This window comes from Motacilla alba, chromosome 2, assembly GCF_015832195.1.
Source record: "Motacilla alba alba isolate MOTALB_02 chromosome 2, Motacilla_alba_V1.0_pri, whole genome shotgun sequence".
Classification (NCBI taxonomy): domain Eukaryota; kingdom Metazoa; phylum Chordata; class Aves; order Passeriformes; family Motacillidae; genus Motacilla; species Motacilla alba.
The window spans coordinates 14,063,231-14,207,409 of NC_052017.1; the positions used below are offsets into that span (position 1 = coordinate 14,063,231).

The 144,179-nt window shown below is 39.7% G+C and overlaps 3 protein-coding genes and 1 long non-coding RNA gene across 14 annotated transcripts in view; 3 read left to right on the forward strand and 1 right to left on the reverse strand.

Moving 5' to 3' along the window:
• The first annotated feature begins 5,826 nt into the window (after positions 1–5,826).
• On the forward strand, positions 5,827–49,412 carry ITGB1 (integrin subunit beta 1). 2 transcript variants are annotated; one of them, XM_038127076.1, is made up of 17 exons: positions 5,827–6,168; positions 25,564–25,633; positions 25,878–25,963; positions 27,446–27,668; positions 29,643–29,813; positions 30,126–30,364; positions 31,581–31,736; positions 32,742–32,837; positions 33,608–33,697; positions 34,345–34,485; positions 34,629–34,831; positions 35,829–36,067; positions 37,523–37,745; positions 38,507–38,739; positions 40,861–41,027; positions 41,765–41,845; positions 48,164–49,412. In XM_038127076.1, the coding sequence occupies exons 1-16, from the start codon at positions 5,842–5,844 to the stop codon at positions 41,837–41,839; spliced, it is 2,739 nt and encodes a 912-aa protein (XP_037983004.1). In that variant the 5' UTR covers positions 5,827–5,841; the 3' UTR covers positions 41,840–41,845; positions 48,164–49,412. The 2 variants fall into 2 exon arrangements, with proteins under 2 accessions (XP_037983004.1, XP_037983005.1); XM_038127077.1 differs by lacking the exon at positions 41,765–41,845.
• On the forward strand, positions 6,179–25,555 carry LOC119697035 (translation initiation factor IF-2-like). Its single transcript, XM_038127078.1, has 2 exons — positions 6,179–6,680; positions 23,752–25,555. The coding sequence occupies exons 1-2, from the start codon at positions 6,212–6,214 to the stop codon at positions 23,754–23,756; spliced, it is 474 nt and encodes a 157-aa protein (XP_037983006.1). The 5' UTR covers positions 6,179–6,211; the 3' UTR covers positions 23,757–25,555.
• Positions 49,413–52,224: 2,812 nt separating the features above from the next.
• LOC119697036 lies at positions 52,225–67,498 on the reverse strand. Of its 4 annotated transcripts, none has more exons than XR_005255707.1 (5): positions 67,050–67,498; positions 64,126–64,214; positions 61,828–61,927; positions 57,405–57,566; positions 52,225–55,149 (listed from the first exon to the last, which is right to left on the reverse strand). It is a non-coding gene; the product is annotated as an uncharacterized LOC119697036 (long non-coding RNA). The 4 variants fall into 4 exon arrangements; XR_005255709.1 differs by having other exon boundaries at positions 64,126–64,257; XR_005255706.1 differs by having other exon boundaries at positions 64,126–67,498.
• Positions 67,499–83,961: 16,463 nt separating this feature from the next.
• The window catches only part of EPC1 (enhancer of polycomb homolog 1), a 64,718-nt gene continuing 4,500 nt past the window's right edge, over positions 83,962–144,179 (forward strand). Inside the window, exons 1-12 of one of the 7 annotated variants that reach the window (XM_038163802.1) lie at positions 83,962–84,123; positions 84,882–84,985; positions 125,254–125,413; positions 127,409–127,554; positions 127,640–127,846; positions 128,220–128,368; positions 129,682–129,838; positions 131,123–131,299; positions 131,412–131,501; positions 131,587–131,735; positions 132,846–133,198; positions 138,718–138,801. In XM_038163802.1, the coding sequence (XP_038019730.1) occupies positions 125,314–125,413; positions 127,409–127,554; positions 127,640–127,846; positions 128,220–128,368; positions 129,682–129,838; positions 131,123–131,299; positions 131,412–131,501; positions 131,587–131,735; positions 132,846–133,198; positions 138,718–138,801 (1,612 nt within the window). In that variant the 5' untranslated portion in view covers positions 83,962–84,123; positions 84,882–84,985; positions 125,254–125,313. Of the gene's footprint in view, positions 84,124–84,881; positions 84,986–97,592; positions 98,553–125,253; positions 125,414–127,408; positions 127,555–127,639; positions 127,847–128,219; positions 128,369–129,681; positions 129,839–131,122; positions 131,300–131,411; positions 131,502–131,586; positions 131,736–132,845; positions 133,199–138,717; positions 138,802–144,179 lie in introns of those variants that run through there. The other 6 variants (XM_038163774.1, XM_038163790.1, XR_005259832.1 and 3 more) reach the window with 6 other exon arrangements.

Sequence of the window (144,179 nt, forward strand, 5' to 3'; positions counted from 1 at the left end):
CTAGTCTGAAGACAGTTTAATTTTAGCTAAACCTCAGCTACAGCAGAAAGCCAATGCCACATACTCAAGTATGTGGTTACAGAAAATACCACAGATGCCGGGTAAACTGTGAGGCAAAAGGCTGAAAGCCAAATGCCTTCCCTGAGCAATGGGACATCCAGGATGGCCTACATGTGCATTAGAATCTTAGTAACTTTAAAATACATTTTTAACCTGTACTAGAGTGATCAATTCACTTCCTTGCAATGTTCAACCTTGTTCTTTTTGAGCTTTTCTCAAAATTGTTTGTGAATCTCCCTGTTGTATGCAAGTTCATCAACAATTATCTTTTCACTTTCATTCCTTGTTGGTTCCTGACACCCAGCTAAAATCAGAACTTCGTGTTTTTAAATTCTGTGGCCAGAACATCCTACTGCCAAGGACACTAGCAAACTACAATTCTCCCTACCTGATGATGAATTTCACTTAAGAGCCTGAACCCATAGACTGAGAAACTCAATTCTTTGCTTGATGAGTCCCGTGAGTTACACAGCTTACTGTAGCAAAACAACTGCAACTGCTGAATAACTGTCAGAATCATAAAAAAGGCAAGAAAAGCTGGCTGAATAGACAACAGAAAGTCAGAATTGCTGTGTATTAGACTCTGCTTAGATGACAAGGTAGTGGGATAAATCAATATTCAAGCAAAACTGCTATTAACGTCCAGACATAACCTCTTAAGAAAAAGAATATTGATGACACTTGTTCTAGAAAGATCGCATCATATGGGCATCATTGAGAGTGCACAAGCAAGAGGTTCTGGCTGTAAATCTCTGGCATCTTCATCCAAACATCATTACTGCCAAAGCATTTTAGATATGAGCCTTTAAAAATAACTTTTAAAAAAAGTCAATGAAATTATCTGAAGAAACACAATCATGAAAAGAACTTCAGGTGTGCAATAATGGGAGGATAAATTGGGGGTTTCAGAACAATCTCAATACAGGACTCTACTACTTGACAGAAATAGTATTAGAAAAAAATATTCTGTTCTGCCTTTTTTGCCATTGTTTTCTACTGGAACAGCCAATCACCTCATACAACAGTCATTCCATTTGCCCAAATGTCTTTTCCCAGTGGTACCATTACAATTTATTTCCTTCAGACTGTTTTTTTCATTTTTTGTTGCCTACTAGTCTTGCTTGAAATATTCTGTTTTCCACATAGCTCCTCTTTCCCCTATATCAATGAACATTAAATCTGTCCTGACTCCCGCTCTCATGACAGACTCTCAGTACTAGTAGACTGCTACCATCTCCTACTTTTTCTCCTACAGCTGATGCCAAAATCCTCCTTTCTCATTTCTATCCTTCCTCTCCTCTGCACAAGTCTAAATTTCAGTAATTTTATGCACTAATAACTACTGCATTGAGCTTAAAATGTTGCAGAATGTCCCTCTGGGCAAAACCGAAGCAGAAGAATTCTTCAAGGAAAGCTCTTACAATCGTCCTTGCTCATTTCTTTTGGGGGCAGTGGAATTCATTTTTCCCCTGAATGAGCATGAGCTGCTTGTCTAAACAGTGGGAATCCCCTGAGAGGGAGGGAACAGAATATGCAGGCACGTGATCTCAGAGTCTCACAGAATAAAAGCAGCACATGGTAAGCATTAACTAACTGCTGAATCTCAGAAATTTACTGTGCATTCAGAACTATCATCTTTTGGGGATATTTTTCATCTCCCAAAGGCTTTTTTTTCTTGGGTAATTAAACACTAAAATATCTTCAAGCCTGAAGTTTTTAAATCTAGTTCTCTAGAAAACATTATTCATTTCAAGCAACATAAGGAGCTGCAGAAGTTCTCTGCCCTGTGTTATCATGAGTATGAGTGCTCGAACATAAACCTCAAAGGCTTTAGTCTCTTCACTTAACTCCTGCTCACTTCTTTACTTTGCAACACAGGGGGCAACCTGTAGTTCATGCCTAACCATGAAAAAGGATTCCTGCCTTGCTTATTGAGGATCAAAATATCTTACAGTATTTCTGCATAAAACAAACTCTCTTCACAATGACATAGGAATCCCATAAAAGTGCTTTGGAAGATATAAGTCCATGTGACACACAAGAAGGATGCTAATGGCAGCAGGGATTGTAACAGCAACAGCTCAGCCCACCCAAACACACGCACAGAGAGGAGAGCAGCTCCTCAGCTGAAGAGCAGAAAACGAGTCAGAGGAAGCATCAGAAGGCACAGAGCAGCTGTAACAAAGCTGTCCCCCAGCCCCTCTACTCCAATAGCCTGCTCTCTGCCAGCAAGGGCACAGTCCCACCAGAAGGGCCATGTGCTCTGGTGACCTCTCCTTTCTTCTTGCCTGACAGCCACAAGTTGCTTTTTAAATGCTGGCGAGCTGAAGGAAGGGCTTGGTGGACTCTGACCTTTTTGAGGTTCATGTTAAACACAGGACTGTCGATTGAACAAAGCAGAGAACTAAGCATTGGTCATAAACCAGGTGTTAATATATCAGCTTTATTGCACCTAAGTGCTGAACATTGCTCCCATGAACAGCAGGCAGACAATCTTGCAGAGCACACCTTTGCCCACAGGATACAATCTGCGGCAATCTCCTGGCTGAACATTTGTGACTCACTTCACTCCTTGTGTGAGGCAGGAGAACCTGGCGCCAGTGTAAACACAGCATTCCACATCATGGGCACCCTGTACAAGCTGACAGGCTGCCTCCAGAGAAGTGCTGCTCATTCCTCATGAGGAGCCAAATAGAGGCTGTTATCAAAAGCAATGACCACAACCATTTAGCACCATCACTTCCTGTACTGAGACTCTTCTAATAATACTTTCTCTATGAATCTTCTGTGCAAGTTGTAACGTCTCCTCCATCCTCCATGCTAGAAGCCAGAGCCCAGTGCTGACCAGCTGCCAGCGAGGTCTCAGAGCTCGCTGTGCCCCTTGGTGACTGCACAGCTGCTGCTGGAATAGAACAGCAGCTGCAGCTGCTGCTGCTCTGCTCCAAGGTCAGGCCAGGAAAACTGGGTGCTCCTGCAGCCAGCTCAGCCCAAGTGGCTGCACTCTGATGTGTTCCCAGGAGACCTGCTTTCTTTTCCTGGCTTCATTGCTATCCTTGGGAAAATGACTTTGACTTCCTCTTTTCTCTCCCACCCTTTATCTATCTTTTGTGATTAGACCATGATTTTTTTTTACCACAGGTTTATAATTTGGTCTTCTTTAGTTTGGAAAGAAAAAAATACCATAAGTAGGGTAGGAGCATTTTGAAGAGGAAGTAAAGGAAAAGAGGGATGGAAAGAGAAAGTACTCTGCTGACAGTAACAAAGTTTGTTGGGAAAGTGGAGCAGTAGAGATAAATTATCACTCCCTGGGGCAGAGGTGAACGAGATATCATAGTACAGTATGAAGAAGTAAAGGTGGAAGTGTTAGTGGCTGGTGAGATTATGAAGTTGCCTAATGGGTGCCCTGACAGGAGGCATTTCATTTGGGTATTAATGTGCAAACCATGCACATTAAAACACATCCTGTGTTTGTTATCACTGAGGCCCCAGTTGAAAAATATCTCCCTCTAAACGCTTTGCAAGCTGCAGGAGTGGAGAAGATGCTGGAGAACAGGGTGACAGCTCCCTGGCTGTGTGGGCTTTGGTAAGTCAGAGTTCAGCGGCTTGGCAGCAACATGTGGCAAACGGGAAACTGAAGCCAAGGAAATACCCTGATAACTGGATAGGAGATGCTGCAGCTTCTCCTACCAACCAGTTCCTGCTTCTCTGGAGGCAGTGGCTCCCAAGGCACCCAAGTGACCCCTCACTCCAGAGGTTCCCAGCCAGGCACTGGGAGGAATTGCGGTCGAGCTGCCTGGCAGAGGGATACTCAGGCCCAGCCCTGGAGCTGCAGCTGAGCACTCCTGATTTACAGAGCTGGCTTCATTACAAAGGCAACACTGGACACAGCAAAACCTGGTTTGGGATTTGTGTTTGTGTAAAAGTTATAATAAAATCTTTATCTGCAAGATAAGTTAACAGTGAACCAAACATTTCCCAGCTTCCCACTCAATCCATGAAAACCCATCTTTTCTTGAGCCCTCCTGTGCAAAACTGTTCACTCACTCTCCCAGATGTCATGTACGCTGCAGTATAGAGACACTACATTAAACATTTTGACATCACCTACAATTGTGTCTACTGGCTCAGACACCTCCAGCACTTTTTTTTTTCTGACATCTTTAGTATTTCACAAGTGTTGGAAAATAACTCATGATTTTCATACCCATCTGTGCTCTCCAAAGGAGTCCAGAAAGCAGCCAAATAATTCAGTGATTTTTTTTTTCAGCCATTTGTGAGACTTTTTCCTGTTGATTTCCTATTGCTCAGCACAGCCAGCCACTGGCTACTTGACACAATAAGATCTGAGCAGAGCATTGGGTAGCCCTTGAACCAGTCTGTTGAGCAGTTTTATTTACTCCTCAGAGCCCCAGTGATCTCGGTAGCACATTTTTGCCACCACTTCTTTGTGGTATACTATAGTGGACAGCTGCTCACTACTTGCATATTCTGACAAAATCACAGAATATTCTGAGTTAGAAGAAACCCACGAGGATCATCAAGTCCATCTTTTAAGTGAATGGCCCATACAAGGATCAAAATCCACAACCTTGTCATGATTAGCACCAGATGTGCTTTTTTCCCCCTGCAATAAAGAAGCAGAAAAGAACAATGTGGCGAAAACTAATTTTTATCTTCCAATACTTAAATTTCCCACATTTTTGGCAGACTGCTATCCCTCTGGCATTTGCTTTTACTTTGAATGGCATTAATTTTTACCATTTTTAAAACTTTGGCTTTCTGGCGGCTTCCTTCTTGCCTGGCAGTATTAATATTATATATTGATTTACCTGTTGAAACATATAGTCCCTGCTGTCCTTATCTCTGGATGTCAAAGTTACTTAGCTACCATTTCATTTGTCCAGTGCTTGCTTTTGATGGAGCTGCTTGGAGCAGTAGTCTGTCATTTCAATTTCATTTTCCAACACCACTAAAACAGTTTTGCAATTACAGCTGTACCAGCATTAAAAGCTTCTGCTAAAACAGCTGTTGTGAGACTGCACCCTAAACCACTGCACTGCCCAAGTGGAACATGGGGTTAAATCACAGGCCACACTTGAGTAAACTAGAAACATAATTCCTTTCTTATTCCAAAATGCAGCTAGAAAGCAAGCAGGGGGAAAGTGTTTAAAATTATAAACAAATTGCAGCACTGCTGTTTAAGTTAACCATATAAAAACAAGAACTGACCCAAGTTCCAGGAGCCACACATAAAGGCACGGGGCTTAGAGCTCTGAGCCACGAGTTGATAGCTTGTGTTTCCCAACATGTTACCTTCAAAAAGGTGTCGAACGGCGCGCTTTTTTATTTTTTTTAATCGGTAATTTCCCAAGTACCTATTTTAAGGGGCACTTTAAAATACCAAGAGCATGCTCCGAACACCAGCAGGCTCTGGCCGAGGGATTTGGGGAAAGCGACTTTTTAGCTCGGAGGGTGCGTTAGCACCAGACAAGCTCGCTCATCGCTTAGTGACTTGCACTGCTCCTGGCAGCAGCTGCCAGCAAGAGGGACGGGGGATCCTCCTCTGCCCAGACTCCCCGCTGTGTCCGCGCGCGGAACCAGGCAGGGAGGGGAGCAGGAGAAGACCTGTGGAAAAGGGCTGGGGTCGAACAGCCTTCCCACACCGCCGGCAGCGAGGGGGCGGCGGGGCAGCCCCAGCCCCGTCCCCACCCACGGAGCCAGCCCGGGGGCGGCCGGCCCGCCGGCAAACCCCGCCAAATAAGGCGCTAGCGGGCGGCACGGATGGAAGCGGGACAGAAGCGGGCACCCAGCCCCGCCTCGAGCAAGGCTCTCCCGTCCCTACCGCCGCGCCGCAGACGCCTCCCCGGCCCGCTTGACGGCAGCGGGGAGGAATGTGTTTCCGGGGCGGGTAAAGCGGAGCGCGGACCTCCCCTCCCCTCCCCCGCGGGCCGGGCTCCCGCAGCAGCTCGGAGCAGGCGGCGGCGGGCAGCCAGCGAGGAGCGAGCCCGGGCGTCCCGCCGCGCCCAGCCCAGCCCTGCCCAGCCCAGGACGCCGCCGCAGCGAGCCGGGCGGGCCGGAGCGCGCCCGCTGCTCGGAGCCATGGCCGAGGTAACGGGAGGACGGGCGGGGGTCGCAGCCGGCCGGGAGCGAGATGAGCGGTGCCTGTGGCCGCCTCGGGGCTCAGCGCCTCGGGCGGGCTCCGGCGGGCGGCGCGGGACTGCGAGCGCCGCTTCCCGCGCCGGGAGCCGCCGCCGCCCCGTGTGCGGGTCCCTCGGCGCCGGTCCCGGGCGGAGGAGGGGGCGCCGCCTCTCGCCGTGCCCGCCCGGCGCTGTGGGCGGGAAGGTGTCGGGCCCAGCCTGCGGCTTCCTGTGGCGGCGGGACGGCGGCCTCGGGCCTCCCGTGCCGCCGGGGCCGGCCGGGCCTTTGTCCGCTCGGGGCCGGCGCTGCCAGCGGGATAGCGGCTATCCCGGGCGGCGCCCCGAGCCCTCCGCTCCGAGAGAGACGGAAGCCGTGCCCTGTGCCCGCCGCCGCCTCCCGCCGGTGGTGCCCGGGGCAGGGCAGCACTCGGCTGGGAAAGTTTCGGGCGGCTTCCCGGGAGGGCGGGCGGCGGGAGGAGGAAGGTGCCTTCCGCGGGAAGCGGGCGCTGGAGTTACAGGAATGGGAACGAAGGGAGTGAGGCAGTGCAGGAACTTGAGTACCCCGGGTTTTGACCTGCACATATCTGCAGAAAGCGAGCACTGAGAGCGGGGTCTGTGCAGTTTGAATGACGGGATGGTCGCAGTGCAGCGTTTGGCTGCTCGATCCGTCCAAACTGGCTCTGAGCCTCTATAGCTTGCTATAAACTTGTGTCCGGATGGAGTGGGAATGTGAGGCCTCTATGCCATGTCCCACATGGGGATTTCTGAAAAATCTTACAGCAGTAGGGCAGTGCTTTGTCTCCTGTTATTGCCTTCAGTTACTGGTAGTTGGAAGGGAACACGGAGCGATGGGAAATTCATTCTGACTCACTGTTCAGGCCCATGTCAGATGTCTTTATGTTGTGGAATAAGTATCTGACTGCCTGTTAAACTCATTAGGTAGTCTTTGTGACTGTTTATGAAAAGAAGCTGATCAGCGTTCATGTTTGCTTCTTCATTTGTCCTTGATAGAATACAACAGTCCATTCATGCCAGCACATGTGTGCATAGCTGTGGGGTGAAAAATGTTGATTTTTCTGGTAGATTTGCCATCGCTGCTACAGTCCTATTCATGCCAAGGTACACAAACTTTTAGGAGTAATGATTGTCTCCATTTAGATTAGTGGAACCACTCATGGCTAATGCTACTTGTGTGCTAAGGTGTTGAAATTAAGCAGGACCCTATGTATGTGGAAAGAGATTTAAATGACTTGTACTCCTGGCACGCAGATCATTTGGTAGGTGATGGTAGCAGAGTGAGGAAAATTAGTTTTGAGAAATGAGGCAGCTTGGTAGCAGATTTTGTTGTTCTTGGTTGTTTGTATGGGCCCTTTTAAAGTAGTATTATACTACTAGAAGGATGTAAATTAGACTAAATTAAGCAAGACTAAGAGCAAAGACATTCACTGTCCACATCCATCCCAGCGACGAAACCGATGATTCATTCTCCTGTCACAAAAAATATTACTTGCCTCTGGGTAATGATTAAGTAGCATTTTGCATGCTTGCCTAAGGCTCTATTTATAAGGGTTACAAAAACAGTGAGCCATTGGCAATAGATTGGCAAGACAAGACAAGTTTAAGATGTGAACACCTTCAACTTTTGTCCTTTTCAAAGATGTTTCAGCTGAAAGGTGAAAAGCTGACAGGCATGCATAATCTTACCTTAATCAAAGTTGGAGCTGATAAGTGGTGTATCTGTTTGCCAGCCACATGATAAATGAACCATATTTATTTCAAAATGAAATGTCAGCAGTTAAAAACTGTTGTTCTCTGTGGGTGCAGCCAGGGAGCTCATTCTGCTCTCTGTTCAGGCATCTGATCTGTACCATGTCCCCAGTAATGCCCACCCTTGTGAAGGACTGATTTGGAGGGATGCTTGTTTCTTTAAGAATGTGCAGGAATTTCTGATGGGAGCGCAGAATTTTAGTGTTTTGTCTTGAGTATTTTAAATGACTCAAGTGGTTAGCCTTACACCACTTCCTTTGGGAAGTGATTCCCAAAGCTGAAAAAAAAGCTGTCTGAGAACTTTTCCTGCTGTTCTTTCATCCTGATTCATGATTTCATTCCTCTCTCTATACCTCTCATTAGGTAGCTCTGCTGTAGTTCAGATTTGAAAAAAGCTTGTTTGCTGTAGCAGTAGCTGAGGAAGTAGATAACTTGGGTGGCGGAGAGGTGAACTTGGGGAGAGCCGTGCACACATGGGGTGGGCACGTGCTGTGGTCTCCCTTGCCCTGAATATAATTCCCTTGCTGCTGCTGGTATGAGTGCCAGTCAGTTGTTTGTAAATAGTTGTCATGCCTGCCTTTCCACCCAGTCTCGATTTAGTTGGGTGATGTGATGCGCGCTTAGCTTGTGGTTCTCCCAGCTTCTCATCAGTCTGCGGCGGGCTTGGTGCTTGGCTGTGGCTCTTGGTACTGAAGCAAGGTGCTGCAGCTGTGATTGCTCAGCAGGCTGTTAAGTACCTTGTCTTGATGGGACTCTCAGTAAGCAGAGGCTCTAGTTCTGCATCAGGCTCCGTTTCCTTCTGGTGGACAGCCATGCAGAGTCCCTGTTATTTCTCTCTTGCGCGTGGTCCGAGGGCCTGTATTTCTTCAGTGTGGACCTGCTGGTGAATCCTCTGCAGCCTTTGCTTGTGTCCCCTGTCACTGCTGCACAGGAGGTGGATGTATGACTGTGCTACTTTCGCTGGTAGTTCCCTTCACATTGTGTGGGGAGTGGGTTTTGTGGAGGAAGGCTGGATGGAGGTGCTGGCCATTGGTATATTTGACCTTCCTCTTCCTCCTCATTCCTTTCCAAATGTGTCTTGTGCCTCTTCCATGTAAGACACACTGTTGTAATCAGTGAGGCATTGCTCAAATGAAGTTAAATCCGTATTAATCAGCAGCTTTAAGATTGCTCATGCCACCTCATGAGGCACTTGGAAAAGACATTGATTAGATAGATTGAGAAAAGACAGAATCCATACTTAACAATAGCAGAGCCTATTCTGCCTCCTTTGCTTTTCTAGAATGTCAAGTCATTTATTTTTTCCAACTTTTTTTTTAGGATGGCCAATCCTCTTGGCATCCTTTTAATTCTTAGGGGCTGCCGTCAGCCCTCTGAGAGGGAATCCTTTTGGGACTGCCTTTTTCTTTTTTTTTTTTTTTCCTTTGCCTTTTAAGCTGCTTCTATTGGTAGAGCCCATAAAGCAATTACATAAATTTAATCAATCTTAAAAATGTAATTAAGGCAATATGTAGTTAGATTTATTTTGGAAGTGTCATTAAAAAGTACTTGCCAGTATGTGTACTATTCCCCTATGACTAGATTTTTAAGTCAGCTGGTATATTCTGTGCCTGGTAGAAAATTTCCGGTTTCCCAGCAGCAGAAAACTCAGAGTTCAGTCTGTGTTTTCCTGCCTCTCATCTCCCATCTGTCTTTATATTGCTGGTTCTACAAATTGTTTTGCTTGCTCCACTTGCCTTGCTTTGAAGTCACCTTCTAATAGCAGCATTCTCGCTGCCACTTCTACTCCAGGTTTTTCAGGCTTCTGCTCTGGTGTAGGTGTGCAGGGACGTTTTTTAGACAAACACATCTCAGACCTGTGCATGACAATAAGTTTTTGTTGTAGGGGAGAGCTAGCTGCTTTTTTCTAAAGGGGATGTTTGTTTGCTTTTCAAAAGGGAGGGAGTATCACAGATTTGAGAACAAATGAATAGGTGAACAAATTCTGTGGCTATACTGGCAATATCTGTGATACTGGCAGATACTGGCAATATCTGTGTGTGATTTAATGCTCCTTTTGTGTCAGAAAATTAAAATCTGTTGGATGGTTCTAATGCTGCTGAATATTGTAATTTATGGTGACAGATATGTTCTCCTTTTTACTGTGTAGTTCCTCCTTGCTCTGCGGTGTATTGTGTTGACAACTTTCTAAAAAGAATGATGTTTCTTGTCATGTGGTAACCAGAGGGGACCACAATATTGACCAGTATCTGTCAGTTGTTGTGGTTATGGCGTTTCTGGGGTAGCCTACAAAGCCATTTTTGTGTTTACCCACAAATGGGAAGACATATTCTATTTATTCTTTTTTTTTTTCCTAATTTGTCCTGCACAGGTGTGGTCCAGTAACCTAAACTCCTAAAACTGTAAGTCAGAATAAATTTATGAGAAGACTTTCTCTGAACTTTTTCTCTCCCACCATGTGGATTATTAGTGTAAGAACCAGTAAAAAGTATATACGGCTTCATTGTAAGAAATTGTTGTGTGCTTGAGCTGTGTGAGTTTCTAGCCTAATGTGAGACACATCTAAGCTTGCTGAACAGCTTCTCTTGGGAATGTTATGCAGGAAATATAAATTCTAACTTCTGTGAACAAAAAATGAGACACTAGGCACCTCGTTATACATCACTAAATAATATGATTGCTTTTTTTAGTACTAAAGGTGCTCTCTTTAGCAGAATGTCGTTATTAAACATCCTGTATTTTTGTAATAAGCACCTTCTATTACTTTTCTATTCATAAACTAATCAGAGTGGTTAGTGGACTTCCTAGGCTATTGTATTTTCTCATTAATGGATTGGATATGTTCAGAAAGATGGTAAAGTCTCTATAACAAAATTTGCATATAACCAAGCACATGGTAGGGGAATTAGCCTGATGAGACTGTAATATTAATGTTTTCTTTTGCAAAAGGTGATAGAATTACTACTTGTAATCATCTTTGGGATGTCACTGAGCAGAGGCTCTTTAATATTTCAGTGATTTTCTTGGTGCTATATCTTTTTCATTTCTCTTTACAGTCGGCTGCAAAATGGCTTATGAAACATGCTTTCTGTCTTAAAAGCAGTTTCATGTGTTTAATTTTTTTTTTCAACAACAGCAACAAAATGCCATTAGTATTCTTGTGGTTTTATTAGAGGGGAAGGTTTTGAGTAACAAAGCTGAGGCTGGAATCTTAACTTTGTTGTTGCTCATAAGAGCTAAGAAGAAACTGGTCTTTTCTCACCATCCTTTTCATTCCTTTCTGTCGCAGAAAAATGTTTTGCAAATCTTTGTTAAATTAATGCAGTTCTCACATTTTGTCAGCAAATCATTAGACTATAAAAGTCACTTTCTCAAAAATTATAATCTCTAAGACCATGTTTAAGTGCAGATTCCTCTTTATAATGCTCATAAACTGCAACATATACAATACTTAATGCCAGTATTTCCTCCCCCAAATGATTGGCATCATATTTGTAGTTGTCCTATTTCTGCTTTGGGTTTTGTATGAGATCACTTACTCAACTTAGTCCTAGTTTTGACTCACTTAGTTTTAACTTCTGTTCTTGGTACTTTCTAGTGTAAAAGCAGGAAGAAGGGCTGTTGTTTGTACGAATTCTGTTGTTTTAAACTACAAATTTCTCTGTAGTTTTTATACTACAAAGATGTAACTGTATTTAATTTTCTGTTATAGCTATTAACAATTTTTTAAAACTTTGTAGATGTCCAAGTAAAAGCATTTTTGATGTGGAAGCTGAACAGAAAAAGAGAAACCTTTCTTCTTTTCTCATCTTTTGTGGTAGAATGAAAAACAGTAATTATATATTGGGCTGAACTGAAACACTGAATTTACCCTCATTCAGAGATGACTGATTTGTGGTTATTTAAAAGAGAAGAAAAATAATTGTATCAGATTAATTTAGGAGGAGTCAGTATTTCACTTAGGAAATGGGGATGAGTCAAAGGTGGTATCTTGGATATCAGTGCATGCTCTGGAAAACAAATCTGAGACTAGGATGTGTAGTTTGGCGTAATCTTGCCCTTGAAGTAAAGATTGAAATAAGGATGTGTCCATTCGAAAAGGGGGATAAGCTGGCATTCTGGTGTTTCTTAGTTTTCTTTGATGGAATTGTAGTTTAATGTGTCCTAACATGGGCTTACCTTGGGTGGTGGCACCAAGAGCCACGTCTTCCCCTTGTGCAGGAAGCTGCATCTGATCTGTCCTCATCTGCTCTGGGTCCTTGTAGGCTGGCAAGACCTGCTGGGAGTGATCTTCCACAAAGCAGAGGATGCTCTTCCAGTGTGCAGTGGGGTAACCAGAGCATCCAGGAGCATCTTGGGGGACCATAGGAGGTCATTTGAAGGACCTGGCATTCTAGTAGCTTGGCCAGCATCCTTCACAAATTCAGCTGCTTAAGAATTAAACTGGCAACATCCAGTTCCGCCTAGACCCTGAGCTGTCTGGTGCTCCAGATCTTGGGTACAGAGGTTTTGTATAAAGATGAGTACAACCAGAAGGAAGGCCTGTTTCTGAAGTGGAGGTAAATCTGAAAGAATGTCATATTTTTGATGTTAAATCAAAGCACTCTCCCAGGTGTCAAAAGATGACACATTTTAGAAGTTGGTTATCGATAAATTTGGAATAAATTTTGGATCAGGATGACTTCTGATATTGCTAACACATCTTTGAGAATGGAGTGGCTGGTGGCTTTATGCTTGTCCAGTCAGCAAGTGAAATGCTCCCTCTTCTGTTAAGGAAAAGGAGAAATGAGGAAATCTTTGCTATCATCATCCACAAGGTTGGCTAGGGTAAGCATGGTTGATGTGCTGCCAGTGAATTCTGGCTGGGCTTTTTTCTTATTACATTGATGTTTTATTTTCTTGTGTATTAGGAAATTAGTTTTAGTGGGCTTAGGATAAAGTCAATAATTACTTTCTCAGAGCTTCTTTCTGTGCTTTTGCAAGGTTGTATTTAGTGTGTGTTATTGTGCTGACTTTGTGATGCCAGGTGGAGATTGTCCCAAAGCTGAAAGGCGTGCTATAGTCCATCTGCATAAAATACAAGACTTGTCAGTTTTTTAATTCTCAATTTGCTGATTTTGTGGCAGAATAGATTAAAAATCTGTCTTTCAGTTACGTATGAATATAACTTAGGTGCATTTCCAAAACATCTGAAAGTGTTAACATTTTAGAAGGTACCACTTGTTCTTTGCTTTTACTGTGTAGTAGTTCAAAAATGGGGATGATTTTTTTGTGTTGTTTTTGTCACTTCTATGCAAATACAAATCAGTGTGAGAAATTAATGTACAAGAACTTCAGTGTAATTTTTCCTGGGTGTGGACTTCAGCATAAAAAAGGAAACAGCAAATTTCCTTTTTTGGAAGAACATGCTGTACATACCAGCTATAGGTTGTTAAAAACGCGTAATAAAATCAATAAATAGCAACAAACATTTTTTTCTGTATATGTGTTATCTCCCTCCACTACACATATTATTTACATAACTTTTCAAAAACTAGACTAAAATGTTACCCGATTATGTTACAGATATCTCCTTTTAGTGAAAAATTCAACTTCAGCTTTAAGGAGTAACTATACTGTGTAAGATTGCTGCCAGCATTTTTGCCATTGCCAGCTGTCCGGTTTGGATAGTATTAAACGAGTTTGCACAAATACTGCGTCTTTTTGGTGCATAATTGACAATGCAGTTTCACTTTCTAAATGAAGAATATCTGTATTTAATATGATTAACATTTGCTTGTAGCTGGAAGTAATTTTAATGCTGTGGCGCTGCAGAGTTTTTAAAAAAACTCACTCATTAGTGATAACTCAAAACTCCGCAGCAGACAATTGCTTTTTAAATTTATCTGAATTTCATATTTTGTGAAATGTTCCAGTGGCTTTTGAGCCATGAATTCAACTAAAATTGTGTTTAATTTTCATAGGAATGTGGTTCTGCAGCAATTTATACCAGCACTAGATCTCAACTGTCCCTCCTGCCTGTGGCTGTGCAGTTTTGCCGTCCTGCTTGCATCAGCTGTGGAAGTTATAGGGCTGTACATTGAGTTATTGAAATAACTGTTCTGGCTGAAAAATAGCTTGGCCAAAAATTAATATTCAGCTAGGTCAGTTGTTGCAGCTGGGAGATCACATGCATTGTGAGGGACATGCTTCAGAACCAGGGGAGGAAGGGGAAAATGAGCAACTCATAGAGAGAGTGGGTGCCACTGTGGCAGTCCAGAGATAAGTTGGCATAAACTGCTGTGGAACCTCACAGCATCTGCTCGTGCCTGCTTCAGTGCTCTTCTGACTTGAGTAATTGCAAGATCAGGTGAGAAATCAGTCATCAAGGCGTTATTGCTCAGCTTGTTCCACTGGCTCAGCTAAGAGGCGAAAGTATTGTCCATAGTTGGCACCAGAAAGATGAAGGGTGCAAAGTGGGGAATTTAGGGTCAGGAGAAGTTGAGCCGTCTCCTGGTAGCAAACTGGTAAATGTCCATGGCTACTACAAGAAACCTCATATTTTACTCTCTTTTGCAGTGCTCTTAGAAGCAGCTTGCGGACTCCAGGCTTAAAATCCTGCTCTGGAAAGCAGCAGAAGTGTATGAATAGGCAGATTGTTCAGGCCAGGACTGCTTTTTATGAAGTACTTTGTGATGAGTCTGGGTGGTTTTGGTTTTGATTTTTTTAATAAAAGTCTTTTAAGGTTGAAGTCATTTTCTTCCTGAGTTTGATGAGCTTTTTGCAAGTGCTCAAATTTGCATCAAAGTCTGGATAAAGTCCACTGTTGGTTTCAGTTTGTGCTTCTGCCTAGACTTTTATCAGTGCCATTGAATTAATAATCATCATTAGTTATGTACACAAAAATATGTAACATATGTATGAAAAATTAAATATATATAGAATTAAATTATAGTCAAAATCTCATAGGTACAGATTTATAAGGCTGTATGTAGTTCTGTGGGATGACCAGTTTTTTATTGTTTCTACATGATCATTTTTATGGACACTGGCATTAAAAGAATGTTGAGGACAAGAGTTGTTTCAGTAGAAGTCTAATTCCAAATTGCGTTTGAATAGTGAATCTTTTTAAAGACTTGATGTTAAATATTTGAATATTATCTGTAAATATTATTTCATGTGCTTGCTGTTTAAATTCTGAACTAAAATATGAACAAACAACAACAAACCTAAAATCCTTCAGTATTTTCTTTGCTTCTGTTAATTTTTTGGCCAACTAATTTATTCTGATAACCTGTAAAAATAAAATCAAAATAGTTCCCAAACTGGCTGGCTGTGTTGCAGAGCATTTATAAACAATTCATCCAAGATCAGCTTAGGATGGTTGGCATGTGAAAGCCTGAATTTAGGCTGGTTTAGCAGCAGAGAGCCCAGTGTAATTTTGAAGGGCAGTCAGTCTGACAGCCACCTGCCCCTTCTTAGAAGCTGTTTCCTCAGCGTTCCTCTGTCCATGTGGAGGTCTGGTTTTCACTGAGGCTTACAGAAAGTGGCCTTTGACACAGAGGGGAAAGGGGTGGCCCAAGGTCCAAGTGGAGCTGCCTTGGGGTAGAGGTGGGGGGAGGTCCCTGAGTTGTTAGCCCTGGTTCAGAGGTTGCTGTTGTGGAGATGCTGCAGCACTGCTGATTCTTTCAGCTGCAGTTGGCTTTCGTCTTGAGTTTTGGCTGCTGAAACTGTACCCTGGGTGTTAATGATAGCTCCTGGTGGGTGAACTCTGCCATGTAACGACAGATGAGTTTCCGCTGAGTTTTCTCTTTGTGACGTGCCAGCTGCTGGCTTCCTGCAGTACCTGCAGCAATAGCCAGCAGCACATTTGCAATTGTTTTTTCTTAAAAAATAGATAAATGAGACACTGCATTTATTGAAATTCTCTAGCTTTTTACTAAGAACATACTTGCCTCTGTTCTGCTTTTCCTTTAACAGAAAAGCTTGGATTAAAGTAAGTTTAGCCAGATATTGTGATAGTCATGGAGGCAGTACAGCCTCGGAAGCATCAGTTACAGTCAGCTGTGTAAGAGCTATATTTATGTGCTTTACTAAACTTTTCGTTTCCCTATGTGGATAAATGTGAGGTTTAAGTTGCACAAAATTAAATAGTGTCTTTATGCGAGTAGTAAGTGGTGCAGAGTATGCAGGAATTTAATACTACCACATGTACCAGACCCCCATGTTTTCTACTAGAATAGTTTAAATCATTATGTGGCATTCTTGATTGTAATCTGTCTGTGATGGAAGTGCTAAACGTAGTCAAGAAGTCTTGTAGGCTGGAAAAAAGTATGTAAAAAGTTAAATGTCCAGTTCACACTTTCTCCCACCAAAAAAATGGTGTTATATTTAGACTAGAGATGAAATTAAGTTGTTATGGCAAAAACAACTCATGGTTCTAAAAGCATTTGAAAAGTACTGAAACAACAGATTTTTAAAATTCTGTTTTAATCACAATTGTGTGAAGAGATTCTTGTAATAATGAAAATCCTGAAATATTTGTTTCAGAAAAATGCCTACTGATAACAGCAAGATTGAGTACGGTGATAGTTCTTAAAAATTTCTGGAGACATGCTTTGAGTCAGTGAAGTTGTGATGAACTGTTGGAAGCTTATGTTTGAAAGAGTATGGAGAAGGGATATTTTTGACAGTGACAGTTTTAATGGGAAAAAAATTACATATATTTGTTATTGGTGCATGTCCACCTCATATATTTATCTTTAAAGAGGAAACTTTCTGGTGTGCATGTATAGACGTGCTGTAGGTGTAACAAACACTTTCAACCACAGTATCGGTAGCAGTGGGCTTGGTGTGTTTTAGTGGTTTAGGCTTGGAGAGGTGCTGCCTTTGCAGGGTGCTTGCACACCAGCATAAGCAGCACAGGATATTGTTTCGTCCTTTTTAAAATTCAAAGAGCTTCATTGTATGAATCCTCAGGTTCTGTGGGCAGGATGCAACGACATGGAATTTCATAGGCACAACAATTTGAGAAGTGTAGAGCAAGATGTAGTTGCTGACTGGATTGTCAGAGATGTAAATGTTATAGCAGAAACTAGGTATAAGCCATAGGCAATCAACAGGTAAAGCACATTGCTGATGTTTTAATGAGGTATAGTTGCAAGTGTGAGTGCTCTGATGGACAGCATGCAGAGTTTAATTTCTCTCCTAATTTAGTGTTGAACTTTAAGCACAATCCACCTGCTTGTTAGTCTAGTTTTCCATAATACAGCTGTCAGAGTTCATGCTGTAAATTGCAGTTGGTGGATAATTGCCTGGTAAAATTATTTAAATAAAAAGGAACATTTCTGGGAGAAAGAGTACCTGACTTGGCTCTTGAACAGTTTCATATATGTGGTCATCATGCCCAGGTTGCTTGTTCTTGTGAGCTGTGTCAAAGTACTACCTGCCTTTCAAGCACTGAGATGCTTTCCAGAGTAACTCCTGAACTGTGGAATCTTGGCTTCAAATTATGATTCAACAGGTCAAGAAAGTGTTATACAAATCATCTTTTCATGTGCATACAAACCAAGCCATGGACAAGGATGGTTAATACAGCAAAGGAGTGTTCTTAAATTAGTAATGATTTGTCGTATGGTAGTTCTGTGACGATCTAGTCATGAGTTACAAGCTGTCTGTGCATGGCAGTGTGTACACACACTGTTTGTTCTTCCTTCAAAAGTGGTGCTGACTAACCATGTTAATCCTGCCTGCCCTGCAGCGCTCTCCAAAAAGCCTGAGAACAAAGGGAAGAGATCAAGGTTGCACTTGGGGTTTGCTGACTAGAAAGATGAAGGCTCTTTCTCAGTAGCTGCATCTTCAAGTTGCCTCTGTGCATCTTTTTCCTGTTCTTTTACCTTCTCTCACCATCGTCAGCATGAGCTTCCGAGATATGTGGGTTCTGAAATGGAGATATTTAATGAAAAGACAAATCGTGGTGTGATTCTTGGCACTGTCCTGTGCAGGGCCAGGAGTTGGACTTCAGTGATCCTTGTGTTTCCCTTCTGTCTCAGAATGTCCTGTAAATAAATTGAGTGGGCTTTAGTAGCAGTAGTCTTCTTTACAATTTACTATGGCACTTGTTTTTCTTGTGATGAGTATTACATAGGTGTGCAGCTGATTGCAGGAGTTTGTCATTAAGAGAAATTGTCAATAGATTTTGCTAGTGAAAACAATGAAATGCAATGAAACACATACAGAAATACAACGAAATCAGGCATGGTATGTAATTTACCCTGCCTTTCTAGGTTTGCTATGTTCCATAAAAGTCTACATTCTGTAGGTTTTTCTGGCTTTCCAGAAGTTCCCTAGCTGGCTTTGGTTCCTTGTATTTAGCTCCTTATATTTACTTTTAATGTAAGTCCCTAGAGAAGTCCATATAGTTTGGATTGGTCAGGTCTGCAAGTAGAGAGGGATTTCAGCCCAGCATGCACAGGTCAGAGTCATCATCCATGACACAGGAGGTTTGCAGTTGAGGCTCTCTCATGTGTCTGAGTGTGAACATACATCTGTTTCCCTTCAGTTTCCTTCAGGGTAGAGCATTTGGTGAGAAAGAAATAAAGTTTCTACTCCAGATTACGCACCCAAGTCTCTGTTTTTTCTCATGGATGATATGCTGTAAATCTGTAAATATTACAGGGAGCAGTATAACTGAACCCCACTTATACCTTTTTATCCTGCTCCTGCTATATGAGCCCTTCAGTAGGTAAGCTAGAGACAAAACTATCAGCTTTTCTGTCTCTGTACCTTTTGTTCTGTGTAGCAGAACAAAGGTTTAATTAAAGCTCATACTAGTATATCCTGTAGGATGATAGAGCATTCCCAGGAACTGGGAATGCAAACCCTTTGGGGCTGAGGAGGGAGTGGAGCCCATTTACCTTACTTTCTGTGTATGCCACAGTACTGTAAAATATCTAGGATCCATTACCAACTTCTGTCGTGTCCCAACTGGGTCTACTGCAGTTTATCTTTCTCATTGTGCAGAGATGTCAGATACCAGAAAACTTTATCATCTGCAGTTGTTTTGAAACCTCTACCTGTATTTTTTCTGATTATAGATGAAATTTATTTCTTCCATCAAGAAAAGTCTTCCCCACTATTCCCTGCAGCCAGGCATCTTACTTGGGCAGATTTGTTTCCATTCCATAATTCAAATCAAAACCAAAGAATAGTTTGCATAAAAATACCCAGTTGCTTTTCATTCCATTATTTAGAACTGTCAGAAAGTTGAGAGCTCCCGTGAAATCCAGAAGCAAACACGACCAAATTCTGTATGAAATAATTGGTCAAACCACGTGCGTGCTTGTGAAGTTAGTGGTTCAGTCTTGAGGCAGCTGTGTCCTATATAAACTAACAAACACTCCATACTCTGGGGACACAAGATGATACCATGAACTGCCTTCCAGCTCTGTTCTCATGAGCTATGGCCTCAGCCTGCTCATACTGGTACATGAACATTTTCATTTATTCTTCTGAAGAGGCCATGTGTTGTAGGTGCCCATGCTGGGATTTCAGCAAAAGACACAAGGGTATTTTAGAACCTAACACCTACTGATTTTTTCCCACTGCATTCAGTCCTTTTTGGTGAATTTTAAGCTACTTGATCTTGTGGGAAATTTTTTAGGGCTGTATGAATCAACTGTGGGTAGTAATGTAGTGTAACTCAGAGTCTTCACAGTTGCGTTACTCTTCGTGTTTGTCTGCCTTACTGGGCACAGGAGCGCACCACAGGAGTTTCGATGTCAAACCTGTACAATTGTGATATCTTTTCTCATGGTTCAGGCGTGCAGAAATGTGTGTTCTCATCTCTTTTTGGATTCCTAACCCTGCAGGGGAATCTTCTGAACTAACGGTGACATACACTAATTGTGGCAGGTGACGTTACAGAACCATACTGGAATGGAGGAGCCGGTCTCCCTAACCTAAGCAGAAAATCAGTTTTCTGTAGATTTTAACTCTCTTGTAATTGAAAGTTAAGTCTTAACTAGTTTATTATATATTATTTAAATCTATAATGCCCTGTTAAAACAGTCTTTATGGAAGTGATTCTCATGAGTATTTGGAGACTTGTTTTATTCCATTAACTTAGAAATAACCGACAGAAGTTAAGTCCAATGGGAAATACTGTTGATTCTTTTATGCTGTAGCATCACAGTAGCTGAAGTGGGTATGCCTTAAAGTTTTCTCAGGAAACACTTTGAGTAAGCAGTCTTGACGTGCTGAACTTTTTGTGAAAAGTTATTTCAGTGCTAAAGAATTTTTTATTTTGCACTTCAGTCTCTGATAACATCCCATTCCTTCCATATTACTGCAAGCAGTTCAAAACCTGCTGCGTTCATGTCTGTAAAGTTACATGGGGCAGAAGGAACATTGTGGTCTTGAGCCATGGCGTTAGGCTGGTAGATAGATAGGCTGTTGAAGGAAGGCTTACTTCTAGCATTCCCATTTGGATTGGTGTGTTGCAAAGCCCTGCTCTGGGGACTGCACTTCTGTTGTCCATCTTGACTTTTCCCATCAAATTCACTTTCTCTGCATGGGGATGCTCTGCTAGTTCATCTGTCATGATGCAAGGTCAGGAGCTGGACCTCTGTGAAGGGCAACCATCACAAGGCTGGTCTGCATCCAGGGAACAAACAGTTTTGTAGGCTGAGTTTAGGATTGGGTTCTTTGATTAAAATTGCTGGCAATTCAGGCACTAGTGTTTATCCCAAATCTCTGCTTGTTTAATGAAGAATGCATCACGTAGTTTCTTAATGATGGTCCTGGAATTTACTGTGTGGTGTATTCTGACTATACTTCAGCATCACAGTAACATTGATTAAGTAAATAAGATAGCTGTGAAGGTCATGAATGAAGAATTACCAATTTAAGACTTGTGAGAAAATCTATACCACAGGCTTGAAAGCTTTAATCAAAAGTAACTCAGTGTAAAACTTTTTTTTCCCCTTTTTTTCTTTTTTTTTTTTTTTTTTTTTTTTGCACTGGTACTTCAGTAATATGCCTCTCTCAAAACAGAACAGCAAGATGCCATTTTAGTGCTTTCTTTCATAGTGAATTGCTTCTTTACAGTGAATAGTTGTGCAAGCAGATATGTTCAGAGTTGTTTCATGTGCAGGCAACTTGGGGATTGTAATTAATGACATCTGTTGAGGGAGTTCTGCTGTCAAGAGTATTTGCAGGTCATTGCTAGAGGTTTGTAGTCACTGTGTAATTGCTGTCCCCTGTCACTAAGGTTGTTTGGTTCTTCAGTCCCTTCTTTTCCCCCTATTTTTTTTTTTCAGAAATATCAATGGGATTCATTCTGCCAGTCAGTAAAATTCACACTGAAAAGCATGGTCCTCAGCTAATGCCAGGAAATCTTCTGGAGGATGGGAAGAAGGAACTGTTTTAGCAGGGTAGCCATCGAGTTCTGAAACAGGCATCTCCAGAGACTATTTCATTCTGCTTATTTTAGAAACGTGTCTCTTCCTGCTCCTTTTTTAACCAGAGCCTTCATGCCTGGGGGTGGGGGCTTGGCTGTGTGACCAGTGTAGTCCAGCACACAACCACGGGCTCTGGCTGAGCAGCAGGAGCTTTTGCTTCCCCACCCCTTCCAAGTTCTCTTCTTCTCCATCCACATCTCCCACACCAGGATAAGTGATCTTGTAGCAAGGTGGAAGGAACAAGACACTTTTTTGTTGGATTAGTTTCTTTGTTGGATTATTAGACATATCTTGTTCCAGCCCTCCTGGTGGCCACAGTAATGCTGGCATTGATCAAAAAGGAGAGCAGCAAGAGTAATCAGCCAGGAGGTTGACTAACAAGAGGGAATAATCAGCAAGGAGAATGGGGCAGTTCTCTTCAGTGACTTTCCATCCTTGCACTGCATGAAAGTGGCTGTAAACGTATCAGCTCCAGGAGGAATCAATTCCGTGCAGCATTTCTGAACCAAGATTTAAACCCATGAAAATACAGCTCATGCTAAAAGGTGTCAGGCTGAGGGAAGCACGAATGTGAGTCCAAAAGTGTGAGTTGTGTATTCATTTCTAGGTTTATAAGTGCAATTAGAGTGGTGTGTGGGGATATGAGTCAGTTGGCTGTCTGGATACTGCTTTTAAAAGGTGCTGTCTGCACAACTGCTCAGCTCCTACTGCACGCTGAAACGTTTCCCCCGTGGTCTGGTTGCATGTTTCTGTGGAAAGCTTTGCAGTAAGGCACAGTTCAGAATGCAGTAGGGCCAGATGCCATGGAGTGTTTTCCTGTGCTTGCCATCAGCTTGGTGGATTCTGCATTACTGGGTGAGAGAGCAGCTCAGCTGAAGGGAATAATACTGCAGGAACCCAACACGTCATTGTTAATATTACCTTAATATCTGTATAAACTGTGGCCTGTGAGCGGGAGAGTGATGAGAGGAGAGCAGCATAGCCATCAGTATTTACTTTCAAAGGAATAGATGTGTGTATAACTCTTACCTTTCTTCCTAGATCATATTTGCCCAGTTAAGTTTCTGCAGGGATACTATTGCCATTCTGATAAACTTAAAAAGGCTTCAGTACTGTGGAGTGCTTAATTTCTGAATAGCTTGATGATTAGCAGAATGTGAAGGTTCTAAATACTTAATTTACAAATTCAAAATTCTATGGAGAAATAATCCTTCCTTCTTTCTGTTGTCACTTAATGAGTCTCTCATTTCAAATTAAAAGCTCCAGAAATTTCCACTGAAGTTGATTTTATAAAAAAAAAAAAATTTCTTCAAGCAGTACTGTTTGTCGAGACAGTTAGCAAAAAAAAACAACGTGGAAAGCATTGAATCTAAACATTTAGGGTTATATCCATGTTTGTTTTCCTAAAATATTTAACAAAACTAGAGCGTGGTTCACAAATAATTTTAAAATGGTTCAGAAATAATTTTAAAATCAGTTTTTCAACAGCACAACATTTGCAGCCTTTTAGAAAGGATCCAAGTGGTGATACAGTATTAAAGAGATTTCAGTCTCTTGGCTTTGAGTTGCTTTTTTTCAGGGAGGAAAAAACCCACTTTTTCAAGGATTCTGGAATCTTTTTCAAGGCTTTAGAAAGGGGAGAAGAAGTATAATAGAAAATAATTAAATGTTGCATAAAAACATTAATTCATTGTAGCAATTGGGGTTTTTTTCAGTTGCAGTCATCTCCGGTTGAATACTGACACGACATTTAGTTGTAGCTCCACCAAGGATTTCCAAAGGCTTCCTGTGGCCAGCCGGTGTGCTCGGGAGTTATTTATTTGGGTTTATTCTCTCAATGGAAAAATGTGCAGGAGGGCAGTTCCTGCTGCTGACTAGGGACTTGCTGGGGAGTGCATTCGATGCTGCAGGAGGGAATGCATTCGGCCAGCAGGAGGGTGGGAGGACCAGGGTGTGCGTGGCTTGGCTTGCACGGGACAGCAGTCAGAGCTGAATCCACTGCAGCAGATCTGTGCTCGCGTTTCCCCAGCGCTCGGCAGCTGGAAAAGCTGTTCAGCTGAGGAGGCAGAGGAAGCGAGCTGTGCGCGCCGCTCCGGAGAGGCATTGGCGCAGCCATATATGGGAAAGGACATTTTCCTTGTTAGCTTTACCGGGACGCTGTGCCCAGAACTGCACTCGTCATGCGGATGCGTTTCCACTGGAACGTTTCTCTTCCAAAAGGTCTTAATCATAGCTTTAGCACTGTGTCACATCTTTGCTGACTTATTTATACAGTCTGTGTGGACTCGCTGTGCATCCACTCTTAGTCTGCCCTAAAAAGGTGAACTGTTTATAATTTTGTTGTCTAGGCTGACAGAAAAGATGGTGCTCACCTGGTGCCAGCAGCTTGGCTTTTTTCTTACTGAAAAGCCCACCCCATTGTGGGCTGTACTAAAAGCAAAACTGCTGAACACAACATACCTACCATACAACCAGAAAAGAAGAACCTGAAAGTTGAGCAGCCTGGTAAGGACTTGCTGTCCAGACTACTGGTCTGGTTGGTGAGCTCCTAACCAAGTAACCACTGTCTTTCCTAGCCTTGGTTCAGTCCCTTCATCTGTCTTCCACCTGCTCACATTCCCTGGGTCACCATTCCCCTCTGATCAAGGTTTGTGGTTGCACGTTGAATTTAGGTGATTGCTTGTAAAGGGACTTAGAGTGTTCCTGGAAGAGAGTTTTTGTGAATGAGGGACTGGTCACTTGCAGCAGTGTGCAGAAAGAAATTCAAGTTGCATGTATGCAGAAAATAGTGTTGAAAAGTTAAGTAAGATATAATTCACAGTTCAATTTTTTCCTCTTTTTTTAACCAGTAATTTCTTTTATATTCTCTTAATTCTGCTGTGTCTAAACTTCGCTGCCTGTCCTCTCACCATAGCATCCACTGAAAAGGGAGCCAAAATGATTTATCAGAAAAATATGAGCCATCTAATACTGTTGTTGGATACAATTTGTTAGCAAAGGTTTGGCTTCTGTTTGAAACTTTCCCCATCAGATTTTGGAGCGGCCATCCCTTCTCTGATAGGTCTGGCTGGATGCACACAGTAACAACTGTGTTTCAGTGTGCAAAACCCAAAGATCAACTGCTGTACTAATTTGAGCATTGCTTACTTTGTTGCTAATTTATACGAAAAACAGTATGTCTTCTAGAAAAATGACATATTCTGTTTAGGAGATTCTGCCAAATTCACTTTTCCTTGGCTATAGTGCAAGATATTTTTTAGGAGAAAAAGTCATTAAGAATACTTTTGTTTCCTGGATGACTGGAGAGGCTTTAATCAGCAGCAGCATTTTAGGGTGTTCAGGGAAATTGGCCATTATCATCTAAGTTCTCAGAACACTTATGATGAATAAAAGAGAAATATAATTTAAAATAGTATCAAAATTTAAAAGGCAACTGACCCTGACTGACTACCTGCTATTAAGGTAGAAAACAATTTAGAAAAATTTAGCCTTTCAGTAATACTTATAGCACGGAACATTGTTTTTTCTTTGATATAGGTGGTATCCATTAATTTTCTGTTGTCTAAAGAAGAAAAAATTGGGGTACAGTTTATGTCAGGGATGCCTTATGGTGCATATTTTGAGATGAAATTTCTAGTTTGTTGTATAAAGTGCAAATCTGTGAAATGTCCTTTGAAGATTATGAAGAAAATGTTTTGTAAAGGGCCTTGGTGTTTATCTTGAAACAGAGATGTGAGTCTAGAAGCTCTGTTTCCGTCCTGTATTGCTGTGGTAGGTTTATTTAGAAGTCTTTCTCTGATAACATTCAGAGCATAAATATTTTGTATAAGGTGTTAAAAAGTTGGTCTGGGTTCTTCCTCCCAAGTCAACAGTGTTTCCAAATTTCTCATAGCTTGCTGGTTTACCTATCAGAAGACCATTTCAAAATAATTTAAGCTACCCTGTTTGATGTCTTCTAAATACAGTGTAGCCCACAAACATGGTTTGCATTAGGGCAAAACTATCCAGGTTGTACAACTAAGATAATTAGATTTGCATTTGTTCCGTGTTCCTTGTCTCCTGTGAAACACTGTTATATGTCCACAGCTTCGTGAAATTATCTTTTTTGCACTCACTCATTAGAGTAAATCATCCAGTTTGGTTTCTGTTTTGTCTTCCAGACTAATTTCAAATGGCTCACGTGTGCTGGCGTCCTCTGTTGCTTGATATGGAATGGATTAGCCCAGCAAGGTAAGGCACTTGATTGCACTCCAGTAGTTAACTGCTGCTTTACAACTGTATCCTTTTAGCAGTTATTTATGTGGCTAAATACATCCTCACTAGACAAATTCTAATGGCAGTTGGTCAGCCATATCTCATGTTAATAACCTGTAGGTGGAACTTAGTTTACAAAAGCAGAGGGAACCAAAGTGAAACGCTGTTGTTGTAAAACACCTTTTTGTAACTGAAGTGACAGATTTGCGTTCCTCGCTAGGTGGAAGCGACTGCATAAAAGCAAACGCAAAGTCATGTGGGGAATGTATACAAGCAGGACCAAACTGTGGCTGGTGTAAAAAAACAGTAAGTGTTGCAAAAAATCTTCTTATGGTTTGGTTTTTTCCCTTGGTTTCAAACTTTAGTAAATACTTTACCCATATAGAAATGTCTGTTTTCATTAATAGTAATTTCCTGTAGTTCTTCAATTCGATACTTATTTGTACTTTAAAAATCAAATACTGTGATTTTTCTGATTTGAGTATGTTTTTCACAATGTGTTTACTTCTCCTTTTCTAAGTCCCAAGTGTATACAGACCCTATAAGCTGTCTCATAGTTATTTAAAATTACTCCAATGTGGAATCTGTCTGAGTATGCTTAATTATAGTCTTCCAGTGTCTTTAGAGTTAGAGCTAATTTTATATAGATGTAGGTGAAGTAGGGAAAGAGATTGAAGGGGGTTTTTCTTCTAAAAGAAAGATTTTCAAATTTTAGTTTTCTGTTGGTAGCCCTGAGGAGTAAGAGATAGGTTTGTGTGGGTGGGTATTTTATTCATTATGAAACAAAAAGGGTATGTTAAGAAAAATTAAGTTCAGGAAATTGCAAAATATAAGATATAACCACTCTATGCTGACGTATCATCTTCAGGTTAGAAACAGAAGGGAATATTTTCTGTAGCTCTGATTTGTTATTAAAACTGAGAAATTTTCCTTTTTCTTGCTAGGAGATGATAATTTATCTTTATTTCTATATATTGCCTACTTACTATTCCCCAAACCAGCTTATAAACTTGCAATATTTAGTTAAACTGACTGATTTCAGTGATATAATTTCACTTTGAGCTGTCAGATTTCTCTGGTAGGTCTGTGTCAACAAAAACTGACAAGCTTTAGTATACATTTATTTATATGCATATTTTAGGGATGGGGGCAGAATCAGAATTGCCAAGTTTCTCAAGTGGAAACCTTATTTATTTATATTTGAGGTTGGAGCTTTTTTAAGGTTTGGTGTAATGAGAATTTGTTGTTCAGAACAAAGTTAAGGATTGGTTTTGCTTATGGGTGTTACTTTCAGATTGAATTTCCCCAAAATAAGAGTTGTCTGTCTTTGCCCTGCTCTGTCAGCATATAGCTATTACTTTGTTGTGGAGTACTAAGGTACACTTATATAATTTTAATTAAAAAGGAAAGAATGTTAAAAGCAGGCTGTATGAATAGGTTCACATTATTGGTAACTATGTGAAAATGAAAGATTTTTCTACTCGCAGTCACTTTTAGAGTAGCCAGTTTAAACAGATGTCCCACTTCTAATGGAGTTTGCATTGGGCTTTATTTTTTTTCCCCCTCTTGCATCTTATACACAAGTAAGTATAAGTAGATGCAAACTCCTGGAGTAAATAGTAGTCATTGAATATATGAACTATAATTTAATGTATTTCAAGACCATGTGTTTTATTACTGAACTTTGGAAAAAAATAGATGTGGTCATTGTAGGAAGAGCAGTTGTGGGTAGAGTTTAAGAACATGCCCATAGCTGTAAGCGTGATTCTCTTTTGCTGTGTTTTCCAGGACTTTTTGCAAGAAGGAGAGCCAACATCTGCCCGGTGCGATGACTTGGCAGCACTGAAGAGTAAAGGCTGCCCTATGGAAGATATAGAGAACCCCAGAGGCAGCAAACAGGTGCTCGAAAACCGAGAAGTAACAAATCGTAAGAAAGGTGCTGCAGAGAAGCTGAAACCAGAAGCCATTACACAGATCCAGCCACAGAAATTATCACTGCATCTAAGAGTCGGTAAGGACAGTTTCGTTCCAGTTTTGGGATGATTCTCTGTCACCACCACGTCTGCATTTTTTGATTTGCATGTGTGACCATTTTGTTACAGAAATGACTATTTTTCAGATAACGTGAATGATAGCAGAGCCATTCAGTTCAGCTCCAGGTGTGTAGGTACTCCAAATACTGTTTGATTTTTGAGAAAGATTAGATATTACCACTTTTTCTTTTTTCCCAATAGAATTTAGGAGAAAATTGATGCAACACGGATTGTTAGATGTATCAGAAAGGTAAAATTGTTTTGTTTTCAGTGTTTTGTAGTTGATTTTCTACAGTGTGCCTGTAGGATGAAAGTAGAGGAATCAGCAAAAACATAAAGTTACTAGAACATTTCCTTTTGCTTGAAGTACTGCTGCTTCCTGCAGTCTGCATGTCTAAACAAAGTGATTTTGCAGTTATGCAGCACAATTTTTGGGTTGCTACATAAAATACCTTCCAGAGGCTAAAGATGTGGGCACAGAACCACAGCAGTGAAAACACAGAATTGTGTGCCATTTCTAGCCCCTAAAGAGAACTTTATCTAGTTCAAATGAGGGGGGCAGGGAGGAACAGGGCTAGTGGCTCACTTGAGCACAATGGAGTTTGTCCTCAAGGAGAGTTCTTAGGTACTGTAGACACATTGAGCAGCTGCCTTGTATTTTCCTGGAAGAAGAGCTTGTACTTGGGGTCAGCTGCTTGGTGGTAGTTGCAGTAATAATTGGAAGGTGATGTGAAGCAGGCTCAGCATGATGTAAAGAGGAAAGTAATGAAAATTATTTTGCAGTTTTGGTATGGCTCCTATTTATTTCTAATGGGAACTTTTTTGCTTCAAACCAAATTATTGTTCCTCTGGTGACACAGAAATGTCTTCATCAGAACATAGCAGGGACCTGGGCAACCAGAATCTAATTACCCAAGAGGTGTTTGTAAGCACTTCCATTGGTATTAGCTCTCTGAGGGACTGAGAACTGCAGAGAGAGATACTTGCTTTCTGCGCAGGCTTTTTGAAATATTAGCTAAGGAAAATCTAAACAGACTTTTGTGCTGGCTTTTTTCCCCTTTGTTGTTTGGGGGTTTTTTGGTGAAAACCATGTTACATAGCTGTGTGACTTGCCCATTTAATGCTTTTCCCACTTCACTAATTTTGCTGATGTTTAGTAAATGTTTAGTAATTATTAAGCAAACTTAAGTAGCAGCAATGCTGCCATTTAAGCTCAATGACTGAGGGGAGTGGGCAATCCTATTGATTTAATTCCTTATTTTGTATAAAATAGGCAAAGGAATACTGTTGCAGTTTCTGGGAAAAGGGGTGTGTGGTATGTGTGTGTAATCCTTCTGCACTGTCTTTCAACATCAGAGTGAGACTACGTTCTTCTGTTGGTAAAATGCAGGGTCTGGGCTTACAATCACAACAAATACTAACTTGCTGTTCTCTCACTGCCATTTCTGTGCTCTAAGCTTGGTAGATGCAAAGTAACTTGCAATATTCCATCCAGAACTAATTTTCCTTTTATAAACCTATTAAAACAATGTGGTTTTTTAACTTTTGAGAATTATTGAAGTCATCTTGGATGAAAAGAGATGTCAAAAATTTGTGCCATTAGGTCTTACAGGAACCTTGTTAGAATGACTGCAAGTGTGAAGATTTGAATTTGCAGCAATTATAAGAAGCTTGGGTTCTGACATGATAATTATTCTGTGAGGAGATAAAGTACCTCAGAAATACAAAGCTGAACACTGGAAAGAAACACTTTTGACATTTTTTTCAATCATAATTTGTTGTTAAGCATTTCAGTCAACAGGAGAAAAAAATAACTCACCCTAATAACTCACCTTTAGTAATTCAAAACCTTCATAGGGATTTGCAAGCCTTTCCTTAGAAAGGCGTTTTTCTTGCCAGTGCAGTTGTGGAATTTTTAGTGGTTTCTGTTTGTTGTTTAATCTCCAAAACAGGGGAACCCCAGACATTTTCATTAAAATTCAAGAGAGCTGAAGACTACCCCATTGACCTTTATTATCTTATGGACCTCTCCTATTCTATGAAAGATGATTTGGAGAATGTGAAAAGTCTCGGAACAGCTCTGATGTTAGAGATGGAAAAAATAACTTCAGACTTTCGGATTGGTAAGAAAGATTTGCCTATTCTAAAAATACAATAATTTTCTTCTAAGTTTCTTTCCTGATGTTTTTTCACATTATTCTATATGAAGAATATTTTTTTTTCAGTTTAGCAGCATTATGGCAGATATTCTAATACATAGGACCCGTTGAACAGCGTAAAAGTATTTGGCATTGATGGAGAAGATGGGACATTAACAAGTATAAGAGCTGTTTCTGATGTCAGTTCAGCTACAATGCATTTGAATTCTGTTGTGTGATAATAGAAATGAGACTTCCATTCTTCAGCTTACAGAGATTTTGTTTTTCTTGTCTTAGGCTTTGGCTCTTTTGTGGAGAAAACTGTGATGCCTTACATAAGTACAACACCAGCCAAACTCAGAAATCCTTGTACAGGGGACCAGAACTGTACAAGTCCATTTAGCTATAAAAATGTGCTCAGCCTTACCAGTGAAGGAAACAAATTCAATGAACTTGTAGGTAAACAGCACATTTCTGGGAACTTAGATTCTCCTGAAGGTGGATTTGATGCAATAATGCAGGTTGCAGTTTGTGGGGTAAGTGTGTGTTATCTTTTTTTACTGTTCTATTAGATAAAATTGTTTGAATGCAGCCTTAGTGTTTTATGGTGGCTGGCATTTGAATATGTCCCCTCTATGAGCAAGACTGGGTAGGTGAGGAAGAATGTAGTGAGTGAATGAAACTGGGAAATGTGAAGGTGCCCAACAGAGGTTGTGATCACAGCACATAGAGACAAAGCTTTTAAAGTTTGCTGTAGAGGAAGAGTCAGGTTCTGCTTAAAAGTGAATGAGATCCCGAGTAAGCAATTATTCTCAGATTATTTTGAAGGTCTGTAAGTTTCTTGTGTTTGTGGTTGCAGGAATTTGGTGTGTTGTGACTTCTACTAGTTTCTCAAAGTAGATGGAAAACTGGTTTTTTACTTATTTTTGAAGGCCTAAGGATTCTTTGTTTCTGTCATTTTTTCGGATGGTTTTATGCACCTCTACAAAATGGACTCCCAAAAAAGCAATACCTAAGTTTATTGCTTTGTTTCCATATTATTTTTGCTGTTGAGCCATTAATTCAAGACTTTCTGAAGTTATCTGGAGTTTTGATATAAAAGCGCAGTGTTTATCATAAGCCTTTTAGGGTTTTTTGGTTTTTTTTTGTGGTAACTGTTAGTATATGACACTTCTGGATGGTCTTATTTGATTAAATTAGCTTGGGCTTCAGCTCCATGGATAAATTTTAAAAAATAGGAAAGGGCAGTTTACATAATTAAACAGTTGTTTGTGAGCCAGGATGCTCATGGGCCAGTCCTCTGGCAAGCACTGTGCTGGTGCAGATCTGCACTAGGTTGGCAAAGCCTGATGATTCTTCAGAGTCTAATGCTGGGCAGTTCAGCACTGCTGCACACCAGTGTCCTGGGGCTGCCTGGGCGTGGCATGGGAGTGGAACTGGCACTGAAGAGCCTGATTTCTAAACCCTGTCACTCTCCAGATACTCCAGTGAGAACTGAACAGGGTCTATCTCAAAAAGAACCTTTTCTGCCCTTGATGAAAAATCTGCAGCAGATGTTTTGGAGCAGACATTTAACGAAACACAAGTGTTTCCAAGGTTTACGTGAATTAATGTTTTCCAGGGTGACACTTTTGCAATGTGACTTCTCCTAAGTCTCTAAATTTCCATGCACTTCTCTCTCAAGTGTTGGTCCCCAATGCTTTAAAATAAATTGGTACAAAATAACAAAAATATATTTGTGTTTTTCCCAAGGAACAAATTGGCTGGAGGAATGTTACAAGACTATTAGTGTTTTCCACGGATGCTGGATTCCACTTTGCAGGAGATGGTAAACTTGGTGGAATTGTTCTGCCAAATGATGGGAAATGTCATCTGGAAAATAATGTGTACACAATGAGCCACTATTACGTAAGTCTTTATATCATCTTCTAGGGAAATTAATATTTTATGATGCTTAAGCTCCAAAGACCTCATTGGGTCATGTGATACAGTTTCAGACCACTATGTCTTGGAAAATTTATCTGTTTACATCAAGTGACTGTAGTTAAACTAAAGCAAATGTGCAAGAATTCATCTAGTCTTAATTGGAAAATTTCAAGAAATGGCAACTTTCATGCTATGATTATATGTTGCTGGATTTTGACCTTTTTGCTGACTAATAGGCCTGTATGCCACATTGAATCACAGAGTGTTCTGAGTTGGAAGGGATGCACAAGGGTCACAGAGTCCAACTCCTAAGCTGGACTTGTATGTCCACTGGGAAACTGTGCTGTTGTTTCATTATTTGATCATTTCACCAGTCTTCATTTTCAGAATAGTTTACTAGTGAAAAATACTGTAAAATATCTGCTTGAATGGTTTTTTAAGACCAAAATCTTACAATGCAAAGTTTATGGTGAGAGTATGGTTAACATTGTCTTCGTGGTTTACTGGAAGGGAGAGCTGACAAAAAATGCAAAGAGAAAAAATTACCAGATGGGGTAACCACAATAAGCTTCACCAAGTTTGTGTGTTCCTATATTCCTAACTTTGATTGAAAATAGTACAATAAAAACCTAAAATTAATTCCATTTTGTTTCATCATTTCTTTGTGAAACAGTGAAAAAGCAGTGGTTTTGAGGGACTGAAGATAATCTTCTGAGGACATTGAGAATAAAGATTTAACCTTGTATATGGCATGGAATGTGATAATGTCCGTGTGAAGAAACATCTATCTTCATGAGGCATATATGAAATCTTACCAATGTCTGTTTGTTTTCAGAGGTTGTTTTGCTTTAGAACTGTGACATGAAGAGTTAGGAGTTCTGTGTATGTTTCTGAAGATGATTTGTATTTATGATGTCAGAGTCTTTTTGATTATTTTCTAGCAATATGTCTCAAATTTGAATTTAATTTTATGCTTGACTTTTTTAGGATTATCCCTCTATTGCTCATCTGGTACAGAAACTTAGTGAGAACAATATTCAGACAATCTTTGCTGTTACTGAAGAGTTTCAGGCAGTCTATAAGGTAAAGAAATTACTCTGAAGTCATTAAAATTGACTTATTTGAAATTAAAGTAATTGTGGAAGTTAGTGATCATGGAAGTAATATTTTGCTACCCACATACTTTATTATTAAGCTTTTTTTATTTCTTCAAATCAAAAGTGACTCTGTCTGTAATTTCCAGTGAGGAAGTGCCCCTTCTCCTAGCTACTCTTTATAGGTATGAGTGAGTGGAGAACACATTTGCAGTTCTAATTTTTGTGAACATTTTTACATCAAAATAGCTGAGGGGGGTGTGGACACTGAATCAGGGGACACACTTATGAAAGAACATATTTTGTCTCTTTTGTTCTATTTATATATTCCATGTTTAAAATTAACTAAACTGCTGGATGTGATTGTGCAATAGGAAATGACTGCGTAAAGGACATGCATATTTTTCCTTCTTTTAACCTGTTTTTTTGGTTTTGGGGTTCTTTTTTAAACTGTTTTCAAATTTTTGTTGGAAAATGATGCCTGCCTATTTTTAATGTATTCTAAGTGTGGTTGAAGAGAGATTGTGGTCAGCTTGTACAAGAGAAGGGCTTAGTATTCTCTTACCAAATGCAGAGTTTGTGCCAATAAGGCTGTGTATAGCCTCAAAAATTGTGTTCTTCACTGGCAACACAGCTTTATTTTCTGAAGTACTTTACTAGTTAATCCACTAATACATTATATCACCATTTGTACTGCAAATTACACTCTATTTGCTAGTAAGACTGTACTTTTCCTTCTTTTTTTGTCAATATTGAAAGGAACTGAAAAATCTGATACCAAAATCAGCAGTGGGAACATTGTCTTCAAATTCCAGCAATGTGATTCAGCTGATCATCGATGCATACAATGTAAGTTCAGATTTTATGTATTAATTTTTCTTGCTCCTAAGTTTTTCAAGCAGAGACTCTAAGGTGGTTTAGTTAGTGTTCTACACTATAAATACACTCCATTGCTGTAAAACCATACTAAACATTCAGCCTCTATGGCAGTAAGAGGTTAGATGAGTAAAAAGATACACTCTTAAAGTCATTTAAAATGGCATTACGAGGAAAACTTACCATCCACGTTTTCCCTTTCAAAAACTAAAATTCACAACCAAAACCCACACTGTTTCTTCAGCTTCTTCACTTTTACCTTCCTTCTAAGTGTCAGCAATAAAGGCCATTTTGCTGGGTTTGGCCCCACAATATTTTCTTCATTGCTGCATTGTGTGTTAATGAGCCTCCCTTCTCCTCTGGAGTACATGGGGTAAACAAGGGCCTCCACATCTGTGGAAACCTGTCCTGACTTTGTAACAAGTTCAGACATGGGAAGGAGTCACCACAGTGTGACTTTGGGCAGCCCTGGCCTGGTGTTTCTCAGCACATTGGAACTTAAATAATTCCAGTGTGCCTCTGGGGTTGGTGCTTAGACTGGGCATAGTTGTATAATGTCTGTTCTTCAACAGAACACTTCTGCAACTCAGTTTGAAGTTAGGTAATTACTGTTGTTTCAGTCTCTTTCTTCAGAGGTTATCCTGGAAAATACTAAGCTACCAAAAGGAGTGACAATCAGTTACAAGTCTTTCTGCAAGAATGGAGTGAATGACACACAAGAAGATGGAAGGAAGTGTTCTAACATTTCAATTGGAGATGAGGTAACTCAGAGTATATGTGCTGCTGCTCAAATACAAAATGCATTTAAAATGTCCAGCACAGCATTTCTTTTTAATAGTACAGACAAAACTCCTTGTAGTAACATGACACTCTTTTTTTTTTTTTTTTTTAATTTGTTTTGCAGGTTAGATTTGAGATTAATATAACAGCTAATGAATGTCCAAAGAAAGAACAAAATGAAACAATTAAAATTAAACCACTGGGATTCACTGAAGAAGTTGAAATTAATCTCCAGTTCATCTGTGAGTGTCAGTGTCAAAGTGAAGGAGAACCCAATAGTCCAGCCTGCCATGCAGGAAATGGAACATTTGAATGTGGTGCGTGCAGGTAAATAAATAGACATTTTCCTTATTTTTGCAAAAGAGAAATATGAGCAAGATCTTTGTTTCCTTAACTAGGGTTTACTAATTTTTTTAAAAGGGCAAGAATTATTGTTACAGGCCTGTTTCTTTTAGGATGCTCTAAAATACTGCCATATCTCTGCAAATAATCCCCATACTTAAATATTGATCATTAGATCAGCATTATTGTATGAGTCAGAATTCAAACTTGGCCTTGAGTCAGTATTTTAAAGGATATAGATCAGTTTTTGGTGTTCCCTTTTAAATCAAGAGAACAGATTTTCCCATCTATGTGTAGAAAAACTTATACTTGATGTCACTGTCACTGGTGTCCAGTTGGTTTCACACAGGTGAGAACGGGCCTGTGGGTAAGCACAGCCTTTTGTTTTTGTAAGTGCAGCAGTTTCCCAGTGATTTGTTAGCACTTTCCCAATGATTTGTTGTCTCTGGTGCACACCATGTAACAGTCTGTCGATCACTGATGGGAACAAAAGCAACCTCCATTTGCTCATCTATATCTTACCCTCGATAATGAGAAGTGCTGATCCCTGAAGATCTCAGTTTGGCAGCTCTGAAGATCATCTGCTCTCCTTCTTAATTGCTATTCATAGGACACCTTTTCATTGGAATGCTGGCAGCATTACCGGGAACAGATGTTGTCACTTGAGAAATAATTATTGTTCTGTCACATGAAAGAGGGATTAATAATGATTGTGTGACAGTTTAGTTAGAGGGAATGACACATAGTCTCTCACCTGGAATATCAGATAAGATAATCAGCATAAGAGCAACTTAGTCCAGTTTGCTCCTGTGCCTTCAAGAACTGGTACACAGGTGTGTGCTGAAAACCTCATTTGAAGTTTAAGTTGGAACATCCCTTGAGAGAGTAGTCACTTTTACTGCTGTTCTTTGTGCTATTCTTGTGGCCCTTTTTTGTGACTTTCAGTTAAGGTTACATTTTCAGTCATGCTTTTACCTTGCAGATGTAATGAAGGACGTATTGGAAGACTATGTGAATGTAGCACAGATGAAGTAAATAGTGAGGATATGGATGCTTACTGCAGGAGGGAGAACAGCACAGAAATCTGCAGTAACAATGGAGAATGCATTTGTGGACAATGCGTGTGCAAGAAAAGGGAGAACACCAATGAGGTGTATTCTGGCAAATACTGTGAATGTGACAACTTCAACTGTGATCGATCAAATGGTTTAATCTGTGGAGGTGAGAGAGCATTCAGCTTTCTGCAGGCACAGCTGGTCAGCAGTTCACAAGTCTGTCTTCTCTACCCAGCAGAGTAGGGATACTTAGCTAAAAGATCAAAGCCACTTGATAACAGACATGAGGATACTCACAGATTTAGTGATTACAAACACTTGTCTATTAATAAAACAGCCCTCTGAACATGTAGTCTGTTAATGCACATTTCACCTTCCTTCAATCACAGCTCCAAGAAGGGTGTAAAGTGAACTTGACTTCTGCTGTTTATTGCAGAGTTACCCTCAGGTATTTCAGCAAAGAAGGCTGAGACAGCTGTCCTGAGATTGTAGTGTTGTACTGGTTCAGTGTAAGCACTGTGTCAATAGAAAGAGAGAATGCCCTCAGCTTATTTGTAATAGTGAGTGCTTGACTTTGGTGCTTGACAGGATACCAGTGAGTGCTTGACACTGTTCTGAAAGGTAAGTGAAGACCAGAATGTGCAAGATCCAAAAAAACACCTGAAGCCCTTCATGCAAGACTTTGGTGATAGTTAATTCCTGAAATCTAAAGCAATTTAAAAAACCATTCAGCAGCCAGTGTCTAAATTATTTTGCTGCTTTGCATGTGGAAGTATCTGGTAGGAGTATAACTACTACCTCAGTGTTGTCTGTGCTGCAAAAATAAAACAGAAGCTACTAAGCTCTAACTGAGTGATGAGAATACCTCATTTGCTCAGAATCCACTATTGCTCTGCAAAGGATGGGGGCAATGATGGTGATGTTCCAGAATACACGGTGACAGGAAAGTGTTGACTGAAACACTTCATTCATTGGAGAAGGAGGGGTGTGGCCAAAGACCTTTCCTTGTCATCCAGATCAGTATAAAGGCATCTTGTTTCATGTGCAGAGAGTGTAAGGAGCATGAAGCTGGGTTGGGTGTGTGAGGTCGGAAGTACAGCAGCTGAACTGAATTGGTGTCCTGTGGAGCCAAAGCTGTTTCATTTTTCTGTGTTTTGAATACTCAGTGCACTCATCTTTTTAAGTCTTGCTTTATACATTTGTATAGTGATAGATATGAAGACAGGAGCCATGAATTTATCTGTAGCAGTCCATATCTATCCATATTGTCATATAGCAGTCAATGCATGCAAGATTGTGAACTGAAGCAGTGCTGTCATGCTTCTCCACCCAGGGGATATGGTCATCACATTGTACTATTCTTGATGTGATATTCCCTTGTCTTGTTCTTTTGTTTCTGAAAGGAAATCCAGATGTATAGGAGAATGGGAAAAGGGGACAAATGCCTGCAAGTAGTCTTTCAAGGAGCTAAAATTTATTTTGTACCTCTTAATTCATTCTTCATTATCTCACCATGTTTTTTTCCTTTTATCTACCCTGAGGTGATGAACATTTATTTCTCACTGTCACAGATTTTTTCATATTAGACTTGATTTCATTGCAATACCTTTTCACTGCACAGGAAATGGCATCTGCAAGTGCAGAGTGTGCGAGTGTTTCCCCAACTTCACTGGCAGCGCCTGTGATTGTTCCTTGGATACTACACCGTGTATGGCATCTAATGGGCAGATTTGCAATGGAAGAGGAACCTGTGAATGTGGCACCTGTAACTGTACAGATCCCAAATTCCAAGGCCCCACCTGTGAAATGTGTCAGACTTGCCTTGGTGTCTGTGCAGAACACAAGTATGTACCCAGAAAACCAAGACCCAGCTTCTGTGCATTTTGAGTTTGTGATATGTGAGGATTTTTAAAACAAAGCTTTTGATAGTTAAAACTTCAGCTAAGATTTTTGCTTAAAAGAAATACTACTGAAATTACTAACTTGACAGTCAATAACTAAACCTAGACCTGTGTGGGCCAGTGAAATTTGCATCCTTCCCTTTGGAAATCCAGGTTTTTCGAAACCTGGCATTTTCTGCATGAAAACTTTGAAATATGTTTAGAAGTAGTGGCTAAGTGGATTCCTGAGCAACTCACTTTGTGCTGAGAAAAAAACTTGGTCTTTTTAGTATAAAAATCCTATTCAGTCTGCTTTTTCCAATGAATTATTCAGTGATACCCCACTGTAAAGCTCAACATTGAGTTTGTTCTTTTTAACCTGTGTGTGTTCCTCTGTAAGTACCCTGTTCTTACAGTGCCTTCTCTGAGAGTATTCATTTCCCAGGTGGAAGTGTTGAAAAAGTTTGGGGTTTTTTCTGTCCTTGAAACCTGTGGGTCATTCAGGGAAAGAGGAATTTATGAAAAGGGCTTTTGTTGATCTCAAGGTATATAAATGTTCTGACTGGTACAAAGCCATGTCTTACTTTATTTTTTTCCTAACCTTTATGGCAAAAGGGTTGGTTTTCTTGGGCTTTTTCCCCTGTGTTTTCTCGGTACCATTTCTTGAGATGAAATGCTTCCATGAGCACGTTCAGAAGCACTGCTTCTGCTTTGTTCTTGCCCAGGGACTGTGTTCAGTGCAGAGCTTTCGATAAGGGAGAGAAGAAGGAGACGTGTTCCCAGGAGTGTATGCACTTCAACATGACGCGCGTGGAGAGCCGGGACAAGCTGCCGCAGCCCGGCCAGCCCGACCCCCTGTCCCACTGCAAAGAGAAGGACGTTGATGACTGCTGGTTCTACTTCACTTACTCTGTCAACTCAAATGGTGAAGCCAATGTCCACGTGGTGGAGACCCCAGGTAGGAACATGGTGTTGCCCCTTCCTCCTTTGTTTTTCATTTGTGCAGTTGTTGGGTGCTACAAAGTGCCTCTGGTTGATTTGGGTGAGTTAAATGCATTCAGAAACAGGTGCCTGTTACCCAAGTGACAGTTGTGCGTGGCTTTAGAAAAACATATGTCTCCCTAGATCTAGTTTTTTCAAACCCTTGGGCTGATAGAAACAGATTCTATTTTTTAAAAACAAAAGGTAAATCAGATATATATATTTGTTGAAACATTTCCTGTTTGCACTTGATGTACTCTGACTTTATCTCTCCTGTAGCAAGTCCTATTTAGATACATTTTGATAATTTTTTTTACTAGGCTTCTGCTACAGGTTATAAACAATGGTGTCTGTGGGGTTTCCTTCCTTTTTTTCTTTTCCTTTTCTTAATAATTTGAGATCAGTCTACATGAAATTCTGTACTATGCTGCAAACTGCTTGAATTTTTCTATGCTGAAAACCTTTGCTTTTATTTGACTGTGGTACCTTCAATAATAGATCCCAAAATAATTTTGTTTAGTTAATCCCTAATAGATCAATCTTCTGATAGAAAAAAAAAGTGAGAACAATTCTATAGCTCCATCAGTAGTTTACCATTTGTTTACCAAGAGTATTGTTAGTTTGAATCACTGGATATTGCATCTAACAGTGCAGTATTTATGGTTCTGTGTATTAGCAGTTTGTGGTCTCCTGATTTTTAAAAGCCTGATAGAAAATACACACATTAGAGATTTAGTGCTGTATTATATACTTGAGGAATTTTCAGAATTGATAATTTTGATGATCATGACTTGACAAAATCCAGTGGCTAGTGGCTCTTAGAAATAAGTACTGCTTCAATTCAGAATATTTTAAATTCTCTACAAAAGTAGTCCACAGTATAGAGAAGGAGATTGAGCTCTATCTCCTAAGACAAGCCATACGTGCCCTACGCTTTGGGGGCCTGTCCTTTTCATGTACAAACTTCTGCTGCCTTAGCTCAAAGGTGAATCAAGCCCATCGTGCATGAGGAGGCACCTTAATTTGTGCCATTCAAGTGCTGAAGGAGCAAGCTCTGGCCAGTAGAGCTGTGTTCTGTGGAGCAGACACTTGTTCCTTACTGGCTCCCCAGGAATTCCTGTCATGCCCCTTCCCACTTCCCTCACTCTTGCAGAGGCAGCTATGATGATAGGGAGTTTGCAGTGTGGGGGAAGCTGTGTTCTATCCACAGTTGTTCTGTTGCACAGGACTTGCATTCATTTGCTTCTGACTCCTTCAGTCTGTGCACTGAGCTCTGCAAAAGCCTTTCTTCAGTTTGTGATTACTGGGAATTTTATTTAATAGTGGAGTTGGATTTTAATTTGGAGGATTATTATTTCTGTGTCAGCCATTTTTAAATCACCTTGCATTTTATCATAGTCTACAGCTTCCTCGTGAGGGGAAGAGGAGGGGCACACACTGATCTCTGTGGTGACCAGTGACAGGACCCGAGGGAATGGCCTGAAGTTGTGTCATGGAAGGTTTAGGCTGGATATTAGAAAAGATTCTTCACCCAGAGGGTGGTTGGGCACTGGTTGACCGCGGAAGTGGTCACAGCACCAGCCTGACAGAGTTCATTAAGTGTTGGCACAGTGCTCTCAGGCACAGGGTGTGACTCTTGGAACTTCCCTGTGCAGGGACAGGAGTTGGACTCAATGATCCTTGTGGGTCCCTTCCAACTCAGGATATTCTGTTTCTGTGTGTGGGGCCTGTTCTGCTGATTGGCTTTTGTACTGCCACAGCTTTGACTTGGAACTCTTGCATGTTTAAATACGGTTGCTAGTTATTTTACTCTTAATATTGTAAATAATTAGCTTAAGAGGTTAGCAGTGTATAAACTTTCTCTTCAGAACAGGTTGTTCTGTTGCTGAGATCAAACACAAATTAGAAGGATAAAAATAAGCTGGAATGTTACAGGATGTACATATTCCAAAAATTCTGTTATTTGAAAGAAAAGTAGTATTGGCATATCTGATATTCAAAATACTGGCTTCAGTACAAAATCAAACATTAACAGCTTCTGGATATGCATTACCTTTACCATTTTGTAATATCATGTTTCCCTTGCTTTGTTCCCCAGAGTGCCCCAGTGGTCCTGACATCATTCCCATTGTAGCCGGTGTGGTTGCTGGAATTGTTCTTATTGGACTTGCATTATTATTGATTTGGAAACTACTAATGATCATTCATGACAGAAGAGAATTTGCTAAATTTGAAAAGGAGAAGATGAATGCCAAGTGGGATACGGTGAGTCAAGAAGCTTTTCTGTGTATAAAAGCTGCAGTACCAGAGGAAAAATAGAAGATTTTTGTTCATTTGCTTTGAAGTGTTTCAGATTATAACCAGTCCTCTTGGAGAAGTGTTTCTTGAGGCAGAAAAGAGAGAAGTAACTCAGGTTTAAATAACATTTCAGAGAGGAAATGTGATGGTGACAGAACAGTTCAGCTCTGCAGTTCTACCATGCTTTAAAGCCTATGATTCAAACGTTCATTACAAAGATGAGTCACTTCTGTAGAAAGCGAAGAAGAAGATTTTGCGCTGATTGAGGAAATCTTGTAAATACTCACACGGGGCTAGCTGGGAGACTTCCGCAAAGTCACAAAATCATGGCTGGTGCTGGTTTGTTGAAATCTTCCCAGCTCTTTGTCAACAGAGAAATGTGCAAGGAAGACAAGCCTGTGGTCTGTCGGCTCCCATAGATGCGGAATCGCTGCCTCTGGCCAGTGTCAGGAGTCTGCTAATCAGAGCCCCTTCACTACAGCTCTGTAGAAGTCAACGCCCCCATGTGCTTGATGAGAAAATATCTTTTCTAAAATTGCCCTAGGAAGCCTTTTGGTTTTATTTAAGAAAATTTATTAATCTCATACTGGGGAAAAAGAAATTACTAACACTGTATATATAGCATGATTCTTTTTCAGTGATAGTTGAGAATGTTGCTTTTTTTCTGTTGAATTATTCGACATTAACCATTTCTTTTACTTCAGCAAGAAAATCCAATATACAAGAGTCCTATTAACAATTTCAAGAATCCAAACTATGGACGTAAAGCTGGTCTCTAAGTCTCAGTTTGTATCTTCTTCCATTTTCTTTCCTTTTTTTCCCCTTTGCATGTTCCTTCAAACTCACTGTGTGTCACAGTCTGTTAATCACAGTTTGAGTCTTGCTCAGTGTATCCACTTCTGTGTTGATTGTGGGGTTTTCAAGAATGCAGCTTGAAAATTTTTAACTGGTTTTGACAGCGAGATTGCTTACTTACTAATACTACCAGTACTGGCTTAAACTATTCAACAAGTGATTCTTTAGTTTTTTTCCTAGATGTGTGGATGCATAATAGAACAGCTCCTAGGATTGAAGAATATTTTTGGATTGTAGAGAGACACACAGGGGATGCTTTGTCTTCCAGTTCTTCAAATCAGCAGTCAGTTTGCTTAAAATCAATATTTTTGCTAAGATAGATTAGGTACTCCTAAAATATCCCAGCCTGTAAGTATCACTGTTTTTGTTGGAATAGCTCCGTGAACATGCAGAGTAGCATTACTTTTTTTTTTGTCAACTGCTTTGGCTTATTAACCTAGTATAGACCTAGTCTGTAATTAAGGTATGAAATGCATATACTCTACTAATTTTATAATTAAATATGCACCTTATTTAATTCATCCTTATTTCTATTGAAACTGGCAATATCACCGTCCTTGTAACCTAGCCAGTTTTAGGATGTCCATAGATATGGAACATTAATAGGACAGGAGGAAATATCCTTGTCCCCTCTAGATACATTTTTCACTCAGTTTCTTACTCCCTCCTGAACTCAGCCTGAGTGCCTCATTTGATTGGAGCTGCTGAGTTCACACCCAACACACCAAAGTAACAGCAGTATCCAGGAGAGGAATTCACTGAAGCACAAGTGATGAGTTGATGCCTTCTGCAGACTCTCAGACTGCCCTTCCATGAGTCCTGGAGGTGTTCTCCTTCCCTGGGACCCCCAGCTGCTGGGGAAGGAGGGAAAGGGAGGCTGACATGGGAATGGATGTCAGAAGAGCACTAAGAGAAAGTAGTGCAGAGATGAGACTAGAGGGAGGGGAATGAAGAATTTGGGAAGGCAGCACATCCATTAAACATCCATGGAGTTTTTTTCAGAAGCCAGTGGAAGGGATGGATCTGTATCTCTAATTTTAAACTGTCTGCTGTCTCCCTTTTTCAGTGTTGCATTCAAAAGATTTTGTAAAGGAAAAATAAGGGGAGAAAGCAGAAACTGAGAGTATTTAAGCCTTACTTGCCCTTACTGTGACAACAGTTCCAAATACTTTGTGTAGCATTCCAGGCCCTTCCTGATGAAATGCACTTTGCTTTTCTCTTCACAATCATTTCACTTTGCAGTGTGTCCAAAATGGATTGTAAACAACATTCCTTTTGCCTGCTACATCAACCACATTCACCTCCTTCTCATTTTTCTTCCCAGAGCCAGTTATTCTGGGGAGGAAATTGAGTTTTTGGTCCTTTCTAACACTTCACATACTCCATCTGGTTAAGTCTCTGTTACCTGTTCTTCTGCCATTCACTTAATTGTGTACTTTCTGTTGCATGCAGGACAAGCACCTAACAAACCATACGGTGTGTAACTTCCATTCTGTGCTCTTGTTCTCTGCCCTGTGACTCTTCAGGATGTAATGTTTGGTGCTGCCATTTCTCAAAATGTATTTCCTGCAAAAAGCTTTCCTCTGGAGAATGGGGAGATTAACTTCTGCCTTTTTGGTTCGCTCAGATATGAAGGTTAACAGTGTAAAAAGTTGTGGTTTGGGGTTTTTTTTAACTTGACTTTATAATTTTTGGTATTCATAGAAATATTAGAAGTATGGGGAGAGAGGGTGGTGGGTTTATTCTTATGAACCACTGGAAAGGAAGAGGTCAGAATTGTCAAAGTAGATGAGCCATGAGATGTAAAACAAGGTCCTGTTTTTGCCTATAGATAAGATTTTCTGGTGGTTTTACATTATTGCCATAGCCTCTCATTTAGATGAAAAGTTGCCATGTAATGTCAAGGCAGGAAAGTCATCTGAAATCCCATTATGTGCAAATCACACTGTACTGGATTCCCTCCCAGTGTGTGCATACACAAATTAACTTTGTGCAGTTTGTGTGACCCTTCCCCTCTACCACAGCCATTGTCCACACATGGGCTGGGGCTCTGTGGTGAGGGAACTGCAGCACCATGGAGTTTGCCATGGACCAGGTACTCAGGTGTTCCCCTGGTGCTGATCCATGGTGGTGCAGATGATGCCGCAGCATCCCAGTGCTCAGTGCTCAAGGCAGCTGGGTCACACAGAGTTCTGCCATAAAAGCTTTGGTGCAATCATGCTTGTAACAAGTCTAAGGATAAATTTCTTCTGGACTGAAAAGCCTCATCACGAATTTAAAACACAAAGCTGCTGTGTGTAGTGAATGCCATTACCACTCCTGCATGGGGATAGCTTGTGCATTGCTAAGCATCTTCAAACAGACTCCAAATTCAGTCATCTTGAATTTCACAAGTGATAAACACATTTATATTAGACACTAAGTCTGTAGTAATTTGGTTAGCCTGATTAGCAGCTACTGGTTAAAATGGAAAAAAAAAACCACACAAACATTTCAAAGCGCTCAAAATCGCAGGGACTTGTTCTTCTCAGTTGTTTTTTATGCCTGTGACTTACACTGCTGCTGAGCAATGGAGGTGTGTGGGTGTGGGAGCGGAGATGCCGTGTTTTCCATCCCTTTGCTGTGAGTTGGTGTGTTCAGTGAGCGCTGGTTTGTGGCCCAAGGACGGATGGCTGGACGGATGCATGGACGGGTGGCTGGACAGATGCATGGACGGATGGCTGGACAGATGCATGGACAGATGCATGGATGGGTGGCTGGACAGATGCATGGACGGGTGGCTGGACAGATGCATGGACGGATGCATGGATGGGTGGATGAGGCTGGCAGTGCCCTCTGGTGGCCGCCCGGGCACAGACCGGCCCCACGCTCCTGAGAAATCGCACTGGACAGCAGCGGGGGCTGGAATAGTCTTAGCTCACGTGTGCATGAGCTTTAACTCTGGCTCTTACAGTGACTTAGGTCTTAAATCCACTATGGAGGTAATTTCAGTGACTGTTGAAACACTGAGCCCCTGCAGCAAAAGGAGTAAGGTTAATTGAACACAGAACTATTCTGTGTAATAGCTTCATCTTTATGCGACACTGGACTGAACTGTTGTCCTTTGAACACCCCAGTCTAGCTGGAAGTGAATATTGCTGCAAGAACATAGTTCTTTATTCTCGGTTTAAGGTACTTTTAAAAAGTATCTCCGTCTTTATTTTGCTCAGTATTTCACTCAGTCTTGTATGTAGTTACTGTTTGTTAATTATAATTTGGGTTTAAGTGTGCATGGAGTTTTCAGCTGTAGGGGCATGTGGCAAATGTGTTTTCCCTAACTCTGCATGCTTAAACCAGTGTATTCTCTGCAGTGTCATGAAGAAAAGGGGGCATTTAAAATCATACTATTTGTCTAAGACAGCAAGTTTGGAATCCCATGTTTTAAGTGGCTAATTAAAAAAATGGAATGCTTTAATGTCTGAAAATATATACCCTCTGCCAGCTGTGAGGGGCCCTGAGCGAGGGGAGCATCGTGTTGGATTAGTGGATATTTTTTTAATGAAGAGCTGTCTGCAGGACACCCTGCCAAGGCAGGGTGGTTGGGATGTGGCTGTAACAGCCAGGGCTTTACCAGAAGAGAGCAGGGAAGGAACCTGCAGGTCCATCAGGTGCCTGTGTTGTGGTTAAAGGCAGTAGAGCCTCAGGAGCCATTGAGCTGATCAAATGTCAGGTTGGGTTAAGCTGAAGAGTTGTGAATATTGACTAAATCTGCATTATTTGTAATGGGAACTGAGACACTGGCCTGACATAGGGAGGCAGCTAGTCAAGTGCTTTATCCAGTGACCTAAATCCCAGTGTGTGCTTCTGAGAAGTGCAAGTATAAGGGAAGGCAGGACAGAGTTTCAATATCCTTATAAGGGCTTATGCTAAATCAGGAGCATGAAAACTTCAATTCTGACTTCTCTTTAAAAAGCAGTATAGTAAAGAATTTGCAATCTTCTTACACAAATTGTATTTTAAGCCTGATTTCATGTTCAAATTAGTTGTATGACTAGCATCTAGCAAATTTCCAAGTTTTAGGCCTTGCCTTTAGACCCATTCCTAGGCTATCTGGTAGAATTTATCTCTCTTTTACATCTAGAAGATGTGAGTGTATACCCCCTGTATGTGCTGGGGGGAGTCTGCTCTGTAAAATGTTGGAGGCTAACAGCACAAGTATTACATAATGCCTTGCCATGGAGCAGCTGTACAATAACTTCTATTCTGCATATGATGCAGCCTCTTATGCTTACAGACTTCCTCTGCATCATAAACTTTATTGGTTTATATTATTAAGAACTCTCCATTAAAACTTGTCAAGGAAATAAGCAGTGTACATTGCCAAGAACTTTGAGGCATAAAGAGATACTTCAGTACCAGATTAAATCCATCATCTCTGCATGTTTTTTCCCGTTTTGTTTGCATGTTGCTATTGCAAACCTTTCGCTAAAAATTTTGGGGAGGGTCATAATTTTGCATTGATTAATTAGTCTGTCTGAGAACTAGCCACATCACATGATTGTCCATGATTTAAAGTTGAAAAAAACTCAACCAAATGTTACTCCTTATCCCTTCCCAGACCAGTAGGTAGGTGATAGACTTCTAAACAAGACAGCATTTGCCTGGGAACTGATAGAAGGGGGAAGGGACTTTTGCTGTTACTCTGCATTTGTGAAGCACAGCCAGCACTGGACACCCAGCTCCTCCTTCACCTCTGTCCAGGTGACACTGACTCAGATCTTGAGAAGACTGAACAGAGAACTTTGACTTCCATTGTCTGGCAATCCAGGTTCTGGCTGGACTAGTCTCTTGGATCTAGGCAAGATCGGATGTGCCTCCTTGCTCTTTGCATGTTAGAGAAGCTGGCTGTGAGGAGAAAAACCCTTTTCCTGTGAAAGGAACCATGGGAGCAGCTGCAGGGTCTCCCTCAGCAGCAGCCACTGTTGTTGGGGTACACCTGTTACTCGTCCTGTGCTGGGCCTTGCAAACATCCCAGCAAGGCAGCAAACTTCCCAGGAGCCATGATGAGAAAATTCCCCACCAAGTGAGGTCCTTGCTTGCCTTTGGCACATTCTGTGGTATTCCAAGCTGTTTCTCCAGCTTTATGACCCTGAAAAATAAACACCTTTAATTGAGTGTAGGAAATTTTGGTTTAACCTGAACTATTGTAAATGGAGTTGAGTTAATATGGTTGTACAGCCAATCTCAGATTGGGGTGGGGGGAACTCTGAAAGGATAGAGATTCCCTCCCTGCTGCTGAAGGCCAGATACAACCCTGGCCAGGGCAGCACTCGAGCTGACATCTGCACTGAGCTCAGTTTTCTCAGGAATCAGTTGTGTGTGCACAGAAGAGCTTCATGCTGGCAGACAACATTCATGTAGGCTGAGGTTCAGGCTCTGCTAAGAGCTCAGAGCTGCAGCTCCAGGCCATTCTAGCTGTGGTCCTTTCTCCTGTGAAGATTTATCTGTTAATTTTGAGTTCAAGCTGTTCATCTGAGGTGTGCAAGGATGTTATAAATGGAGTAAGATGTACTGAGATAGAAGGAAACCTGGGGGAAAAGGAAGCTTAAAATAAGCTTAATTTAGGGGATTTTAAATCTCAGCAAGAGGGATGTAAGCAATTGTTCTGTAGGCTTGTCTCATATCAGTAGAAATAATTGTTTTATTACAGCATCTGCACCAGTACAAAAGTTTCTTTGTTTTGTCTGTACATTTTGCTGTTATGGGAGAATTGACCTGCAGGAAGAGAATGACAAGTACTGAATGTTCACTGTAAATATTGACTGTGTATTAGCAAAATACTAGAAGTCTTTCCACGTTGTTTCTAGAATTCAATTACAATGTAAGATAAGCTGTTTAAATGTTTATTATAGCAGAATGTGGTCTGTGGTCATTCCTGCTGCCAAACAATGTTGTTTACAATTCTGTTCTTCGCTATAAAATGCCCTGGGCTGCAGAGCCTTGGGTGATGGCTCAGCCCCGAGGTTCAGCTGCCTCCAAGGAATTCTGTGGTGCAAATGGAACAGGATCCTGCTAACCCTTTGCTTTATTTATTACCTGTGCATGCCTTTGTTCAAGTTGCTAGAAGGAAAACTAGTCTGACTGAAGCTGTTTGTGTGTACAAACAAAGCATTAATGGGTAATTTCTTACGCTAATTTTTATGCTTCTTGCAAACACATATCTTTTTTCATATCTTTAAATGTTAATTTTTTTTTTTTTCTTTTTCTAGGGTGAAAATCCTATTTACAAGAGTGCAGTGACGACTGTGGTCAATCCTAAATATGAGGGAAAATGAACACTGCTTGTATAACTTCACAACACTGTATGCAGTATAGCAACTTTTGTAGTCACAGTAAGATAGATTTAGGGCAAGCTGCAGTGATTTTACTAATTAATTACATATAGGTTTGTTTTCCTGTGTGAAAATTTACCTTATGTAATTTATTTTGTAATTTTTTTTTCTTTTTTTTTTTTTTTTTTTTTTTTTTTTGTGAATAAGAGTCATTGGTGCCAGAGGTTGGACAAAAAAAAAACTTGAGACTGTGTAGCCTAGTCAGCCCAGGTCACTTGGTGCCTTTTTGACCTTTCCCATTCCCATGCTGTGAATCCAGGTCTTGTGCAGGGCGTGATGCTGCATGGCATGACTGGGAGGGAAGGGGTTAAAGCAATCAGCATGAGAGCTCTGCCTAGCCATTTAGTATTAAACTTTCTAGCTTTACAGGGAAATCAGGGCTTGAGTTTGCAGATGTAATTAAACTCATGTAGCATGGAGCTGGTGGTTAATTGGTCTTTGACTTGCTAGATGTATGATTAAGTATTTGGTAAGTTGAGTAAGCTGGAGGGGAGCAGTGTAAAAGACTGAAAAGCGTGTGCATACTTATCTTTGATTTTCAAGTTGCATATTGCCAGGTTATGGTTGAAATGAAAAGTTTTGAGAAGAATGTTAAGAAGGAAAAAATAGCTTTAAAACATGTGCCATTACTGAAGAAGTTGCTGACTAGTAACTTTCTTAGTTTTTCTTTGTAAATTCAAGCCCTGGGTGGCAGTATCATGAAGTACCTTACCAAGACATCCTCAGATCACCTAAGGGCCTTACGTGATGCTGTGTCTTCATTCTGTAATGTTTCTTTGCTTTCAAGCCTGGTGCTTTGTCACCTTCTAATCTTTTTAACGTATTTGGTTGCGATTCTTTTTGTAATATTTTTGTATCAACACAAGCTTTTTTTTTTTTTTTCCTCTTTTTTTTTTTTTGAGCAGTCTTAGCTGTAAATTTGCCTTTACCCCGTAGCTAAGATTGCATAGTTTGTCAGGTAACGAGTCACACACCGTTCTTGACTGTGCCATGTATATTTGCCTCTGACCATTCAAACTGCATCATAGTCATATTCTTGTTTTAAGTGCCTTTTTATTTTAACAGATGTTCACTTTTTACAGTGCTATTACTGAAGTTATTTATTAAATAAAAGTACCTTAAAATACTTGATCTCCTCTCTTTATCTTGTACAAGTTGATACTATTCAAAAAACCTGAGAATTGTATCTTTGCAAGGTAATAATTGTAATAATACCAAATATGCCCTGAAAAGAGTTCATGTCACACAGGAAGCTGACCTTTAGGAACACTGACCCCTATACAGTATTACCAGTGCTCCCAAATTAGGCCAATATTTAATTACATGTGCATTAACCTGGTTCTTTCCACTCATTATGTTACATGTTTTCCAGTTTCCTTAACAAGTCTGGTTTCAAAATGCTTTTGTGGATTGGCAGGCTGCTTTTCCATAGAATGCTGAAGGCTTTGAATTTAAGTGGCCCATTAAGAGAGCTTTTCTAAACCCTTGTCTGAACTGGGTTTCCAGTAGAGGCTTCCAAGCAGATGGAAGCTGCTTAATATCTCCAAGTGAACAGTTGCTTAAATGAGAGAGAACAGCTGCCATCCTACAGGATCAGATTCAAGATAAGTGTCACAGATTGTGGGATTTGCTGTAACCAGGATTGGATGATGCAGCTATGAGAGAAGATGTAGTTCAAATAGGATAAAATCTAGATGCTGGGAACCAGAAGTAATTGTGAATCCTCCTTGGTTTGTAAACAGTGTCCTCAGGTGCTTACCTGAATTCTGCCAGTTGACAGAGCAGTGGACTCTTACAGTCAATAGCAGTGCATCAGCCCGTAAGACTGTGATCCCACATGAGCCACATGTAAGATCCCAGCAGTTTCTGTTTTAAAATAATTTCAGTCAATATACCCAGAGTCTTACTATCCTTAATCCAGCCATCTCTTCAACTCCTGTCTAGTAACTAAAGAGCTAAGCTAGAATTGTTTTATGGCAGTTGTAATTATCGGGGTTTCTTATCCTGGATAGAAACTAACTACAAAAATACAAGTCAGCTAAAGAAAAGAATTCTCTGTAATCATGTGGTTTATTGATCAACTAATTTTGCAATAGTATGTTGAGCCTCCTGCCTTAAAACTACCTCAAAGTCTGCTTGGAAAATAGTCTAAGCACAGTCTTGGGCATCTACACCTGAGGAATCTGGACTGATAAATGGATGCTCTGGGGATGCTGATGGGTTTTTTTCCTTTTCTGCAAAAGCTACAATGTGTTCTTTTCCATAACAAGTAAAAATTCATTCTCATAGGAACATAGAATGCGAGTAGGATAAAAAGGAAGAGCTTTTAGTAGAGTAAAATACTGATGGAGTAGAGATGGTGTATTGTAAATCAAGGCAGCCCCAACGAAGGGGAGAGGAATGACGAGGTGGACTCCATCTTATCAGAAGGCTAATCAATTACTTAATATACTATATTGCACTGTATTACATTACATCTGAAACTGAATCTGCCAAGCACTCAACTGCACTCACCTCAGCTGCCCAGAATCTCGTGGCTGTCAGCCGCCAGTCCTGACACACGCCTGGATTCAACTGGCCAATGAACCAAAGCACTCACACCAGAATCCAATTACCAATTCCCTTCAGGTAAACAATCTTCCACAATGCATTCCACTTGTGAACAACAACAGGGGCAGCAATTGAGATAAGAATTGTTTTTTCTTTCTCTGAGGTTCAGAGAATGTGAATCCCAGAAATATCCTTGGGAAGTTGTGCCTTGCTTTTCTCTGTGAAGAGAAATGCAGCTACAGTGGTGAATATGTTCTAGCTACACACTTCTATTATTTAAGGGTGTTTTTCAAGCACTTTTTGTTTTCTTTTTGAAAAATCAGTTGGTGCCAAAGCATTTATGTAGCAGAAAGAAAATATTTATTAGTAGCTATGAATACAACTATCAGAACACAGGTTGCTGCAACGTAACTCCAGTGAAGGTTCATTAATGATAATAAATACATTAACCCCATCTCAATAAAATGGATAAATTACAGATAGAAAAAAGAACACTGTAGGACATAATTTCAAAGTACTTGAGAATGTTTTACATGAGGGTGCTGATAGTAGTATTCAGATGGTATCAGAATAGTAATAATACAATCAGAATAATATCAGAAACTCTAAAAATATGAGAATTGTTAGGATGTTATCATTGAAAGACTGATAAAAGTCAAACCATCTACTACAGCAATGCCTAACTGTAAAATGGGAAAAAGAAATTAATTCACGGAGGTAACTCTAAGTATGTTTGAATGGAGCCACCAATTTTTTCTTGGGCACCAGAAAACCTGTTCAAGGAAAATTTTAGAAAGATTACCCTAACAGAAGGCTGCATTAAACAGGCAGTAAAAGGAGCTGATCAAAGTGGGATATCATTGAAAAAGCTGAAAATATAAAAGAAATTTAAACTTTAGAGTGCTAAAGAGGTTTTAATTCCTCATGAAAGGCACAAGAAATAATAAATACACTGTAAAAAGAAGTCAGACAACAAGATTGAGAAGGACAGTTGGAATAAAGAAATGACAGAATACATAAACTCATTCTTTGCTTATATGTTTCTTATGGAAGAGTTTCACAAGATGGCCAACCTAACATTCCCCAGCAGAGGGCAAACACCAGAGAAATTATTCAAAATGGGGTGTCAACAAAATATCCTAGAGAGGAATCAACAGAAGGAATAGCAGCCAAGTGCCAAAAGCCAATGCTAATCATTTGAGAAGGCTTAAGGAACTCAAGGATGAGTGCCTGGTCTTATTGCCCTATGAATGGGAAATGTCTAACATACATAGTCTCAATTTTTAAGAGGCTTTCTGGGACTTAAACTAAAAAAGAGTTACCCAGATGTTTCTGCCAGTGTCTAGTAGGAATTGTAAGAGGACACAGGGATAAGTGTGACACACGGGCAGAGGGATGTCATACCTCACAGATGTGCACTTTGAGGGCATCAGCAACATGCAAAGAGATCATTTCATACAGCTGGACTTCCAAAGCCATTTTAACACTGCTTTGCATCAAGGACCATTGGAGAAATTTCCAGGTAATGTGAAGAAAGCCTTCAAAAGAATAAACTATGAAGGCAGAAGGTTAAAAAGCACAGCATAGGAACTCCGTTACCAGTTCTCCAGTCTGAGAGGTGCCATGGGTGACTCGTCGAGCTGCTGGCAGCCTCCCTCTCAGTGCAGTCCAGGTCACCACTGGCCACCTTCGCCATGAGGGCACTGAGTCACTGCCTCGTGTTGCTACCAGGGCCAGCAAGGTCCTTCTGCGGGGCTGCTTTCCACACACTGGGTCCCAGGGTGTGCTGGTGCTTGGGGTTGTTCCTCCCCAGGGGCTGGTCTTGGCACTTCCCTTTATTGAATGTCAAAAGGTTTCTTCCATTTCCAGTTTCTTTCCATTCCCAGTCTGCCGAGTCCCCCTGCAGCACCAGCCCCGCAGTGAACCAGCCACCCCTCCCAGTTTTGTTTGTCTCTGGAGCTGCTGAGGGTGTGCCCCATCGTTCTGGTCATTCTAGGGGATGCTGAACTGGGAGGGGCCCAATGTCAAGCCCCTGGATCCCCCACTGGTGGCTGGCCTCCAGAATTGTGCCACCAGTCACAGCCCCCTGAGCCCTGGCATTTCAGGCAGTTTTCAACCTGCCTCGCTGTCCTCTTGTCTGCCCTAAACTCCGTCACCCTGTCTGCAGTGATGTTATGGCAAACAGTGTCAAAAGCTTTCCTGGGGGGAATAACATCCACTGCTGTCCCCTGGGAAAAACAAATCCATACATTTAAACCAAGCTAAAGGTACAAATCAGTCATTACCTGTGTGTGTTCAGTGACAGTCCCTGAACTACCTGGTGCCTACTCAGGAAATAAGATACAGACCATGAGTTTAATGCTCAGTAACAGTCAATAAAACATAGAGCATAAGTGGGGATTACTACAAAAAGTAAAAAGCAAAAGAGAAAACAGTAATTTTCTTTTAAGAAAAGACTGGTGTGACTAAATCTTGAGTACCACTTCAGCCTTCTCAACAAAGATAAAATAAGAAAAGACACAGAGGAGGATGACATAACAGAAGTTGCACACCAGTTTCTGTAAGGGAATTACAAAATACAAAGGGATTTTCAGCCTGGAAAAGACCACAAGGATACCACAGTGACTTACTGTGAGAGGCAGTGGAGAAGGTGAATAGGGAAAGACCAAAGAGTTACCAGACAAAGGCCCAAGAAATAAAGGTAAGGTACATCTTCCCACAACACATAGGTTGCAAAAGATTCTGATATACTGTGGGTAGTATGTATTTAAAATGAGCAGATAAATTCACAAAAGAGGAATTCATCATGGGATATTAGCTACAAAACCTAGCAAATATTGCTTACCTTGAAATTGGAGATTATGCTGGGAAGAATCAGGGGTTTTTTCTCTAAATATTTGCTTGTGAACACAGATGGAGAGAGGGCACTGGATTAATGAACCTTTAAACTGGCCCAGGAAGGTCAGAAACCTTTATGTTCTTTGGTATTTACTATTCATGTCCCAGCACTGGCCAGCTGTAGGAGCCCCAGCTTCTTACAGACTTTTCTATTTTGATTCCAATCTTGTAAGCAAAAGCTTTCAGTTACCTCCTGCATTTTCTTTTCTATCACAAGAGAAATACTTTGCTGCAATAATTAGAATTAAATTACCTGGGCCCTTGAAGTACAACATTTTGTAGTGTAGCAAGGTTAATATTTCTTTCTGGTTATCTGAAGCATCCCATCAGTTTCATTACAGTTTAATAAAATCAGAAAATGGGACAAAAACTAGTATAATTTTTTTTTCTGAACCAAGCATTTCCCATTCTTGGAAAATCTTTCAAGTATTTATTATTTATTTCAGTAGCTCCCAAATAGATATTATCAGAATTTATAGTCTATCAACAATTTTATACTGAAATGGTTTCTTATAACAACAATATTTTATCATCAAGTTTTCATATTAAGTTCATATACTAAAATGTCACTAGCCACATAACAATTGCAGAGAGTAATTAAGAGTTATATTTAGATATAAATCATGTCTTAGCCAACACCTAAATCATAGCACAGTTTTTCAGAGGCTTGCAGAAGGAGGGCAGCTGCAGCTGAGCAGAGAAGATGAATACAGCCCATAAGGGTTCTGCATCTTCAGTAGAGCTGCAAGGGCACAAAACAGCAACGACTGCAGTGAACAGAGCACAAAGGAAAAGTCTACATGAATGAGCTCTGCCTCCTGTGCCTTAGAACACTGGGCTTCAAAGGTCAAAGTTGGCTGCAACATCACAAAATCGTATTTCAAAACTCATTGAGAACTTTCAAGTAAATTTGATTAATGTTAAAAACACTTCAGTACATATTTGGATCATTATTTTTTTTCTGTTCTATTAATTAAGTTCTGAATTAGAAAGAGACTGAGGCATCTATCAAAAAAAGAATTTAGACTCCCCTGACTTGTCTTCCCATCTTGACAAGGCAAAAGACTCTTAAGGCTAATTATCTTTTATAGGTAATTATCTGCATATATCAGTTTAGAATATTCACATTTCATCTGACATATTCCAAATCACACACATGTGTCAATAATATGTATTTTCAGTTAACATAAAATGAAAAAATAAAAAATACTTTAAGTATCCATGCCAAGACTGTCTACCAAAGCCACAGTTTCTACTGACTGTACATGCAGATGAATGCCCACAGAGGGTCTCACCCTCTGACCCATGTGCACTTGGCTCTTCTGCTGCAGAATTCCTCACTTGCTGCAGGAGGTCTTTCAAATTTTTTTTCAGACTTGCAGCTAAAGTTCTTTTCAGCTCATATCCTTTCTTCCCTATAGGAAATGAGAGATATATTACTTAAAGTTTTACAAGCTTTGGTAATGTAAGATTTTAAGCTAGAGTGCTTACTGTTGAAAAGTTGTCTTTGCATTCTCATAGTAAATACAGTATACTGAAATTAGACACAGAAAATATTAATATTAATATTAAAAATATTTAAAGTGAAGGTTAAAAAAAGTCTAGAAACTGAAATGTACTATGACAAAGATATAATGCAAGTGTGTAACACCCTGTCTCTGTACAGCTTAGAGAATAAAACAACTAATTCCTACCTGCTGAAATTTATACCTTTGATAATATTTTCCATTTATAGTGACAGTCTACTATTGTGGACATAGATCAGAAGTTTATTTTCATACATCTTTAACTAATATGCTCCTAGGTTATCAGTCTTTAAATGTTTTTTATTTCAAAATGCTTAAGTAGCTCTCAGACAATCTAAAATATCATTCCCCCATGTCAGAAGTTCAGTCAATGTCCATTTTCACTTATGTCAAAACAGATATTCCCTTCAACTTCCTTTTCTTCACATCTCAAGGGAAAGAATTCTAAACATTAAAAATTGCTAAAAATAATTTCCATGTTTATAAAAAGCCAGTCCTGCACTCATGGTCCTGAGAGATATGAATGTCTCCATGATTCTACTCCATGGACACACATGAATAAATAATCCAGCATCAGACTGCAGCTGTGTTGCCATTTATGCTGCCTGCTTGGCTGCCTGCCAGACCCAGCCTTTCCTGCAGGTCTTTCAGATTTCATTCCAAAACTGCAAGAAGCCTTCACTGGTTCTATAGCTCCTTTAGCTGCAAAACTACATTCATATTTTTATTTAAAAATTGAATCCTAGCTGATGGATCTTGAGCGTAAAGTTTATTTTATGTTGGAAATAACATCCATGATAAATTATTAGCCTATACTGTGAGTGATGTTGACAAACAGATTCTAAGCTGTGAAAAGAAAGCTCACATTTAAACAATACCAAAATTTAAAAGTGCACAGGGACTGGAAAACAATAGCATTTCTATTATCTTGTTAACTCTTCCCTCCTGAACGTGTTGTACTTTATATTTAAGCCCTTCAAAACACAGATTCTCTTCTTGTTTTTGTCACAATGCAGCTGTGATTCTCATTCCAGCCTCTAGATCATAATGAATTCTTTTTCCACCTTACGCACTGCAATAGCAAGAAGGAATAATGGTCAGACACAGGCCTGGGGATGAGTGCCTGACTGTAATTAAACCAAGGACCAAACTGCCATTACCTGTGCCCGAGTCCTGGCGCAGGACCCACCTCTGCCAGGGCTCCAGGCTGGCTCTGGAATGGTGCAGCTGGGGACAGAGCTGAGCAAAGAGCTGTGCCGCAGCCAGGCCCTTCTCCCCGGGCTGGGCCCTGGGAGTCCCCACCCCTGCTGGGCTCTGCTGTGGGTTTGGGTCTGCCTGGCCGTGGCCTCGCTGCCCTCGCCCTGCTGAGCTGTGCCCTGCCATGGCCTCGGGCCCGCCTTGTCACTGCGCTTCTGCCTGGCAGCCACCGCGCTGTGACTGAGCTTGGCTGCTGCTGCCAGCCTGGTTCTGACCTTGATTCTGCCTTCACCTCGAGTTATGTTGCGTCATTTTGCTCTTGCCTTGTGATCTGGACTGTTTGGTGACGCCAACAGCCACAACCTGACCAGCTCAGCTCGCCTTGCCCAGCTTCTGTGGGATTGTGCCTCTCTCAGTAGCTCTGACCATCTTGCTGTCATTGTCATCTCCCAGAGGGCCACCCCATGTGGGAAAGCCTACTCCTGCTGCTCCTTGATATGCATAATCTCCCTGTCCTTCATCCCCATACTTCCTTTCTTTTACCTTCTTCCAGTTTCTGATGCCATTGATCATTCTTGCCTTCCTGGTGTTCTACACCCACTAGACCTGAAGGTTTTTTTCTTTGCTCCAGTTCTTTTCAAGACTGCTCTTGCAGTTGATCTTTTGATGAGTAATTTTGCTCTTTCCCCACTCTCATTATTCCCCAGGGCAATATCTACAACCTTTTGCTCATCTTACCTTGTGCTCTCTCTCCATGCAATTTCATCACCTGACACATCCTCAGTTATCATCTCCATGCTGATGACTAACAAATCAAGCTCAGCATCATCACCTGTTCTCCTAGCAATATTCTCCACCTGCCCTTCTCTCAAATTATGTAATTTCAAGGTTTTTATCAGCTTTAATCTTAAGAACTAGTATCATTCTTCCCAAAAAAATTGCCATACCTTTACTTTCTGCACATTCAGGTATGTGTTCTCAGGATACTTTCAAAGATTTTTCCTCGCATTGCTCTTAAAAAAAGAAAATCCACATGCCATTTTGGGATCTTCATCTACTCAACATCCTCCTTCCCTCTTTGTCCAAACAGAAGGGGCTTCCTTTAAATCCTAATAAAACATTATTAAAAAACCTTTTAAAAACCCTTCCAATTTGTTCATGCAACACCTTTGCCTCAAGGCTGTACCATATGAATTCTTCCACCAGGGCCCAGTTCCCTTTGACATCAAACTTACATTTTTCAGTATTGCTTTTAAATGTCCAAGTGACATAAATCTGCATGTTGAAAAAACCAATAAATTGAACGATATACAAGACAAACTATATCCAATTGCCAAGTAGAAGAAATATCTGAGCTAGTTTAAAATTAGAACCCGTGAAGTACCCCCAGCAGCAGTGGTACTGAGCTTCTTGGCAGGATGTATTAGCTCATGCACAACTCTATGCATTCATGAGTGCTCTTCCTGTTCATCTGTATAGCTCTACAGTTCCCTCAGAACATATTTTCTCATTAATCTTGATGCCTATTTATATTTTGTACATTCTGCCAGTATTCCCAGCCTTGTGTAATATGTTTGACAGTCTGTCATCTATGTATCATATAAAGTGTTTTACCCTATTTAAGTTTCTCTTAAAATAATTCTGCTTTTCACGGCATCTCCAGTAACTTTCACTTGCATCTGTTTCTTCATCCTGAGACTGGGAATGGCCAGAGCAGTAACATTTCATGAATAAGTGCATGTGAGGTGGTAAATTAAACAGGGACCTAAATAATAGAATACAGATCTCTGTGTCTCTGCTGCATTTAGCAGTGCCTCTGTCTATTTAACTGTCTTCAAAAGCTCCTTTGCCTTTCAGATCTTCTGTACCTGATGACAGCTTAGCAAGTTTTACTGTGCCAAAGCTCCACTGTTTCCTTGCAAAGATAAAAGCTACTCAGAAAGATGTTCAATAGAGAAAACATCTAAACAGTGTCTGCTTTTCCTCTAGAAACTGGCACAGGGTGTTTTCTGAAAAGAGTGAAGAAAACTTTGTACAACTCCTAAGAACTGGCCTTTCTGGATTTTTTGCTGCAGGCCCCTGCAGTCCCTGCATTTTCAGTCAGTGATGAAGGCAATGTAAGAACCAGTCCAGACACAGGAATGTGGGCCCGTTTTGGAAAGCACTTGCATAGCGCAGAGGTTGGCAGTTACATCCCCAGATGAGGATTTTATTCTAGCCTGTAGAATTTTCACTGCAGCATATCTTTAGCTCATCCTTTATTGTACCCTTACCTCATCCTTTAGTGGCCATTTCATGCAGCTAGATGAGGAATTGGCACAAACTTTAGATTTTACGGAGTTGGTCAGGTTTCAGTAATAGCAGGGGAAAAAAACCCACAAGAAGATCAACAGCACTGCACTGAGGGCAAACTGTCAGCATCCTGTTTCATGTTCTCTGATCAGGACCCTACAAGAGCAGCTTTCCATTTAGCAGTTTCCAGGCCATCTTCTGCTGCTGCTGCCTGTTGGATTTTACTCACTTGATTTATTGATGGCAGTCTTTTGCCATCTAGTAGAAGTTCTGCTTCCTTGGGAATGGTGAAAAAAGCAAAAGTTACTTTAGAAAAACACATAAGCTTTAATGTAGGACATAGAGTAACATATTTTATTTTAAAACTATGTTCTAGATTTTAATTTTGTGAGCTTTTTGGACTATGGGATCTTAAATATATAAACACATAATACATTGCAGCCTTGATAATAATTTATATTAAAGCTACTGCATACTTTCCTGCTATAATAGCCATAATAATAAGGCTTTAAAATAGCTGAAGCACCACTTAGTACAAAACAAGATAAAAAAAGGATTAATATATATCATGTTTCTGTTGCTATATATTTACCTAAAATTTTGCTATGTTACAAACTTATTTGCATGATGAGAAAATGTTCCCAAGCAGGCAAAGCTATCTGCAGACATAAGAATCATTATTTCTTTTTACAGAAGCAAAAACTCAAGGTTCAGGAGACAGGCATGGAAAAGGTTAAGAAATAAATGAATTGCCAATGTGGAAATATCAGTGCAACATCCAAACAGTACCTTTTTTTGCAGTCTGAAAAGACTGAGAACACAGATAAATTCCAGTTTTCTTGGCTACCTATTGATTAAAATTATTTCACTAATTTTTAGAATTTAAAAAAGTACTTATGTTGCCATATTTTTAGCCCACAAAGAAGGAGCATGTCAGGCTGACAGTCATTTCAGGAATTGCAGCAGAAACTTTAAAATGCCGGGTGTGTCTGATTTCTCCTGCTCACCCTGCAGGTTCAAAGCATTTAGCAATTAAGGAGACATAATGCAGTCATTCAAGGAAGACTGCCACAGAAGATAACCCTAATAATTTATGGAGTTACTTTGAAAGTAATCATTGTCATTGTAGGGGCCCTACATTATTGTTTGTCTGGACCTAATTTAATTATGGGTATTTTCTGCTTCTGGTGTAGGCTCCTCATTTGACAGCTATTACAAAAGTATACGATTTACTTGTATAAATATTCTCCATACAGCAAAAATATTTTTAATGGCAAAACACATTAATGCACATAAATTTTCATATAATTGTCATCACATATTACGTTTTACAATTATTTAACATTCATACTTTCTGTATGTCAGCAGGTTTGAATATCTTTTATACATAATCATCTCAATTTGAAACCTGTTTATTGGTATAACACATTCCCTCTGCAGCAGAGAGAAATGGTTCTTAATATGGTTAAAACACTGGGTTTGGGAAGCAAATTCCAAGGTCTCTGGTGATTTTTTTGGCATGATGGCAATAGTTACAATGTGGTAATCTTCTTTCTAAAGAAAAGAGAACATTTATCTTTAATATCTACTACTTCCTTTTAAAATAGTCCATGGAAGATTTTCTTCTTCAGGTAAGATGGTTTCCAAAGTTCCATTCCATAATGAAAAATTATAACATTATATGATATTGTTTACTCTTATTACAATATTAGTCAGCTGATAAATGCTTTTATTTTAACATATCCAGGTCCTGAGTAAACTCATTCAAACTGCATATTAATGAGCTATCTTAAAGAACAGAAGATTCTTTATTCAAATAAAGAATTCACAGAACCTTATCCAGAAATTCAGTTCCTTCTTCACTTTATTCCATCAACATTTTCAAGATTGAGAAGTCTGATATGAAACCAATGAAATGCTGGCAGTTGATAAGTTAAAAGAAATTCTTCAATATTTGGAAAACTACAGAATATTTGTTATTGTTGAGGTGTTGGTATGTATTTTGAACTGCTGAATGTGTGAACAAATATGACAAAGAAGAGAGCTCTCACACAGTAGTGCTGGGTGGGCTGTGTTATCTTCCAATGCTCAAAGGAAAACAGAGAATAAAGGTTTGCTGTAGGTTACCACTGCTGCTGGAAACCCCTTTAGAATCATATTCATGGTTTTCACATGGCTAGAAACCATGGAAGTATTTTGCTCCAAAATATGTTATTGATTATATATGCTTTTAAGGATAATTCTATAAATTTAAATTTCTGTGTTATGTTTTTACCTCCATCCATCATGAGATTCTGGTAGATGGCTCTAGAATCAATACTGCAGTATAAATGTCATGTAACAGTCCACTACATTCCCCTACAGTCTGTTACTGTCATATAGAGGAACTTATGAAGTCCAAGACAGAAAATATTTTCATGCAAAAGTCCCCCAAAAGCCAAACATGCTGTGTTCAAGTGCTGAAAATGAATTTCTGGGAGGGTTATGTGATTCACTACGGTTTAAGGAAGCAAAACTCATCAATACATTCAAACATGGGAACTAAGAATACCCAAGAGCCAATGGTTTATTTTGGAAATAGAGGAAATATTTTGTTTTACATTATAATCTAGATTCAGTTCCTTTATGTTTGTATTTTTCTCTCACAAAACAATGAGAAAAGTTAAAGTGAAACATTTTCAATCTTGGGAATTTCACAAAACTGAAAAAATTAAAGGACTGGTAGAAAAATGAAAGAATTCCTTCTCCTGTCATCAATTTCTCCAAGTTTAAACACCTGCAGTTCAGGTTATGAACAGAACAGTTTTCTCACAGAATTAAGCTAATATCAATTGCTAACAGACAGAGAGCACTGACACAGTAATGCTGTAGTAATAAAAAATTATTAATTTCACCTGTCCAGTAAATGAGAAAATTGAATAACCTCTGTCCTCATTTGCTTCTGTTTCATCTGGAATGTTTTACTACTAAAAAGTTCACAAAACAACAATTCAAGATTGGAATAGGCAAAATGCAATGCAAATTTGCAGCCAGTGTGATGACCAACACCTTGGAAAATAAGACTCTACCATCTCTTACCATCTAGTTCCTTTAGACTAAAACACCCAGTAAAATACATCTTGCTCTAGCTGGACTGAACTCCATCACTTGATCAGGTTTTCCTGTCTTGGGCTTCTGCCTATTTACAGTAAAACAAAGGGAGGTAGTTGGGGCTGATTCTTGATAGTGTATTAGCCAGAAGGAAAAAAAAAAAAAAAAAAAAAAAAAAGACAAAAAAAAAATTAAAAATAAATAAATAAATAAATAAAAAACCACACCAGACCAGAAATGTATGACTTCTTTGGAAAATGACAAGCACAATTATCATATCCTGTCCCATCCCACCTTCCTTCAAAAGAACCCATTTTACCCCAAGAATATGAAGGAAACCTGCCTGAAGGCTGAATGAATTTAGAGTTTCCATGAGTGAAATACAGGGCTTTCTGTTCCGATGGAGAGGAAGGAAATCAAACAGCCCCTGAACACAGACACAACTCAGCACTATCGTTAGAGGTGCTGTAAATCGTAGTGACAGAAGGTACTTTCATGGCAGTAATACTAAAGTCTTACCTATGAGATCCTGGCAGAATTCTTACTTCTCTGTATCATAGATTTCACCCACAGCAAGTGGATAAGACTGCTTATCTATTTTTATAAATATTTGTAATGCTTTCAGGTTAAAATTGTTGTATGAATCAGCCCTGTGAATGCCAGAACTGGAATGCAGAGGCAGTAGGTTTTTTCTGTCTGAAATTAATTGGGGTGAATCTAATTCCTTGGGTTTATCCAGCTCACTTTACTTCTGAATATGATCTTTTTTCTTAACTTGCCTGCAGAACCCGCATGATTGCTACATTTCCTTGTCTCTGCTCATCATTATTTCCATAATTTGATGTCTTTTTTTGAGGTGGTCCTCCAACTTCTTCAGTTTCTTCCATTCATGCAGGACTTTTCCCTTTTTTTTATAGCTTATTTTCCTTAATTCACTACTGCCAATTTCTGTACTAATTCATCAGTTTCAGTCATGACCTTGGAAGGTAACACTGCACTGTTGCCTTCACTTTTAAGTCTCTTTTTTTGTCCTTTCTTCAGCATTTTTTTCATAGTGATATCAGAAACACGAATGTGATCCTCTTGTACATTTTTGTAACTAATTTTTCTTGAAAAACTTGTGTCTTGAATACAAATAGATTTTGCTAAGTTGAGTGCTAGACTTTGAAGCTTGCTATTAAAATATATGTTATAAGCACATTTGCATTGAAATTCTCTTGCTCAGGTTCACTTCAATGCATATAAACACTTCCTAAATCCCTTTTCAGCTGAAGAATTCTTTGAATTTTAATATTGTTTAAGCTTCAAGTCAGACATACACTTAATATTTGTAGCACAGCTACAGCAAAGCACATTTAAATATAGAAATAAAAATATAAAAAGCGATTAAAACATTATTTGAAGCTTTTCAAAGAGCATGAATTGAAGGTAGAACAGTTGAATTAAGCTTTTTTTGAGAAATTACTGAAAATTTTCCCTAATTTTAGAGTTTTAAGTTCCTCAATTTTTAGGTTAAAACTTGTTTAATATTTTGAAATAGAAAACCTTCCATAAGAAGAATTATACAAGTTACAAAATGGAAGTTTAAAATGAAAGCTCAAAAAGACAAATTAATATTTCAGTATATATAAAAATTTGCTATACTTTTAGAATTGTACACTCTTACATTTACAGAAGTTAGTACAGAGGACATGAATGATCAAATTTCTGTTTCTTGTCCTTTTTTTTTCAGCTGTTAGATTTTAGCACTCCATCAATGCTTTTGATGTATAGGAGATAAATTTTCAGTGTTCCAGTTAAAAGTATGGGCAAGCAGTAACTTTGTGTAAGATTACAGAGAATCAGTAATTCATCTAATCCAGTTTACATGTCTCCATTTGAATTAGTCTCTAATTAAATTTGTTTGACTTTCTGGCAAGTGGAAAGAAATGGGTGTTTCTAGAATGCAATTAATCTTGCCCCAAAATAGATCCTTAAAAGAGTTCAGATAAATTGGTCATTAGAAATGCCTGATTGTCTCTGTTAATTCTGAAAGGAGTCTAGTAGACCAGCTCAAACGCAAATGCCTCTGTGACAGACCTCCAATGTTATGAGAAATTAATATTAATGTTGCATTTCCCATGTCTTTGAAAGAAGAATAAAAGACTCCACTAGGATAATTTTACCACCCTGTAGGAATTTATCTGCTTCCTTTTTCAAATTAAAAAAATTGTTATTCCTTTTAAGAAAGGTTTTAAAACAGTAACAACAACACAAGCATAACAAGGAAGTAAAAGCAATACATACATTGGTATAAATATTCTTCCAAATTCAGTCCTTGTAATGCTTCTTCAACTTTTCCTCAAGGATTTTCTTCCTCTGATTCAATCATCCTTCTGGTGAGTGAAAACTGTGCTGATACACCAATTACAGCAATGCCTTGACAAACCGATTTATTTTTAAACACATAGATTAAGTTTTACCACAATACAAGCAACAAACAGCTTTGCCTGAAGCAGAAATATGTTCTAATTTGTCTTGAAATAGTTTTGTAGGTAAATGAATCAGTAGAGATTAATATCTGAACAGACACTGATGCTAATCTATAACTGTCCTCATGTGAAAATAACAGCCGTGCTGCTGCAGAGATTAAAGGTGATCCTGTATTAAAGGCCTGCACTGTCTCAGATCTGCTAAGTGATCTTAGGTCATCCAAATAAGCTCTCCGTGCCTCAGTTTCCTCACCTGTCAAATGAATATGTCTGCTACTTCACAGAGACGTGGCAACATTAATCAATATTTGTAAAGTTCTCAAATACTGTATAAGCCATAATTAAACTGCACTGTATTCCAGTTGAACGTTGTGATGTTCATAAACTGATGTTGGTAATGAAAAATGAATCCACAGAAAAAAGAGCCAGTAACTGTGAATGACATCTTTACAAGCTCACTGTGAAAAACCCTCTGTGCTATTATACAAAAATAACACGAGAACACTGCTATGCACGTAAGTCATGACTATAAACATAAATAATACAAATCAAAAGCATATTTAAGATATAGAGAACATTAATAGAATGGGACATGATCCACTACCTGTGTGTGAAAATGTTTTTCTGATGGAAGGGAAGTGATCCTGGAAAGAACAGTAAGTGGAGCATCCTCGGGTTGTCCTGCTTATTTCTACAGTGAAACAGTGAATGTCTAAGTAAAAAAATTATACTCAGTCTAACCATAGCAGGATTCAGATTATACCCGCTTTTTCCTCTTTCTATGTGTTCTATATGTAATATAACCTGCTTTGAAACAGTGATGGGGCAGGCTGTGGGCTTGGAGGATGTGATGGTCACAGGATCAGCCTCCAGCCTTTCAGCAATTTCCTTCCCCGATCTCGTGGTCAGACACCCCCAGGTCTCTTTGTGGAATTTGCTTGCAGAGACCTTTGCTTGCATTGTCCCAGTGTCTGTGCAGCCCCAAGAACCACAAAGCTTTCCATGATGAGTGTGCAGGAGTCCAATTATTGTATTATTTGCATAACATCTAATAATTAGTGACTAGCAAGAGGACAAGCTTAAAATACAACACTATAGTGCAGTAAGCTCTTTAACTGAAAATTCAAGTAACACTTCTTGACATGCACGTGTCTTTTCTATTCCAAGTACTCAGCTCCAGTGAGAGAGAAATCAACCCTGAATAAACAGAAACCCCATCCCTCTCAAAATATCCACAATAAGAGAGTAACATTTGCACAATAAATTGGGTAAAGCAAGAGCAAGCAATCACAGCTAATGATTTTAAAATGCAAAAATATGTAATCTTTGCAACTGCATGTTTATTTTATCCATTCACTCTTCATTATCGTGAATCTTTACTAAGATATAAATCATGCAAGCAGGCAAAGAGATTAATGTGATGACTCATTTTAAAAAGTGGTTGTTGAGCAGCCTGTAAAAACACGTGGGTTAGGTATTCAAATTTCATATTTAATACAACAAGGAGCATAATCCTGGACAGATTACTAGGCCAGATTATAAGCATTGGACTTGGACACATGCTGCATTTACATACTTGTTGTGTGATCAGGTACTTGCAGCTTAGGAAATGCCATAATTAAGTTTGCACTTATAACTTCAATTCCTGCTTCTTTGTACTTGATATGTCATAACATCTCAAGGGAAAATTCATGTCATCATGTACCTGCAACATCTTGACTTTACACAGTGGGAATCCCTAAACCAATTGCTATTGATAACTTTGTTCCAATTGTTGATGTACATTACACAACTTGCAAACAATTCTTTGGAAATGGATTATCACTTTCTGATGGCTTTTTCCTCTTTCTTTACAGGGCAGGTCACCTCTGTGAGTACTTTAAAAACATTAATTCATGCATTTTCAGGGATGCTTTGTATGATGGATGAGGTGATGGTGTAATTCTACACACGAGTGTGAAGAGAGCAAAGTCAGTAATGTCGACCTGTTCTGAAAGTCCAAGGTGAGCTTTGATTTTTTTTTCCAGTGTTAACACTTTGTGTGTTCTGGGTTCCCACTGTCTTCACTTTTGACATTTCCAAACTGGTTAGATATTTCAATTATGAACACCAAAAGCAGACTGACATAAACACAGTTTCCACCACTTTTCCAGGTTTTACTAGAGTGACTGGGCCAGGGTCATACAGGAAGACAGGATTTCAGGCTGGGAGGCTGTGCAGCTTCCTGAACTCTTTCTTTTTCTGAGGCATGTTTCTGCCTGATTTCCTGCACATTCAGTTTACATATTCTGAAAAGAAATTATCTGGGAATATCAGAGACAAATTCATTCCATGAGGACCAAGTTTCACGCACTGTAGGAAGCAGGAATCTTGTAATTAAAAAGTACAAAGTAACCTCCTATTTGCAGACATTCTCCAAATGAAGGTGGCACACACAACACTTTATCCAACAGGAAACTTGCAACTTCGACATGTCTCAAAAACTGGGCTCTGAGTGCTGGTTTTTATTTTGCTTTAATATGAATATAGCTTCTCAAAGAACTAAAGAAAAAAAAAAAGAGATGTATAAACATGTACTACTTTCTCTGCCTTGCCTCTCCAGAAACTTCATAATGTGTAAATACAGTTCTACCCACACAGAGTGTAACAATACTTGACCTTTCAAATTTACAACACAAGGAAACTGCCCAGCAGCTTGTTGCTGTCTTCTACGCAGAGAAATCAAGAGAGGTCACTTACCTTTTCATTGATTTCAAAGTTATTTGATGATAGCAGACACACACATTGACTCCAAGAATTATGGATTAATGCTAAGATCCCAGAGGGGTTTCTCCTTCTTCCTTTGCCATCCAGCTTTTGGTTTTTCCTGCTAACCACATTCTCTTTGTCTTCTTCAATACGCAGCTGCCCAGCAGACCTGTGCACCAGTCAGTCTGCATCTGCAAGCTCTCCACTTGATAGGGTTCGAGCAAGGAAAGCCTGAGACGTTCCCCACTGTCTCAGTTTTAGCACCACAGTAACTTCCAGTACCACGACAGAAATGCTGGGCATTCTGCTGAGCTCTGGAGTCCTCAGAATAAGCCACCTCTTTGCTAAGCCAGGAGGGAGGCGGGGATAGAGAAACAGCTGTGGGGATCCAGTGACCCCGCTTCCTACAAGGCACAGCAGAGTTAGTCTGATTAATACATAGGAGCATGTAATGGAGAATGCTACATTATACTATATGCCTTACACAATTGCCATAAAGAAGTCAAAACAATTAAATTGGCTGTCTTATACTAAGAAAAATCTATTAGTCTTTAGTGAACACATAGGAATTGTTTTCCCAGACTTACTTGGCCAATATTTGACGATGGTCCTAAAAATAACAAGTTTGCATGACTAATATCAGAGAGGTTCTGCTGCCAAATTCCAAGTCTCTGCACCAAAATGTGACAATACTAGACCTGATCATTCTAAAATCTCAGTACCAGGGAAACTGAATGTGAGAAACAATCGCTTCAGGTGTCCCTATATGATCCTGGAAACTCTAAGCTCCTAAGTGTGACCTCCACCTTGGGAAAGTTACCAGCAGAAACTATTACAAATGCAACGTTGAAGATGGATAAATACAGTATACCTGGAGAGAAGTCACCATTGCTTCTGTAAGTGCACACTGAGAAAATAAAGTGCAACTGCATGTATATAAAAATGGGTTCTAAGTTACCATAATTCCTCTTCCCTTTCCTGAAAAAACTTGATCTTATTGTAGTTAGTTCCACAAAGAGAAATAACTCTTAGTATTAAGTGAATAATGTTAAAATCTATTGGATTATTGAAATAAAAATCAGCAGAGGATAACAAGCAAAGAAAACTAAAATTCAGATGAAAACATCATTGTCCTGCTGTATGCATGGATGGTATGTCCACATCTTGACTACTACATCTACCTCTGGCAGTCCTACCTCAGAAAGAAAAAAATGTAGAACAGGAGCAGAGAAAGGTGACAGAGATAGCAAGAGGCATTGAATAGCTTCATTTGAGTCAAGAAATTGATTGTAGTTTTCTCCAAAATACAACAGATTCCTTCTTATCTGACAGATACAGTAAAACCATGGAATTAGAAGTGATGGCAGAAAGTGAGTAAAAAATTATCACTATTTCTAAAACCAGGGCAGATTAGAAAATCAATCAGCCATTTACAAATTAAGTCTACCCAGAAATAGTTTCTATTATAAAATCTGAAAGTATAAATGGCTTTTAAATATGTTTCACAAATTCATGGTCTGTTGGTAAATAATGAGCACTGGGAACCAGATGCAGAAAGAACTTCCCTCCCTCACCACCTGTGGCAGCTCAGGATGTACCCACCTTGCAGGGAGCCCCTGCACGTGGCTGCTCCCCTTGTCCCTCCCCAGGTGTCTGCTGTCCTCAGGAGCTGTGTGACATTTCACTGCCCTCCCTGGCTGTCCTCACTTTCTCACCTTACTGACCAAACACACACGAGCCCATGTCAGATAAACAAGTGAGAGCATTCCCAGATCTGCCCTGGCTGAGATTCCTGTGCCCTTCTCCATGTCTCTGGCTGTGTTTGTATCCCAAAGAAAACATGTCACTGGTACCATGAAAACTCTGCTTTCCCAACAAGCCAGAATTACTGATTCATGGAGATGTCTTATTCTCCAAATGTTTAAATTCTAATTTATTATGCTATGTTATTTAAAATCATATTTCATTGAACCGTTGTCAGAAAACACATTTTACTTCTCAAAGTCATGCAATCAGACTTCTCAATGATTTCTCCAATTCCACAAGTGGGGTGAAGTGCATATGAGAAAGCATTTCATTCAAACCTTTTGGTAGCTCAGGATATGATCATAACTAGGCAAACAAACTGTTAATGTGGTGATGGAGCTAAAATAAATATACTACAAAATTGATGGCCCTTTGTTATAAAAACCAGTGCAAGTAATAAAATTATAAATGGTATAAATTGTAAAAAAATAAATTATAAAAATTTAAATTCTAAATTATAAATGTAAAATTACATTTAATGTAAATTAAACAGAGGCCAAGTCTCCACTGTAGAACTTTTCTGTAAGTGCATTTATTTTCTGTAAGAATTTCCTCACAGAGTGTATTAATATGGTATCTCTCTGTTTAAATGGAATTAGAAGGAGTTGAATGCATTTACATACATGAATATCACTAGGAGTTCAAAAACTCTGATTGTGGTTAGATATTTGAATTACGAACACAAAAAACAGACTGACATAAACACAGTTTTTTACTCTGTCAGATATGATTGAAACTGGCCAGCAGGTTCAAAAATGTATCAGAGATGGACTGCAATACATGACAATAAAAACTGAATTTCCCCATGAAACCTGCTACAAAGCCCTGCTGGAAATTTAAGGTGAAATCTGTAGAGAAGGAAAGGAATTCTGGGCCCTACAATAACACAGATGAGCTGAAGTAAAGACAATAAAAAACAGCATTAATTGAGTAAAGAGAAAGGCCACAGAAGTATTTAAAGGAACTATTCACTCTAAGGAACATCTCAGAGTAGCCTTACTCTAAATGGAAATGAAGTTTTGCTAAAATAAGACATTTCTGAAATTCAGAAGAAGTATCAAATGTCATTGATCATTTAGCAAACCACATGTAAAATGATGAATTGATGATTTGAAACATTTGTCAGATGCTGTCCAAATATCAGTCAACTTTAAGCACAGATATAAAAGAAAGCTTAGAAAAGAATAATCTTCCATTTACCTGTAACCACCTGGTAATGATACTTCAATACACTTGTACACTGCATTAAACTACTAATTTGACTTTGATCTTCTTGACAAGTTTATCTGAAATTAATGAGACCTTTCATGTTGGTACTGGTCTGCATGACTGCAAAGGAGCTGACAAATTGCTCTTTATTTCTGAATCTTATTAAAGAATCTTCCTCTTAAATTGTATCATTAGAGAAAAAAGTATATTCTTAACAGTTTTATATCCATGTCTACCAATAAAATCAGTACATCAATGAAAAAATAAGCATAAATGGTGTATTTGAATGGAGGATTGTGCCAATTTGATCTGCAGGCCCTCGATTTTCCTACTTATTCATTGAACTTGTGCAAAGAGCTTGAGCTGAAAAATGTATTGACTTAATACATGGAAATTGTAAACAATTATCATGCTATATAAAATTCATGAAGCACTTTTAGTTTAAATATAGTTAATCTTTCATGAATCACATAAATATGCAATTTATGTATTTCTAGGATCTGATACTTTACTTATGCAAAGTATAGTATTACCTACTACCTAAAATCTTCAAATGTAGCTATACAGAATAAAAGTGTTAATCAACCATCAAGCTTTACTAATCTGAAGTGTTAGAAAGGTGAAGCAAAATAGCTTCTAAGCAAAGTCACAAGTCAAAAATGCCCCGATAATAAAACTTAACCAAAATGTTCATGTTTTTTATAATATTTAATCTTATCTGAAATTTCACAAAAGGATTAGCACTTTTAATATCAGTTTTAAGGCTCACGTAAAAGAATATTCCTAACATTTCCAGCTCTTTGATTAGTAATACTTCACTACAGAAACAAACTCCTTACTCACGTGCTTTTTAAAGAATTAGATTTTCCTTCCATTTTATATTTTACTCCAGGAGAATTCTTGCTATGAAACTTACATGTGTTCAGTCTTTTCTTCCTTCCTTACCAAGATGTTAAGCTTATTAATACTGTAGCAATAAAGTCCATTTGATTTTATGCTGGCTCAACAGTCTCCCAACTCCATTTGGTGTGTTGTTTGATAAATGAGGAAACTCGATGAAGTGTGAGTAGGTTAACTGGTAATTGATCAAACGATATCCAGTATGTAAAAAGAAAAATGTGTTAACAGTGGGGAGAAGGACTTTGGGCCCAGGAAAAAAATGAGACTAAAACCAAGTAAACCCATCTAAGCTGCTTTTTTTTTTTTTTCATGGTGACAGAAGCATTTATAACTATCCTGTCTGACAAATGTCTTAAGTCTACCTGAAATAAAGGTCTGTGCTAAAGCTTTATAGAAAGCAACTAAGAAGACCATGTGGGAGCTCAGCTCTCTCTTGTGTAAAATAATTGAGTTCAGCTCAGTGGCGAGTTCATCGTGCCTGTGAAGTACTTTGCATGAAAGTATTACCAGCCTTATAAAGTACTTCCAAGCAATATAACCTTAGGTCCTAGATCACTTTAATTCTTTACAAGAATGGAAATATATAAATGTTGGTAAAACTACCTGATATTTTTGAGCCCAGCTTCATCATCATCATTATTTCTTCATGTCTGAACAAAACCAGCTGCATTTCTCTTTGTGTCAATCCATGTAACTGGTTGCCCAACAGTGCATGCTAGAGCCTTACAGCTGATTCCCACAGCACTCCTCTCGACCACACAGAAGTGACCAGTCTGCATGTGGGTGTTCTGGCATTAGCCCAGATACCCCTTGTGGCAAACACACAGAAGGTATTTCACTTTTTAACATTTTATGTTCAAGTCAAGTAATTGTAGTATGCACCTGATGCCTTCATCCGCTTCCACATAACTGCACAGCTCTAAATATAGAAGATTTCTTTGTCATTCACATTTGAACTAATGCTACTATGTGCTGCTAAGTACAGGAGGGTGGACATCAGGGCTCACTTAACAGTTTGAGAGGTTGAGAAAGCTCCAGTCCAGTTACAGCTCAGTGGTCAGTATTTTGGTGCCAGGATTGATTAAGGCAGCCACTGGAAACAGGGATAAGAAAGGAAGTTTCAAAGCAGTTACCCATGATCAATATTTGTGGTTCACACACCTTGCACCAGGCAATATTGGCACAGGACATGGGCTGCAGCAGTCCTAACATCTTCAGTTAATCAACAGTTATGCTGATATATGTCAAAAGAATACATAAATTAACTCAGAAGAGAGTATTTCACCAGTCAATCATGGAATGAAAAGGTGTAGTATATGATTTCATTGCAAGCTGCATCAGAAATAATTTTTTGGGGACTGAAGGGATGCCAGCACCTTATGAAATAAGACTGTGCTCTAATGCTCCAGCCATTTTCTGTCACTACACATCGCAGACATCGAACTGTTCTTCAGCAGCTGTAGTTGGTATTGATGCCAAGCCAGTACTGAAATGTGACAAAGTAGGAATAACCCAAAGCCAGAGTTCTTATTCTTGAGCCACGAGGTCCTTTTGTTACGTTTGGCTGCCCAAAAAAGATTGGAAAATTAGGGTATTTTTAACAGTTTTATCAAGGGAGTTTTGCCATGTGAAACCTATTAATTACACCAGCATACATTGGGGTCAGAAAATATTGTGTTACAGGTTAGAAAACATATTCAGGGATGGCAGGTTCCTTTGGTTTTTTGGGTTAAGGCGGCATGATATATTCACAGCAAAGTATTATTTTGCCAGACAGATACTAAAAAGACTTTGCTGTAGATACTACTCTACTATCTATAGCAAATCACTGGCAATGCAAAACCACACATAGAACAGAATAATGACTTTAATGTTAGTAGGCAACAAAACAGTCAAAAGTCTATGTAATGCCATATTTATTGTTTTAAAACTATCATTGGGTTCAGTGCAAAGGTTATTGAGATATGTTTTGGCAAAGATTCTCCAAATAGATGCTTGAGATTGTTTTGTACATTTGTGCATGTCTAGAGACATGGGATGAATTTTAGCTTATTTTTCCCAGGGCTGCAGATTCAAAGATTCTGAAGCAGAATGAACAGAAGCACAGCATGGTATGAATTTTCAGGGATATTTTCCAATCTCATATTTTCAATTTTGATTTTTTTGTCTCAATATTTTAGAAGCTGCTGTTCTTGGGCCCTTCCTTAGATTGCCAACATTATTTCTCACTTTTTGATTTGAGTTGCACAGAAAGCTTTGTAAGGCTTATACTACTGTTTGTTTTCCCTTGCCATAAAACCTAGGAGTCACAAGGAAAATTTTATGCCTTAGATTCATTTTCCTTCAAGTTTTCACGCAGTTATGAAAAAATGGCACTTAAAGGAGTTATAAGACTTGGCCTTTTAAACAACAAGCCCAGAGGAAACCTACAGCATATAAAAGAAGTTTCAAATGAAGTACACTGAAATTCATTTCTTCCTAAGCTGCTCTCAGAGCAAGACCCAAGCTGAAGGGGGGATATGACTACTGAGCCCAAGTCAGCTGAACGAGTGGGTTAAAGCAGCTCCAGGGCTGCTTGAGCTGTTCCCTGGAGGTTGCTATTATGCCGTGTTGCCATCTAGGGATCACCAGAGTGCATACCCAGGGGCATGCTCCAACACATTCAGGGCCTGGAAAAACATGGTTGGATTTTGTTTGTATTAATTTCAAGGATTACTTAGACAGCAGTCACATCTGTGATTCTCCCTCCTACTCTTGCATTATATGAAGAAGGAGCTGGGACCAAGAATGGCCCAAAAATGTGTTGTCAGTTTAGGGAACATTAGTTACCATTCAGGAGTGGTAATCTCTGTACTCAAGAACAAATGAGAATCCTTCAGAGTTCAAATGAAATAGGACACTAGAATTTATTTCCCTCTCTGTAACTTGAAGCTCTGAACATAACATTATCCCACACTTTAGATCTGCTCATCTGCCAAACGGAGTTTTAAAATCCTAGTAGGCTGTAAGTTTTATCTTTTTGACAGAAGAGAAAGACAAAAAAGTACAGGCAGAGTGTTGCAAATGGTAAGAAACAGAAAAATGTTAAGGGGAAAGCACAGAGGAAATGAAGTGCCTGTGGAGCTGGGAGAAAAAGAGCAGTGAAGGTCATGACCGGAAAAGTAAAATAAAGAGTCGTGCAAAAGATGAAAAGAATAGCCAAGCTTCATACAAGAGCATGCAGGGCACACAGTAGACCTGAGAGGGACTAAGAACACAAAGAGAGTGTGGCTGCCAACAGAAGTATGTGAGGCACTGTTGGAGAGATAAGGGACATCTCTATCATCTGGAGGAAAAAGTACCACAGAGCCTGGGTATCTCTGGCATGGGAAAAGGTCTGGAAGATTTCTGAGATAAATAAATATGAAACTTGGCTGAGTGAGGACTGGAGAGATGTAATCAGTGCTGTGCCTGTGCACTGAGCATATTGAAGCAGGCAAACTTGAAGAAACTTTCTAGGGTAGAGTCAGGAACGGGATCCCAGTAAAAGTATTCCAGGTTTAAAACCAGTGGATGATCCAGCTTGAGGAGCAAGTGTGGTTTATGGCAAGACACAAAGCCAGGAAGTAAAGGAGTCCCTAGTACAAAGCACAGCAGTGGAGCATGCCGTAGGATCACAGACTAACCCAGGTCAGAAGGGTCATCAAAAGATCATCTGCTGCAACCTTTCATGGGAAAGGGAGTCTAGGTCAGATTATCCAGCACTCTGTCCAGTCACATCTTGAAAAGCTCCAGTGACAGGGACTCTACATCTTAAAAACCACCAGTGATGGGGAGTCTACCACACCCCTGGAGTGTGGGAACCCAGGACTCTTCTCTGGGTGCCCTGGATGGCCAGAGCCGTTGGCAGGGGTCTCTGAGACCCTGGCATGCAGCCAAAGACACTCTTGGGGTTTCAATCTTAGCCCATAGAGCAAATTACTAACTCTGTATGAAGAATTACAAGCCACACACACACAAGTTAGGTAGTATAGTAATCACGAAGTGAAAGGAAGGATTTTTGAGTGCTGTACAGGGGGGTTTTAAGCCTTGTACGCAGGGGTCCAGGTTTTGTACATGGGGGTAAGGAGATCTAAGATAGAAGTATTTAGGTGTGCCCTGTCCTCTTTCTTTCTCCTTCCTAACCTCCATGTCTTTAGTAATATTGGCACTCACAGATTGGTTTAGAGTAGAAAGTCACCATTCAATATAGATAGTAGGCATTAGGAAAAAAGTATAAACATGTAGTACGTAATATATGATATAAAAGATGGCACCAGCCCCCTGGGAGGTCAGTGTGCCTTTGTCTGATCTGCTAAACAGGCCACAGCAATTCAGAGAGAAGAATCTTATAGATAAACAACAATAAACAACCTTGAGACCAGACAACAGAGGACTACTGAGTCTTTCTTTAAAGATACGAGTTGGAGGAGAGACTTTTCCATCTTTCGGGGTCACCCCAATCCGGGGGTGAAACCCCACACTGGAGAGGTTGCTCCAGTTAATTTTTGTTCTCACTGTAAACAATTTCTTTCTATCATGGTGAAACCTCTCTTGATGCAACTTCTTCCTGAAGCCCCTTGACTTCTCCATATGGCTTCTTGTGAATTGAGAACATCCATCCTTCTCTCATTAAACACTGGAATACTGTGATGAGGCGCCCCTCAGCCTTCTCTCCTCCAGGGAGGAAAAAAATCACACGCTCTTTCCTTACAGGACAGTCTCTCTAGCTCTCTGATCACCTTTGTGGCCCTCCTTTGAACCTGCTGCAGTCTGTCCATGTGTTTCTTGAACTGTGGTGGCCAGAGCTGGGCACTGTACTCCAGGTGTGGCCAAACAAGCGCCGTGTGGAATGGGATTATCACATCTCTTCTATCTCTGCCAGTACCATCCCTGCAGGTGCAGCCCAGCGTTCAGTCTGCTTTTCCTGCTGCAGTGGTGCACTGCTGACTCATATCAGGTCAGGTTAGACAGACTGTCAAGGAGCAGAAATACCAATTTGGGAGTGTGTCATAGCCCAGATGAACAGTGAAGCACAGATATTGCCCGTGTTGGCTTGGGGACAGTGTTGAGTAACTGGGTTCTTCCTTGTTGGTGGGGCTTGCTGGGCCCTCAGGCGCTGAAGAGACCCTGCAGCTGCCTCCGACAGGTTCTGCCTGGCCAGAGCAAAAGTGGTCAGGTGCATGACTCTCCCATGGTCTGTGCCTCAGGGTAGCTCAGGTCTCATCTGTCAAAGGTTCATTTCCAGTGAGGACCAGTTTTGTCACTGCAAATGACAAAAATATGAATGTTTTGAATACAAGAAGCTTCAGTTCCTAATGAATGTGCACCAGAATTGGCGCCTTTTGCTGACAGTCAGCATCTTGTCATTTGCTTCCCTTAAAAAAATCCAGTCACCAAGAACTAAATACAGCTGCCAATAACTTTATTAATGACTGAGACTAACGCAGAAATTTTCAAACTGAGCTACTCTTCCAGGTTTCAACAGTCTTCCATCACAACTAATTAGACTCTGTTTTCAGAAAATGCACATTCTTAAAAAGGCATATTTTCACTCTCAGAAATAAACCAAATATAAGCTAAATAATTTTAGGGAAACAAAATCAGGAGGAATGTTAATGACTATTTATAAGGTGAAAGCTAAAGTTCTGTTACCACAAAATAAATTCCATGCTAGTTTTAAAAATTAGGAAGAAACTGAGCAGCTATGAGAATAAAGGAAGTATTTATAAACTGTTTAATTCTCATTTTCCCCATTTGTGGATTGAAACACACCTTTTTTAAGCTGGCCTCTGTGGTCAAGGCAAAACAAAAGGCTATTTTTTTAATCTTATACCATACTGTGAAGCACATTTCTGTAAGGTTTAATGATCTCTGTTGCAAGTGTAGCTCACCACTTGCAGATGTGCCATTTACAAACCACTGGGAACCATTCACATTAAGATTTTTGTGTGGCAGCCTGAGTCTTGCATGCTGTGTGTATTCTCCATCTTTGCTCAGACCCAGAGGGCTCTGGCAATGCTTCATGGAAATTTACTGTGTAAATAAGGTGTTGTGATCCAGCTGGCAGGACATGTACTAGATCTAGCTTGTGGGATACTTCCTTTTGGTCCGATATTTCTTCTTAGTGGAAATTACAGAGGACTTTTATAGACAGAAGAGAAAGGCTCTTCCAGCCCCTTGCTAAGAGATCCTGCCACCATTGGTCCCTGTGAGCGGGAGGAGCGGGGCAAGGAGCACATTCCTCACTGTACATGAGCAGCACAGGGATGGAGGTTATTGCTGCCTCTGCAGCGCATGTAGGGAGGGCAAAATCATGGCCAGTGAAAGATGAGGTATGCAAGGCTCTACATGAAAAGGCAGCCTGGTACCTTCACTAATGTGTACTTTCTCTCGCTTGATTGCATTTCTAACCAACGAGCAAATTAAGTTTGGTCAGCTTAGTCTTCAGAGCTTTTTCTAACATTAATAAAAAGGCTAATCATAAACACATTGTTTAAACTTAAAAAGAGGGAAATTGCCAGTAAATACATACTGTAAGTCAGAATCTCTAGAGGACCAACAAGAATCTTAAAAAGCAAAGAATATTTGATCAGCAAAATTAGGATACAAGAAAGAATTTTAAAATAATTAGGTAAAAAATAGGTCACAAGTCTAGTATTTGTCCCTGAGTGGTTTGAAATATTACAGCTGATAATAATAATGCAGAAGAGCAGACCTGTCAAATAGGCAGTTTCATATTTGAGAATATGATGGATGCTGTAATAATACCAGAGAATGTATTTGAACCACTTTGCTTTCCAAAAGCAATTAATAATGGCATGAAAAAACTGTATTTTTTCATGCCATTTCAGCCACTGTATTCTAATATCTTAAAATGATTAATGCTTTATCATTTGCGTCCTGGAATTTCAGATGAGATGACCAATTAATGCCTTGAGCTTGCTGACCAGATTTTATGTTGCCTGATTTTAGCTCCTCAGTAAAAGGTGCACAAACTGAAACAAAATTATATATAAGAAGGCTAAACTTTTTTAAAAACTAGGAGGAAAAATTAAAGCTTTCATGACTGCAGTTCACAGTCTTGCTGAATCTGGAATTGTAAAGGACTTTGGTTCAGACATCTCAGACCTACGTATCCCCAAATCTGTATGCAAATACAGACTTTTCTTAAAGTCCCCTTGATACCCTCCTTCCAATGCTCATCAAGCTTTTGCTGACTAAACTGGCTTCCATGCGCTATTTCACCAGCATCAGAACATTTCAGAAAAGAGAACTGAATTGTGACAGCGCTGCCTTTGCCACACAGATGGTGCATTTGTTTGCAGCAGCAGTAAAAGTGAACACCAAGGGTGACTCTGAACAGCTCTGAGATGTTTTCAACAGTGGCCCTTTATTCTAAATGACAAATGTGAATTCAGAAAAGGACAGATAAAATCTGCTGAACACATAAACCAGTCAACAGGCAAGTCAGCGGAACACAGATGGACTGCAGCCATTATTCACCTCATCTGAATCCACGGCGTTTCAGCTGGAATTTCCTAGGTACAATAAATCATATGGGAAAATGGTCTCAAATAGTAGGTCATCTAATAAAATCCGTGAGACTGCCTTAATTATCAGAAGGTGAAAGTCTGAGAAAAGAGCAGAGTGAGCTAGTAAAGTAGAAGCACCAATTGCTCATTCCCTTGTTTTGGCACAGCACACCTTAAACAATCCAACAGCAGCAACAGGTCTGTCCTGCAGGCTGGGAACAGTGCTCTCACAAGAGCCACTGCAGGCACAGAAGAGGAGGGAAGGCAAGTGAAAAAGATGTTTTTACAGTTAGTTGTGCTTGCAAACATAGCACTGAGTATTTATTCAGGATCGGTTTTAATATATGGATGAGGATTCAGTGCTTGGGTTAAGAAGCACAGGATACCTTTCCACATAAAATTTCAGGATCTGGACCAAAGCTTATATGACTCTGTTTCAAATATCAGCACATAACAGGGACAGTACACAGAACAATACCAATCAAGTAGCTGGCTAAGTTAAAGGAAAGCTTTCACAGTGGGTTTTTCTTTTTCTCTAGATTGTTTTCCTGAATTTATTCTGAAATCACACCCAGTATTTCCCCATCAGCTTCAACCAATTAGACAACTAAAAGAGGAGAATTTTTCAAAATACATCTGTGCCAACATGGGGCGGCTTAATTTTTTTTTAATAACCATATTGGATTTGTCATATGGACATAGTTTTAATTCCGAAAGGACAGCACCTTTTGAGTCCTATAGCAATTCAACAGAAGACACATTCCAAAACCAAAGAAGATTGTTAATTCATAAAAATATGTAGATTATGACCTGACCAGTCTGTGCAGGGGATCTGATTAGGTACTTTCAGGCCATCAACAAATATACAACACAAAAAACAGGAAGGGCAGAAAAACTGTGCTCCAAGATGTGTGGCATACCATGGCAGCCAACAGCAACACATGTTCTCGGGGTTTATTTCTGTTTTTTATTTTCAGAAGACCTACACACATTTTTGTAATAAATTACTTTTCCACCTAAATTGACTTCATTCTTTTTCCACGTCGTTTGCCACCAAACATCATCCTCAAACCATGAGATCTGCCACTGGCAGGACTTGTGATGTGAGAAGAGTGAAAGACGCACCAACCAGTGACGACACTGGGCTTTAAATCCTCTTGGTCCAATTCATAAAGCATTTGAAGACAGGGTCCCAGCACAAGGAAATGAAGTCAGCAGTACAACTTCAGTGTCTGAAGCAAATGAAAACGGTGCTTAAGGTAAGAGTAACATGGAAAGGAATCCTTACTGATGCCCAAAGTGCTACGGAGTTTGAATGAAAGGAAACCGGCAGTGAATGAGTTATTGGTGAAAGGTAATTTGGATAGGCTTTTGAAGGTGGGCCCAAGTAGAGCAGTCCATGTATCTGTGCAGGGGAAAAAGTTAAATCCTGAGGGCAGCGTTAAGTCTTATTGAGAGAAGCAGGGAGATGATACAACTGAAAAGAGACTACTGCAAAAGATACAGGTATTAATGGGAGGGTTTGCTGAACAAGGGGTGTCTGTAATGGTAATGCTGCAAGAGGGCAAACAAAATGTTGGGATATGTATAAAAAATAGAAGGAGTTACTTTTGTACTGGCAAGTAGAGTCATTGCTGTTGGCAACTTGTGCTTATCTCTGATGTGCATGGAATATTGAGCATGAAGATTACTGGTAAACTAGAGAAGTACTAAAATCACATAACATCCCTAACAAAAGTAACATTTTGTGAGTCTTATATACTCAAACAAAACCTGGACTTGGACAGAGAAATGGAAAGAGGAGCTTTAATATGTAACAGAGAGTGTGATTTAAAGGGAGTCAAGTAATCACTGTAGCAATTTAATGATTTTGTGGATTTTTTTACCACTATGCATTTTTAGTCAAGACTGCATGCTTTTAAAAAATATCTGACGTGGGTCAAGCAAAAATTAAGCTAGGAGAGCCTGTGTCCTCCTTTATAATACAGTCAGGCATCAATAATCCATTCTTCTGCTATAATTTATGAATTTTCCAAATTACAGCAAATCAGCTTTTTTGGTACTTCAAGAGCAGTTATGCAGCTATGTGAACATTATCTATTGAATAAAAATGCATTTGGTGATCTTTCAACCAAAAAACATTCAATGCCACTTTTATGAAAGAAAACAAATGATCATTTACATATGGGTTGCAAAAGCCCTTTGATAACCTCCAGCTCTTGCTATCTAATGATTTACTGACTTAACAGGACTGGTAATTCCCTTCCGAAAGCCATCAAGAAAATATTGTCAAAAGGAGATCAGTGTAATTTGTTTATTACAAGTGTAGAGATAGAGAGCTACTTGGAAATATGGCAATAGAGTTAAATCATTATGGGCAAGATAAAGATTAATGCAAATGAAAGATAAAGAATAATAAAAGCAATTATACTGCAAGCAGAATTTAAAAAGTAGTTTCTCTAATTTCAGTAAGGAGCTGTTATTTGAGTGCTATGAGATTTTAGCCACTTATTTTTTGTGTTAGTCTAAATCCTAAAATATAGCTAGGTGGTTTTTTTTTGCTCCTTTACAGATATTCTATTTCCATGTTTTTGAGCAAAATCTCAAGGCAAATATTCACACCAAGCAGCGGACAAAGATTTAAAAAAAAAAAAAAAGAAGTGCAGAATGGGTGATGGTGCTCTTTCCAGTTACTCTGAACTGTAAGAATTTTGGGGAAATTTTACATCAAGTCAAGTAGGGGTTATTCTTAAAGCCTGAGAACATATGGTTCAACTTTTCTTGGAACACTCATCCAGATTTAAAAAAAAACAGTCACAACACATATTTCAATCCCTATCTCAATTCTTAACATTTAGCACTTGATACACACTGTTTTCAGTTAAAACTGATTATGAGATCCAACGTGAGAGAAAATGACCCTGGCTTAAACAGTTACCACACATCAGCTTATCTACAGAACCAGTAAGCTTCGAATCTGAAGGAAATTTGGGACAGTTGCAGTTCAGTTCAGCCTGCAACAAAAGAATCCAGCCAAATTCTTTCACATTTGCCACACCACAATAATTCCACAGACGTTCACCAAGGCTTTGCTTATTTGAGGTTATTTACTGTGCAGTGTTTAACCCCAGGCTGTAGCACAACTAGCCAACAGGCTTAAGAGCCTCATAGTAAATGCAAAGTTGTCTAAGGTGTTTCATGCAGAAGTACAAAGAATTGGAAAATATGTGCCTGCTACTACTGCAAAAGCGGAAAATAAAGAAAAAATTGTTTAATAACCTACAGCAACACAAAGGGTGTCCTGAGAGGCCTTTCTGCCTACAGGCCATACTCCCCCTCCAAAGCATAATTTGCTGTCCTGGCTGTAGCTGTGCCCTAAACCAGAGTCCTTTCTGCCCCTCCACCATGATCTGTCAGACCTGTGCTGGTGTAAGACATACAGTAACCTATGGGGCACTGCTGGCAGATGAAGGTTTCTCCAAAAAACAAGAGATGGAAGAAGCAACCTTCCCAGTGTGCAAGGTCAGCTTGGTCCCAGCCTTCCTATGTGCTTATCCACTCGTATTAAAAACTTTGAGGGGACCCTTTAGTAATCAGATGTCCACACACTAAACACTACCATCAGGAGTAGGACTTAAGAATTTGCTAAATATAAACTAGGAGAAAGGTGCAGACAATCAACACAGAGTCCCCAAACTCATAGTTCAGAACAGCACTTCTTTATCCTAAAAAACTGTGCTACATCTCTTCAGGCCCATACAATGTGAACTACTGTCTAGTTGTTTTCCTAGGGATTATTTACTGCTAGCTAGTTTATGATTTTTCTGCTCTGCCTTTTGGATCCTTTCTTTGCTTCTTCTGTCCCAAGCATAAGCTTTGTGTCTGAATTTTCAATGCTTTCAATAGCCTACTTCCTCCTTATCTATTTCCTGTCATTATACAAAGATTAATGCCAACTTGATTAGGTTTCTGTAGTTCACCTGCTGCTTTTTCAAACATCTTTGTGCTTTCTTCCATGCTGTCCTTCTTGCTGGAGTTTTCTTTCAACAGCCATAAAAACTTATTAATTTTCTTCAGCAAATCCCACCTTCTGTCTTCTTCGCCATGAAGTACACACAGAAACAAGAGTTGGACTGATGGTGTGTTGCAAACTGTGCCTTCCCCGCTGATCAATAAAATCTCCTTGTTTTCCTCATCTGCCCATAGCCATCTGCTGTCCTTTGTCTTATACTTTTGAGTTCTTCAGGGCAGGAATTATCTTTTTGCCCTATATTCCTATACAATATAACATTATAATCACAGTTTAGGATTAAGGCTGCTAGACAACACAATAATACAAACAAATTATACCAACGGAAAATTTGCCCCAAGTTCTCAGCAGGGTTTTTTTGGGTGGTTTAATTTTTTTTTTTTTTTTTTTTTAATCTAAGACTTAGAAATATGAGGTGGTTCAGGAAAAACATCACCGATTCCACTGTTTTTTCAATGCCTCTGACAAAGGTTTAGAATAGCAGTAGGTGAGAATATTAATTCAAGTCTTTTAATACAGGGCTGGATCAGGCTCGGCAGGTCTGACAGCCTGTCTCCATTGTAACTCCTCCTAAAGGCAGGAAAAGGATTCTCACGGGAAATGAATCAGCCCCTACGGAGCCCACGAGGCAGCGTGCGAGAGGAGTTGTGCTACTGCCTGGCGAGATTGGTGGCTCACATATAGGATCACGTAGTGACATTTTTATCATAATCCCTAATAGAAATACGCTATATTTTCCTGTTCGTTTTTATTTTAGGGTGAATGTTGCAAAAGTTCAAGGGCTGCAACACCAAACGGGGTCATAATAGGAGAAAATCCAAGATTATTTCCGCAGAGATCATGATTCAGGGAGACTGTTGTGAACCACAAATGCAAAATTATAAATATTACAAAGCCTGTATTTATGTGCAAGAGGCCCAAATTTCAGTTTCCGCTGAGAATCCTCATTCCAGGGGCCTCTTGGTGCCTACATGCTCGCTGACGGGGCTGTGATATGCGAGGGGGATTATTTTATCTTGCACTGAACAGGGAAGGTGTCAGAATTTGCCCGTCTTTTCAGAGCCCAGCTCCAGCAGGCACTACCTGACTCAGCTCACAAACTGGAGCCACAGCATCAAATTTCCCAACCCACTTAATTTGAAAGCCTGCCAAGATAGGTGAAAGACCTTATAAATATGTAAAGCAGGAAGTTCAAATTACACAGTGATGTAAATTCCCAGTGATTGATGCCCTTTTAAAAACAATAAAAATCCTCGAGAAACTACAATGTTGGTGAATGTACTTCCCTCCCGATGCTGTCTGGCGGTGCCGTGCGGAGTTTGCCTGATGTATTGTACTTTTCGTGCGGATTTTATTTTGGATTTCTACCACTTCCTGGAGGCCAGGGGGAGGCACAGTGGGAGGAACCAAAAAACTCGGTGCCACAGCCATTTTGTTTGTGGGCAGCATGGTAGAATTCTGTCAGTCAGTATAAGGAGGGGTTTTTAAAACAGTATTTATGGAAAAACTATTCCTGCCGTAACGGATGTATCTGTTGAATTTAGTGTTAATTTAGTCCTTTCATAAGGTAGGTATTTATAATTGTAAGTAAATTGAGTATTTCTTGGGATTCAAGCCTCCCCACTTTCCAGGAATCATGGATTTTGTTTCAGGCATGACTGTCTCTTTCGGATGCTGCGAGGCTGCCGGAGCCCGGCGGGGCGGGGGTGCGGGGGTGCCGCGGGGGGAGGCCGGGGATGCGCCGGGCGGCACAAACTTGCTGCGGGGTTCGGAGTGGGGGCGGGGGCGGGGGGAGGGACGGAGGGAAAACGGCGAAGTCTCGGAATTATTTTGTCCAACTGTCTTTCTTTATTAATTCTCAAGAGGCAGCTGCTCTCTCCGAGGGGAGGATGAGGCGTGGGGTGGCGCGGGGCGAGCCGTAGTTTTGCAGTGTCACCGAAAACCAGCGCTAGACTTTGGTCCTGTGTGCTCCAGAGGCGGGTGTAAAATGGCACACTGCATTTTTCCAGGCGGCGGCGGCGGGGGGAGCGGGGGGCGGGCGGGGGCGCCGCTGCCCGCGGAGCCCATCGAGCCAACGCCAGCCCCGGCAAAGTTGTGACCCCGGCGGCACCGGGTCCCCCGCCCCGGCTGCGGCCGCCCGCCGGCATCGCCCGCCGACCCTCGGGAAGCCGCCTCCTTCCTCGCCCGGCGATCCTGGCGGGGTGACGGGGAGGGGGAGAAAAGGAGAGAGGGAGGAGGGAAAAAAAAAAAAAAAAAAAAAAAAAAAAAAAAAAAAAAAAGAAAGAAAGAAAAGTCTCACTTTCTGCATTTGCGAAATATTTTAAGGATGTTCGGGAAGCCCTTTGCAGCATGGAGGTGGCTGGTTGTAGGAGAGCGAGTATGCAGTCCATATTGTTACAGCCCTTTTGCAAGGGCTGCCTTCTTCGAAGGTAAGTTTGTGGTTTTAACCAAAAATATTCTTTTCTGTGGGTTTTTGGCGTGTACTAGTGCAGTGCTGGGGAGGATTTTCGTTGTGTTCATGGAGAAAACGTAATCTTGTATTTTTCATAGCTTTGATCTCATGTGAATCCCACCCAACGGTGTCTCCTTAATAGCGACAATTACTGAAGTCAGTTTTGTTTCCTCTTTAAAATTTTATACACGCGAAGATTAAAAACAATTTAACTTCAGTTTAGGAGTATAAGAACTCAAATATTTTCCAGATGGACTTGGTTTTTTGGGTTTTTTTTTTGGTTCTGGCTTTTTGTTGGGGCGGGGGGGGGGGGGGGGCAGGGGGGAATTCTTTACCGAGTAATAAACGGATCCAGGAGCAAATATGTGACTGTCTATATAAATATAATGCAGCTCTCGTGTATAAAGAAGCATGTTATGTTGCTACTGTATGGTCTGGTGGTAGCTAAAAGAGTTTACAATGCCATTTGTGATGGCTCTTGATGGATTACTTTGGTCTAAAGTAAGGGGGAAAACTGCCCTTGGAATGGTGAAGGTGGAGATGGACAGAAGAGGGTTTATATTAAGTTATGTCTCTTACTAAACAGTGACCTTTTTATTTACAAATTCCAGCTCTTGTGATAATTAGCTTAAAGCATTAGTTATATAAAGGTTCTTATTTCCCCACACTTCACTTAGATGTCTTGGTGTTGGGTTGTTTGTTCTTTTTTTTTTTTTGGGGGGGGGGGGGGAGGGAGGGGTTGAGTGGTTTGTTTGGTTTTTCTTCCAAGAAGGTACATTTGGGAGACATTTTGTAAATTTTGGCATTTTTCTAGGCGCTTTTCCTTTTCTTTTTTTTTTTTTTTTTTTTTTTTTTTTCACCCGGTGGGAGATCTTTTTTGTTTTGCATTGCTCTGTGCTGGTGGCGCTGTGGGGCTCCGAAACAATTCGCGTCCCCGGCTCTAAAGGGGGAGGGGGCCGGAGGGAGAAAGGTGGGGCACGGGTTGATCTATTGTATCTTTTCCTTTTCTCTGTATCAAAAGTAACCGCAAATTAGTTGGAATGACGATGAAATTGTATCTCTAGAAAATTGCAGTGTCGCATGAACTATGGCCCGGCAGAGGCATGACCTCACCCTTTCGCTGGTTTGTGTAATGAAGCACATCCTGATTTTTTTTTTTTCAATCCCGTACCTAGGATCCAGTTTTTCCTCAGTGATGAGATTTTCGGTCCCAGCCCCCAAAATGATTTTACAGTGGCTGCAGATGAAAGATTTTTAAATTATTTTTTTGCAGCCAATATGGAAGGCTTTGGCACACACTTATTGTGCAACTAGTCCATTGTCTGTTTGTTGTGAAGTTAAAGGTTCCATCCACGGCTGGTTATCAAGCCCTAAGATCCCCCTCGCTCTCGTGCTTGCATATGCAATTCTCCTGATGAGGTCTATAGGAGTTTGGGTTAGGTATGAAGGTGGGGTTGAAAAGAAGTGAAAACCTAATGTAGTCCTTCAGATTGCAAGGATTCACCTGAGGTGGGTGGGTTATTTCTTTCCTGTTGCTAAGTGGAGCATGCATTTTACATGTCTTTACACATAGATACATGTTAATGTGTGTTGTTCTCTTTTGTTACAACCTACAGATCACCTCGGTTCTAAGTGCAAAAGGATTAGAAGGCTTTCTGCTAACATCCATATTAGGTGTAAGAAAACAGAAGTGATTAATGTTCTAATAGGGGTGGGAAGACATAGTCAAGCCCATGATCAGAGCATATATTGGAAACTCAACAGGTTCAGGAACAAATTTGACATTAAATTTAACACATTTTTAAGGAATTGATGTGCCTGTTATTTTGGAGTGATAAAAGCTGATAATTTTAGAGGCCTTTGCATCTATTTTACATTTCAATATCTTCAGTATTTTCAGAGAATAACTTTGACAAATACTAGGCAGTTTGAAACAGTCTCTAAACTTCTTGTGAATGTTTAAATCTTCAATAATGCATTTAGATATCGGTTCAAAGAGTTTGCTCATTAAGTTAATTAGTTTTATAGAAACTGATATACAACTTCAGTAGATCTCTGTAATGGTCTCTTATTCGTTATCCTTTTTTAAAAGAAAGTAAATTTTGCTTCTGTCTTACATAAAATACATCTTGCAACCTCCTACCAGTAACAAATGTATATCCAAGAGAGCAGCCAGCTTTTATCATCTCTGCTCTGTCAGACAAGATCTGTTTTTATGGATTCTTGGCTGGAGCACAGACCTGGTGGCCTATGACAGTGCAGTATGACCATTACTTCTTTGGTTCCTGGTACAACTCTTAGACTTGAGGAAAAATATCAAGACATAAACCCTCTTAGAAAGTGTGGATTTTGGCCATCCTCCATTTCCATTTCTGATACCTGATGACTAGGATGTAAGGTTGGCATTTTGGGCACAGTTTATGCCAATAGAAGTAGTGCCAGTTGTTGAGTTTATTACAGTAATTATCAATCTTAGAGAATCACTGGGTTGCTTAATTCGGATGCTACTTTTCTTTTTTGACATCATTTAGAGCAACACTCAGTGTGCTCATCCATGGACAACAGTACTGAGCAAATGATGAACTGAGGTGCTTACTGAAGGTATTTTAATGCTCTTATCATCCTGCACCATGAAAGTGATGATTTCTTGTAGCTGCACCCTGTGCGTGCAGGCCATGAACTGATTGTTGTGATCTTGCTGCTCAGAGTCACTTTGAGCTCAGTGAAGTCAGCAAGAACACGAAATCTGAATGGAAACTTGCTTCACACTTTCTCCCCTCTCTCCCATTCAACTGAGGCTACTCTTTAACTTTGGTTGTGGTTTTGCAACTTTGAAGCTGCATCTGATGAAAGCCTGGTTTTACTCCCATCAAATCAAAAGGTGAGATGAGTGAAGCGGTGATCTTCTGCAATTCAGTGGTTCTCACACTCACCTCCTCCTTCCTTTTTGAGCCATTGTGTTGCCAATAAGGAGTAAGATGTGTTTAAGATTCTGCATCCTCTCAAAGCTAGCAACTAATTTACCTCCTGCATCTTCTGCAGGAATGCCTGGAAGAGTAATTTCTGTGGAGTAGCTCAATCTTTATTGTGTTTTCCCTACCTGCTCCTTCTGAAATATCAGTATGTGGAGTTCCAGGACCTAAAGCAGCATAAGAACTTTTAATTTTATTTTGGCAGGTTTCTTAATTTTCTCCCTTCTATATACCTCCATTTCTAAGGTGCCAAAACTAATGTATTTTTCTCCTAATACAGTTTCCTTTTTACCTAGAAAGTCCATATAGAGTCCAGACACCTTTGAAAGATATTTGGGTCTCTTGGCTTAAAATTATTTGAAGTATGGGATCGTACTATAAACCAATCTTTTTCAAGAGCTGAATTCAACCTGACTGACCAGAATGTTCTTTGTGCCTTGGTGAGATTCCTCTTACTAATACTGCTAGTATTTTGTACACAAGTAACAGTCCCAGTAGAAATGGCTGTCTAAAATTGTCTAAAATAGAAGTTAGTGCAAGATGTGTAGATCTCAGGCAGACATAACCAGCTTCCAAAGTTAACTGAAATACTGTGCAAACAGTTCCTCAGAAGTAGGTTGGTGGTGTAGAAGAATGTTGTTTGGGGCTCAGCTCAAACAAAAGCCATACCCCTTGCTTCATTGATTCATATGTTGGGCTCTTCAGTTTCCTGTGCTGATAACATACCTCAGTGCCTGAGACTCCTCTCTGTTATCTTTTGAGGGCTCTACAGAATTCATCCTTGGTCCAACAAGGTTTCAAAGGTGGGGGAGCTATCTCTACATTGGACACCTTGTGACATAATCTTGTTTCTCACCTTTCTTATTTCACAACTTTGCTAGCTGTACTTCTCCACATCATACTTGTCAGCATCAACTTATAGCAATGAATAAGCTGTTTAAAACTTGCTTCAAGGATCACCTGTTTCCCAGCAGTGAACAAAGGACAATATATTAATGCCTGCTTCAGACTCATCTCCTACAAAGTTAGGTCTCTCCACATCTCTTCCAGACTGATATTTGCATGGCCTTTCAGTGTTATGAAATTATCTGCTCTAAATCCTATATGCCAGAGGTACTGCTGTAGCTAGCACATCCTTCCACCTTTTAGCATTCTTCTAATTTTTCCTCTCAGCAAATAGCACAAGAAGTTAATTCATGTTGCAGTGAAGAGACAATCCTAGATTTTAAATCCTTTAGTAAATACACAGGGTGGGGGAATGTCAGTGCTTTGAAATATAATTCCCATGTTGCTGTAGCGAGCAACAAAATATGCCTTGGACAGATGTGACCACACACCAGTGGCTTCAGGTCCTGGGAGCTTCTTTAAACCCTTTACTAAGTCACATTTCTAGTTTATTGTGTTACCACTGGACTGTCCAGGAGCAAGATAATACCAATACTATAAACCTCCTTAATAGGAAGGTTTGTCCATCAATTCTCTACGAATAGTAGCTAGAGCCTGAAATTGGTGGTCAGAAGTTATTGCAGGGCTTAAGAAGTCAGTACATTTGCTAAAAATTATTCTCTGCTTATCTCCCAAAATAAACAACAGAGAGATGGGAACTGCCAAATAACATGTGAGTCCTAGTCTTCACTACTTGTGCAGCAAGTTGGGATGCTGTTGTGGAGCTCCTGGATGGTAAATGGAAAGTTGCTCAGAGCCAACCAACACCATACAACAGAAAACAGTAGCTACAGTTGCAATGTCTATTGCTTTGTGCACCAGTAAAAATAGCAATACCTCTAAATGTAGTCCATGGGAATTCCAGCTTGGAGCAAATGACTGAAAATGGGGGATGCTGACTAGCCATCTCATGTTGTTGAGCAGAACCTGGATCACTATTGCTAGGGAATGGGAAAAGGATGAGTTAGATTTTACGATGCACTGAGCACTGGGATTTCCAGAGGAAGAGAGAAAAGGTGGGGTTCAATCTCATCCCTGCTCCCAGGACTGCCTCATGGATTTTACTCAATAATGTTTAAATGTGAAATGTAGGGGACAGTGAGCAGATTTGTTCTTCCGAGAGCAGTCTTCCTTTTATGAGGTTCCATTTTGGTTTTTCCTTGGGTTAGAGATCTGGGAAATGGGCCTGTAAGGTGTTAGATCCAGGCATTTCCCTGGATTTACAGTAAGCTGGGCTTCTGAGTGAATCAGAATCCCTGTATTGTATACATTGATGTAGAACTTTTTTCTTTCACTTGCCTTTAGACGAGTATTGTTAAATCTGTAATCCTCAGTGGAAAGAAAGAGATCAAGTAAATCATAGCTTTAAAAATGACAAAAGGACTCCTACAACAGCAAACACAAGAAGAAAACAAACACAACCAAATTTTGGATGTCTGCGGTGATAAGAACTGTATCTTAAATTTAACTGAGTATCTTGATCAGGTGTCCGTCTGTCTCCTGTGACTAGTTCAGATATGAATGCCCTCACTTAATCAGAGATATCCCATGCCCGTGAGTTTGCTAATACTGACCTGTGCATGATTTAGGTAATGAAAAGTTAGCTCTTAATCCTCACTCTCCTTCAGAGCCTTGAGAAAATGACTAAATGGAGGCAAGACCTTTGGCCTCACAGAGGTGTGCATCTGGAATATTCATTAATACAAATAAAAGTGAGCTTTCCATGTTTGTTCAAACAGACTTAAAAATCGGGTGACTCAGATCTGGGGATTTCAAGGCATCCCTTTCTATTTACTAAAGAATCTTAGTGCTGCCATAACCTGATGACTCAAAGGATAATTTCTTGAAAGGGTCCTTTCACCTGACAAATTTTTCATCTGTAATGCCAGGGGTAGATAGGACATGTTTTCTGGCTAGATTTATTAAAAAAAAATTCTTTTCTCAAGAAAATTTAAAATTTAATTTAAAAGGTTGCAATTCAAAGCAGCTGTGTTATTTCTGATGGTCTTAAAGGTATCCATACAAGGCAGAACATCTTGATGTTTTTAGCCAAAGTGCTTGTGTATTCACAATTCAAGAAAAGTGCTGCAATCAGCATCTTTTAAGGAGAACCCGTGCTGCATAACAGAGGGGGGGAAAAACATACATCTGATAACTCTGCATAGACACTTTCTGTTTAGCCCATATCCATATATAAGCACATAATGAATGAAGATTCCATAAGAAAGTATTCTGCTTTCTTTTGTCATGGAATCAATTTCCAAGTTAAAAATGGGAATCTCTGGGATTTGGAAGGTGAGCTACTTTAATGTGAGAAACTGTTTTCCTTCCCATCTTTCATATTCTCCCTTGATATTTTTTTTAACTAGGTTGTGTCTCTCTATGCTAACACCCTTCTTGAGTTGCTTATAAGCCAAAAGCTCAGCAGACTTGGTACGTGTCACCGGTGACAGGCTGGCGGACATTAACCCCAGCGTTAATGACAGGGGTCTGTGGTGCTCTCTTGGTCAGAAGAGCAGAATGTCAGAACAGCCATAAAACTGACACACTGATCAATAAGAGAATGGGAACTGAGTGACTTTGTCAGAGATGGACGAGGGGGTTCAAGTCTTACCTGCTCGTAACCTGAATGACTTGAGAAAACCACTTTCCATTTGGCTCTGCTTCTCAGGTCGCCCTAACAGCAGATTTGGGGATTTCGCAGGGGAGGTGAGAAGAAAACACCAGTGATATCACAGCACCTCTGGTTCCCATTATCTCACCTACATTAGTGACAGAGAAAATAATGTAATGCGATTTCTGTATTTTTTGGCAACTTCATGTTTGCATCTAAACCAAAACACTTCCCTCTCAACATCTGCCCATCTCCCACAAGTTGTTTGCATTCTCTAAATGTTGTAAAACATCAGAAATTACATTTTCTTCAGGTTAACCCTATCAGAGTTTTACATTTTTAAGCATCTGCTATCATTTAAAGATATATAGATAAGGATATCTCAAAACAGTCTCATCTGATCGGTTTTATATTCAGAACTAGCCTCCTCTGCTGGATATTTACAGTCAAATTTAATTCATTAGGCCTTTTTTCCTACTAATGCAACATTATTAATTTATGCTTTCTTAACTTTATATAAAAACATGATCATGATTATTTGTATCCCAGAAGACAAGCAATATTTTTATAACATTCACTTAATGCTTAATTTAGTATAAATCAAAATACAGTGTGTAAAAATCACTTCTAAAATTGGAAGAATATTTGTGTTCTTGCAAGCTAATAACAAGCTTTGTAAATCTGAAACCTGAGTTATTTGTATATTTTTTATTTCTTTGGAGAAATATATTTATATTAATTAAAGATGGTATCGCCTGTATAAGGTACTTAATAACACATTTGTATTAATTTGATGTAGATTTCAGAGTTCACTCACACTGTAGGTATGTAGGTACATTCCACTAACATTAAAATAAAAAAAAAATCTAAACATATATGTTAGGAAATGCCTCTTCATTTTAAGATGCAAATGCATTTTCCTGCACCAAAAGATTTCTGAAGCCAAGCTAATTCCTATCTAGGTATAAGTCACTATTTTCCTCAGTTGTGTGAGGGAAGCAGATAAACTACTTTCATTCTGATTCAGGAACTGCAAATTAAAGCATTTGTCTTTGTTATAGTTATATAAAGTTATATAGTAACTCCACATTAACTTAACTCCACATTATTTAACATCAGCAACATAATTTTGAAGTTTGAAAATACCTGATCATACTTACCGGAAGCCCTGAAGCACTTGAAATTATTTTTCATAAACTGACTTTCAAGACAGGATTTCTATCTTGGAAGTGTAAGGTAAAAATCTAAAAAGTTAGAGCATGTAATAGTAAGACATTCGGGTCTTACTATTGAACTGAATCTGCTATTTTATTTGCATTTACATAGAGCCAGGCAACTACCAGGGTAGAAGTAAAGTTTCTGAAGTCATACAAAAGCACAGAACATGCCCCCAATTTACCCTTTATCCTATGTTGGGGAGAGCACTGGCAGTTGAGGTTTAGGTAGTGGTGCCAGTTGTGTGTGTTGGTATTTTGTTTGTTTGTTTGTTTTTAGCTCAATAGTCAATTGAAGGATTTGGGACAGTGTGCAGACCTGTGTACAGCTGTAATTTCTCTACTTCTGTTTTCCTTTTTTAGCCTTCCACCTTATTCTATGCAGAATATCAAAGTTAGACATCCTTAGCTCTCTGATTGATGAACTGGCAATTGTGTTGGCAGGAGAAGGCAGGGTTTTTAAGCTTGGTTGATTGTTGTTTGTTTTGGGGTTTGTAAATTTGGTTGTGGATTTGCTTGCTTTTTTGTTTGTTTCCTTGGGTTTTTTGTTGTTTGTGTTAGGGGTTTTTTTTGCAATCAAAGCATATGGGCTTTGCCCTTCTGCTGGCTCTTCTACTAGAAATAATACAGGATCATGTGATTAAATTTACTTGACTCAGAGATTATTCATGTGTTATAATCTGATGTTTGCAGAAATCCTTGCCTAAGCCAGAGGTGGTAACCGGCCCACCCTGCTCAAATTGTGTTTACATAATGAATTGTGATTTTAGTATTATTATTCTTTTGTGAGTCAGAATGCAAAATGTTTTGGATAAAGATCTTTAAAAAAACCAAAAAACCCAGAGCATAAAAGCAAACATTTTTGGATTTTGTTTTGTTCCCTTTTATTTTACTACTTAATCCTACACAATTAATTTGTGAAATTATTTGCTGATAAAGATGACTAAATCAAGAATTCAAGGTGCGTCTAGCATAGTATTTTAGAGGGGATATGTGTTAAAAAATGAAAACATGAAGGAGAAAATCATAAGTCACTTTTAACCCTTACAATTCCTAGGACACCTATTCTGAATCCATTAAAATTTAAACAGGGAAAGATAGTAGTTCAAGACATAAGAGCCTCAGCACAATTTGTGTCTTTTTACCACCACTGTATCTAAGAAAATAACTGCTTCCACTATGACATGTTTTCCCTAGACACATAAAAACTTAAGTCTCCAAAACCAGTTATATAAAGGAAACTGATCATCTTCTGACAGTACTAAAAAAACTCTATCAAATCCTTTGTGTTTTCAGATAGAGCCTATTTTACCATTTTCTTGCTTATCTGTCCAGGTGATGTTGGGTCAATGATGAGTCTGTAAAATAATAATCCTAAATCATTAATTAAGTGATTAATCCTTAGTCATTAATTACTTTTGAAGTCTTAGTCCTCCTATGGACAACTGCCTCCACCACCTCTAAGAGTTTAGCTATCACTGGAAATCTAGAAATCTGGCAATAGCTTTTGCTGCTCCTCTCTTAGCTTTGTCTCTTCTCAGTAAGAGAATTGCTGGCCAGTGGCTTTTCCTTCTCTTTTGGATATGCCTCCATGGCATATCTGTTTGAGATCAGCTTAGTTTTTGTGAGGATGCTGGACTGAACTATTGAGTATTTAAAAAAAAAAGCATTAAAAAATCAGGTCAACAAAATTGCTGTATAAATAAATGAAGAGTTGTTAGAAGCAGGGTGTAAGGTAGTCACAGAGTGAAAAAAAAATTAAAATTGCAAATATTTATGGATACACAAGTCAGTGTATAGTTTAGTGTAATGCAAAATACAAACAAACCCTAATTTAAAAAAAACCCCTAAAAATATTTAAGAAAGCTTTTTTTTTTTTAAGTTGGACAACTGCCTCCTAGGATTTTATATCCTTAAAATACAAAATGCTTGAGGCCAAAAGGCAACAAAAGTGACGTGGTTTAACCTATATGCATGTCATGTATAGTACTTTTGTGATGATTGCTGCTAGAATGGGAGGCAATATTAAACCCATGTGCCAAAGGCTACAATTCATGCTTAAATAAATGACTGGAAGTACTTCCTGAACTCAGAGAGGAGTTCAAGATAAAAACTTGAAAACTATAAACTAACCAACTAACTTGAAAACCATAAAACTAACTAAATACCAGAATTTCTAAAAACTTGTCAAACAGTACACAGGACTTGCAAACCAAAATAAAAGTTATGTTTTTGGGCTTCACAAACCTGAGTTAGATGAGAGTTCAAGAGACCCCTACCCCTGTCTGGAGGTGCATGGATCAAGTTGTTTCTTTGCTCAAAATGCTCAGTCTGAATTTAGTACTTTTGGATGTATTTTGAAATGGTTATATTTACCAGCTGCATAGCTGATACACAAAGTGCTTTCATTTTAGTTAAGCTTGTCCTTTTAATTGTGATCATAAAAAGATAAAGCCTTAAAGAAATTATTTCAGCAGTTTAAAAAACAATAATGATAGCAATTCTAAATGTCTTTTCATTATATTTACATTACTTTACCTTACAACTGTAAGGTTTTTAAAATAGACACATAGTACTTAGGTTCAACAAATTAATTTATACTTACTGATCTTTTACTGAGAGCTCGCAAAGAGTATTTTAGTCACTATACAAAACATACCAATTCTGCATTAGCTACTGTCACAGTGCAGCACTGATGTCTACAGACGTAAATTTTGCATTTTGGTAAAAGCTAAAAAATTGAAAAAAAACCTAAAATATACTTGCATTTTCTTACTGAAAAGAAGATAAAATGGAAATTTCAGTCTGGTTATGTTCCATACCTTTTCCTGTCACCATCTCTTACAGAACAGACATCAGGGCTGATGTCACATTGTTTTCAATTATCACACTTTCCATCTTACTAGCAAATTAATTTTGCAGGCTAGTCATCTTCTGCTACAAAATATTTTAACACAATCTCTTTTATTGGCAAAACATTAAAAGGTGATGAGTCCAAGAGTTTCAGGCCAAAACTTTTTCTTAATGCACTGTCCTCTTTGTATCCAAACGTTATTGTCCATTCTGCTTGCTCTGCACTTTTCTCAAGCCTGTGGCAGGGTTAGAAATGCAAAGGTCAATTAAGGATATGTTTGAACGTGATTATTCTTCCTTTATAGTTCAGGATATTTTCAGAACTTTGGTTTGCATTATGTTCATTATGTATTGTTTTCCTTTCATCAGTATAAGTGGAGAGATATACTTAATAGCCTTTTTTTTTTTTTTTGCTTAGCTGCCAGGTGTTTGATTTTTCATTTAATTTTTAAAGTCAAAGCTTATCTATGAAGGTATACTGTGATTTTTTTTGTTCTTTTTTTTTCAGCACCTTGTCTGTCTGCTAATTGGATAAACTAAATTATTTAATATTTGTGGAAAAGGGTGTAGATGTTTTATGGGCAATTTATTTTAGGATTATATTTCTAACTAGTGTGTGGCTTAAGCTTTAGAATTAGAGTAAAAAGCAATATGCATGTTTAAACATTTGATTCTGATGTAACTACTGAAATACAAATTAATACAATGATACTTATTTCATGCCACTCTCCTTAAAAAAATAAAAAACAACAAACAAGCCTCCCTTAAAAAAAAAAAAAAAAGTCTCATTCTCCCTAGCGGCTGTCTTCCACTGCATTACCCATTTGCAGTACAAGTAGAATTTAGCATCCCAGAGAAGTTATGAAGCCAAATGAGTTGCAGTTTAAGCTATTTGGGAAACCTAGCGGGTTTTGGTTTCCCAAATAGTCATGCAAATAGTTGGCTTGAATCTTCTGTTAACAACTGCATCTAGCAATATTTCATCTAGTGTCTAGAAGTGGCTTAAGGTTGAGGAGAGTGGTGGTATTATTATTATTATTATTATTATTATTATTATTATTATTATTATTATTATTATTATTATTATTATTAAAGAGGTGGTGCAATTTTAAAAATGAGTTTTGCTTCTATTATAGCAATTTCTAAAATTGCTAAGCAAAATAAGAATTTTTTTTTTTTTTGCTATATCTATGCCGTTTTTCTGAAAGTTCTGTTTCCCCAGAGCAGTATGTGATATAGAACAAAGTTCTGTCGGGCGATTCTCTTGTGACAGTAAAAACTACAGTATTTTGCACTAGAAGTGGAGGGACACTATTAAATTCAGTCAACACACAACTATCTCGCATTTTAAATGAAACTAAGCATAACTTCCATAAGATGGCTTTTACTACAGGGCTAGAATTACAAATAACCTGGTGCGAGAGCACACACGAGCACGCAGAGCTCCTTAGCTCGACGGCTGCAGCCCTGGCCTGGCCGGAACGGAGCTGGACGTTCCTGCGGCCGCGCTGGGATGCCCTGGGGCGGCTTGAGCACAGAGCACCGAGACGGGGCTAACTCGGCATTTCCGATCCCTTGCTTAGAGACGAATAGTGCATCACTTTAATCGACTCATTGAGATGTAAACGAGCTTCCCTAATCAGACACGCTCAAGTGGCTTCTACCCATTGCCTGGGGTGAGTTCGCTTGAGCGGGTCACCGATAATAACTTAAGTCCACGCAAGGCTTAAACCAGTTCACATGTCTGCACTTGGCTGCCGGACTAAGTTTCTGAAAACCTCAGAGAAAAGGGGTGGAAATGCCGTTGTGGAGGTGCCCGGTTCTTACGGTTCTTCACCGTTTTCGGGCAGGTGCCCGCGCTTCCCCTTTATTTAGCACGGACGCGAACCCGGTTCGGCGACGCGGAGAGGGACAGCGCCCGGCGGACGGCTGCGGGGCCGCGGCCCGGCGCTGAGGCGAGGGGCGCTCCCGGGGCGGCCCCGCGGCCGGATCCCTTCACTCGCGGGGCGCCGCTCCGGCCGCGGCCGGAGGCACCGCAGCCTTCCCGCGTCAGGGCGAATTCAGAGCCTGGCACCGCTGTCCCGCGGTCTGGTCCCCGAGAGGCCGGAAAGGTCGGGACCGGCATCTCCCCGTCCCTCTCGCCCAGGTTTCCCAGAGCTGTCATGGTCAGGCGCGGCTCCAGGGGAGGTCCCCCCCGAGGTGAGGGGCTGGGGGCTGCCCCAACTTCCTCACTCCGGCATGAGCGGAGCGCGGCTCCGCGGCACAGCTCGGCGGCCGAAGGGCAGAGCGGTGCCGCACACGCTGATTAAAATTCCCTTTGCTCCCGACTGCTCCCCTGATCCCGGCGCCCCGATCTGGCTCCGGCGGCTCCGAGCCTTCCCGCGCTCCCGAGCCCGCTCGGGCCGCTTGCAGCGTCCCGCGCTCCCGAGCCCGCGCCGCCGTGCTCGCGCCGCGCGCGCTCCCCCCGGGCGGCGCCGTGCCCGCGCCCTGCGCGATGCAGTGTGGGAATGGCTGTGGCGCTGGGGTTGGCTGAAAGAGGCGGCCAGTCGAGGTTTAATGTCCGCCATGTTGGCCGTGGCGTATTGAGCGGAACCGGAGCGGCGGAGGAGCGGAGCCAGCGCCCAGCCCAGCCGCGCCAGCGGGCGCCGCCGGGCCCCGTGTCGGAGTGCGCCCCGCCCCGCCGGGGGAGCCCCGGTCCCTCCATGAGATCGCTCGGCGGGGTCCGGCTTTCAGCTCGGAGCGCGCTTGCTGTCGCCCCCCCCTTCCCAGCCGGAGCCGCCATCGCCGCCTAACATGAGCAAACTGTCGTTCCGGGCCCGGGCGCTGGACGCGTCCAAGCCGCTGCCCGTCTTCCGCTGCGAGGACCTGCCTGACTTGGCCGAATATGCCTCCATTAACCGGGCCGTGCCGCAGATGCCCACGGGCATGGAGAAGGAAGAGGAGTCGGTACGTGAGACCCCCCCCCCCCCCTCGGCCGGGTCCCACCATCCCCCCCGCACCCGGGCCCCCACCTTCGCCTCTGCGCAAGCACAAAATGGCCGCCATCTTCTCCCCACTCTCCCCGCCCGCCGGGAGGGGGGGACACCCGGGGCGGGAAAGCGCCGACCCCGACCGTCCCTCACCGCGCCCTCCCCCGGAGCTCCCTCACGGCCCCTTCGTCCCCCGCTCGTGGCCCGCGGCCGCCGGCGGCCCCTCCGCGGGGCCCCGAAAGGCACAAAGGGGGTCACGTGACACAGCGGGGCGGCCGCCATTTTGTGTCTCGGTCCTTGGGCCGGGCCTGGTGCGGCAGCCGCGAGGAGCAGACGGGGCCCGGCGGCGCCGCCGTGCGCGCGCTCCCCCGCCGGGGGGCGCTGCCGAGCCGGACGGCGCCGCGGGGGGCGTGCGGCGGCGGGAGCGCGCGCGGGCCCGGCCGCCCTCAGGGGAGCGGGCCCGGTGGGGCCCGTGCCTTTTCCATTTCCCCTGCCGGAGATAGGAAGTGGAAGGATTTATGTTTAGGTTTATCTGAGAACCCTGCAAGTGCCATCAGACAGGCGCGGTGTAAGTGAAGTTGTGACGGTCCCCTCTAAAGTCAGTTCTGAAGCACTACTCAGAGTAAGGAAATCCGTGTTGGAGGCTAAAAGTCTATCACTTCCTGCTCGGTTTTGCTGTCTCAGTGTAGGATGAAACTTTAAACCATTTTGAACTTCAGGGTCATTTAATCATTCACTCAGCACTTTCCAAGATAGGTAGAACAATCAGTAGCTGTTTTTGCTGAAGGTAAAACACTTGGTAACTGTTATTGTGGAAGACTCTGCTCTGAAGTGCGTTATTTGCAATGTTGTAAATCTTTAATTATTTCCGTAGTATAATCAGTTCTCCCCATCTGTGCATTGGGCACAGCAAATAGGGAAGTACTGCAGAAATACAGTTATGTAAGCAGGTTTTGAAATTTGGTGCTGAGAACAAAGGTGACACTAGCTCGGTTGGTTAGAGCAGAGTGCTGATAGTGCCAAGGTCTGGGATCCATCCCCATATGGACCATTCACTGGAGAGTTGGACTCGATCATCCTTGTGGGTCCTTTCCAACTCAGAATATTCAGTGATTCTATTAGAGTTTCATAGTCCTGAGTTCTTCTGGTTGTCAGACTTCCATTGTCCTTTGAAGGTGATGGGCTGTAAAGTTTCTAGTTCCTAATTCTAGATGTAGCAAACTTGGAGTTACATTTGTTTTAAGAGAGGTATCATCTTTCAATGGAGTTTCCTCTTTGTGGCACTATTGCTCTTAGTTAATGAACTCAGTGAATTTTTATGAAATGTCTTCAGGCAGAAAGGTTTCTAGAGAGTAATGCACTTTGCATGTTGTTGTCCATAGAGTAACCACTCTGAGGCTTTTTTTTTAACATAACTCCTTACCATTTTAACATAACTTGGTATTTCCAAGTCTTCTGCAAGTCCTAAGTTGCTTTACACATCTGCTAAAATGTATATTGTGAAGTGTAGTGGTTTTGTAGGATTTTTTCCTTTGTTTTTCTAATTGGTGGGTTGGGTTTTATTGGGTTATTTCGGTGGTGTTTATTTCTGTAAAGATGCTTTAGCATGGTATCGATTGAGAAGTATTTAAGTGGTAGGTAGCAGTGCTTAGGATGCTTGTGTTTCTTTTGGGCACAGTAGATATATTCTGAATTGATACCTGTCGATTCTGAATATGAGAGAAAGCACCTTTTATTTCCTCTTGTACCAGAATATTATTAAATTTTGTTGTTTGCTATGACACTTGCTGAGTTTATCTCTCAGTTCAGGAGAGTGAGACTGCATGCATGCATTTATTTGTAAAAATGTCAAGTTGCTGTCTTTCTCTTTACTGTTTGCCTGGCAGTTACAAGTTTTCAGGCTAGAAAATTACATGGGCTGTCTGTATCGTCTCCCTAAACCCAGACATATATGTCCTACCTAAGTAGTCATGGGCAAGGAAAAAAATTTAAACATTAATTATAAGACTTGTTTTTGTGGTTAATGTGATCCTTTTGTTTCCTAAATTTAGCTTTGCTGGCTAGTTCTAGGAGTAAGTAGACATTTCCCATAGCTGGGGTTTGCTCCTGCATTTGTGTTGAATATGTGTGTACACACACAGAAACACACACCCCCAAAAGAAATGTGTTTGCCATCAGTAAGCACAGGTGTCCTTCTGAATCTTTTTTTTGGATCTTCATACATAAAATAGTTGCTATTAAACTCTTGTTCCTAATTGTTTCTGCAGACTTGCTAAATTTCCTTCCTTCCCTCTTGTTGCCCTAAAAAGCTTTCTCTTCAGTTTATATTAGTGTTGACAACAGAGAGCCTAATTCTGTGACTTAAGTTGGGGCAAACCTCATAGGTTTAATGCCCTACTGTATTCTGTTTCCCAAACTTCAGGCCATGCAGGATTTTGGAAAGCTGATAGTTTGTGTTATGTAGCTGAAGACTTGAATTGGAGGATTTTTCCCCTAATGCTTACAGAAATGATAGAAGTTTTATTACAAACAGATGGCAAAGTGTCCATAAGATTTTGGAGGAGAGGGTATCTTCAACTAGTGGGAATTAGCATTTCTAACTTTTATAAATAGAATTCTAACACTGGTTTGAGTTTTGCATAAATGTAATTTTAAATGAACAGATATTTGGAGCTAAGAGGTCTCCTCTTGACTAAATAACTTTCCCTAGGGAAAAATGCAATCAAAGAGATTTAATATTCAGGCATCGAGTCACAAGATATTTAAATGACTAATTACTGTTTTGATGCACAAAAAGGAATCTTATTTTGCTTCCCTTTCATCTTATCTTTCTCCCATCATGTTCCTACAAAGAACTAAATAGCAAAAACAGTGCATCTTCCTTATTACAAGTGGAGACTTCGTTCAGAAGTGATATTCTCTAAGTCTTCTGAAGGAAAAGCAACCTTGCTGAGTCTCTGGAAGTTGTAAAATATGCAGTTGATCCAGGGATATAGTAACCCTTTTAAAGGAAGTGACAGCTAAGGGCCTTAAGTGGTGCTAATTCTGTTACCAGTCTGCCTCGCTTGGCCATGGCTTGGCTTCAGTCAGTGGTTTTGTTAGGAGGTGAAGGACTGGTGAAAAACCTCTTTGACCTGCAGACAGTGGTACTGGAGGTTACTGGTTCATCCTGTGTTCTGGCAGTTGGTTTAGCTGCCAGGTTTCTCAGGTAAACACACTGTGCCTGTTGCCAAGTTGGTTGCTGCATCTAAGAAACTAAAATGTAGCATATACATCTAAAAAAAACCCCTTCAAAATGTAATGAATCTTCTTATGTAACACTAAACATCCCCTATATTATTTCAAAATGCTGGTTTTGAGCAAAACAGATCCTCAATGCTGTAATTTTGAGAACCAGACAACAGACCACTATTAATAATAGAGTAAAGCAGATTTGGCTATCAAGTCTGTTGATAACTGTGAATAAACAAGTAGGTGGAGTATATTTGTTTATCATTTAAAAAGGACTTTTAAAAAGGTGTTGCTTGTTTATGCTGTGGTTTACTGTTTCTGAGGAGGGTGTTGCTTTTTTTTTTAACTAGAAATTCAGATTCTAGACTGAAAGGAGACAGCTGGGAAAGCAGAGGAGAGGTAACTTTAGTTAAGCAGGATAAAAAGTGAAAAAACATGTCAGACTGAAGCTTTTTGAACATGTTCAATGACATTTCAGAAAGAAAGCATAGCTCTACAGGCAGCCTAGATTTGATGGTCTTCAACCAAACCAAGGGAAACTGCACTTGTTTTCCTTGCCTTTTTTGAAAGGAATGTAGAAAGAACACACTCTACATCCCCAGCCTGTAGATTCTCTTAAAAATAGAAGTTTGGGGGCTGGGAGGAGATGGAGTGTTGAGACTTTGTAAATAATTTATAAAATATATCCTTATGGAAAATGGCTATGAGTATAGTTGGGTTTTCAGTTTTTTCAAGGGAGTTTTAAAAAGGAGCAAAGCCATGTGTTTGAAGGACATCATGTCAGCATTATAAGGCATTTTAAAAATGTTGGGAAGTTAAAATTTCTTAGTTGAAGCAGTGCCCTAGCAAAGATTAGCATGAGGAGAGATACTTTCAATTAAGTCTCTTAGATCTGAGAAATTAATTACCTAATAATTTGTCTGTGTTGGTGACATTTCCAGAGTTAATAACAGCCCTAGGGTTGTGGGAACTATCATGGGTTTGTGGAGGGTGGTTGTTTGACTTCTTCCTTGAGTGAGTTTGTTGTCCTCATGTAAATTCTGACAGTACTTCGATCTGCTAAGGTTTTGGATCTTAGTTTTGATTTTTGTCTTCTGTGTGTTCAAGTTTGTATGGGTTAAATGCACTTTCTCCCTCAGGTAAAGTTTTTTAAATGCCAGTGTCTTTGACATTTGGTGTTGCTGCTGCTTTATTCAATTATTCCTGACTCCCTCTTCTGACTGGCATCCTGGGCCGGTGATGAGTCCTTGTCCTCGCCTTAGCTCTGGAGTAGCTGCTTGCTTGCCCTGCTAGATTTCTGACAGTGATGCACTACATGGAGCTGTTCTCTTGTGGATCACAGTTTAAATTTAAAGCATGATTTCTAATTTTAGTTAGTGTTGCTAGTTACAGATAGAAGAATTAAGCACCCAGAGTCCAAAATTATAATTTGTACAGCTGTTCATTCAGTTCTTAATGTTTTCCTTTGTACACGTGTCATGGTGTAACTGACAGCTTGCACAGCGGGTGGAATTCAGTCTGTGTAATTACCATTTCTGGATACTGTCATACTCTGTTACCTGGTGTTTCAGCAAACTGTAGAAATAGTTTAAACTGTGCTTTTGATCTCTTTAAATCCACAGTCATATTATCTTTCCTTTCCTGGTTTTGGGGATGTTTAAGAAAAGATTATTTGTTAAAATTTCATTATTAGGTGTAATTTCCCCCCCTTCTTCCCCCTTCAGCATGACCTGTCAGTGTTTGCTAAATGCTATCAAAGACCCAGTGAAGATAAGCTAATGTTCATTCGAATGCTTCAGAGCACTTCAAACATACTCTCTAATAGGATGTGTCTTAATTTAACAAAGCGCTACATGGTAAATTTTCATTTACCCAGTTTGGATAGGCTCAAGGATCACATCCTTTCCATGGAACTGCCTTGGGCACTGCTAGCACAGATCTCTGCTGAGCTGTATCTGCACAGAAAAATGTCTTTCTCCTCCCAAATCCATGCTGCAGGCATTGGGAGGCTACCATATCCAGGGTCTCTTGCTGCTGAAACAGCTGTTTATAGCTTATCAAGGGAAAAAGTTAGTAAGGAATGTACAAAAAGGCACCCATGTGTTACCATCTAAGCCCTAATGAATTCAAAATATGTGAAGTAAGCATGTAGCTGAGGTGTAGTGAATCAGCGTGTGAGCAGTGTTACCTTATATATGGAAATTTCTCTGAGGGTTCTCCATCCAGTCTTTTTTGTTTATTACATTCTGGCCAGCTGAAGAAACTGCATTCTGTGAGTGCATCCATACAAGTCTGTGTAATTGTGTGTGTGGTGCCTTAAGTGTTCTTAAAATAACCCCTGCCTTACTGACACAGGATTCATGGATATTGAGTATATTAGAATCCTGTTGGGGCTATCAGAATTATGTGAATGTAAAATCATAGCAGATACTGTAACTGAATCATTAGTTTCCAGTCTGGGCTTGGTTTTTTTTTTTTTTTTTTTCTCTTTGATGTGGTGTTAGGAAACTCTATGAAGTTTTTTGCTTACTAACAGAAGAGAATCTGTTCCCCCCTCTCCAGCTGTAGAAGTCTTGAAATCTTAAGCAGAACAACTGAATTCCTTTACTGGTCTCTTTTTGGAAAAGGACAACTGAAACTTGAAAGGATTTTGAAGTCAGTGGGGAGAGTAGACTCCTCTTTTTGCATAGTCTGGGATTCATGAGTCCCATAAACTGGAGGAGTATTGTTTTTTGTTTATATTGTGTTCCCCTTTCAGCATCTTAGCCGCTTACTCGTAGCAAAGGCATTAATTTTGTATGCCAGTCTAACTTTTTTTAATGCATAATTTTAAATACACTGAACTTGATTAGGTTTCCAAGAACCTGCATGTTTGATATGAGGGGAACACAGAAGCAAGGGCTTTTTGCGGTTTTGTCTAAAGTCTACAGATACCTCAGTTTGTAGCTGGAAGAGATTTTTCTGTGAGTTTGTGTCATGACCTTAATTTTACTGTTTAATTTGGTGCTGAGCTTAGTCATTTACTTCAGATATACCTGTGTGGAAAAGGTTTGAGATAGGCAGAGAATTTTGAGAGAAACAATGTGGCAGCTCATGACAAGTGGGGCCAAATTTCAAGTGTAAGAGTAATAGTGATGACTTCTGCATATTCCGTCTTCAGTTACACCAAAGTTTTCTGTTCTGTTTGATGTTATTTAAGTTATTCTGAGCATTCGTGGAAGTTAGTAAATCTGGCAGATCATGAGGAGTAGCTTCTATAGAGATCAATTCATGCACCACCTTCAGCTACCTGCAGCATGTAGTTAATCCTGCGGTGTGAAACCCACCTGTGGCAGCAGTGTTCCTTTAAAGTCTGAGGGGTGGTGGTGGCATAGACTTCTGTTACAGGTTGGTGCAATTTATTTGGGTCGGAAAGAGATTGAGTAGATTTTGCTTCTGGTTTCTCACTGGGATGCCCCTTCATGTATTAAGAAGACGTATCGATTATACCTTTGGGATTTGACTACTGCCTGGAAGCTGCCAGTTCTGTGTAAAAGTTGAGGAATCATTATATATGTCCTGTTGTTACACCACAGGGAAGTCAGGGACTAACTCGAAGTTGTGAGCAGGGGTCTGCCATGGAAGTGGTTGATAAGGTGATGTTCTGTATATGCTGTCAGTTAAGCATGTGATAATGGTAAAGGTCTCTGTGCTGTGCTCTGAAGTGATGCTGGAAATACTTTCAGAAAATAGTGGGAGTTGGTTATGCATGTCAGAAGCTTCTCCAGGAGGTCCGGATTCTCTTTTGAAATTAAGGAGGCTATGAATTGGCAGACTTCAGTTTGATTATTGTCTATAATACTAATATTGAAAGATATGTTTCCATTTGAAAGCAGGATAATTAAGATATTTTCAATAATCTTAATGGCATGAAGCTGTGTCAAGTAATGCTTAGGGTGGATATTAGCGAAAGCTTCTTCACTCAGGGCACAGTTAGGCACTGGAACAGGTTCCCCATGAAAGTGGTCACAGCATCAAACCTGACAGAGATCAGGGAGCATCTGGACAGTGTTCTCAGGCACTTGGTGTAACTCTTGGGATTGTTCTGGGCAGAGCCAGGAGTAGGACTTGATCCCTGGGGGTCTCTTCCGACTGTGGATATTCTGTGACTCTATTCTAGGAGTTCCTCTTAAGGAAGTTGTTCCTCTTAAGGAAGCTGACCCAGAAAAGTTGTATGTAGACTGCTCTTACAGAATTTGATGAATGCATTGTCAGCTTATTTTTACCCTGTTGTGGACATCCCAATAATTGCTCACAGAGAAGTCGTGTAACAGCAGTGGCTTTCTGCACAGCAGAGTTAACTACAGTGAGACCAATTGTCCATGTTCACACTTGAGGTTAAAAAGGTTAGATATACCTAGTACTCACTGACTTGCAATGAGCCTGTTTAACAGGTGGAAGGGTTTAAAAATGTGTCTCCAATTGTTTATATTAAGCCAGGGAAAGGAGGATGCCCACAAATACAACTTTGTTATCAGCATTTCTCAGAGCACAAGAAGTAATACAACTGGCAGGGATTTGGGGGAGAGGAGTTTGTCAGGGTCAGCTGTAAATCATTTTAAAGACAGACTTGTATGGAAAGGCTTTACCTTCTGAGAATTTTCACAGCTGGCCTTAAAGAGGAGCCCAAAAATGTCATCTTCCTGACTTTGATCCATCATCTTCCAGCTTTGATCCATCATATAATGTATTTCAGCTAAGGACTGGGTATTAATTGTATGCAGAAGAATATGAGTAATGGTAGGGACAACAGTTCAGTAACCTTAATGTTTGAGAAGCATGGTGATGTGTCTTTAGTTTTCTTTTCATTTTAATAGCTAACATTCTGTATTTATTCCAGCAAAATTTCAGTTTTTCATAGGAACCTGCCTAGTATTTATTTGCTTCAGGAAGGAAGATTATGCAATGTAGCAAGCCCTTAAATCTGCTATTCTTTTCATTGAGTAGACCACTTTGCTTGTAGCCATCACAGTAATTGTGCCCTAATAATATTATTCAGAAATATATATGCAATTATTTACCAATTTGTTATGGGTATTTAGTCTGAGTTTTCAGTACCTCTAAGTCAATGCATTATTTTTTCAAGTTTCTGTTTTATAGGACCGAGTATGTGTTTGTGTGGGCATCCGCTCTGCTAGAGCAGAATATTGTAATTGGCAGACCATAGGTGTATGTAATAAGTTACTTGTTCTTTTTCTACTACTCTTCCACTTCGTATTGTGAGAGGAAATACTAGCTTTAGTATCAAGGAGCACATGAAGTGACTGATGTACTAGGCAGAAGATGCTGGCTGCTGCTTTGTGTCTGTAGATGAACTCTTCTGTTCAGTGAGTATGCTCTGCTCTGCCATCCACTTGTGTGTGTGTATTTGTGTATTCCATTTTGTGTGCTTTCAAGGACTAACTCTGTTCTGAGTAAACACATATGTGAAGATGAATTGCATCAATAGAGGCTGGAATAAAAGTTTGAAAACTTTCTGCTCTGTCAGTTTCTTCAAGCACAGATAGATAGCTTGAGTGAGAGAGGAAACGATCCTCTTAAGGTTTAAGTACTATACTTAAAGAATCGGTTTCCTTTATATTTAATCAGAAATTAAGAAATTAATGCTTTTTGAATTGGAAGCTTTCAAGAGGGTGTATTTGGAGAGGATTGCTTTCCAACATTCGTTTGAGTTTGTACTTTATATCAGTTTCAACACTTCAAGGTTCTTTCCAGATTGTAAACAGAAATCACAGATCTTGTAGCCTGCCTGGGAGGCTTATGAAGCTTACATTTGAGGAGAGGGATTGGTGATAAAGGCTGCCTTCTACACACATCTAATGCTACTCTTTGTTTTCTGTTATGATTTTAAGAGCTGAAGTCTTCAGGTTTTTTGTTAGTCAGATGATCAGTTCAGAACATGGCTACTAGGAAGGTGTCAGATTGCAAAGATGAATTCTGCATAGGCTTATTTTTCCAGATTTTCCTTTTCAGAACGCAAGGATTTTGGGTCAGGTGTGTTGTGAAAATGTAATGATTGTAAATTAAAGATGTTTAGGAAGGGGAAGCCAAGTGTGCCTGTTACTTTTCCAAACTAATGATCTGTAATTAGTCTCAATGAAAATGCCATTCTTGGGGGAAGCACTTTACATGATTTCATGTTTTTCTTTTACTCTTTGTGCCATTATCATTCTCCATGTTACTCTCTATGTAGTATATAACATCTTTTCTTCCAGGCATTTGTCAGCATTTCATTATTTGAAATGCCCCATTCTCTTGTATTTCTAAATTCTCTAGTTTTGTTCTCCTTCCCGAGTTTCTTTAAACACTGATGATAAAACTGGATTTCTCATTTCCCCTATGCCCTCATTTTTGCTTAAGAAATGAAGCTTTTCACTGTGAGGTGAGGCTGTTCCCCCCAGCCCCAATCCTGTATTAGTATTTCAGCAGGACATGTCCTGTGTGCCTTTTTGGTGCTTGATTTTTCTCTGTACTTAAATACAAGAGAATTCTGGAAAGAGTGGCAGAAAATAGGAACTGGCTTCAGAATAAGATTTTGCAATGTTGTAATGTGACTTACAATACTTATAATTCAGTAAGCTAGATCTGATAAATCTTGTAAAAAGGCTGAATTCAAGACAACAGGGTGGTTTTAGCAGAAAGTTCATGGGTAAGGCTACAGGTAAGAGCCAATGAATCTGAGTCCTGCGGAATGTTTTGTATTATGTACAGAATCCTTTAAGCAGGTTACTTATACAGAAGGGCTGGATCTTTCAGATACTTACAGATGCACTTACGTACTCTTTCCTGGTTCTCAAGGATTTTTTTTTTTTTTTGCTTTCGTGCATTTTTTGCCAAGGATGATGACCTTGCTTGCTCTTCTCTTGCTATTTATCTTGTTCAGTTAGAAGGAAGTTATTCCTAACGTAGTGTACTTGCTTTGTTTTCTGATGAAGATGCTGTGGTCTTGAAGATGGCCAAGTACAAAATGAGGCTGTTTAAGTATTAGGATTAAAGGTAGTTTAATACGGTCCCTCTTGGGGAACTAATGTTTTTCGTAGTACTTCAGGTCAATAGGCAAGAATGTATGCTCTTGCAGAATGCATGAGGTGAAGGAAGTTGAGCTACTAAAACTGAGGTGAAACAGCTTCCCTTGTCAATAATATAAGGTTTGTTCTGTGAGAAGGAGGTGTGTGTGGGAAGTCAGTGAAACATACATGTTTACAAAGCACCTCTGTCTAATCAATCTTTACCAGAGCTGTAGGATCAGATTAACAGAAATTTCTGTTGCATGCTCATGCTCTCAGCCTTCCTCTGAAGGAGAATTATTTCATTTGAGGTGTCTTGTTTTAAAAAGAAGTTTAGAATATTGAAAAAAAATTGGCACATCTTGGACTAGAACAGAAAACATGAGGTTTGTTGCAGTTAATTCTTAAACCCTTATGTCTGGCCTGTTTTTCCACAGCATCTGTACTTCATTACAGAAAGACCTTGTGCTGGTATGGGGATGTGGGCTGCAGAATGTCCTAGAAATAAAGACAAAACCTTGCTGGGGAAGCTGGGGAGGGAAGAGAAGCTCTGAAATGGTCCTGATAAGTTTCTGTTACTGAGGAAATAATAAACATCTACTAGCTTTAACTTTGAAGAATTGCTGTCAGGGGTAGGTCGTGGAACAAGTCTCATCAGAAGGTAACAGTTTTGGTGTTGTGTGGCAGGATAGTATGAAATTCTGAAGCCATCCTGAAGCAATAAGAAAAATATTTATAGAGAGTCTCATTGGTAAATGAGAACCTATAAAAAAAAACAAACTCGTGAAACCAAGTCATCAGTCTGTTCATTATTCATTTGTTTCATGGGGTAAAAAAGGTCCCTGTGTGTGATTTAATGACCTGATTATTTTAAATGTTTATCCAGAAGTTGGCTTAACTCAGTAATTTAAAAAATTAAAGTAGGGAGGTATCTGACATTTTGTTTTGGCTTGTATTAATAGTGATTTCACTGGTGTAGTGTTCTGGAAAATAATATTTTGAATGTTTTCCAGTGTTGATTTTCTCAGGAAAATAATTTTCCTATCTCTCAGCAAAATATGTTTACCTTCTTTCTTGACCTGTACTCAAGAGGAACACAATGGAGAAGCATTTGTTTTAGTTAGTAGAGGAAAGGGGAAGATTCAGAGTTAATTTTGCTGGAGAGAGTGTCTTAACCCTAGTTGTTTTGCATTGTGGTCAGGTGTGTATGTAGAGTTCACAACTGTGTTTTTACTGGCTGGATGTTTGTTTTGTTTTTGTGGTTTATTCCCACCATTACCAAGGAGAGTGAGTGTGCACAATTTAGGCTGTGGTGTAATTTCTCTTCAGATGTTCCTAGGGTTAAATACTGGCTGATAAGTTAACTCTGAATTGTTTCAACACTTTGCTCTTGCGTGTTTGTTAAATATGAGTTACACATCCACATTACCTAAGGATGTTAAATAGGATTTATTGCTGAGAGTTTGAAGGAAGTAAGCCCACCACTTTAGCAGATGGCACTGTCTGGATAGGTGGAATTGGAACTTGAAGTCCTGACTCAGCTTTTGGCAACAGTGTCATTTCCAGGGATTGAGGAACCTCAGTTTACTTTGGCTTGCAGTTGCTGTAATGTGGGAAGCGGTATGAAACTGAAGCTGCAGTTGGTAATTCAAAAGCATAATGTTAGGCAGCTCTGTTTTATTCTTTGGCAGTGTATGCAGTATCAAGTTGATATTTTTCAAAACATAATGTGCTAAATAATCCTTTATAAATGTACTCGTTAATGGTAATGTAGCTTAAACAGTCCTTGCACAGAAGGGATATAATGAATTCATGACAAGTACAAATACCTCATAGCCTCTGGTAATTTGCATGGCACCACGTGGTGAGAGAGACAGGTAGCATGTCTGGCATAAGAATATTTTCTGGAGCCCTGTTAACTTTGTTTCTGTGCTAACACGTGAGCTGTATTCTCAGACTCAGTGTTTGAGAAGGACACAAAGCAGTCTCTGAAGTGTTTGTTGTGCTTAATATGTTTATACATCTTGTAGATACATTTATGTGTCTTGTGTAGACACATCAAATCGTGGATATTTGTACCACTGTAACTTGATTCCCCTGCAGCCAAGACTGGCCCACTGAGCAGCTGCACATGTGGTAGGAAACCAGGCACCTCTGTTGGGATGGGAGCAGTGGGATTTGGCTGACTCTCCTTGAACATGACATTGGGCAGTCATTTTGTCTCACTCAGACACTTAACTCTCACTGGGTGCACAGAGAGAATAGCAATGTCACTTGAAGTGCACTGAGCTTACAAGTATTAAAGAAATGCTTGTCCTTAGAGGAGACCTTTCCCATTCGCTTCTGTTCTTCCTTTCCTACCCTCCTATGTATGACTTTACTGTGTTGCTGAGTGTTTGTACCTTGAAAACAGGTTTGATCATAATTGCAGGTAGAAGGTCATGACTATGAAATGCTAGTCTGTCCTGCATTTTTATAGGCAGTCTAAATAAACTTGGGGATTACAAAGCACAATGAATAACTGGTGTCTGACTCACAGGAGTTTATAATTCAAAATGTACATTACTGACCAGGAAACTTTTAAGCTGGTGTTTTGTCTAAGTTTTTCAGCCTCATACAGGCCTCTGCCCTAGGCAGCATCTTTGCATTGATATGCAGCAAGGTTTATTCTAAGTGAGGCAAAGTGTCTAAACATGCAGATTTACAAACTGAAGACTGACATCTATAGCAGGAAATACATAGATTCAGTGGAGAGTCTAAGTTACTCAGTATTGCACCTATCACTGTTGGAGAAGCACTTCCCAACCTTTGTGGCATCAGACCTGAAACAATGATCTGCTGGTGCTGCAAATATGGCGTTGCTCAATGTGTTTAGTTGAAAAATATGGGTAGGTTTTACTTGCATTTTCATGAATGTACTTCGACAAAATGTAGTTGGCTGGAGCAATTCTAAGTAATTGCTAAGCAAATTTCTCTTTTACTAGATGCCTTATGTAGTAAAAGTTTATTATGTCTCTGCTAGCTTTTGTACTTGGTGGGGTCTTACTTCAATTTTCTCAAATGTCTTTATCAGCTCTCTTGATATCTTGCTGTCTTGGTACATTAAAAAGCTCCTTTTACTAAGTTACAGACTGCAATGTTTGGTTTTTTTTTTCTTGTTACAAGAATTGTAATTTTGAGAAGTATGAGGTAGGAACTTTGATACCATTGGCACTGACAATTATTCAAAGACAAGATTAGGTGTACTCTGCCATCCTGTGTGTGCTTATGCAGCTTGAATTTCTGCTCAGCACTGTATAGCAATTTATTTCCATTTTGTGATATACAGAGGAGTAAAGTATTTAAAGATATTATGGAGTTTGCAAAAGGGCTGGTTTAACAGATTAGCATTTAGTCATGGCTGTGGTGCACTCTATGCTTTTTCTGCAGACTTTTTCTTCCCCATAGCCCTGAAATGGTTAATGTTAAAAAAGTTTGTTTGTTTATTTTGAAATCATAAATAAGCTTGATAGTTTAGGACAATGCTCTGGAAGCTTCTTTACTTTGAATTTTTTAATGCAGCTGTTCATATATGACCTTTTTATGTGGAATGCACATGTGACTTCTTAAAAGGTGCTTAGATTGTTTAAGGTTTTAAGGCAAATTTCTTTTGGCTTATCTGACATGAGGTGCTGAGCCTCAACTCATGACTGAATGAACTTTAAAATGTTGATACTTCGTTTTCTTGTTAATGGTTTTAATGTTTTTCTGTCCCCATATTATTGTATAATGTTAGGTAGAAACACCAATTAAATTGTTACTTTTTAATGTGAATGACTGCTGGAGGTAATGAAACTCTACAGAAGAGGTAGTTAAACCTGACGGGTGTGTTGTAAATGAAGCCGTCTTAGGGGAGGTAGAGCTGGTTGAGTTTTGTTTGCTAGAGATCCTGTGTAAAGCCTATTTACTCATTGGTTTGTTTGTTTGTTTTTAATTGCTATTTTTGGTTGAAGGGAAAGGTAAATGAACAAAATATAAAGTTGCAAATGTATTGAGTTTTTTTCAAGCCTCTTTAACATTAAAGTTGAATACAGCATACTGGCCTAAAAAGTTCATAGAGGAAATAAATTATTGGACTGCTAAACACAAAGACTAAAATGAGACTCCCAGATTCTGATACCTTGTGGCTCAGAGAGAACAGCTATGGAAATATGGGTATGGGTTTTGTACTTTTTTTACTCTCCTTGGTAATGATGCCCATGGGCTCCTTTTTGAGACACAAAGTGGTACTCTGATAGAATGCACACTTGTCTTTCAAGTGTCCAAAAATGTTTCTGTATTCTGTGAAGAGTTTGCTTACTAGTGATGCCTGGCATTTAGGCTGCCCCAGTCAACCAGATTGGACATTTGTTTATGTGAAGTCCTCGGGTAGTTGTGCAATTGGATGTTCAGAAATACGACAGTCGAGCTGTAGGTAATGTTGAATTTTAGAGTTTAACTGCAAATTCCGAGGGCAAAAATAGTAGTTCTAGGTAGGTAGAATTTTCAAGATCTGTTTTTAATACTTCGAAGAAAAACCCCAAACCAACTAGATCCTGTTCTTAGACTTGTTTTTTCTTCAGACTCTTTGATCATATGTAGATCTGGGAAACTGTTGATTTTTGCAGTTTGTGATGTGTGGCCTGTGAAAGGAAATGTTTCTGAGCCCTTGATAAACTTAATGCTGGGGAGATAGGGGTGCTGTTCAGGCTCTTATGGCTTTGTTCATTTTTCTTACCTGTCTGGACTGTACTGTGTACTGCTGCCAGGTTGATTGGTGGATCCAGATTGAGAGGTGTCTGAACTGCAAAGGTACGAGAGGGTTGGTTTAATGAGGGTCATTGGAAAACCTGCTCTGAAGAACAAAGCCTGTGGAAGCAGTGATAGGCATACTGTTGCTCATTGTTTATGTAAAAAACTTTGAGAGCCATGTGAAAAATTTCACTTGGCTGAGTTGAGTTCTTTCTAATTCTGCTGTCTATGGAAATGTAGACTTTTAGCTTAGCCTGTAACTTCACCTGGTGTTATGTATAGTATTCAGTGGTGATTTAAAACTGGAGTAGTTGAGGCTTCTGTCTGGGTTGGAATGTGCAACCCTGTGTGTATCTGCCCCTGGAAGAATGGTGAAACAGAATAGAAACTTGTTTGTGGCAAAGTTGGGTTATCATGTTGCTTGTTATTCACATAACACTTAACAGTAGTATCAAATCTCTGTAACTAATAAAAATGCTGGAATCCGGGTGTAAGCTTTTGCGGTGCAAAATTATCGAAGTTACTAAGTATTGCTAATGCACAGCAATGTTTTAAGCAAATAGCAAGGTAGATGCAGTGGTATCCTTCAAATTGGGAACTTGGTACAATTATTAGTCAACTGATGAAATGATCTTGAAGTTCTACTTCAATAGTCCATACGAGAGGAGAATAATTCTGTTATAAAACTTTATGCAGGCTGTTCTAAATGGCATTACAGCTGAAACCTCTGGAAAGGAAAGGTTAAATTACAAGAGCTGTTCCCATTCAGTTGTAGACTGTATCCTGAAAGCTGTATTCTTTTGTACTGTATAAAAATCTCAGTTTACTTTGTGTTAGTGTGATTTCAGTGTTGAGGTCATGCCCTGGACATGTATTTACATAATACGTTAAAAGCATCTTAATGTGTTCTTCAGAATCCTTATTTAAGGGAAAATTACTTTGTTTACTATAGAGGATTGAAATAGTTTTCATTCATTGCAGTCTCAGATGAGCATACAGCTGGAGCAACAGCCTGAGGAAGGGGCTCTTGAACAAGTTTGCAGTTAAGTCTGGTGTGGCAAAGTTGTGTGAGACAAGCTGAGCTGGTTTAAATGTTTGTAGTGAGAAGAAGCAGGTCCAGTGTTTTCCTAGGTTTTCTCCTGGTCTTTGCATTACCTATGGACTGATTAAGCTCACGAGAAGACTCAGCTGAGAGCAAGTTCCCTTCTCTCTGTGGTCTGTGGGTTACAGGGTTGCCGAGGCTGAGGAGTTCTTGAGAGCCAACTAAGGAGATGGTCTCGTGCCTTCTGCCAGTTTTGATCTTTTGCAATTCCTAAACTAAATACTTCAACTTGATACCAAGACCTGTGCTTCTGAGTGTATGTTGTGCAGCGGCTATTTGGCAGGCAGACAAGATTTTTTAGGTGGTCTGAATGAGACCTGTTCCTGGAAAGATAGAGGTGCATTATTTTCATGAACTACACTGCATAATTAATGTGTGTGTTAAATATTTTCCTGATTCCTAGGGTTTCTAGGTTGTGTATCTTATCCTCTCTGGCATGTTTTGAGCCAGTCTCATTCGTTTCTTCATCTCTGCCTGTTTTGCACAATAGTTTAAAACGTGAAACTGATTTCAGTCTACTGATAACAGGATAACAAGTTACTCTCCATTTCTTCTAGTGTTGTCATGAGCTTTAGTACTAATGGTAGATTTTGTGGGTCAAATGTCCTGGGTGCCCTTCACCTATCACCGTTCACTGAACAGAAATAGCAGGTGAAACTTTCTTCTAATTTGCTGCTGTGAGTCCAGAAATACAGATGCAAGATTTCTTCCAATGAAAGGACTCCTTCCGTGCTCTTGGAAATGTCTGGTTTGGAAATGGGGAAAATAGTCTACTACAATGTTCGAGATGGTGTGGCTGATCTCATTTCTGACCAGTGTTCTAGAGAAAAGTCTAATCATTATGAAAGGTTTTTTTCATACTTTTGTTAATTACAAACCCGCACATTTTAGCAGGAAATTAGATCCCATTTTCACTGAGTAATTGCTTTTAAACCTATGTAACTCTTTTAAATTGGCATTTTTAGCAAAGATCTAATTATTACAGTGGTTACAGTAGAAGAATCCTTCTTAACTGACTACTCAAGAGACTGACATCAGCTGATAAACATAAGTGACCTTCATAGTTTTCCTCCATGAAGGGACAGTTTTAGGCTCTGCTGTAACAACAAGAAAACATTTTCTCTGCTGTGTAGAATGATTCAGGCCATTGAGAGATCTTGACAGAAGAGTGTTGGAGGGGAAGATGTAAAGCTGTGTGGTCTGGGTGGATCTGCAGGCAGCTTCAGTTGAAACAAGGAGTTCCTTGTGTGTCCATATATGCTGAGAGACATAATAGCAGGAGGGCAGCAATTGCTTGTGGGCCAGGTGAGGGACAGAAGTGATCTGCTCTCTTCCTTAGGACCCATCATAGGTAGAGCAAGGAAGGCTGCTTTGCTGACCCACCTTTTCTGTCCTGTTTTGATCATGTGGGCTTCTTGTGACCAGATTTAAACTATTGCTAACACTTGCATGACATTCATGTACTTGAGTTCAGGAGGGTCAGAGCTGCAGTTGTGCTCACTAACAAAGCTATTGCCTTGCCATTATCAAAGGCCAGATCTATCAGCTGTTATTCAGGAGCTGGGTTCTGGGTCTCAGTCAAGGATCACTGGAACTCAGGGACTGATCTTGTGCCAGAATACCCTTTGAAGACTTCTGTGCATTGCAAGGCAGACTCAGATTGCCCTCATCAGTACAACCTCAGTCAGGTTTGGAACTTTTCAGCCTCAGGTGTTTGGAAACAAGTGCTGTAATAAACTTGTCAGAATGTCTTTGTTGTTTTGCAAGCAGTTAGATGTGACTGCATCTTCGTATGAGGAGCTAAAGGCTGTGTCTGCTATGTTACTGTGTGAAGTGCTTCTGTAATAACCTGTGGAAGTGCTGCTCAGGAGCAACTAAGCATTTTTGCTTTCAGTCATACCAGAAGCTGCTAGAGCCACTTTCTGCCCTGAAGGTAAGAGTAGTGCAAAGGAAGTGTCTTTGAACAGTTTGCATTGATCTAAGATGTCTTTTGTGTTCTGGCTGTGCATTCTGTACCTTTCTCTTGCAGCATTGCCTGTCTCTGGGTGAGCTTTCTCTATTATGGTGGCATTTAACTGCCCCTGAGTCTCACTGAAACATGTTTTCAGTACCTGAACTGGTTCTGGGAATGGAGAAGGAATTATGTGAGTACAGAATAAGGCAAGGCATTAAAAAATACAGACCTTTTTGTTTTGCACATAACTTTCTGATATTACTCTTCATGTTCCTCCTAATCTTGGATATAAATTGACTGATTAGTAAGTTACAGGACAGCTAAGATCTGATAACAGGAGGAGAAGGTGAAGAGAATGAGCCAGTTCAGGTGTTTTATTCCTTTGTCTTCTTTGTGGACAGATTTATTGGATTGAATCTGTAGACAAATTTTCTCTAGCATAACTTGACCATCATGCTTCCAAGAGGCCTTCTTCCCTGATCCTGCAGGTTACTGAGATCCTTATATGCCTGAGACACAGTATGTATTCTGTAGGTCACTGAACAAGCAAAGGTGGAGGTTGGAGAGTGACTTGTGTGCAGTAGGTCATAGAAGTGCTTCAGCAGTCCCTGCTCTGTTTTGGAGTTAGCCTGAAAGGTCGTGGTGTGCAGCAGGGTCTCTGAGCAATTTCGCTGTTTTCCTCCACTGCCCTTCTACCAGTAAATATTGCTGATGTGAGAACCTTTATCATCTCTGTGATTTTAGCAGCCAAAAATCTTTACCTTGTAAGCATGGAATCAGGTTGCCCATGCACCAGTTTACTGCCTCTTGATGATATGATGAACAACTTGTGATTTTTTTCAGTTCTTAATGTTTTCTTATTTGATCTTAATTATAGAGTAATGTGTTTGTTTCAAATGACCTGCAGTTTTGTTGGATTTTTTGTGTGCGTTCATAGATTTTTTTTTTGGACCATAAGCTGCTAGGAGGTAAAATGTGTATTAAAAAAGACAGGTCTAGGAGTTTGTATGGCCTTGATTGTGTGTCAGCTGTAATCTGTTTCAGAGTAACTGTTGTGAACCTAATGCTTCTTGACAACTGTCTATGGAAACTGGTATCCCTTTCAGTTCTTACACCTTAAACACTGCGAGTGCAGTGAAGTGGTAGCCTTGGGAAGGCGCTTCTGTCAGGGATGGATGTGAGAGGATTTTGCCCAGTCATACTGATGTAAATCAGCAGTTCTGCAGGGACCTGTAGATGGGCAGTGGTTTGCCTTAGTTCCCAGTAATGACACAATCAGTTGTGGTTTATTTTTGCATAGGTTTGTTTCAGAGGCAAAGATGTGATTCTGATCTGCGCAGGCTTGAACTCAGTCCTGTGTGCTTTTTAGAAGTACCAGTGCTTTTTAAAACTTTCTACTTGTCCATCCCACCTTTTGCTTCCCCCCCAGCAAAGACACCACCCTCTTGCTGAGGGTAGGCTTGGGGTTTTGGGTGACTTTTTGTTCTGCATACTGGCCTTGAGAGCTGCCTCTTTTGGTAATTTCCATAAGCAAATGTGCCTTAAGTTATTATTTCTAAGAGGTCTGAATTAAGTGGAGAAATTATTTAAGGAAACAAACAATCAAGTTACAAAACAAGTGGATTTTTTCCTTTATTTCTTGAAGATGTACTCATTGCTACTGCAGTAACATTTTTTTCAGTTTTCTTTTTAAAAGGATAATATGCACTCTCTCCGTTTGGCTTGTTCAACTATAATGATGTGTTATGTCACTTAGTCTTTCAATGCCTTGTGCTGCAGTTCTCTTACTTGAAATATGATGTGTACTGCAGAGTAGATATTTTGTCAAAGAAACCTCTGTGTTCTCTGTAAGTGCTAGTTTTCTTTTAGAAACTGCAACTAACTTAAAATCCCCAGTCATGTTGACAAAAATTTAAGAAGTATTACCAAAATGTGAAAGAAAGCAAATACTCCTTGCTTGCAGTTGCTGTGCTGCTGCTTGTTTCTGCTTGCAGGCAGGAGTGCTGGTAGTCAGGTTGAGCCACAACCACAGTAACCTTTCTTTTGTGTTCTAATTATTGTAATTGAGATTTTTAATGTACTGTGCCAGAAATGCATCAAACATGCAAATACTGAACTTGTGACAAAGAATTAGCCCTATATCCTTGCATTATCATTTGAGAGAGGTCCTACTGCCCCATCCCAAAGCAGCACCGACTGTAAGTTCTGATTCCTTCAGTCTGTAATGAGTGCTGCTCTGCTGTGTTTTGATTTGTTTCGTGCCTTTGTTGCTATCCACTTGCTTTAGATTGTCCTTTCACTCTTTGATGTTTTGGAGCATGAATGGTGATACTAGTGTGCAGTAAGAGTGGACGCAAGGGATAAACTTGCTATCCTAAAATTAATAGGAAGGAAGACCACAGAATGACAAATAGTGCCAATGCATAATTTTGCTAATGAAGTTGCATCATACTTTGTTACATTCTACAAAGTCAGAGAAAAAGCCCACCAAAACAGCAACTCTTCCTGTAGACTCTCGTAATTAGAGGAAACCTAAAGGAGGAAAGTGGTTATCAAACTATTGGTTATTTAAACAACTAACAGTGTAATCTGGTGTGTATTGGTGTTTTAACTGTCCAAATAATTTTCTGGACAGGAGTATAGTGTGGAGAATAAGGTGAAGTTCATAGAGTAATGGAATATCCAGAGTTGGAAGGGACCCACAAGGATCAAGTCCAGCTCCTGACCCTGCACTGTACAAGCCATGTGCTTGTCGCACCATGTGCCCACAAGTGTTGTCCAAACACTTCTTGAACTCTGTCAGGCTGGTTCTGTGACCACTTCCCTGGGGAGCCTGTTCTGGCTGAAGAGCCTTTTTCTAATATCCAAGCTAAACGTCTCTTGACACAGCTTCTAGCTGTTCCTGAGGTCCTGTCACTTGTCACCAGAGAAAAGAGGTCAGTGCCTGCCCCTTGGTTCATGTTTCTGGCTGGGTGTTACAAAGAGTGATGAAGCTGTGCCTTTCCTAAGACACTCAGTGTCTCTGAGCTGAGTGCTCCAGCTGCATCCTTATTTGCTGGGATTGTCAGACCCCATGGTGAGTCAGTACAGGATGCTAACCTGATGGAAAACTAACTTGGGTGCTGGGAAGAGTGAGCAGGGTTTTCTTGTATGAACTCTCTAACTTATAACACAAATTTGGCTGAGCATTAGTAAAAAGTAAAAGGAATGAAGTTTGAAGAACACTACCATTGTTCTGAAATTACTGGATCAAATTAGCATTACAACACTCCTAAAATTGTAACTATGATAGCATTCTATGTCAGGCAGAGAAAGGTTGTCTGGATATAAGCACAGCTAATAGATTGAAAATAGTGATATTTAAAAGTGCAAAGCAGTTTCGGGGAGAATAAACTCCCTTCAGTAAGTACGTGTTGGTATGTGTGAAAGATCTAAGGGAAGCAAGCTGGGATAGAAAGGGAAGCAATTTTGAAGCAGCCTGCTGTGGTGTTAAGCAGTTCAGTTTGAGTGGTTTTGTAAAACAAATGCAGGTATTTCAATGTTCTTTCAATTAGAAGGGTACATTAAGAAAGAAATGTGACTATATTGAAAGTGGAAGCTTGTTAATAGGAACAAATAATATATGAACAATACGTATTGACATGAAAGGTATATCTTGAAAGAAGGAATAAGGCGAGATCCATTTGGCAATGAAGGTGTAGAATAAGATGAGAATATTTTGTGAATGTTTGTAGTAAGAGGAAGTTTTTCTTGATTGTACTTGATACTTGAGATGCTAGAAATGTTTCATGAGTCTTAGTGGGGGGTTTTTGTCTTTGGTATTCATTTTAAAAAGACTTTGTAAATTTAGTGTAGCAGTGTAATGGGTAACCGCTGCCAGAGGGGATCATCTTCCTCTCTTCTGCATTTCCCCACTGCTTTGCATACATGCATTCTGGCAGTTCAGGGAGCCAATTTTTTAGATGACTAATTGTTTCTAATTGATTTCAGGGGGAATAACAGGACAGTGATGGCTTTTTGTGGAATTGGTTCCCATAGCTGTCATCATAGATTCAGTCTGACATAAGGCTGTGGTGGTATGGAGACCGACAGCAAGGGGCACAAGACTGAACCTTGTGGGCTGTTAGATAAGTTTCATTCTAATGTGACAAATTACAGTCTTTGAGCTTGACTAACCCTTCTAAAATTCATGCCAGGAATTTAAAGAAACAATCTGGAATGATTTTACAGCTGTTTGAGAACTTCAGAGGGGCAGATGATCTTTGAGGAGAAAGAGAAAAGGCACTAAACCATGCTTTAAAAAAAAAAAAAAATCATCAAATTCCTCAAAAATCCCAACCCAAAACTCATAACAGTCAATAGACTTCTGAAAAGGTGGAAGCTAGAGGGTTACAAACAAGTTACCTTACCCACCCACAGTTCCTGGAGGAATATGGATAATGTAAATTATTTGGCCCTGGTGATGACCTGGAAGATACTAATCTCTGGGAATACCTAGTAAGAGATCTTCAAGAACAAACCCCAGTTAATCCGGTTGAACTTTGTTTTGTGGCAGGGCGCAGGACCTAATGGATAGTGTGTAAAAAAGGCTTTTTGATACTTCTGTGTTACGCAGTGAATGGAAGCAGTTGTGTTGTAGAAATAAATCTGCTTTGAAAACTATATCTAGAAATAGATGAACAAAATTAAAACATTTGTTGAATTTCCTAGGTGGTCTGTCTTTAAATGCCTGGTGATGTTTTCAGGAGTGACTGGGACTACAGTATCTACCTACAAATCTTACTGTAACATGAAGAGCAGCCAGAAAGTTTGATTTGAATTTAAAATCATTCTGACAGATTAATGAAACCACTGCATTTTTAAATGGAAAATCCATTTTAAATGGATTCAAATGAATGAGGTGTCACATCTTGGTGGGAGTAATCAGCTGTGCAATCACAGTGGAGAATGATTGAAGAGTAGAAACTGTAAACTGTAGTGTGTTAGCTAATAGTAGATATTTAGCATGCTTTCTTGTTAAAAATTACTGCTTTTGAAGTTAACAATTGTACCCGATTTATCTGTATTACTGTCGTGGTTTAGCATAGCTTGGTACAGAAGTGATTCTCTGTGAGGACTGCTAACAGCTTCCTCCAGACTGAACAAAACCAGTCAGCTGGCTGGTTTTGAATGTTGAATATTAAACCACTTAAGAAGCTGAACTTGCCTCTATGAAATCACACTGAAAAATTAACAAAGCCTGGAAAAAATTCTCTTGTTTCCAGCCTTTGAACAGGTAGCTGGATGCTGGCTCAGCCCGCGGTGCAGCTCGGCTGAGATTCTGCTGCTGCCGAGCTCTAACCAGGGCCAGCGGGCCAGGCTGGCTCCGCTCGGCTCCGGCTGCGAGCCGCCAGGCCATCCTGCGGTGCGGCTGAGAGCAGAGGCGGGCCTGCAGCCCCGCAGAAAGCAGCCCCACGGCTGGAACCGCAAAAGAGCCACGCAGCCAGAGCGGCCGCTGCCCGGCAGAGATTGCGTGACTGTCTGCAGGCCTGGGCAGGATACCAGCTCTTTCAGTGCATGGATGAAACTTGCAGACATAGTCTTCTCTTGAGTGAGAGAAAAGGAAAGGGTGAAGACACATAAAGAAAACTACATGGACACACTGGGGCCAGTGAAGGAGGAGTCAAATCCCAGATGGGAGGACAATAAGGAGATGCCTTAGTCTTGGGCTAAAATTTTCTTGTAAGGCTATGGTAAAGATATAATTGATACATCAGACTGGTTTTTTCTTTTCCCCTGTAACTCCTGCAATGTACTGGGGGGATGTGGCATTCTAACCACAGCCATGAGCAGAGGCACCCGTGTTGAAGCAAGCAGATATTGAAGTAGCTGTGATCCAATGAGAAGCTTGAACAGAGAGAAATGAAAGAGATGAGGAACCTTGCCCCAGGGATGGAAGAAGAAAACCTCTGTTCCCAGAGATAATAGAAGAGAACTTTTGTTTCTATATTAGAACAGCTCATCCTTAAAGTTGCGCTGCAGTAAGCTAAGATGACCCATGGTGGTAGTTGTGGGAATTCTACCAAACCCTGGGAGGAACTTCACAATTGCAGATTTCCGGGTGGCTGCTATTTGTGAAAATCAAAACCATGAGAGAACTGTTTGTTATGGAAAAGTCTCCATGGCATGGCAGAAGAGACTCCTCTCCCTAAGTGAACTGAAGAAAGATTATTTTAGAAGTGGTAAACTGACTGAAAATACCAGATTTTGAATCTTCTTGTCAGTGGTAAAGGAAAGAAGAGTTGGGGGAAGAAGTGTTCTGAACGCTTATCCTGATTCTTATTATTCTTCTTTTAGTTCTGTTAATAAAGTTTTCTTTGTACTGTTTATAAAGTTTTGAGCCTGCTTTTGCCCATCTCCTAATCCTTACCTCACAGCAGAAAATGAGTAAATAATTCTAGTGAGTGCCCTGGTGTTGGGCCAGCACTCAACCCACCTCAGTTACCAGGATTGAGAGAGATGTGCTGAGCCACCAGCTGACATGCTGAAGATGGAGGCAAAGTTGCTCTTGTGTGTTTGTCCAAATAAGTGAAAACTGTGATGCATGGAAGCATAAGAAGAACTTGCCTTGTCTGCTTAGTTTCTTCTGTTTAGTGGAGTGTCTTTTGAGGTGAACTGAAATTAATATGAACAATTAACAAGCAGGTTAACTTTTTTCAGTGGGGGAAATTTCATCCAGTTGCTTTTCATAATATGTGGCACTGCTAAGACTCTCTGCTCACATACTGAGTATTTTTGTAATTGGGGTGAAAGGCAAAACCATGATTTGTGCTTCTGTATTAAGAATACTGTTTAGATTTCTTTAAATACAGATAACTTTAACCTATTAGTACAGAACTGTAGGCTGCTATATGGGTAGTTGTGTCCATGTCAGAGGTGGATCAGAGAAATTGGAATCCTAATTTAGTGTGTGACATCCTTTTCTTCATCCTTTCCACATCCTTTTTTCTCTGAAATAAAGCATTTTTTTTGGTGTGTAGAAACACAAGCTGGGATAAATACACCATGAACCTTTAATATTATTACAAAACCACTAAGCGTTTGCTTAACTAAAAGAACATCGGCTATTATCTGTTTGGTGCAGAATCCTACTGGGCTATATGAAGATAAAGCTTAGTTCCCTGTTAGGCAACAAGTTGTAGCTGTGTAATCCTGAAGAATTATAACAGTTTACAAAATATTGAGGTGTCTGACAGCAGTAGTTCAGTAAAAGGTAGACAATAAATTAGTTTGTCCATACCCAGGAAGGAGTGCTGCCACACCTCCTAGGTGACACGTGTGTCTGGACTTAACAAATGCTGCAGGTCAAAATCAGCGCAGTGAGTTCTGCTTGCAGCTCTGCTATGCCTCGTTCTCCTGATTGCTCTCTTTCCATGAAGAAGCTTTTTAACCAGGGGACAGCTGTGAAATAATGTCTGCAGCTTGTATGAAGATACACTCAAATCCTGTGAATTCTTTTAGCAGAATTACATGCTAGAACACAGGTGAATTTCAGCCTATGTCAACATTGTGGTTTACAATAAAGCCTATTTTATAATCTTCTTGATTATTTATCTTTTCCTGAAGTTTAGACAGATGCTCTTAAGTGCCCTTATTGTACCAAAGTAATTGAATTGAAGTCAGACAGCCAAAGCTATAATAAGATCATATGGATAAACACCATACATTCAGTGTTGAAACCAACTATCACTGCTGCCCTTTTGCTGCAGTTCCTGCTTTTGAGCATATCAGTGTTTTGAGTATTTCTCATCATTTCACTGGGAGATGTACTGGCATAACTATTGTAGCACTGATGTACTGAGTACCTGGGGAGGAACAGAATAGAAACTTAGGAAAACAGCACTGCTAATAAGGAAAAAAATACATTGTTGTATTGTCAGTAAGCCACTTAGAGACATGCACACATCTGTGTGGTTTCTGTTAGTAACTGTATGAACCCTGCTCATACTACTCGTTGTCTTGACAGAACTATGGGGAGAATGGATTGCATTTTTACTGTTTTTTGATGAATTAGGAGAAGGAAAGGGAGGATAATGGGAAGCATTGCAATGAATGAGAACGTCTTCAGGCATCATTCACTCGGTAGAAATCGTTGCTGTTCACTGGCAATGATGGCGAAGCTTCCCCTGTGGTTTTCTGACATTACTGACGATAAATGGCCAAGGCAACTACAGAATAGTACAGGAGTCGATATCTGTCTGCAGCTACTTGTTATAGTCTGTATGTCTAATCAGTTTCAAGTGTCTGTTCAGGAACATGTCAGTACGGGTTTGCGCATCTCGGTGTGCCAGGAGCGCCGACAGGATGGAGTTGGGAAGCTGCGGGGCGTGAGGGGTGTGCAGGGGGACAGCGCCACCTGCCGGGGACCCTCCGGCCTGGGCAGCACACTTCGGCTGCGACCGCCCACTCCAGCTCAGGGCATTGCGGAGAGAGCGTTTGCCGAGAAACACACCTCCTTCAGCCTGAGCGAGGCTGAGTTATAGGAATATTTTCTCAGGTTTTCGTTTCACTTTTTTTTTTTTTTTTTTTTTAATAGGAACATCATTTGCAGCGGGCTATCTCAGCACAACAAGTCTATGGAGAGAAGAGGGATAACATGGTTATACCGGTTCCGGAAGCAGAAAGTAATATTGCGTACTATGAATCTATATATCCTGGAGAATTTAAAATGCCAAAGCAGCTGATTCACATACAGCGTAAGTAAAGTCATTCATTTATTCAAGTCTGCTTTGAGTCTGCTTTCTCCTGGCAGCAGCTGACAGAAGGAGAGGAGACAGTCTTTAGCTGCACCAAGGCAAATATAGGTTGGATGTTAGAAGAAAGTTTTTTACAGAAAGAGTGATAAAGTATTAGAATTATCTCCCCAGGGAGGTGGTAGAGTCGCCATCCCTGGATGTGTTTAAAAAGATTGGATGTGGCACTCGGTCCTGTGGTTTAGTTGAGGTGTTAGGGCTTGGATTGGACTTGATCTTGAAGGTCTCCTCTAACCTCGTGATTCTGTGTGAATTTAATATTGCTAGTAGTTCAGACACTATTCATAAATGTCTGTTGAGGTCCCCTCAAGACTGATTTCTGAGAACTAATTGTTTCAACATAGTGTTGAAAGAAAGTTGAAAAATACTGCTTGCTAAAGAAATGTCTAATTCTTGTTCAGTAGTAACAGTTTGGAGGGAAATTTAGATTTGTTAGCCAGCACAGATACAAGTCTACTTAAAGAGGAAAATACATAATGCATACCTAAGAAACAGAATGCTTGTCCCTGAAGCATCACCAGGATAAAATGGCAGTAGAGTGGATTGAGGAGCCAGCTAGAAATGACAATAGCAGTAGAAGTATTTGCCTATGCCTGGTGCAAGTATTCTAGATCTGAAAGCAGATGAGGATTGCTATCACTGATGACTTGCAAATTTTTTGTAGTTTTGTTTTTGTTGGAAGATAGCAGCTGTTTGCTATGGATATGGCCCTTCATGTGAGCACCACACTACTTCAGATAACTTTGGAAAAAATTATGAAAAATGCACTTTGTTGCAGAATTCGGTTGTATGGTGTAATGAGCAGAGCTGAAAAAGCAGTATCTGTGCTATGTAAACATACCTCGTGCTTAATTGACTTAGGTTAAATGCTAGACTTGTATGTCGTTCTGAGCCTCAGTAATGGCTTAAAATATCTGAATTGTAGAATAGTGTGGGTTGGAAGGGACCTTTAAAGGTCACCTAGGTTCAAGCTCTCTGCAGTGAGGGGAGTTCAACTTTATCAAGTTGCTCAGAGCCTGATCCAGCCTGACTGTGGATGTTTCCAGGTATGGGCATCCACCGGTTTTCAGGCAACCTGTTCTAGTGTTTCACCACCCTCATTGTAAAAAAGTTCTTCCTTCCTACTTGCAGTTTCCATGCTAATATTAAGGTTGTACTTTTCATTCTTATTTTCCTTATCTGGTTGCTCTAACTGCTGGAATTGTCAATTTTATGCTGCACTGTGTTCAACCTATTTGTTTAACAAAAATAGATACGTGTTTTCACGTGTGCACTTGGAAAGAAATTTGTGTGTCTTACCAACCACATCAGTTTGAATGAGGCATGAGAACTAGGGAGTCATGTTTCAAATGCAGTGATGCATTTTCACAGGATACCATGGAAAACAGTTGTTTGCATTCTGCAAGACATTACTCGTATTTGGAGATACTTTGCTACATAGGGTAGATCATGCTGGCCCAGTGTAGTCTGACTCACAAAAATCATTGATGAGAATATGTAAGATCATTGTAATACAGTCTGCACATGCTTTGCTAGGAGTACCTTTGATGTATGTTTGGGCTGAAATCTGAACTGCTGATTGTACAATACATAAAACTCCCGAATGCTTGGCAGCATTGAAGATTTTAGTTAATCTAAAAATGTCTTACTGAAGCAGTGAGACAGTAAGCTGTTAGTTGGTTTGACCACTAATAGGTTTTCATTGGTTAAAAGAACTGTAACAAGTAGATGTCAACTTTTATGCCTAATTTTTAACAGGGTAATATTTTTTCGAGAAAAAAACCTCAATGTTTACATCCATGTGGAAGTAGCATTATTACAACATTCAAACAAATAATTTTGGTTTTCTCTTGTGAAGTGTGGTATGTGCTGTGGATGCTACTAGAACACGACATTTTTATGGTAAAACTAACTTTTAACTTTCACTGTATCATTTAGCTTTTAGTTTGGATGCTGAGCAGCCAGATTATGACTTGGATTCGGAAGATGAGATCTTTGTGAATAAGTTGAAGAAAAGAATGGACATCTCTCCTTTGCAATTTGAGGAGATGATAGACAGACTAGAAAAGGGCAGCGGTCAGCAGGTACAACGGTCCTTTGAATAAAGAATTTGAAATGCACACTCTGTGTATTACTGTATGAAAGTGACATGCTGGGTTTTACATTTAGCCAGTCAGCCTGCAAGAGGCCAAGCTGTTGCTGAAGGAAGATGATGAATTGATCAGAGAAGTATACGAGTACTGGATTAAAAAGAGGAAAAATTGTCGAGGTCCTTCACTTATTCCAGCAGTGAAGCAGGAAAAACGCGATGGCTCCAGCACAAATGACCCGTACGTTGCTTTTAGAAGACGAACGGAAAAAATGCAGACACGAAAAGTAAGTGTATCAGTGCCTCCCTCAGCTTTTCTTTATTTTCATTCTCCCTCTTTCCAGAAGTTGCTTATTTAAAGAAACAATTTACAACATAATAAAAAATTGAATGTTCTGTTTTTAATTTGCAAGGGCAAAAAACATAAAACAGCTTTAGTCGTGCTATTGAATGAAAGTTTATATTCACTTTTCCACTAAATTTACTGTTAAACTTACTTAGGGTGTTGGCAAGTTGTGTATCATTGATAACATGCACATGTTTCTCTTTGGTTTAGCGTATGACTTGTCTTTTTTTTTAATATACCTAAATATTTATAACTTTAATTCAGATTATTTAATTTAAATGATGTGGGGAAACACGTGTTTTATGTATGTACAGAATCGAAAAAATGATGAAGCTTCTTATGAGAAGATGCTGAAGCTGCGTCGAGATCTGAGTCGTGCAGTAACCATCCTGGAGATGATAAAAAGGAGGGAAAAAAGCAAGAGAGAGTTGCTGCATTTAACACTGGAAATTATGGAAAAGAGGTAACGTTTATTGAAAATTTGCTGCAGAAAGCTTTGGAAAGCATTTTAGATTTGGATTGCTACAAATATTTGAACAGTGGGAGATTTTTTAAAATAAGTTCAGACTCTCGTTTCACATGTACAGGATAGCATGTTCATATTTGCCTATGGAAAAAAAAATAAAACATAAGGAAGTTGTTTATTAAGGGAGGGTTATTGTCATATTAAGCTACATTGTTTCATTACGTGTGTAGATACTTTCAAACTTAGGTGTCAACTTTGTATATTATACCAGAAGAGAGATCATAGTTTCAAGCAAAGTCATTTGAAATTGTGTGTTAAGTATGTAGATTACAGAAATCCCAGCTATTTTTAAGGCCAGTTTCAATCAATAACATTCTTCTTTGATTTAATGATCTCTATTCTTTGTGAAAAAAGCTTGATCTAATACCCTCTTGAGGAAAACAAGTATTTCATGCAGCATTAAATGTGAGAGTCATCTCCAGCTAGTGCTTCTTTTGCCAGCCTGTTGATTATCTGTGCTGTGGGCCAAATGCTCTGCCAAGTGTCGCTTTCCCACTTGACTGAGGAACACAGTTGTAGTGTGGAGTTGTCCTTTAGGTTGATACTTAGAATCTGAATAGACTTTTCTAGCCTGAGTGTCCATGCTTGAAAGCAAATGTTCCAAGTCAGTACCTTAAAGCTGCAGAACTGACTTCTTAGTCTGGGTTTTTAGGGAGGCAAGCTGAATTGGCTCTGTCAGGGCACTTCTTTTAAGCCCTGAGCATTTTCAGCAGAAACAGGGGAGAGAAATCAGCAAGATTTTTCCAGTTGCTTTTTAAAGGAAATAAGCTGTTGAATAGAGGAAAGACTCAAATACCTCCCTCAGAGCAGAGAACTGCATTTCAACTCAGCATTTGTCACAGAACTTGAAATGTAATGTTTCATCGATCTGCTTATTGAAAGTACTCTGTAACACAAAAGAGGGAGGATTCATGAATAAGGTGTTCTGTTTCATTGTTAAAACTTTGTGAATGATGAATTCTTTAAATGGTACCAGTCCCCAAGGAAAGGAGTGGGTAACCCTCTCCTTTTCTTTACAGTATTACTTTTTGGAGATGCTTTACAGAGTAGTTGTCCTTTTTTATCTGTCAGCATTATTCACTGCAATGAATTTTCTGTGTTATTCATCTTCTTCTCTGGAATAATACTTTTTGCACTTATTGCTGATATACTGGATATTCCTTTTACCCTAAGTTGCAAGTATTAGTTTTTCTCAATTTTTTACCAGATGGATATTGTACTCCAACAAATAAAATTTATTCTGATTTCAGGTATAATTTGGGTGACTACAGTGGAGAGATCATGTCTGAAGTCATGGCACAGCGGCAGCCGCTTAAACCCACCTATGCTATTCCCATTATTCCTGTGACTAACAGCAGTTCTTTTAAACACCAAGAGGCTATGGAACTGAAAGAATATAAAGTTAAAGTAAGTCATGTCGTTAACCGAGCTACTGTTGGTGCTGTGAAGTGTACAAAATTCACCATTTTAGGATTGGAGGAGGGAGGAAGTTTTTGGAACTGGCAATAGGGAAGCAAAAGTGCAAGTGGAATAAAATGGCTTTGTTCTGTTGGAGTTTCAAGGATAACAGATTACCAACATTCCTCAAGGTAGAAATAAAGGAAGTACAGACAAACTACAGATAAAAGGACACATGCAATTGTGTTCTTATTCAGGAGGATGGAAACATTTTTCTTTACTACTGTCCGGAAAGCTGAGATGTCCTGAACAAAACTGTATTTATAATCAGAAGGCATTGTATGAAGATAGAACTAACGATGTGAATACCATGTATTGTTCAAAGTTATGTAGTTAATTTAACATGGAGGGTTAGGGTTTGTTTTGTTTCTGAAATATGATCCATTGGTAATTATCCCCCTGCTGTATATCTTTGGTTTAATATTTAAGTAAAGTATCAAATAATCTTATTTGATTTAGACAGCTGACAAGTACTTTTCTCCCTGCAGGCTTTAATTTTGTGTCATAGAAACCATAGCTACAGTGCGAACAACTGAGCATGTTAAATAGGTCAGGTGACACAGGATAAAGGATGAGGTATAATTTGAATTTTAAACCAAGGCAACTTGTAACTAAGGAATATCCAGAGGCTGTTCTGAATTTGACAAGGTGGCTTTAATCAGTGAATTCTTCCACTGGTAGTAAAGCATTGTCCTTGTGATTGCTGGTGTGTACTTGCCTATCAGTGATGTTGGATCAGTGCAGTGTCTCACAGCTTGGAAACTTGGGAAGTACTCTTAAACTTGACTTTGCATAGTATGGGGAAATGTGTTTAATTTTTAGATTTTTGCAAAATTATAGGTATTTTTACCAAGTCTACTTTTGCCTTCAGAGCATTGCTTGGTACTTAGTAATACCCTGGCACTGCATAAATGGCTGTCAATTAAAAATGGTAGGAAATAAAAAAGATGCCTCGTAGATATGATATATATTTTGGTCTCCTTCTCCAAAGTAGTACTGTTACCTTAACTGCTAGTGAGTTACCTACCACAGACAGAGCAAACAGTGCTTGATTCCATGTTGTCTGTTCAATGTTTCAGTTACTGGAAATGAAGTTCAGACAATTAGAAATTACTGCATGTTTTATTTGGAACATGGTAGAGAGATGAGTTCATGTCATTAGCTTGCTCACATGGGTGTTTACTTAAACTCCTGTTTTAATGTAATTTTACACTGCTTTCATTTTTCTTGCAGCAAGATAAACCTGATGTTATTAGACCCAAAAGAAAGTATGAGAAGAAGCCAAAAGTCTTACCTTCGTCCGCTGCTGCTACTCCTCAACAGACAAGTCCTGCTGCACTGCCAGTCTTTAATGCTAAAGATTTGAATCAGTATGATTTTCCTAGCTCAGATGATGAACCTCTTTCCCAGGTAGGACCTTCTAGTGTTTTGTGCTGCTCTTTGGGAAAGAGCAGAAGTAAAACTCAAGAATTTTGTAATACCTCTCCCCATACACCACTCTCACCCCATCCCCTCTTCAAAGGTTTTGTCTGGTTCTTCGGAGGCTGAGGAAGACAATGATCCCGATGGTCCTTTTGCCTTCCGCAGGAAAGCAGGCTGTCAGTACTATGCTGTAAGTAGAATTTCCTTGTGCATTGTAAGACAGAGTGTCATTGTGTGAAAACATCTCGAGTTTAATTGTTTAAAATTATTTTAAGCCTCATTTAGATCAACCTGGCAACTGGCCGTGGAGTAGCCCTAAGGAGGGAAGATTAGGAGATGTGCGTTACAGATACTGCTTAACCACCCTCACTGTACCCCAGAGGTGTATTGGGTTCGCACGAAGACGGGTTGGCCGTGGTGGAAGGTAAGTGCTGTGTAATTGTTGCTGTTCTTAAAAATAAAACATGCAAAGAAGAACAAAGTCTAAAAAAACCCAAAAAAATTAAAAAATGGAGACATCACTGGGAGATTAGCTCACTAATGTATCCATTTTCGTTTTGCGCTAGTGGAAGCTGTTTTAGTAATGTTTTCCCAAATAGTTCTTGGGGTTTTCAATTGCTTGCACTCCCATTTTTGGCATGAAAATGCATGTATATCTTCAGTTGTGATTGGTTTATTATTAAATTGTTTGCATAGCTATCCTCATATAGTAGCATTTCAAGATACCAAAAACTCTATTTTGCAGAAAATGCTTTTCAGAGTTTAGACAATATTAGGTGATTTTGGGAGAGATGCTTAGAAATTATAGCAACTGTTAAATTTCAAACATTGTGAAAAATATAAAATAATTACTTATTTCAGGCATTTTGCTTTTAACAATCATTACTGAAAACAATTTATAAATGGTTGAGTGTGTAAGTATGTGATGTCTTTAAGAAAATAGTACATTTGTATTAAATTTTTATTAAAAGTAAGGATGTGATTTGCACTTCAAATTATTCACATATTCTTAGTAAGCCAGCTTGGCCAATCAGTGAAGTTGGAATGAGATCTGATGGCTCTTAGTGGGTGGTTTCCAAGGGATTTGGATGTTAATGTGTAACATCCCTGCTGTTTTGGGATGGTTGTAGGTATAGTCAGTATATATGGGAGTAAGGCTTTGGAAATGAAGTACTTTAGGAGGACATATTAATCACTTTTTACTTAAGCAGGGTTATTCTCTAGGTCTTTTTGTTTTAATTCTGTGTTGTTGAAGTGTCTTTAATAAAAATGTGATGTACCTTAGCTCTTCTTCAGACAGTAGAAGCTAGAATATGCCTAAATAAATACCTGAATACTCACTGTGAAATAATAGGTGGTCATGCATTGTGTCAGGGGAGTGTGTATGTGTGTGTTGGCTTGTTCTAGAACACTTTTGTGTAGCTTTTTTTATCCATTAGTCATCCACAAGCACCACATGTCAAACTGACAACTTCCTTGGTGTGTTCTTGTGTTCTTGCTGCTGTTTAATTGTGTGTTGTTCTCCTGGTTTTAGGGTGCTACTAGACAGAGCGCATTCGGACTACGATAGTGCATTTCATCGTCTGGATTTGGAAGGGTTTTCCTCATCGCAACACTCTTCAATCAGTCAATTTGCCAATACCTCAGAAACAAATACCTCGGACAAATCTTTCTCAAAAGACCTCAGTCAGATACTAGTCAATATCAAATCATGTAGATGGCGGCATTTTAGGCCTCGGACACCATCCCTACATGACAGTGACAATGATGAACTCTCCTGTAGGAAATTGTACAGGGGTTTAAATCGAACAGGCACAGCACAACCCGGGACCCAGACATGCAGTACCTCTATACAAAGTAAAAGTAGCAGTGGTTCAGCACATATTGGTATGTTTATTTTAACAAACTTGCTTCTAGAAGTTTTAAACTTATGTCAGAAAATCCAGAATATCATTAGGTCATCCATATTTTACAATGTGGTCTGTTTTGATGGTAACAGCCTATCTTCAAGTGTATCTTTTTTTTGCTACATTGAATTCATTTGCATTTTTTGCTAACAGTAGTGTACTGCATCTGAGATTTATACAAATGCTACAGTGGTATGTAATTACAATTGTAGAAACATAAAAGTTGAAACAACAGTATTGTGTAGGGTTTAAGTCCACTGAATATTTGGATTTTTTTGAAATTAAAAATACATTAATTGAAATGTTACTATAAATATTATGTACCAAATTTTTTCTAGTACAAGGTCTGGCAGTGATGGGAAATGTTTAGGTAAAATGTTTGCATTTAGAGTCCCAGCATGCTATGAATTCTTACTTGAACTTAAATGAACTTAAATGCCATTTCCCAGCCAAGAAGTATCTAGCCCACAGTCACTGATGCGTCTGCTTATGCTTAGCAAAACTCTTGGACTAATCACCTCTACATCTTGTCAGCAAGTGGCAGATTACATCTTATTGAACATAATTACAGATTTGAGGATCTGACTCTGAAAAAATGTGATGTGTTAGTGTTTTTTAATTGGAACACTATTGGATAGCATCACTCTTGCTTCTTCTCACTGTAATATTGGTTAGAATGAAACTTACCAACTCATCAAAATTCATGAGTTACTTACTGTAAATGTAATCTTTTCATAGAAGGTTAAAATTACATCCTTTCTTATATAAAACAACCTTAGAAATTCACCATGGTTTTGTAAGGAGTCTCTAGAATCATGTTTTCCTTGCCATTTTGAATTATGGCTTTGGAAATCAATCAGAAAACCTGGATAATGTAGAAGTGTGGTGAGCAGAGATGCATATACCTAATAAACTAAGTAAGTTGTGGGTTGTTTTGGTGATCTGCTTTAAAGACTGTTACACTGGTTATCAGATAACTTGAATCTTCTGTTTGCCACTATATTATATGCCTTCCCTCCTGTACCATGTTTTGAGGTTTTTTCCTGAAAATTGTTTCTCCTTGCATTTGTGGAGTTAGTGAGCAGCAGTTGTTTGCTGCTTTATTTCATGCTTCCTCTCCATGCTGTCCCAGAAGTAGGTCCTTGTCCCCATAGCCCTTTCTTCTTTCATGGTTCTTCTTGCTGGAAATGCACTAGGGCTAAAACTGATGGTTCTTATTGTGATCTTAGTGTGGCTTTCGGTGTTTAAATTCTGCCCTTTCACTGGCTTGAATCAGTAAAACGAGTCCAGGAGTGAATGAGGGCATTCTCTATGTGGTGGCCAGGCTGAACTGTGATAAATGGTAGCCAGATGAGGAGAGTGAAAACAAAACTAGTATGTGTTGAATAGACTGAAAATACACTGCAAAGTACTCATGGACAGTGCTTTACATTTGAAAGTCACGTAGCCTTGAAAAATCGGCTGATGGAGTTTAAAGTTTGTGTCTGTGTGTGTGTCTGTATAAATAAGCACACACACATCCTTTTAGAGTGTTTTTCCGTGAAATAGATGGTAAGGATATTTATCTACATAATTTAGGAATTAAATGGAATTATTTATGGTGATGAGTCCCATAGAAGGTTTTAATTGTGCGGTTGCATGTTGAAGCCTGTGGGAAAGTAATACATACTAGTGTAAGTACCTGGTATAATACCTTCCTTTGTGCTTGGAATTCTGTGGAGATGATTTAGTATCTGTGAAAAATATTTAAGTATTCCAAGCTTTTCAAAATACAAATGTGGAGTTTAGTTTCATAATTTTTCTAGGATTTGCTACAGAAATTAAATGTTCAATAAAAAGATACAGCTGTCTGAATTCATAGGTATACTTTAAATTAGTTACCAGAGTCTTTGGATAGTCACTTGTTATTAACATAACCAGGTAGATTGTATCCATATAATTATTTGTGATTCTTGTGGCATTGGAGTGTATATTAGTCTGTGTATGTGTAGTGTGCTGTTGATCACCTGTTCTCAGGTGTGTTTGTAAGGAGCACAATCTGCTCCATCTTGGTACCAGTGTGGTTTTAGTGGTTTTTTTTTTTCCATTTTCTAAAAGGATTCTGTGAGATAGGTTGTCTGTACAGATCACAGGGGAGTTCAGACGTCTCATGTCTGAGTCTGACTTCTTCAGAGCTGCCTGTCACTGGGCCTGCAGCTGCTGAGTTCTGTCTTTGTTCTTTCAGTAGCCAATACTGTAAAGAACCTCAGGTATCTAACAGCCCTACTGATGTTTTTGTAGTAGTTAACTATTGCAGCTTAACAACCCTTCAGGGTTTCCCTGTTGCTTTTTCTTATCTGTTTTTAAAGCTGGGAGTTTGTGGGTGTGGATGTTTTAGGTTTGTTTCTCTTTGCCTTTTAGGCTTTTAAAGTGTCAATTGGTCTTTTGTCAGAAAACACTTATAAATAAGTCTGTATTTTTAAGTCATATTATCCTTTCACTGCTACTGTAAGTTGTGGTCAAACTGCATTACTTACATTTAGGATATTCATCCTGGGATTCTGTAGTGACCAACAAAGGTGGTCATGTTGCCATATTTATTATGTGCCATCACATGACTGGTTTTTGTTTTCTTACTACGAAAGTCTTGAGCTTTTTCTGCCTTGCATGATGCAGACATGCTGCTGACATGGGACAACTGCTGTGGAAAATACTTTCCTTGGGTCTGTTATACATGGCCAGCAGGGCCATGAGGTTGAGATGGTATCTCAGGTCTTCTGTTAATGAGAGGATATATGACAAAAGCTGTGCTGTAACATACTATTTTCTGGCTACGGGGAGCCTTGATTTTCATCCTGAAGATCAGAGAGAGGTTTCCCCAGAGCTGGGCATTTTATAAACATTTTGAAGTGCCTTTGATCCTGAAGAAATGCAATTTATTCTGATTCTGGCTTTCAGAGTGCTCAGTATTAAAGATTTGTGGAAGTTGTTGCATTGAGATTTTGTGTGTAAACTGAGAAGGGGTGTCCTAAAATCCCTTACAGGTTACCTGAACACTTGTGGTGTGCTGAAGGCTAGACATTGGCAGCAGAAGCAAGTGGCCAAGTAGCATCACTTGTGTAGAGGGTGGTTCCTTCTGGTTTTGCTGAAGAATTGTGAAAAAGTATCATTTGCCCTCTTGCAAGAAGAGCTGATTAAAGGGTCTTAACACGTGTTATTCAGAACACCACTAAAAAGGAAGTAAGAGTATTAAAGCATTATTTTTGTGGATAATTAACTTGCTCGGCAGCAGAATTACTTCAGTAAAGGAGTCTGTATTGCTGGCAGTGTCAGGTTTCTCAGTCATAATCCTCAGAGATGGAGTGTACAGTAGGTATGAGTATTGAGCTGAAGTGTTTGTGTCCCCTCTTGATTGATTTGGTTCTGCCAGGCAAATAGCAGTCTTTGACCTCCATCACTTAAGAGACTGCTCTCTGCTGGAGACTTTCTATTAAATGTGGTGCATTCACATTTTTGAATGCTTGGATCTCGTAAATGAAAGTTAGAGACACTTAAAGCTGCACACATAAATCATTCCACTCCAGCCTTGTGTTTAGGAAGCAGAGCAGAGATACCTGTCACTAGTGAAATACTGGAGCACTGGTTCCCAGGCTCTTCTAAGAGCAGGCAACAGTCTTGCATTCTGTTCCTTTCTGCCTTCTTCACCCAGAAGCTGGTTCACTTTGAAAACAGTGTCTGAAAGCTGGCAGGGCCAAAGAGGCTGACAGTTGACTGGAGCTGCTCAACTGAGTGGAGAAGTGATTATTTGAGAAGAAGCCTTACTGAAAATGGTTAGGTTTTGTGTTTGGGATTGTATATATGAAATATACATACTATGTATGAAAAGCTGTGGGTATCCAAAATATAGTCAAATGCCTTGCATTTTCTTGTAAACTAGACATTTAGGTGATGTGATGCAAATTGTGCATTGCTGTTCAGTAACTTCTACTGTGGGAGTTCCATAGAAATAACATTTTCCCCAGTAAACTTGCATGCTTTTTTTGGACCTTAATCTGCTTTTTAAAAGCAGTTTTGCATGCTTGGGGATCTAGCAGGGTAGTGAGCTGTGCTTCCATTTCCCAAATGTGTAATGTTGGCTGATGGATCTGTACTTGTTCAGCCTGGAGAAGAGAACAGAAGGCTTTGGGGTGACCTAGTTGGGACCTTCCAGTATCTGAAAGGAGCCTACAAGAAAGATAGAGAGGGACTTTTTACAAGAGTGTGTAGTGACAGGGCAAGGGGGAATTGATTAAAACTGAAAGAGAGTAGGTTTAGTTTAGAAGAAATTCTTAGGAAGAAATTCTTTACTGTGAGGATGGGGAGGCGCTGGAACAGGTTGCCCAGAGAAGTTGTGGAAGCTCCATCCCTGGAAGCATTCAAGGCCAGCATCCTTCCCCATGGCAGAGGGTTTGGAACTGGATGATCTTTAAGGTCCCTTCCAACCCAAACCACTCTGATTCTATACTATTTTTTCATGTTGTCATTAAGGTGTTATACCTGATGCCAGGTTTTAGTTAACCTTTTCCCAGAAAGAAACAGGAGGAAGCTTCTCAATCCTTGTGGCAATTCCTTGTAGCAATGTGGAAGGACTTGTCATTGGTTTTCAGGCCATCACTGGCTGTGTTTAGATGTTTTTATTTAACCCTTTTATCTGTAGTATTCTTAACAGTGCTCTGTGTTACTGTTTTCCCTTTTTTGAAATGCTTCTTTCACATTACAGGATCAACTTGGTGATGAAAAATACTGAAATTTGTAATGGCCACTTCCAGTTACCTTCAGAATTAAATAGTCCTGGCCCATCTGTGACTGAGTCGTTGAGATCCTAGTTGAAAAGCAATGACCTCAAGAGTAACAGATGTTTATAGCCCATCCTAAACTTAGTTGAAGGAGGAAATATTAAAAAGCTTCTTTAGTCTGGGAAGTGTGACTGTAGATGTGGAAGAGTTGGTGCTTTTTAAAACACCTGAGTGCTTCCAGAGACTTCAAGACTTTGTAATCTTACTAGATCTTCTCATTCACTTTCAATTCAGTTGGAGTGAAACTTTGCTCCAAAGTTGAGGATCTCTGGGCTTGTGGAACTGCTACACTTTGCATCCCATGCAAGGATGGTCACATTTGTAACTGCAGTAGACTGTGTGTACCCTAACTAGCATGTGACATTTTGGTGGAAATTCATTTTAAGAACAATGAGCAGACTAATAAAAGTGCATAGGAAGGTTTCTAGCTTTCATTCAGTGGCTAGTAAAAAATCCTTATTGATTATTTTCTGTTTGTCTTCTGCTACCAAGTAGGGAGTGCATACATAGACATTATATCTAGTTTATAATTTCTCTAGACGTGATGTTAGGAGTTCTCACTTAAGTTCTCTTGGGCTTAAATAAAAAGCTGTGGTAGTAATAACCAAGGGCATATTGATTCATAGTTCTCATAGTGTGTAATAATGCCATGTTTAAGTAAAACCGATCTTGAACTTCTTTTCAGAAAGTGAAACATCTTTGGGCCTGGTGCATCAAATACTAAATCACACTGATGACTCTAAGTCTCTCCAATCTTCTGAATTCACTGGTGAGAATTTGCTATACAGTAGAAAATCTTTAACCAGGCAGTGTAAGCCAGATAACATCTCTCATAAGATGGAGATTTAAAAATGTGATGTTCTGGATTACTTAGCATTGTGATTGATGTTTGCTTTGCATGCACTTTGCCATTAGTAACCACTAACTGTTGTCTTATACAGCAGGGATGTGATGCTCTCATATATTTCCCTTAAGAAGACATTATAACACGATATAGCATCTTTACACACTCTTAAGCAGTTCTCTAGTTTATTGAATTTCTGAAAAAGTTAGGAAGCTTTAGTTAAGTGAATTTTCTTCTGATCAAAACTTCCTTTTTAATGGTTATCACCTCCACTGGAAGGATCATGGAATCTAGTATTCTATAAATGGATTAGAGAAGTTCTTTGAACCTAATGTAGTCATAATGTTTCAGTTTTCCCACTGAAATATCATTTCTGCTCTTGAGAACAGATATTTAACTTGTTATGAAACAGCTTTTAAGCTACTGTAATTTAAGTATCTCATTCTTAAGATGTTTAGCAGGACTGAAACTTGTCAAAAGGTTTAATTATGCTATTTGAGTCTCTCAGTATTAAATTTTTTTAAAACTTTATTAGAGAAGAAAAAAGCTTACCTGGCTAGGTTGCTGTGTTTACTCCACAAAGCTTGCTCAGTTTGCCTTGAGCAGTCTGCTATTGAGCATCTTCCATTCCAGAAATGGAAAAGAATGCCAGTAGAGGGACCAGGAGGTTACACATGGATTTTCTGCTTTCTGGGGTATGCTTCCTGGGCTTTTTTTTAGGAAACTGGTTATTGTTATCAACTTAAGAGTCTGTATTTTCCTTCTTGAGGGAAGCAAAGTAACAAGTGAGTGACCTCACAGTAAAACTTGCAGCAGTAGTTGGTAGTACATGTTAAGTGCTGCGGTACAATCAGTGAGCACTGTAAAATATTTATATTGCAGTGTAGAACTGCTGCAAACTATGGATCTTTGACAAGTCCATTGACAGTATCACTGTTACTCTGCTCTGAAAAGCAATACCTGAGTATCACCATCCCATAGAATTTGGTTGATGTGTAAACAGAATCATTCAATTGAAGAATTATATTCAGTGGCTTAGTTCAAGCAAAAAATAGACATGCTATTATCCCTACTCATAGAAGTGATTGTAGAAAAACACATTCATAGTACAGTGTGAAATAGCTCAGTTTTTAATAAAACAGGATTTGTAGTTGTTGCTAAGGAGATACTGAGTCATTTATCCTGTCAGTCAGTATCAGTAAAGCACAGGGTTTCATTGCTTGTACTCAAAATTGAAAACTCCTGAAGTTTTTTCTTCTACCTTCCATTCCTTTTCCGGTCTGTAAGCCCAAAAACATTTCCTTGCTGCCAAAGTACAGTACCAATACAGTTGCAGAATATTTGCATCTGTGTTGTCCCAAGCTGTTAAATGAAGAGGATAACAGCATAACATCATGTACTGCCTTCATATCTGAAGGCTGTCTCAACTGAGATGTTACCTCTTGATACAGTGTGCTGCAAACAAACAAGCATTTGTATAGCCAAGTCTCTTGGTACAGAGTTCTCCATCTACTGGTAACCAACTTGAGATGTGAATAACTTCAGGTGGAGTTGTGCTTAAAGGTTCCTCATGTTTAAGATTAGAAAAGGAGTTGGGCTAGGTTAACTTAAGAGTCATATGACTTGCATAAATTACTGAAGGTGTCTTGGAAAGTATGTAGAAGTTTTGTGGCAAGATACAGCTGTTGGCTGTGAAAGACGTCAAGATATTCTGAAATGGTTATATTTTTATTTATTGTGTATTAGTAGTGGTGGTTGAGATTTCCCCCTTTCCACATCACTGTGTAGTGATTCTTTGTAGTGGATGAAACTGGGTGTTTCGTCACTGTTTAACTTGGTAAATCCTACACTATTAAATAGTCATTACTTTGTGATGGAACCATGACCACTGAGGTTGGAGTGTGCTGTTTGAGAAGAGTCTATAAGCACTGCATCCTTGTTTGGGGCTGCTGAAGCAAGGGCCTGTCTTAAAATCTCATGTGGCATCTTTAAACCTTGTTTTGTTTTGTTTCCTTTTTAAACTTCAAGCTGTTATGTGGCTTTCTGTTGCTTAACTATAATGTTATTTAAAGCCTTGAAGGTCTCCAGTGCTGTCAGGAATCTGTAACTCTGAGTAGTGTAGCAATACTCTCCTGAGTTACCTGAAATGTGGTTACTGATTTAAGTGTTCAGAAAAGGTCTGGGCTTGCTGCTTGCCTGCTCATTTTTTTCCAGGCAGATAAAGAGCAGTGTATGACAAAAAGACATTGACATTGATTTTTTCTACTACTTCTGCATGTGCCATTTTTCTTTTGACACGCATGAAAGGATACAGCTGAAAACCTTTCTCTTTTTTATAACAAGAATGAGAAGAGAGAATAAAGGTCTTGGAAGAAGCTTTTTAGGGATACTCACTGGTTTTTTTAGATGAACTGATATTAACAAGATGCTGAGTTTGGCACCCATCCAGTTGTATCAATGCTACATTCCGACAAGCAGAAAGTATTCTCTGCAAGCCACATAACACATTAACAGCATGTTTTTGTGCAGCAACACATTCTGTTTGAATTGAGACTTTAAAAAAAAGACAGCTGAACTTGTTCTTTGAGAAGCTCAGGTTTGCACCTGCAGATGTAGAGGTACAGTTGCACCTGTGACTTCACTGTGCTGAGCTTGTGTGATTTCCCCAATTCCAGTCACACTTGGGTGCCACAGGAAATGAATATGTAAGGTTACAGAGGTGGAAGTACTTTCATGTAAAGTACATACAAATGGGTTTTTACATGCATGGGAATGGCAGTTTTCAGAAGCAACTTATATCTCACAATCAATATGTTTATTTTTTTCAACTGAAATGTAACGTGGACTGTGGTCTGAGAGCAGGAGGGGAAGAAACCCGGTGGTAGTGTAAACAAAATACATGATGGCTTTTAACAGAAGAGGAATAAATTATGCCATCCTAGTTTGCAGGTCTTTGGAAGAAATTTTGATTTGGATAGTTCACAGTAGTAGCAATGTTCTCATTAAAACCTTCAGTATAGTGTTTCTTTAGCATGGAGAGGGAAGACCTGGCTTATGTAATAGCAATCTATAACCTGTTCTGGTACATTAGCATCTCTGTCTTTGGAATGGAAAAGGAATATCAATCAGATTATTTTAGGAGGCTGTAGATTGCAGCAGCCCTTTCTGAGCAGTATTGCCTTTCTAAACCAGATGCAAGTGATTCAGAATTTCATAGTAAATCCCTGTTCAGAATTTCATAGTAAACCCCTGATAGTGTTGTAAATAATGCTTTGAAATGTCTGTTAGACTTTTATTTTTAATAAGGGAAGCAGCAAAAACACTGCTGAGTGTTTAACCTAAATTGAAAAAACTGAAATTAGTTGTTCTTGAATGTATTTTCCAGGTACTGTTTTTAAATGGAGGAGGAGCAGTTGGAATATAGATGAGGGTGATGGTGTAGTAGGGTGTTGTTTCCTTGGACAGCTGTACAACTTTCCACAGGGGTGAGAAGCATACAGCTCTAAGGGTCCCAGGCTGTTAAAAAAAAAATAACTGATACACAATTTCAAAAATACAGCTTTTCAAAATGTCACTTCTGGAAAGAAGGATGCGCTTCCAGCCATTATTTAGCATAGTCTTTCCTAAACAAACACAGCTCATCTCTGTAAGCTTCATTTGCTGCTGTTACAAAAGAAAGCAGTATTTTGGAGGTGGTTAAACCAACACAGGTCACTGTATTTACCTCAGCTCTGTTTTATAGCTAGAATCTTAAATATTCTTAGGACTTGAAAACTGAAACGAACTACTAATTTCACTTATATAGGCACAAGTAAGGTGATTATGATGGTAGAAGTTTTAATCATAGTTAAATATGGTGGTACAGCATACCCTTTTTTGCCCTTTTCTTCTTTGTCATTCTGTGTGTTGTCTTTGTTTACAGCACTTCAGCAATCTATTCCTAAGCAATATATTACAGTGCTATACTACAGAATAAAATACCTTTTTCATAGAATCTACTGAGATTTAAGGGACCCATCAGTATCAAGTCCAACTCCTGTCCCTGTACAGGACACCCTGATAAATCATGCCATAAGTAAATAAATGGAACCTTCAATGTCACTGGCACTATGTTGGCTAAATGTTGATTCTAAATTTTAGGGTTTGAAAAAACAATATATATCTCTCAGTACCAGAACAGTATATCCATTTTCCTCCCTCTGTTACTGCTGCTCAGCTTTCTACCTGTTAATCTTTGTGTGCTAAAGCTTTCTTGCTCTAACTTGTGTTGGATGGCAGCTTAAAAAAAAAATCTAAAGGAGTTGCAAATTTTATTTTTTGTTAAAATTAAGCAGTCATCTCCTTGAATATTTGGTCGGTAAATTCTAGTTTGTTTGGGTTTGTTTTGTTTGGTTGGTTTTTTTAAGGACATTTATGAGCGAGGTTGCTGCTTTTAAGATATTCTCCTAGGAATAATTTTTAAATTAATACAGTGTTACTTAACTGTAGTAGTAATTGTAAGTAATTTGTTGCTTGTGGCAATATAAATAAGTGCTACATCCTTACTTGCTCAAAGACGTTACTTAGGAAAAAGGGTAATGTGAATGTAACAGCTGAGTAAAATTTTATAGCTCCAAGTGTTCAAATAGGAAACTGCTGGTCATAATTTCAGTGCAATTTCTAGTACTTAATAGAAGTAGTTTGAACAATATTTGAACACCAGAAAAAGACAAATACCCCAGAAAAATGCATGCTCAGCAGTGTGCTCTGATGTTTCCAAATATTGCACCCATATACTGACTTGTTATTCAAGTTTATACATGAGGTATAATTAGTCTTCAGAATCCTGTTGTATCCAGAAGCAGGCCATAATTATGGTTTTGATGCAAACATGTTTCCTTCAGGCAAGCAAGCCTGAAGGAGTAAATTAACAAAAGATTCTTAAAAATTTCAATTTGTGAACAGGACTTAAGTGTGATAGTGATTTGTTGCCAACCAGTAGTGAACTTCCCCAAAAGCATGACTTCCAGTGCATTCTTGAAGTATGGGTACTATATACAGCACATGTTTGGGAACATTTGTACAATCTGAATATAAAATTGAAGGAAAATCTGAAAAGTGTATCTTTTGCAAGGGCATTCAAACTCTAACTTTGATTCAGTTTGTAAATTGAAAACTGAGACTTTATTTTGTTTTGGAAATGTAAACTAAAACAAAAAATGCTTGCACTGAAGTTAGTCAGTGATTCTGCTGCACCATTGGGCATCCCCTTGTCAATCTGTACGAATTAGGCTTCGTCAGTTTTATACCTGTGGGTTAAATGG

What these genes read in the sequence shown, in the direction of transcription:
- ITGB1 (XM_038127076.1), top strand. Translation starts at nt 5,842, where the DNA reads ATGGAAGCGGGACAGAAGCGGGCACCCAGCCCCGCCTCGAGCAAGGCT. An exon ending in ACATTTCAATTGGAGATGAG is followed by an intron (nt 34,486 to 34,628) that starts GTAACTCAGAGT and finishes TTTGTTTTGCAG; the next exon opens with GTTAGATTTGAGATTAATAT. An exon ending in TTTGAATGTGGTGCGTGCAG is followed by an intron (nt 34,832 to 35,828) that starts GTAAATAAATAG and finishes TTTACCTTGCAG; the next exon opens with ATGTAATGAAGGACGTATTG.
- LOC119697035 (XM_038127078.1), top strand. Translation starts at nt 6,212, where the DNA reads ATGAGCGGTGCCTGTGGCCGCCTCGGGGCTCAGCGCCTCGGGCGGGCT.